The sequence below is a fragment of the Haemorhous mexicanus genome, chromosome 18, assembly GCF_027477595.1.
Source record: "Haemorhous mexicanus isolate bHaeMex1 chromosome 18, bHaeMex1.pri, whole genome shotgun sequence".
Classification (NCBI taxonomy): Eukaryota; Metazoa; Chordata; class Aves; order Passeriformes; family Fringillidae; genus Haemorhous; species Haemorhous mexicanus.
Genome location: NC_082358.1, coordinates 1,421,715 through 1,560,786, shown reverse-complemented (window position 1 = coordinate 1,560,786; position 139,072 = coordinate 1,421,715). Strand labels below are relative to the sequence as shown.

Below are 139,072 nucleotides of genomic sequence, written 5' to 3'. Positions count from 1 at the left end.
GGGATGTTTGTTGGGAAGGAGCTGTCATGGGCCCAGGCAAGGCAGCAGGGCCTGACACAGCACTTCCAAGGTAACAGTGCCAGAGGCTTTTGGCAGCCCAGGTTATCAGAGCTGCAGAGGGCAGATGATGTGAAACTTTGAGCCCAGGGCACAGGTGCTCCTTGTCCTCTGGCTGCCTGCGAGGTGGCACTGGCTGGCTCTGCACAGGGCTCCTGAGGAAGGGCTCGAGCTGTACCTTGTCCCACTTGCAGGATTCCCTGGAGGAAGAGTCATCCAGCTGGTCTCTGGAGTATCTGAGCCAGGAATCCTCTGACCAAGGGCATGAAGTGGCCCAGGTGTGGCAAGAGGAGGAGCTGCTGGGCCACAAGGCTGACCTTGAGGGCCGACTGGCAGCCACCGAGCGGCTCCGACAAAACCTTGCCAGGCAGCTGGCAGAGACCAGGTAAAGGCAGGGAGCTGAGCCTTTTCAGATGTTTTTACATTCTGTGGACAGAATATGGAAGAGTCTCAAGAAAAAAAAACAAAAACAATACCCATGATATGAAGGTTGATTTTCTAACACCTAAAGCCAGCAAAGCTCTTGTGAGCCTTGGGCTCCTGTTTTTGCCGCCGAGCACACTCCTGTGGGATGTCCACAGCAATCCACCCAGCTCTGAACTGAGTAGTAGTTCAACCATGCAGATGCTGAGTGAAACCTCAAGTTTCTTTTGGGTTTGGTTCCTTGTTCTGGGCATTGAACATCCCTCGTTCCTTTCCAAGTAGCTTGACATGATCCTGATCTTCAGATCAGGAAGCTTCATCTTCAGCATTCCAGGATCTTACCTTGGCACTTTGGGCGTAGCACACTGCCATTCAGGGTGAAGCCAAAGGCTCCTGCTTGAGGCATTTCTGCTTCCAAGCACACTCTTGAGAAGTGTGGGACAGGACCTAATGCTGGTTAGAGAGCAGCAGGGAAAGCTCTTTGGAATTCTCAACAGCCTCTGGGCACTCTTGCTGATTGTTGATGGGCAGCCAGCTGCCAAAGCCTCCAAGGTGCCTTTGGATGGTCCCTCTCACTCTGTAAGGAAGGACAAGTCCCTTGGGCTACTGCCTGCTTAGCCAGCAACACTAAAATAAAGGTGGCAAGTCTACTCCATGACCTTGCAAGAGTTGAAAGTGCAGTCTCTGCATTCAGGTAGTTGTTGTTCAGGCAAAAGGCTGTTGTGATTTTTTACAAGTGCTGCCATGACCATGAGATTTTACTGTATGTGCAAAGTAGTTCTGCAGCCTCTTAAATACTGGGTGTCTGGAGGATGATGTACCTTTATGTCCATTATCAAGAGCATTAAAATGTCAGGAGTCAGCCAGGACAAGAATCTGTTCTCTCCCCCTGCAGAGCAGCTTGGAAGTGCTGATGAGAGAAAGGCTGTGAGCAGGGTTGGGCTTTTGCTCCTTGCTCCAGCCTGTTTGGGCACAGCTACCCAGTGTCATAGGTCAGGAACAGCAACTGAAAGTTTGGCTGTTGAGGCCAGCTTGGGCTGGGCAGTCTGTGCTAGGCCAGGCCATAAGGAAGGCCTGGGCAGTCCCTCAGAGGGCCCTGCTCTGCTCTTGAAATGGCCCAGATGTGCCTTCTCTGGATGAGTTTCCAGCTGACCCATTTTCCATACACAGGTGTGGGGATCTTGAGCCACGTTGTCCTGGAATACCGGGCTGTGGGCATCTGGAGCAAGCAACTCATGTGTGTCCACATTTGTAACTTGTAGGTCAGCAAAGGAGAGACTGCAATCCAGGCTGTTTGCTGCTCAGCAGCAGATGGCTCAGCTGCAGATGACCAGAAAGCGTGTGGAGGGAAAGCTGAAAGAAGAGCTGCAGGGAGCTCGCAGAGAAGTCCAGGCAGTGCAGAGGAGGCATGAGGAAGATCTACAAGGCCTCAAAGAGGAAATGAATCTCCTCCTTGAGCAGAGGGAGGCTCTACAAAAGCAGGTGAGTAAAACTGCAGTGACACTGCAGTCATGCAGCCAGGGGTCTGTGGCCTTCTTGCTTTTCCATGGCAGAGCAGCAGCTGCTGGGGTGAGCCCTGGGGCTGACTCATGCTCTGGGGGCTCAATGGCAGCTGCTCTGGGGGACACTCAATCCTCTGCTGAATGTCAGCTGCTGCTCTGGACAGCTGGGCTCGTCCTCTGCGCTGTTGGCCAGCAACCACCAGCATGGATTCCTGCTGGCCTCTTCTTGCTGGCCTTGGCTTGGCAGGTGCTTTTTCAGGTGCCCTTGGTAGTGGGCCACTGAGAGACTGAAACAAGTTGTCCATATGCTTTGTGAATCTGGTGCTCTCAGGACAGGGAGAAATGGAAATTGTCCTTTACCTTTGCTCACAGCCTGTGCTGTGGCTGAGAGTGAGAAGCTGTGGCTGTAGCCTCTGACTGCTTTGTTCTCTTTGACTGGAGGTGGGAGAGTTGACATCTCAGCTGGCAGCCTCCCGAGAGTGCCAGGAAACCACTGTGCAGAGAGCCCAGCAAGATGGGAGGGAGGCCCAGGAAGAGTCCAGGAAGAAGCTGTTGGAGATTGAGCGCATCCAGAAGCTGCTGGAGGAGGAAAAAAAACGGAAAAAGGAGCTGCAAGGGCATCTGCAGGACTTGGACAGGGAGTGGAGTCAGTGGGAAGAAGTGGCTCAGCAAAATTCAGAATTGCAGGCTTCCGTCAATGCCCTAGAGAGGGAAAAAGCCAGGTAAATGAAAGCCTGTGGGACTCTGCATTGTGGTGAATGGATTCCCTCTTTGCCATCTTTCACCTGCTAGGGGCTCTGGCAGCATTTCCTGAATGGCAGATTCTGAACTCTTCATGCAGTCATGTCTCAATGTCTGGAGGTGGAGTTTCACTTTCCTTTCTATTAAGCCTTCAGACAGAGTTCTTCTGAAGACAAAGGCTTTTGGGGTCGCCCTTTTCCTCTAGGGGGTATTGTGTGGTTAGGTGTGGGTGTTGTCACTGCCCAAGCTGTGCTGTAAGGAGCTGGATACATCCATCAGCTCCACCTTGGGTCCTGTAACTTGAAGCCTTTGGCACCTGGATCAGCCTGGCATCTGATGCTATTTCTGGGCAGAACCATCTTAAGGCCCTGATTGCTGATCGAGGCCAGATTGCCCTCGGAGGCAGCCCAGAAACAAGAATGTTTCTGTTGCATCCTTCCTCATCAAATGTCCCCCGCGGCCTGCAGGGGATCAAGCAGGGTCCCTGCCACCCTGCACAGTCACAGGCATTTCTGACTGTGCCAAGAATGCAAGAAACAGCACCACGGTGTGGGGGGCTCCTGCAGCTGATCAAGTCCTGCCAGGCTTCAGTGCCACAGGATTCTTGCTCCAAGAAGAAGACAAAGGAAAGGCAGGGCACTCCTGCTTGCCTGGAGCCTTCTGCATCTTCCATCAGGTTGTGCTCCAAGCCTCGGTTGCCACTTTGGCCTTTGTTTCTCCAGCTGAAAGTAGAATGGGTGCTGGTAAATCTTAGGGAACTTGTCAGAGATCCCCTGGCTGTAGGGTGCTGCTCGTCCTACCTGGATGTGTAAGACAGGGAAGGAAATATCTCCTCCATGTTGACCAAACCTCCCTGTTTGGAGCCTGGTTAGTCAGAAGGAAATTGTTCCTCTCCCCCAAAGTCTACATGACAAGACTTTTTTATGTTTGTTTTCCCATTTCCATCACAAAAAGAAGGTAGGGCATGTAGGCAGGAACTCACTGTTCTTTCAGGGACAAAGGAGAGTAGGCACATGCTGGGCTGGGACTGCAGGGGGAACAAACGGCCAAGTTGTTCAGACAAACCTCATTAGATAGAGCAGTTTTCCCCTGAGCTGGTGCAAGTCCTAAGAGTTGATAAAATGTGATACTGTGTAACGATGTGTTGCATACTTTCTTTCTAGGCTGATTCTGTCTCTGGAGGAGAAGAACCATTGCCTCAGAACAGTGGCAGAACAGAACCTGGCACTGAAAACTCGAGTATCTCAGTTATTTTCTGCTCTTAAGCAGGCAGAGCTGCTCCGTTCTCAGCAGAGAAGAGAACTGCAGGAGCGCAACGACCAGGTAAGCTGTGCAGTGGCATCCTCTTCTTCAGGGACACACAACAGCACCTTTGGCTTGGAGGCTCCAACCTCTTTCCCCTCCCAGCAGCATCCACAGCTGCTGTGTTCTGCCCGGGGCTGCCTCTGCACCCTGAGGCTGGATTTGGTGTCTGCTGCAGAAGTTTTCCCCCATCCTCTCCCGGGTCCCAGCAGGAAGTCTGGGAAGAGAAGCAGCAGCAGACTCCTCTGAGGCTTCTCTGTCCCTCTGTTAGCAGTGCTGTCCCAGACAGAGTGTGGGCCTGTGCCGGGCACTGAGCAATGTGGGGACACAGAGGTGGCTGTGGCAGGCTGGGCAGGGCACTTCCAGCACAGCCAGTTGAGCCGCTGTTCAGAGCTGCCGCCCAAGGATGCCCAGTGCCTCCCTTACTTGTTTTCTCTGCATTTGTCTCCATTGGAATCCTCGCTTCTCTGCCTTCTGGGTTTGGCGTGTTTTTTGCCTGAAATAATTTCTTCTCTGTTGCTCTCCCTGCGCCCCACTGTGCTCCCTCAGGAGCAGCCCTGTCGCTGAGGCTGTGTGCATCCATCTTCCAGGTGCAGGCCACGCTGCTGGCCGAGATAGAGAAGAGAGATCACCAGGCAAGTCATGAGAAGCAGCTGCTGGAAACTGAGGTGTCTGAGCTGCGTAGGAGGCTCCAGTGCTCCGAGAAAAGAGCAGAGGCCATGGCCACACAGTGTAAGGCCGTGGTGCTGGAGCTGAGGAAGACACAGGCTCAGAGGGACAATCTCAGAGCCCACAATCAGGAGCTGCGGAAACAGATGGAGGAAGATGTGCAAGGTATGGCACATCTCCTCTCCCACACACTGCCCCATCCTGTCTCACCAGCGAGGATCTCCGATCCCATGCAGAGGAAAAGGGCACTGCCCTGAAATGGCAGAGAGGGAAAAACGAGCAGCAGGAGATTTATCCAGTCAGCGGCAGTGGAAGCTTTCTCTTGAGAAAGATGCTGTGGCTGGCAGTGCCACCTGGCTGTGCTAGGGCTGATCCCGTGCACAGCTGGTGCCTCTCAGGTGCCGTGTCTGTGCTAAGGAGCTGTAGCTGGATGCCTCAGCTCCATTGCCCCGAACTCCAGGCCCTGCCAGAGCCTCCAGGCTACTGGCCTCACTGGAGCAGGCCTGCACAGGCATCCCCTCTCCTTCATCTCTCTTGCCTTGCTCACTCTGCACAAGGCCAAGAGCAAACACACTTTCCTATCCCTCTGAACCTTGCCCTTTTCCTTCCTTCCTTTTTCTGGGCTGAGAAGTTTCCTTCATTTCTGTCAGCTTTGGAACCTTTGTGGGCTTGGAGCCTGGCAATCACAGGCAAGCAGAGAAGACAGTGCTGTTGTCTCTGCAGGATGCACATCAGTTTGGCTTTGCTTTGCTTTTCCCCTTCCCCTTTCCCCTCTCCTTTCCCCTTCTCTGCTGCAGAGTGGTTTAAAGCAGAAGCCAGGCACATCTCTCGCCAAATTGCCCTGGAGAAAGAGGCCACTGAAAGGCAGGAAGAGGCTGTGACTCTTCGTCAGGAGGTGGAATCTCTGAAGAGGAAATTGGAGGACCTGGAGAAGGAAAGGAAGGATGTGCTGGTGAGATTGGCAGATGCCACAAAGGGCCATTTCCTAGCTACGTTTGGACCTTGTGTTCACAGTTCTAAGGGGCGCCTTTTTCCAGTTTAACTTTTGTAATTCCGTTCTTCTGAATAAGGAGGAGAAGATGCTGTAGTCATGGCGAAGGCACTTAATGCTGAGGCTGCTGATTTTCCTCCATGCTGGGCTTCTGTGCCCTAGAACCTTTAGTTCTCAATGTCCTCACCGTCCCTATTGACATTGCATGGTTTGGGGAATTCCTGGTGTCCAAACCCATGTTCAGATTTCTTGATATCTGGACGGGGAGGGGAGAGTCCCAAGTTTGCTGTTAATAGAAAGGTGTTTGGCCTTGGCCATGTGAGAGCAGCCAGTGGGGAGAGAGGAGAGGAAAGCAAAGTGCTGATCCCCACCAGGACGTGTGCCTGCAAGGGGAGAACTCGTCCTGAGTGGCAGCAGAGAATGACCTGGCCATTGCTGCTCCCAGAGAGGGCAGTGGGGCTCTCAGGGATGGAGCCATGGAAACTCTACACCGGAGAGGTGGAAAACCACTCCTGTCAGCCCAGCCCCAGGGAAAGAAAGGCTGGGGGTGTTTGCTCTTCCCTTCCTCCCTGATGGAGAGCACATCCTCGTGGCACTGCCTGAATCCTGCTTAGTGTGCACTTGAAATCATGGCTGCCGTTCTGGCAGCTCCTCCCCAAAGGAGCACTGGAGTGGAGCTGCAGGAGGTCGGGGAAGGGCAGAAAGGAAGCTGGGAGGGGCTGAGTGAGCTGGGAAAGATGCAGCATCAAGGGGGATCCCAGCTAAGGTCTGCAGCATCCCGAGGGGCAGAGAGAGAGGGGCAGCCTGTGCCTGCCCCTGCTGCAGGAGTCCAGATCTGGTATGAAAAGCAAACCAAGAGAGGGAATGAGTGACCCTTTTTCTCCCTGTTTTGGCAGCATGGACAGGAATTGTACCAGCAGCAGATGAGAGATCTGGAAAAGAAGAATGTAATGCGTGCACATGAGATTGGAAATCATAGGGAAAATAATGAAGAATTGGAAGGGGAGAGGGATGGCATGCAGAAAGATCTGGAGCATGGGGCTGCTGCTTTGAAGAAATCGAGGGACAACACACAGGTACTGACTGCTGCACTGAACAAGAGTGAGCTTGCCAAAGGGGTTCTGAAGAAACACTTGGACATCCTGAAGGGAAAGATCCAGGCAGACACTGGCATTGTCCTTCAGTCCATTGCAGTGTCCCTGAATTATTCCAATGATGTTTCCCATGAAGACGTGGGTCTCTATCCCTGTCAGTGCAGGCCTGCTTGGGTAAAGCAGCCTGGGCTGCAGCAGGCAGCCTTGTCTGTCTGCCTGGCTCCAGCCAGAGACCACTGACTGCCTGATTGTTTCCTGGCACGCCTGGAATGACTGATCCAGCTCTGGAGCTTGCTGTTCAGCTCCAGGCCAAAAGCTGGGCATGGGAGCGTCACCTCCCGTGCCCTTGCAAGGGGAGGCAGCATGGGCTGGTCATCCCGTGGCATTCCAAGTGATTCAGCAGGTCAGCTAAAGAATGGTCTAAAGGGAGCAGAGTTTTGTTCCGAGGGCTGAACAGCAGCTGCACCGCCAGTGCTTCTAGGATGCTTCCCGAGACGGAGATTTCTGTGGGACAGCTTCTGTGGTGTTTGAAATATGGGAATCATCTCCTCTCTGCATACCCAGCAGGCTGTTGGAGCAGAAGGGAAGCCGGTGTCAGAGGACTCCCGGAAGGGCCTGGAATGTGTGCGGGATCTGGTTACAGCAGCAGCAGAAGACAAGACGGAGAAGCGTCAATCTACCACCGAGGCCAGGAGAAGTGGTGAGCAGGTAAATTGGGCTTTCACTGCCTCTGCAGAGCCTCAGGCTCCTCTGGAACTTGGCACCTCAGCCCAGGCAGTGCTTTGGAGACATCTGCTCATTCCCTTGCCTCTCTCTGTTCCTGCTGTGGGCACACCGCTTTGTTTGTTCTCTCTCTTTGCTGGCAGCCCCTGGCTTTCACAAGGGCACCTTCACTCCCCTGCCCCATCCCTGGTGCCATGTCCCTGCACACACACACTGGCCTCTCTTGCACAGCCCCCCGCGAGAGCTTTTTGCCCCCAGTGTTGTCTGGTGCAGTTCAGGATCTCAGAGTAGGGATCTCCTTGCCTTGCTGTCCAGAGGTCCTTTCGCTCCATGTTTGCTGACAGCTTTCTGTGACCTTCTCTCCCATCCAATGTGCAGGTGGAACCTGAAAGGAGAAGAACCCAAACTTTCAGGAGAATGTTCCCCCCAGACTACTTTACCTTGCCTGTCCCCAAGTCTGCCCATCAAAATCGGTCAACTATAGAAATAGAAGAGTCCTCCAGTAGCTCAGGGGAGTGGTAGCCCTCTTGCTGATGCACAGCCTGTGGAGAAAGGGGTGAGTGGCCCTAATGTGTGCTTTGGAAAGCAGAGCTGGGTTTTTCAATGCTGTTGGAAGTCTCTCTAATAGACCTGGTGGTGGCTGAGGAATGGACGTGGGAAGGGTTTGCCAGCCTTGAGCTGGACTTGTTGACCATCTGAGCTCTGTTCTGTCTGGGAGCCTGTTCCTTTCCCCTTGCCCAAGGGCAGACTGTTGGTGAAGGCTGGAGTTGGAGGCTGTGTGTGCCCCGAGAGCCGGAACCGTGGGGCTGCAGGTGCTCCTGCCAGCGTGGGCTTGTCTGAGCTGGGCCTTGTGCCTCTTTCAGGTGTCCCTGCTGCAGTCACAGCTGGCCCAAGACCAACAGGACCACCTGGAGAGCTGTGCAGGGAGCAGGCAGGAGATAAAAGGTGCAGAAGGGACCTCCTTGCTTCCTGAACGTCTCAGAGAGGAGCCAGGCTGCAGCTGGATGCAGTTTTAGACCTAGTCAATGTTTATGTTTAAAGGATAGTATAGGTGTAGATAGATAGTATAGAACCTTTATACAACTCTGTTCCATAGGATGAAAGATATATTTATAGAAAAATAAAGAGTTTCTTATGATCACCATTAAACTAATGGATCTATATCAGGGTGATTTACTACCCAGGGCAGAGACCTATAACTTCCAGTACAGTGCATTATATCTGAAGCAACACTGAAGGAATTCCAGTCAAGGCAGCAAAAATCAATTCTTAAAGATTGATGCTACTCACCCAAACCAATGACCACAGGCAAACATTTCTCTCAGCCTCAAGGCGTGACCTTGAGGAGCATCCTCACTCCAGGGAGGAATCTGCAGAAGGGAGACACGTGCCATGAACCACTTTGGTGAGGGCAGGAGAAACCTGCCGTGTGTGGAGCTTTTTCATTTGTCCTTAGGAAACTGCAGCCTGTTTTTTCTCAGAGTCACAGAATCTCAGGCTGGGGGAGGCTGGGTCACCTTGCCCAGCTCCTGCTCCCCAGCTGAGCCACCCAGAGCCAGCTGCCCAGGATGTGTCCAGGTAGCTTTTGAGTCTCTCCGGGGATGGAGACTCCCCCACTTCCCTGGGCACCTGCACCAGTGCTCAGCCACCCTCCCAGTGCAGAAGTGTCTCCTGAGCTCAGAGGGCCCTTCCTGTGTGTCACTTTCTGCCCGAGGCCCTGGGGCTGTCCCTGGCCCTGTCCCCTCTGCAGCCTCCCCCCAGGTTTTTATCCCCATGGATGAGATGCCCTGAGCCTGCTCTGCTCCAGGCTGGGCAGTCCCAGCTCTCTCAGCCTCTCCTCATGGCAGAGACGCTGCAGTCCCTCCATCACCTTCATGGCCCTGTGCTGGACTCTGTCCAGTCTGTGCCTGTGTCCCGTACTGGGCAGCCCAGCTCTGGGCCCAGCACCCCAGGGCTGGCCTCACTGGTGTGGAGCAGAGGGAAAGGATCCCCTCCCTCGGCCAGCTGTGACACAGCTCCCAGTGCAGCCCAGGACGCTGTTCTGCATTGCTGCAGGAGCACATTGCTGGCCCGTGGGCATCCTGGGGTCCAGCAGAACCCTGCCAAACTTCAGTTTTCCAACTGGGTGGCCCCCAGCAGATACCGGTGCCTGTGGTTGTTCCTTCCCAAGGACAGGACTCAGCTCTTGTCATTGAACTGTCACCCTTGTTGAACTGTCCCTCTGGATGGCAGCACTTCTCTCTGGCAGATCAGCCACTCCTCCTGGTTTGTGGAAGGGCACGCCCTGGCCCCATCACCCAATTAACTAACAAAGGTGTCAGAAAGGACTGGACTCAGCATTGTCCTTCCAACGCCACCGCCAGACTTTGTGCCACTGATCCCCAGGGTTCCAAGAAGGCAGAGTCTGTGCAAGGCATCCTTGCTTGTATGTACTTATTCAGAAAGAAATGGAAGGATTTACAACAGGGATTTCTGCTCCATATCTTATGTGGGGAGAAATCGAATGATTCGCTGTTGGAAAGAATGAAAGTTTGACAAGAAAGTTCCACAGGTATGTCTGCTTGGCAGAAACATTTTTACATGTGGAGTCTGATGAAGGAATAGAGTTGGAAGCAAGTTTTGATATAGAAGAAAAGAATTGCTGAGCCAGTCCGACTGGATAACTAAGGAGACAAAGTGTATGTTAGTTAGAAGGGGGTTTTATGACTTAGAGGAAAGGATAAACCCACCTCAAACAAGATGTTTTTACCAAGCAGGAAGATAGCACAGGCAAACAAGCCTGCTGATGTGGCAAGTAGAAAAAAGGTCTCAGAATTTTCCACTGCAAGAAAACTGAAAAACAACTTCTAGCTTAAACTGTAATGTACTTACTTCTAATGACTGGAGAATAGTAACATGAATATGGTAATTATAGTAGTTATGATAGGCTATAGATAATAGATAAGGGATAGATTGGTGCTACTGTATGAAGATGCTCAGCAAAGAAAAGTATATAATGCATTGTAACCAAAACCAAAGGGTCTCCAGGCCTGCCTGCAGCTGGAGCTGGCAGCTGTAGGCACAGGCTCTGTCACCCACGACCCTGGACTGCTGCAACGTCTTGGATGGAATAAACTGCATTTTGGAGAGCCGCCTGGAGTCCCGCATCTCTCATTTAGGCTCAAGAAACTTAACTAATTTTGTGTGTCCATCTATCCGTAATTTACAATACCCAATTAATCCTAGTAATTTTCTCACCTCTGTTTTGGTGCTGGCAATGATAGTATTCCCTGAATTCAGTCAGCATCTAATCTCTTCTATCCTTTCCCAATTATATGGCCTAGATACTTTACTTCTGGTTCCACAAACAGTAACTTTGTTTTAGATACTTTTAACCCCTTTTCCCCTAGGAAGTTCAGTAAATTAACTGTTTTTTCTACCTCTTCTTTCTGTTCCCCAGAAATTAATAAATCATCTACATACTGTAGGATTTGAAATCCTTTTTCACCTATAAATTGTTTCATTAGTTCTTCTAGGGTTTGGCCGAGAAGGTTTGGTGCCTCCGTGAATCCCTGAGGCACCCTTGTCCATTGTAATTGTTGTTTTCTCCCGGTTTCCTCATCTTCCCATTCAAATGCAAACCATCTTCTACTTTCTTTCTCAAGCGGGCAGGACCAAAAGGCATCTTTTAAATCTGTAACACTAAACCGTGCATGTTGCGATGGTACTTTGCTCAATAAATGATACAGGTTGGCTGCTACTGGACATCGAGCAACAGTTTGCTTCTTTACTTCTCGTAAATCTTGGACTTATCGGTAGGTACCATCGGGTTTCTTTATAGGAAATATTAGGGTGTTATGTGGAGACATACATGGTTCTAAAATCCCTTCTTAGATTAAGTCTTTAATTACAGGTGTTAATCCCTGTTTCCCTTCTACGGAAATTGGAGATTGGTTAACTCTTATTGGGGGAATGTCAGGTTTCATTTTGATTTCGGGTGGAATTTCCAGCAGTCCATGACCCCTTCCTTCTGCCCACACTCTTGTGGCATCGTGTGTTTTTTTTTTTTTTAAATATTAACATTGGTTCTGTTGTAAAAGATCGTTATTTTCTGTTTAGTTCAAGAAATGGTTCCATCCTCAGTTTCCCCCCCGTGTAATCCCCTCAAAATGATTTCTCCCCAAGTTGTTTACCACCTGCTTTTCCCACCAGTGGCTTGCCCCTCAAAGTGATTGAACCTTTGTTCCTCCCCTTATGGCCTTATAAGTTTCTCTCCACCCTTATGGTGCTGCCCACTCCCCCTGCCGGACATTGTGACCACCCCCCTTTATTTCGAGAATTTTCTGTGTCAATCATCCCTAACCCGATACATGATTTGTCTCTGGGGCTTCTTCCCTCCACTGTGTTTCATACTCCTCCCCCGACCTTTATTTATTGGTTGCTTTATGTCTCCTCCCATCACGCCCACTCCCTTTATAAGTGCCTCCCCAGACCCCTTTTCTCTGGCACTTGTCCCTGGCACCCATCTGGGAATAAACTTTCCTTGTCACGCATACAAGTGTCTACTCTCTCCTTCCTTTGCTTTGGGATTTCACACACACTCTCGTCTGTGTCACCCACGCTGCAGGCAGCACCGCTACCCAGGAGTTCTCGGAAGAGAGCCTGGGAGTGGCCATTCTTGTGGCCCCCTCTGCTCACAAAGGGAGCAGCTAGCCGGCACCTCTCCGCTCCGCTGACCGCAGAGTGAGCTACACACTCTCGGATCTATCTCTCTCTCATCCTTTTCTTTTAAAACCATCATTTTCACTACCATACGTTTTCCTTCAGGGACTACCCCTGTTCTTAACTGCACTTGTAAATCCCGGCCTAAGATGTCAGAATCTAATTCAGGCATATGCTGCAGGTCAGCACAGCCTTCTCCGAAACTTCCTTTTATAGGTACTTCTTCAATAACGGGTACTTCAAAAGGGTTATTCTCAGCACCTTTAACTTTACAAGTTTGGTTCTTAATTTGCATCCCTTGGGAATCTTTGAAATACTTGAATGATCTGCTCCAGTATCCCTAAAAATTCCATTTCCTCGCTCTGAGGGACAATTTCTAGGTTTACCAGGGTCTCCTTTTGATGTCCAATATCATCCCTCAGAGCGTAGAGCCCCTGACACCCCTAGTCCTCTCCTTTCAGCCTTCTCCCTAAGGTGTCTTGTTCCTGAGCAACAGCCTCATCCATCTTTCTTTTTCTGCAGAAATTTCTGCTGTGTCCTTTCTTACCACAATAAAAGCATTTGATTTCTGTCTTCTCTCCTGCCAAGGTGACTTATTATTCCTGTCTGGCTCATACCTTCTACTTGGCTGATCTTTAAACCCACTTATTCTAGGACCTGTGTACTCACTTTTTCCATCTCCTGGTGACTCACTATTCCAAATCTAGCACCCTCTCTAGCTACTGCTACCATAATTTTTGCTTTTGTCTTGGTCTTCTCCTCGTCCCTCCTTAGATACACTTTTTGCGCCTCTCTTAATAACTCGTTCATTCCTTTTCCCTGCCCACCATCTAACTTTTCCCATTTCCCTCGTATATCCACCCAGGCCTTAGTTACAAATTTAATTTTAACTAAAACTTGTCCTTCTGGACTATCTGGATCCACACTTGAGTATAATTGAAAGTTTCTTTTTAATCTTTCTAACCAGGCGCTGGGTGATTGATCTCGCTCCTGTTGACTATCAAATGCCAGTCTTGCGTTATTCGTTCTAGGGACTGCCCCTCTTATCCCTCTTACAATTAATGTCCTATACTGCCTCATACTTCTCTTCCCTCTTCCTGGTTTGGATCCCAATAAGGTGGGTTAATAGGCACTTTATCTTCCCCTCTAGGACCCTCTCTATTTTCTCTTTCCCAAATCCTCATGCTCGCAGTACGAACCATTTGTATTTCTTCGGAAGAGAACAAAATTTCTAGGATAGAACTTAATTTCTCCCACACGTAAATATTGGGTCCTAAAAATTGATCTAGTTGCTGTGAGAAGCCTATGGGATCTTCTAAAAAGGGCTAATTTCTTTCTTAAAATTTCTAACCTCAGAGGCAGTTAATGAGGCAGTCACAAAACCAATACCGCCTCTGCCCCCTCACCCCCCCCCCCCCCCCTTCCCCACTGGCACTTCCCTTAGAGGAAACCACTTTTCAATTCTCCCCCATTCATCCTGCATTTTCTTTGCTTGGAACCTTGTATTATATTGATGGCTTGCTACATGCCCGTCTGGTTCAATTAATTTCTTTTCCTCTATATCTTTGCAACAACAGGCCTTTTTCACTCCCCGACCTTTTGTTTGCAAACTTTTCTCCTGCTTTTGACTCTCAGTATGTTGGGGTATAGGGGATAAATAAAAAGGAATGTTTTGTGATGTTCCAGGAATAAGAATAGGGGAAGAGGTACTTTGGGTTATGGGTTGAAGTATGGGGGAAAAATAAAGAGGGGTATTTTGGAAAGTTTCAGGAGCCAAGATTGGGGTATGGATACTCTGAGTGGTACTAGAGACCGGTGTCTGGGTATCTGAGGAACTGGAGGGAGTCTGCAAAACTGAAGGAGTACTAGAAAGGGCAGGTTCTGGTACATTTGGGAAGGGAGGTGATACAGAAGAGAGGGGATGCCGGGAGCAGGACAACTTGAATTAAAAGGTTGAGGTGATTTTAAAACTCCTGTGGGAGTAGATACTGAAATTGCATCCACCTCGTGAGATGGTACCGAGGGGTGCAAGGTTGGAGGGGGAGGAGGAAGGTGGTCGATAGGAGGAGTCGGAGGAGGAGGTAACGGGAGGTAATCCACGGGATCAGTAGGGGAGGTGGAGGAAGATGGTCTAAAGGATCCCACCTCCTTTCTGGTAGCTTAGTTTCTTCTTTTTCTTCTTCTCTGGACACTCTACATACTTTTATTTCCCTTTCCTGTTTCTCCCTTTCTAACCAACATTTAGCATATCTAATCTCTTTGTCGCAAGGTTCTACTTGGGTATTGACATATCTATTTAAATCTATCTATAGCCATCTTTCTTTTCTCCTGTACCAGGGCCAATAAACAGGTCCTTCAGCAACACTGTCTTTAGACCATATTTCTGTGCAGTATCTTATCATTTCTGTCTTATCTAGATCCTTCATTGCCTCACTAGTATCCCAAATATTTTAAAGTTCACCTAAAGGACTACTAGGAGGCATTTTCTTAAAAACTTCCTTACCTTTTCTCTTCCTGCTGGCACTTTTTCCAGCACACTGTCCCATCTTTAACTAGCAGTTGATATCCAAGTACAATTTCCTAAAATACTTTTACATCTATTTATTTGTTTGTTTGTTTTAATTTTACACATTTATTTATTTATTTTAAATTTTTTATTCTAATAAGGGATTAGTATTAGTAATTAATGAGGAAGAGAAAATAAATATTAATTATTGTGGAAAACATAATAAGAATAATGGTTACTTTAAAAAGTTCCTAATCAAAAGAAACAAGACAAAGATGGCACCTTTAAAGAAATGTTTGATGTGGGAAACTAAATAAATATGGTGGCTTTGTTGGGAAACAAAGCAACAAAAGCAATGGCGACTTAAAGAAATATTTAGGGTGGGAAACAAAATAAATATGGCGATTTAACAAGGGTTTTGGAATAAAAATGTCAATTCAAATGAACATTTATAACTTAAGAATAGTGAAATGTTGAAATTAATCCCAAAAATAAATATACTATCTATCCTTTTAGCTGGAAAATTAAACAATAATGATGGCTGTTTCGAGAAATGAAATTGAATTGAAATGAATTGAAACGAAATGAAGTTACCACCACTTGCTCAACCAAATACAAAATGGCCCCAAAGAGCCGCTTACTCAAAATGGCCACTGCACACCACACACAAAACTCAAAATGACCGCTTCCCGGCCCACCGCATGTTAAACTCAAAATTCCTAAGGAGTGGTCGAAGGACTTTTGGCTTGCCCTCACCCCCGAACCTCACTCCTTAGGGGCCCTGACTCTTAACATACAAAAAGAGAAAAATTCTCCCTAACGTAAGCCGGTTCTAACCTCCCGTTCAGCCCTAGGGACTGAAAGGGCCCTTCCGCCGCTGGCGGCCCACCTCCCCCCTGCGGGTCACCGTTCCTGTGAAGTCTGTTTTCAGCCACCCCTACAACGCCCTTTAGCTGGGATCCTAGCTCAGGGTAAGCCTACTTCCCCTCCATGACCCCCTTCCCACTGGGGTCCTACTTCAAGAGGACCCTACTCCCCTTGGGTTGGGGACACTCCCCTTCCCCGGCTTTGGAAAAGGGGCACTCCCCTACATGGTGGCCACTTTGTTAAGTGGTCTCCACATAGGAGTCTTTTCTCCCACCCCCAAGGTCCTAGGTCCTCAGGGACTAGACTCCCCCAGTCTATCCCTGAGGAACAGCCCTCCAGGTGGTTTGAGACAGCAGCCAGAGCTCTACCCCTCACTGGGCAAGTCCGCCCCACTAACCCCCCTCGGGTACCCCTATGACCCCTTGATGGGATCCTAGTACGGGATACCGAGTGTGTCCCCCTCTATGACCCTTCAATGGGATCCTCGTTCGAGGATTGAGCCAAGGACTCCAACCACCCCTAGGAGCCTCCAATCACCAGAGGAAACGGGAGCCTGTGCAGGTAAGGGCGGCTATAGGTGTGCACTCCTTGTCTCCCCTGCTCCCAGAGGTCCATAGGGGTACATGCACTCCACCACAACACTCACTTCCCTCTGTTCCCAGCCAACCCCCTTCGCAAAGTCCGGAATCGCGGTACTGGGAGGCCTGCACTCCCTTTGGGGGTCTGTACTCACAGCCCCCGTCTCATTCACACACACGCACTTCGCACCCCCTATTACCTTTAACCCCACTCACGTTTAGCTAAGGCAAAACGTGAGCCCCGCTCCCTCTCGGAGGACTCTCACCTTTTGGGTTGCTGTGTTCCCTGCAGCCTCAGGTGTAGGCGCAATCCCTTCTGCGGTCCGATGTAGTCCGATCTCTGGAAGCCAAAAAGGTGGCTGGACACGTCTCCCGGGTCCTGGGCTACCCTGGATTGTTTTGGGGCGTGGCCTATCCAGGACGAGTCCCCAGAAGGATCTTATGAATATGAATGAGGACAAACTTTCTCTGGAGAAGGAGGTTCTCATTTATTAAAATAGCTACAGGGAACAGAGTACCTGTGATAAGCCCGAGCACCCACACAGCGAGCCAAAAACACAACAGAGCACTACCCCCAAGTGCACTGGGCTCTCCCTAGAAAACAAGTTTCCAAAAAGAAGAACCCAAACTTAACTGAACTCCACCCATTAATAGCCCCCTTCGAGTCCAGGATTGGTCCATTTTGGATCCGCATGGTGATTGGTCCATTTCCAGGCTCCCCACTGGTCTTTAACGCCGTTCATTCTGGACCAATCATTTGTGCAGGGTTTCAAATGATTGGCCAGATCTTTCGTCCAATCCCTCTTCGACCTCACTTTGCCCCGCCAGACCGCGCTTCCACCAAACCCGGGACCCTTCATTTAGAAAATTCTAATAATCCCCCACTCTTAACATATTACAATTTATATAACATAACTATTACAATATAATTGAACTATATCCTAATTTAACATAACTTTTACTCGTAACAGCTTCTCTACCCGAGTGGCAATGTCTTGCCTTTCGTCTGCAGCCCGGATTGCTTTTCCCCTATGCTGCCAATTGGCCTTTTTCCACCTTTCCAGCCAGGAAAGGCCTCCACAGAGCATTGTCTGGCATCCATGAGTCAGTGTAGAGAGGGAGTTCTGGCCACTTCTCTCCCTCACCAATGTTCAGGGCCAACTGGACGGCTTTGAGTTCAGCAAGTTGGCTCGATCCACCCTTTCTCCTTCAGTAGCTTCTGCAACCTGTCCCGTGGGGCTCCATTCAGCTGCTTTGCACTTTCAGTTCGTCCTTACAATGCAACAGCAACTATCAGTGAAAAGAGTGTCGCGTGTTCCTCCTTGTGGCAGTTGGTTGTAAGGTGGAGCTTCCTGAGCACACGACACCTGTTCCTGCCCCTCTTCTTCCAGTAGATCAAAGTTCTCGCCTGCAGGCCAATTCATAATTATCACCAAGTTCCCAGAGCAGTTTGTGTTTCCAATACTGGCATGCTGTGCGATGAGGGCAATCCATTACCACCTCTGCCAAGCCTTGCTGTACCTGAACAGCCCGCAGGAGTCCCTGTGATAGGTGGCCAACAGGTTCACCTGTGAGCCAGGAGCCTGGGATTCCCATGCCCCACCCTGCCCTGTCCCGCCCTGCCCCACCCAACCCCTCCCATCACACCCAGCTCCACCCAACCCTGGCCTGTCACACCCAGCCCCGTTCCTCCCTTGCCTACCCCACCTTGTCCCACCCCATCCCAGCCCTGCACACCCACACTTTACCCAGCCTCTCCCTGCCACACACAACCGCGCCCAACCACAACCTGCACTGCACAGCTCTGCCCACAGTGCCCTGCCACGCTGAACTGGGTCCCGCCCTGACAAACCCCACCCCACCCCCTCCCAGGCGTGCTCTACCACGCCGCACTCTGCTTCACATTTCACTGCCCTGCCCTGACAAACCCTGTCCCACCCTGCCCTGCCCCGTTCAGCTCCGTCCTGCACTGCCCAAACATGCCTCACCCAGCCCCGCCCCACTCCAACCCACCACGCCCAATCCTGCCACACCCTGCCCTGCCCCACCCTGCTCCACCCAACCCTGTCTCTCCTCGCCCTGCCGCAACTCAGCCCCGGCCCCGGCCCCGCCCCGACAGCACCATCCGTGCCCGGTTCCTTGGAGCCCCACATGCCCTCGGCGCTGCTGCCGCCCTCTCACAGCCGTGACCTTGGGCGGCAGCATGCAGCAAGGGCCCGGCCCGAGCCCTGCCTGGGCCAGGAGGGTGTGTGGCCCCAGGGCTGGCAGCGCTGCTGGCAGGGAGCTGTGCCGCTGCCGCTGTGACAGGCTCTGTGTTCTCAGGGATGGCCGGGCGGCACCTCAGGGCTCACAAGCGAGAGCTCCGGCACATCCGTCAGGGTGAGTGAGGGCAGAGGGCTGCCAGCCCTGGCTGGGCTGCCGGGGGGAGCTGCAACCCCTGCCCCACTGCCGAGGGCTCTGCTCCCTGTGCGGAGCAGGGCTGGCGCGGCCGGAGCACACGCACCGATTTCAGACCCACGTTGGGCAATAGTGTCCGGTAGCTTCGGGCTGATCCCCTTGCTCCCTGCTCCCTCCTGGCCATGGCCAGTGCTGGTTGGCATGGCCCTGGCACGGGGGTCTCCTGGGGTCCCCGCAGATCCGGGATCTGACCGTGGCTCCGTTCCCCTCTCTGGCAGCCATTGAAGACAAGGCAGAGGACATCAGCCCTTCCAGCAGAAGCCTGGCTCTCGAAACAGCCTCTGTCCTCCGGGCTCTGGAGAGAGCTCTGGGCTCCATCTTGCAGAAGCTGCAAGATCGGTTTCTCAGGGCACGCAAGAAACGGCCTTGTCTCTGGGGCCACGGCTGGCTGTGCTGCTGGAGCTCTGAGGAGAGCTGATTTGAGAGGCTCTCTATTTGCTGAAGGCACCAGAGCCAGGGGGGATTCTTCTTAAGGGTTGGTTTTTTTTCCTTCTTTTTCATTTTCCTTTAGGCTATAAATATAGAATGTGTTCTAATGCCCAGAGTCCCATGGGCTTTCTTTGGTGCCCAGCGTCCGCAGGGCACCGGGGAAGAGGGGAAAACAGGTCCTTGTGCCAAGCGAGCTGCCCAGGCGTGCTGTGGGGAAGGGGAGATGGCCAGAAGCCCCTTGGCCTTTGGTGGTTCTGCTGAAGCCTTTGTGCTGGCGACAGAGCGGCTGGGCAGGGGCCGGCGCTGTGTGGATCCCTGCCAGACTGGTGCCTGGAGATGGCCACAAGCCCTCCTGCCCAGCCAGGAAGGGCCATCTGTGTCCTCCTGCCCGTGTGTTGCCAGCTGCACACCCTGGCAATGTGTTGATGCAATGACTTCTGTTCCACATCCTGGCCAGACTAAAGCAATGCCTTTGATTCTCTAACACTAAAAATGCTGTTGGGGAGGTTTGTTTCATTTTCCCACAGTTTCAGGGATAAAAGGGACCCCACTCAAAGAAGATGGGATCCTCAAAGCCCAGCCCCCTCCTAGATGGGAGGAGAAAACACCCTCGGCCCTTTGCTGGAGGGGGCCACCCAATAATCAGAGGAGGCCCCAAAATCAGCCCCCTGTCCTCTCCCCACTTCTAAAGACATAGAACACGTTGCCCCCCAGCCCTCCCATATCCTCTCTCATTCCAAAATGCTCCCACATCCCCAAGATGCCCTGAAGCTTCCTCAGCCACTAAAGTCCCTGCAAAGCCCCCCGAGAAGTCACCCCAGACCCTCTGAGACCCCTTCCACTTCCAAACACATAGAGCCAGTCATCCGCCAGCTTCCCAAAACCCTCCATCCTCCCCTTTCACCTAATTCCCCCAGCACTTCCAGATCCTCCAGGCTCCCTGGCCCTGTAGCCTCCTGAAAATCCAACCAGTACACCCCAGGATGCCCTGAGCCCCCTCTCCGCCTCCAAGCATGTTGATCCAGTCATCCAGCAGTGCAGCTGCATGGCTGAGGGGGCTGCAGGGGCCATTTCGGGGCTGCAGCTGCTGCCAGCTTCCCCTGGAAAGGCTGAAGCCCCACAGGACCTTGGTCAGGATGCCCTCGCCAGCTCCCACCTGGAGACCACCAGGGTGTCCCCTCAGGCCATGACTCTGTGTGTGGCATTGCAGGGGGGAAGAGGGGGAAATAAGGGTTTGTTTGAGGTCAGGGAATGTGATATGAGGCTTGGGGGGGCTTTGGGGAAGTTTTGGGCAACTGGAGGGGGGAATCTTTGGGGGAGGTATGGGCAGCTGGGTGGTTGATACAGGGGTTGGGAGGTCTCTGGGGCGTTTCTAGGGACTGACACGAGGCTTTGGGGTAGCTCTGGCAATGTTCCGGAAGTCTGGGGGAGGAGACATGGGAGTCTGGGGGGCTCTACTTAGCTTTCAATCCGCCCTTGGCAAAGAACTTAATATTTGTAACCCTGTTAGAAGTGAACTGGCTTTTAGACACAATTAAATGAGGACTAAGTCCACGAAGCAGAGAAAACTGTTCATTAGTAGCGATTCAGCCGAGCCGAATGTGCGTCCCCCTCCCAAGAGCTGAACACACACACCTTGCAAGAAACTGGAAAATTTTCGGGCATTTCCCGGCCGGGGCAGTCCCTGTCCCCTTTCCCATTGGCTGGGTACTCGGGCACTTCCATTCTCTCCTGAGCGCCTGCTTATCTGTCCACTCCCCTCTCATCGGAATTCCTCTTTAGTCAGGGCTTCAAGCCTGCCCCTCTCCAGCAACACCCAGCAAACCAAGCAGAACATATCCAAACCACAAACTGCAACACATAGAACCAACCACTCTCATTCTTATACTTAACAACCTTTTGGCTTCAGTAAAATATCGCCTTATCTCTCACAATCCTATAAAGTCTTTGTTCTTCTTCCTTAAGTTTGGGAGTTTAGCAGGACCTTGGCTGAGCAGCAGTCCATGTCAATTAGTAAAGCTTACTAAAAAATATCAGTTGATGTAGCTAGTTGAAATGATCATGGATCCTGTGTTTTCCAGAGGGTACGGAATAAGGGGGAGACCTGGATGAGCAGATAGGGGAATCCCGGGTACCTCCCAAGTAGCTCAGCCAAGGGAGAAAGGGAATGAGGAGAAAATGCAGCCGGTAAAGGAGCAAAGAAGGCTACTTGCTCCAAGGGATTGAGAGAGACCCCGTTGGACACACGCCTGATGGACTCTCTCCCCTTGTTCCAATCAAGGCACTTTTACAGGACTCCTGTGTCTCCTTTGTGGACACGACCCTCTAGCGACGCCAATGTTACGCTCTGGGGGGTGAGGGGTGCTGGAGCTCCACTACCTGGGCAGGGGGAGAATAAAGCAGGACAAAGCAGTCCAGACTGGGGCAGCTGCGACAAGCTCGGAGGCACAAGGGGCCACTGGCAGCGAGGCAGGGCAGGGCTGGGAGGGATGGGCGAGGGGAGGGCGGGGAGAAGTTCCCGCCTCAGCCGAAGCCCCCCTCAGGGATTGACAACGGGGGGGGGGGGGGGGGGGGAGGGGGGGAAGGCTCCGCCCAAAGCGCGGGCGGGGAAAAGTGCCCTCAGCGATTGGCTGGGCGGGACAGGGGCGGGGCGTGAGCAGTTTCTGCCTGAGCCGAGCTCCCCTCAGGCATTGCCAGGGCGGCCACACAAAATGACCCCCAAAAGCCTCAAAACCTCCTCGAAATGTACACAAAACTGACCAAAATGGAATAAATTTCAGGAAGTACGAAATATTTAGGGCTATATTTTAGTTACATTTAAACAATGGAGTGATGAAAAAGCAGACTGTGCAATAAAATGTGGCAAAACCAAGAAAAACCCCAAAGCCCCTTTGAAAATCCCTTGGAATTAAGTAAAATTGAGACGAAGCATAAGAAATACAGATAAATATAAATCAATTAAAGTCATAACTAACATAGAAGTAAAAAATGGGGATGTGTCAAATGGGGCTTGGGCTGCTCCAATGCCTCAAGAGAGCACCAAAAAAACCCAATCACCACATTCCCCTCATGCCTGGCCTGGTGGTCCAGCAGCTCAAGTAGAAGAGTCCTCCATGAGCTCAGGGGAGCAGCAGCCCTCGTGCTGAGGCACAGCCTGTGGAGAAAGGGGTGAGTGGCCCTAATGTGTGCTTTGGAAATCACCAAATGGTTCCTAAATCCCGTTGGAAGTCTCTGTACTAGACCTGGTGGTGGCTGAGGGATGTACGTGGGAAGGGTTTGCCAGCCTTGAGCTGGACTTGTTGACCATCTGAGCTCTGTTCTGTCTGGGAGCCTGTTCCTTTCCCCTTGCCCAAGGGCAGAGTGTTGATGAGGGCTGGAGTTGGAGGCTGTGTCTGCCCCGAGAGCCAGAACCGTGGCGCTGCAGGTGCTCCTGCCAGCGTGGGCTTGTCTGAGCTGGGCCTTGTGCCTCTTTCAGGTGTCCCTGCTGCAGTCACAGCTGGCCCAAGACCGACAGCACCGGCAGAACTACACTGAGAGCTGTGCAAGGACCAGGCAGGAGCTGTCAGACCTTCACCAGGAGCTGTCCTGCTCCTTTGCAGCTCTGCTCAAGGAGCCCAAAGCTGCTCTTGTGGAAGAAGAGACTTGAAGCTGCATCGCTCTCTGAACCTTAACTTGGCAGTGACATTCTTGGGCCATCTGTCTCTGGAGAGACAGGCCTTAGAGAAGGCAGGTGCAGCTCTTCTCTTCCACGCAGGATTCGTGCCCTGCTCAGAAGCCCATTCGTGTCAACTGGGGCACAAACATCCTCCCTAGGACACAGATTAACACTATCGAAGATGAGGGCAAAAAAGTACCTGCCAAAGCTTCTGCAAGCAGACCCATTTGGTTCTTGAAGGTCTGTTCCTAGCGAGGAATCTTTGATGTAAGCAGCAAGACTTTTTTCTTCTGCCTACAAGACCTAGTGATATAATGCCAAACAGAGAGCAGAGAAAAAATGCACTTGTGGTTGTCTCCTTAAACACTGCAGGTCCTGGCATTTCTCTGTAGAAATTTGAAAAGCGCCTGAAACACCATTCTTCCTCTTCATGTGGCTGTTCTAAAGGCAAAGCTTTTCTTTCCATGAATATTTGTAAGCAACAAGAAACTTTTTAGGCCTTTTCTTTCAAGTCCCCTTGGTCATGGAAGACAGAAGAATTCCTGTGACTCAGGAACTAAGCACATCCCTAAAGAACCTGCAGTTTGAGAATGCTGAGCCTTAGCGCTGACTTATGAGCCAGGTCCCTGCCCAGCTGCCCAGGAGGGCTCTGAGGACCCAGGGGAGGCAGGGCCTGTGCTAGGAGCAGCAGGGAGCTGGGGTGGGGGGAGAGCCAGGGAGGGCCTCTCCAACAGCCCCTGGAATGCTGGGGTTTGGACCCTGGCAGCCATCACAAAGGCCATGGAATGCTGGGGGTATGACCCTGGTAACTGTCACAAAGGCCATGGAATGCTGGGGATTGGATCCTGGCAACAATCAGCAGCTCCTGGCTATTGGGGTTTGGACCCTGGAGCTGTCAACAGCTCGTGCTCTTTGGGGCTTGGACCTTGCAAAGGCCAACGGCACTCGTGTGCTTTTGACCCTGCAAAGGCCAAGAACCTTTGGATATTGGGGTGTAGACCCTTGCAAAGGCCAAGGGCCTTTGGATATTGGGGTTTGAACTCTGCAAAGGCCAAGGGCATTTGGTCACTGGGGTTTAGACCCTGCAAAGACCAAGGGCCTTTGGATATTGGGGTTTAGACCTTGCAAAGGCCAAGGGCCGTTGGTCACTGGGGTTTAGACCCTGCAAAGACCAAGGGCCTTTGGTCACTAATATTTTCTCACTCTTCATTTGAGAGGCAGATGGAGACCCGGAGGGTGAGTGTCAAGGCCGCTGCTCTCCTTGTGCCAAGCCCTGCAGGGGCCTGGGTGGGCCCGGGCTGTGCCTCAGGGAACAGTTCCCTTTGGGATTAGTAAGGGATTAACAGTTGGCTGTTCCAGAGCTGGCAGCAGCTGTGGTGCTTGCCCTGGGGACAGGCCTGGGAGGGAATAGGGGGCTCCTGGATATCCCAGAGCACAGCCACATCTCCTCCTCTGTCCTTGTCCCACTGGAGGCCATGGGCACAAACAAGGCAGCAGCTTTTCATTGCCTTCCCCTCACCCAAATTACAGCACAGCGTCAGCGCTTCCCAGAGTCAAGAATGAGTTTCTCCCAGACATCTCCAAAATGATCCCCAGTGGCCCAGAAGAGGTCAGAAGGATGATAGGAAGATGCTCCAAGGGCTGGAGCACCTGTGCCAAGGGAAAAGGATGCAAGAGTTGGGGTTGTCCAGGCTGGAGAAGGTTCCAGGGTGACCTTAGCGCCCCTTCCAATGCATGAAAGGGCTGCAAGAGAGCTGGAGAGGGACTTAAGCCAGGGACCTGCAGGGACAGGACGAGCCTTCCCACCAAGACAGGGCAGGGATGGATGGGATATTAGCAGGGAATTCTGCCCTCTGAGGGTGCTGAGGCCCTGGCACCCAGGCTTGAGGTTGTCCAGAGAAGTTGTGGCTGCCCCTGGATCCCTGGGGGTGTTCATGGCCAGGATGGATTGGGCTCTGGGCAGCTCCCCTTCTCGTGTTCTTAGAAGTGATGAGACACCTTCCAGCATGTTTGTTTGTGCTGCTGTCAAACTGCTGGGCTGAAAATATTGCCACGGAGGGGAGGAAGAGCTCAGCTGGAAGTGCTGTGCTCTGGGACAGGCTGGGAAGCACTTAGAGGCAACTGCCTCAGGGGCAGCCATGCAGTCTGAGTGTGCTCTTTCTTCCCTGTGCACTTGCAGGGAGCTCGAGGGCTTTCTCACCAGGGACGTTCCTCCAGAGCTCCTGAGCAGAAGGAAGCATCAGCCCAGGCAGAAAAGGCAGAGCAGCAGGACAGGATGGAGGTTGGTTTTGGAAAGGAGACTGGTTTTCCCTTGAAAACTCATCTTGCTCCTTCTTGTACAGTGGAGGACTTGGCTGCACTCGAGGGAGATGATCCATCATTGCAGAGGCAGCTGGAAGTCAAGAGGCAGACATTGGAGGAATTGCATCTTCAGAGGGATCTGCTGGAGCAAGAGAGGGATGATGTTAGCACGGCTCTGAACACCTTATTGCTGGGTAGCACCTGTGGGAGTGGCAGTTGTGGCAGCCAGATCAGCCCAGATGCTCTTTCTGGCAGTAGACGACAGGCACACTGCTGTGCACACCTGGCTCAAGATGGCACACGCATTTCTTAGGCAGGGATATGCACGTTCATCAGCAAAGTGTTGCATGCTTCTGCAAAATGTGTGGCTTTGGGCAGCCACAGAGCCTCTAAAACAGGGAACGGAGCTGGGGAAGGGTCTGGAGTACAGGTGTGACCAGGAGAGGCTGGGGGAGCTAGGGGGGCTCAGCCTGGAGAAAAGGAGGCTCAGGGGGCACCTTCTTGCTCTCCACAACTCCCTGTGACAGGAAGCTGCAGCCAGCTGAGGGTCAGGCTCTCCTTCCAGGGAACAAGGGACAGGAGAAGAGGAAACAGCCCCGGGGGAGGTTTGGATTGGGTGTTACAGGATGGCTGCAAGAGAAGGCTTTGTTTCAGAGTGGCTCTGTCAGACAGTCTCAGTTCTGGGGAGTGTGGTAGGTTTGGCAAATGCACAGCAGAGGTTTTGCTTTGGCCACATCAGCCACATGTCCACCAGTCACTAAATGTCTGCTCAGCACAAGAGCTGTTCCCGTGCCAAGCATGCTCTTGTTGCAGAGGGTTCAATATGTGAGGAGGTGACACTTGGATGTGGGTTTGTTCTAGAAGGGGGAAATCCTATGTATTTTCCCTTGATTCAGCAAGTAAACTTGTTTTCCCCTGCATTCCTGAAAATGTCCAGCAGTGAAATAGATCCAGAAAGAAATTTTATTTGCCAAGTGGCTGTTGTGGAAGATGCAGTGGTTTAGGGTGACAACGCAGAATTTGGAGTAGGGATGTTTGTTGGGACAGAGCTGTCATGGGCCCAGGCAAGGCAGCAGGGCCTGACACAGCACTTCCAAGGTAACAGTGCCAGAGGCTTTTGGCAGCCCAGGTTATCAGAGCTGCAGAGGGCAGATGATGTGAAACTTTGAGCCCAGGGCACAGGTGCTCCTTGTCCTCTGGCTGCCTGCGAGGTGGCACTGGCTGGCTCTGCACAGGGCTCCTGAGGAAGGGCTTGAGCTGTACCTTGTCCCACTTGCAGGTTTCCCTGGAGCAAGAGTCATCCAGCTGGTCTCTGGAGCACCTGAGCCAGGAATCCTCTGATCAAGGGCATGAAGTGGCCCAGGTGTGGCGAGAGGAGGAGCTGCTGGGCCACAGGGCTGACAGCCTGTGCTGTGGCTGAGAGTGAGAAGCTGTGGCTGTTCCCTCTGACTGCTTTGTTCTCTTTGACTGGAGGTGGGAGAGTTGACATCTCAGCTGGCAGCCTCCCGAGAGTGCCAGGAAACCACTGTGCAGAGAGCCCAGCAAGATGGGAGGGAGCCCCAGGAAGAGTCCTGGCAAAATCTGTTGGAGATTGAGCACATCCAGAAGCTGCTGGAGGAGGAAAAAAAACGGAAAAAGGAGCTGCAAGGGCATCTGCAGGACTTGGACAGGGAGTGGAGTCATTGGGAAGAAGTGGCTCAGCAAAATTCAGAATTGCAGGCTTCCGTCAATGCCCTAGAGAGGGAAAAAGCCAGGTAAATGAAAGCCTGTGGGACTCTGCATTGTGGTGAATGGATTCCCTCTTTGCCATCTTTCACCTGCTAGGGGCTCTGGCAGCATTTCCTGAATGGCAGATTCTGAACTCTTCATGCAGTCATGTCTCAATGTCTGGAGGTGGAGTTTCATTTTCCTTTCTATTAAGCCTTCAGACAGAGTTCTTCTGAAGACAAAGGCTTTTGGGGTCGCCCTTTTACTCTAGGCGGTATTGTGTGGTTAGGTGGGTGTGTTGTCACTGCCCGAGCTGCACTGTAATGAGCTGGATACATCCATCAGCTCCACCTTGGGTCCTGTAACTTGAAGCCTTTGGCACCTGGATCAGCCTGGCATCTGATGCTATTTCTGGGCAGAACCATCTTAAGGCCCTGATTGCTGATCGAGGCCAGATTGCCCTCGGAGGCAGCCCAGAAACAAGAATGTTTCTGTTGCATCCTTCCTCATCAAATGTCCCCCGCTGCCTGCAGGGGGTCAAGCAGGGTCCCTGCCACCCTGCACAGTCACAGGCATTTCTGACTGTGCCAAGAATGCAAGAAACAGCACCACGGTATGGGGGGCTCCTGCAGCTGATCAAGTCCTGCCAGGCTTCAGTGCCACAGGATTCTTGCTCCAGGAAGAAGACAAAGGAAAGGCAGGGCACTCCTGCTTGCCTGGAGCCTTCTGCATCTTCCATCAGGTTGTGCTCCAAGCCTCGGTTGCCACTTTGGCCTTTGTTTCTCCAGCTGAAAGTAGGATGGGTGCTGGTAAATCTTAGGGAACTTGTCAGAGATCCCCTGGCTGTAGGGTGCTGCTCGTCCTACCTGGATGTGTAAGACAGGGAAGGAAATATCTCCTCCATGTTGACCAAACCTACCTGTTTGGAGCCTGGTTAGTCAGAAGGAAATTGTTCCTCTCCCCCAATGTCTACATGGCAAGACTTTGTTATGTTTGTTTTCACATTTCCATCACAAAAAGAAGGTAGGGCATGTAGGCAGGAACTCACTGTTCCTTCAGGGACAAAGCAGAGTAGGCACATGCTAGGCTGGGACTGCAGGGGGAACAAATGGCCAAGTTGTTCAGACAAACCTCATTAGATAGAGCAGTTTTCCCCTGAGCTGGTGCAAGTCCTAAGAGTTGATAAAATGTGATACTGTGTAACGATGTGTTGCATACTTTCTTTCTAGGTTGATTCTGTCTCTGGAGGAGAAGAACCATTGCCTCAGAACACTGGCAGAACAGAACCTGGCACTGAAAACTCGAGTGTCTCAGTTATTTTCTGCTCTTAAGCAGGCAGAGCTGCTCCGTTCTCAGCAGAGAAGAGAACTGCAGGAGCGCAACAACCAGGTAAGCTGTGCAGTGGCATCCTCTTCTTCAGGGACACACAACAGCACCTTTGGCTTGGAGGCTCCAACCTCTTTCCCCTCCCAGCAGCATCCACAGCTGCCGTGTTCTGCCCGGGGCTGCTGCTGCATCCTGAGGCTGGATTTGGTGTCTGCTGCAGTTTTCCCCCATCCTCTCCTGGGTCCCAGCAGGAAGTCTGGGAAGAGAAGCAGCAGCAGACTCCTCTGGGGCTTCTCTGTCCCTCTGTTAGCAGTGCTGTCCCAGACAGAGTGTGGGCCTGTGCCGGGCACTGAGCACTGTGGGGACACAGAGGTGGCTGTGGCAGGCTGGGCAGGGCACTTCCAGCACAGCCAGTTGAGCCGCTGTTCAGAGCTGCCGCCCAAGGATGCCCAGTGCCTCCCTTACTTGTTTTCTCTGCATTTGTCTCCATTGGAATCCTTGCTTCTGTGCCTTCTGGGTTTGGCGTGTTTTTTGCCTGAAATAATTTCTTCTCTGTTGCTCTCCCTGCGCCCCACTGTGCTCCCTCAGGAGCAGCCCTGTCACTGAGGCTGTGTGCATCCATCTTCCAGGTGCAGGCCACGCTGCTGGCCGAGATAGAGAAGAGAGATCACCAGGCAAGTCATGAGAAGCAGCTGCTGGAAACTGAGGTGTCTGAGCTGCGTAGGAGGCTCCAGTGCTCCGAGAAAAGAGCAGAGGCCATGGCCACACAGTGTAAGGCCGTGGTGCTGGAGCTGAGGAAGACACAGGCTCAGAGGGACAATCTCAGAGCCCACAATCAGGAGCTGCGGAAACAGATGGAGGAAGATGTGCAAGGTATGGCACATCTCCTCTCCCACACACTGCCCCATCCTGTCTCACCAGCGAGGATCTCCGATCCCATGCAGAGGAAAAGGGCACTGCCCTGAAATGGCAGAGAGGGAAAAACGAGCAGCAGGAGATTTATCCAGCCAGCGGCAGTGGAAGCTTTCTCTTGAGAAAGATGCTGTGGCTGGCAGTGCCACCTGGCTGTGCTAGGGCTGATCCCGTGCACAGCTGGTGCCTCTCAGGTGCCGTGTCTGTGCTAAGGAGCTGTAGCTGGATGCCTCAGCTCCATTCCCCCGAACTCCAGGCCCTGCCAGAGCCTCCAGGCTACTGGCCTCACTGGAGCAGGCCTGCCCAGGCATCCCCTCTCCTTCATCTCTCTTGCCTTGCTCACTCTGCACAAGGCCAAGAGCAAACACACTTTCCTATCCCTCTGAACCTTGCCCCTTTCATTCCCTCCTTTTTCTGGGCTGAGAAGTTTCCTTCATTTCTGTCAGCTTTGGAACCTTTGTGGGCTTGGAGCCTAGCAAACACAGGCAAGCAGAGAAGACAGTGCTGTTGTCTCTGCAGGATGCACATCAGTTTGGCTTTGCTTTGCTTTTCCCCTTCCCCTTTCCCCTCTCCTTTCCCCTTCTCTGCTGCAGAGTGGTTTAAAGCAGAAGCCAGGCACATCTCTCGCCAAATTGCCCTGGAGAAGGAGGCCACTGAAAGGCAGGAAGAGGCTGTGACTCTTCGTCAGGAGGTGGAATCTCTGAAGAGGAAATTGGAGGACCTGGAGAAGGAAAGGAAGGATGTGCTGGTGAGATTGGCAGATGCCACAAAGGGCCATTTCCTAGCTACGTTTGGACCTTGTGTTCACAGTTCTAAGGGGCGCCTTTTTCCAGTTTAACTTTTGTAATTCCGTTCTTCTGAATAAGGAGGAGAAGATGCTGTAGTCATGGCGAAGGCACTTAATGCTGAGGCTGCTGATTTTCCTCCATGCTGGGCTTCTGTGCCCTAGAACCTTTAGTTCTCAATGTCCTCACTGTCCCTATTGACATTGCATGGTTTGGGGAATTCCTGGTGTCCAAACCCATGTTCAGATTTCTTGATATCTGGACTAGGAGGGGAGAGTCCCAAGTTTGCTGTTAATAGAAAGGTGTTTGGCCTTGGCCATGTGAGAGCAGCCAGTGGGGAGAGAGGAGAGGAAAGCCAAGTGCTGATCCCCACCAGGACGTGTGCCTGCAAGGGGAGAACTCGTCCTGAGTGGCAGCAGAGAATGACAGACTGACCTGGCCATTGCTGCTCCCAGAGAGGGCAGTGGGGCTCTCAGGGATGGAGCCATGGAAACTCTACACAGGCGAGGTGGAAAACCACTCCTGTCAGCCCAGCCCCAGGGAAAGAAAGGCTGGGGGTGTTTGCTCTTCCCTTCCTCCCTGATGGAGAGCACATCCTCGTGGCACTGCCTGAATCCTGCTTAGCGTGCACTTGAAATCCTGGCTGCCATTCTGGCAGCTCCTCCCCAAAGGAGCACTGGAGTGGAGCTGCAGGAGGTCGGGGAAGGGCAGAAAGGAAGCTGGGAGGGGCTGAGTGAGCTGGGAAAGATGCAGCATCAAGGGGGATCCCAGCTAAGGTCTGCAGCTTCCCGAGGGGCAGAGAGAGAGGGGCAGCCTGTGCCTGCCCCTGCTGCAGGAGTCCAGATCTGGTATGAAAAGCAAACCAAGAGAGGGAATGAGTGACCCTTTTTCTCCCTGTTTTGGCAGCATGGACAGGAATTGTACCAGCAGGAGATGAGAGATCTGGAAAAGAAGAATGTAATGCGTGCACATGAGATTGGAAATCATAGGGAAAATAATGAAGAATTGGAAGGGGAGAGGGATGGCATGCAGAAAGATCTGGAGCATGGTGCTGCTGCTTTGAAGAAATCGAGGGACAACACACAGGTACTGACTGCTGCACTGAATAAGAGCGAGCTTGCCAAAGGGGTTCTGAAGAAACACTTGGACATCCTGAAGGGAAAGATCCAGGCAGACACTGGCATTGTCCTTCAGTCCATTGCAGTGTCCCTGAATTATTCCAATGATGTTTCCCATGAAGAGGTGGGTCTCTATCCCTGTCAGTGCAGGCCTGCTTGGGTAAAGCAGCCTGGGCTGCAGCAGGCAGCCTTGTCTGTCTGCCTGGCTCCAGCCAGAGACCACTGACTGCCAGATTGTTTCCTGGCACGCCTGGAATGACTGATCCAGCTCTGGAGCTTGCTGTTCAAATCAACTCCAGGCCAAAAGCTGGGCATGGGAGCGTCTTCTCCTGCGCCCATGAAAGGGGCTGCCACATGTGGTGGTTTGGGTTTGTTGTGGGAAAAAAAAAAAACAAGTGAGCAGAGTAAACCCAGCTGAGATTTGGATCAATGGCTGAAAAGCAACAGCACTCCTGGTGCTTAGAGTAAATTGTATTGGCAGATGTGGAAGATGCAGTATTTTTGGGTGACAACGCAGAATTTGGAGTAGGGATGTTTGTTGGGAAGGAGCTGTCATGGGCCCAGGCAAGGCAGCAGGGCCTGACACAGCACTTCCAAGGTAACAGTGCCAGAGGCTTTTGGCAGCCCAGGTTATCAGAGCTGCAGAGGGCAGATGATGTGAAACTTTGAGCCCAGGGCACAGGTGCTCCTTGTCCTCTGGCTGCCTGCGAGGTGGCACTGGCTGGCTCTGCACAGGGCTCCTGAGGAAGGGCTTGAGCTGTACCTTGTCCCACTTGCAGGATTCCCTGGAGCAAGAGTCATCCAGCTGGTCTCTGGAGCATCTGAGCCAGGAATCCTCTGACCAAGGGCATGAAGTGGCCCAGGTGTGGCGAGAGGAGGAGCTGCTGGGCCACAAGGCTGACCTTGAGGGCCGACTGGCAGCCACCGAGCGGCTCCGACAAAACCTTGCCAGGCAGCTGGCAGAGACCAGGTAAAAGCAGGGAGCTGAGCCTTTTCAGATGTTTTTACATTCTGTGGACAGAATATGGAAGAGTCTCAAGAAAAAAAAACAAAAACAATACCCATGATATGAAGGTTGATTTTCTAACACCTAAAGCCAGCAAAGCTCTTGTGAGCCTTGGGCTCCTGTTTTTGCCGCCGAGCACACTCCTGTGGGATGTCCACAGCAATCCACCCAGCTCTGAACTGAGTAGTAGTTCAACCATGCAGATGCTGAGTGAAACCTCAAGTTTCTTTTGGGTTTGGTTCCTTGTTCTGGGCATTGAACATCCCTCGTTCCTTTCCAAGTAGCTTGACATGATCCTGATCTTCAGATCAGGAAGCTTCATCTTCAGCATTCCAGGATCTTACCTTGGCACTTTGGGCGTAGCACACTGCCAATCAGGATTAAGCCAAAGGCTCCTGCTTGAGGCATTTCTGCTTCCAAGCACACTCTTGAGAAGTGTGGGACAGGACCTAATGCTGGTTAGAGAGCAGCAGGGAAAGCTCTTTGGAATTCTCAACAGCCTCTGGGCACTCTTGCTGATTGTTGATGGGCAGCCAGCTGCCAAAGCCTCCAAGGTGCCTTTGGATGGTCCCTCTCACTCTGTAAGGAAGGACAAGTCCCTTGGGCTACTGCCTGCTTAGCCAGCAACACTAAAATAAAGGTGGCAAGTCTACTCCATGACCTTGCAAGAGTTGAAAGTGCAGTCTCTGCATTCAGGTAGTTGTTGTTCAGGCAAAAGGCTGTTGTGATTTTTTACAAGTGCTGCCATGACCATGAGATTTTACTGTATGTGCAAAGTAGTTCTGCAGCCTCTTAAATACTGGGTGTCTGGAGGATGATGTACCTTTATGTCCATTATCAAGAGCATTAAAATGTCAGGAGTCAGCCAGGACAAGAATCTGTTCTCTCCCCCTGCAGAGCAGCTTGGAAGTGCTGATGAGAGAAAGGCTGTGAGCAAGGCTGGGCTTTTGCTCCTTGCTCCAGCCTGTTTGGGCACAGCTACCCAGTGTCATAGGTCAGGAACAGCAACTGAAGGTTTGGCTGTTGAGGCCAGCTTGGGCTGGGCAGTCTGTGCTAGGCCAGGCCATAAGGAAGGCCTGGGCAGTCCCTCAGAGGGCCCTGCTCTGCTCTTGAAATGGCCCAGATGTGCCTTCTCTGGATGAGTTTCCAGCTGACCCATTTTCCATACTCAGGTGTGGGGATCTTGAGCCACGTTGTCCTGGAATAACGGGCTGTGGGCATCTGGAGCAAGCAACTCATGTGTGTCCACATTTGTAACTTGTAGGTCAGCAAAGGAGAGACTGCAATCCAGGCTGTTTGCTGCTCAGCAGCAGATGGCTCAGCTGCAGATGACCAGAAAGCGTGTGGAGGGAGAGCTGAAAGAAGAGCTGCAGGGAGCTCGCAGAGAAGTCCAGGCAGTGCAGAGGAGGCACAAGGAAGATCTACAAGGCCTCAAAGAGGAAATGAATCTCCTCCTTGAGCAGAGGGAGGCTCCACAAAAGCAGGTGAGTAAAACTGCAGTGATACTGCAGTCATGCAGCCAGGGGTCTGTGGCCTTCTTGCTTTTTCATGGCAGAGCAGCAGCTGCTGGGGTGAGCCCTGGGGCTGACTCATGCTCTGGGGGCTCAATGGCAGCTGCTCTGGGGGACACTCAATCCTCTGCTGAATGTCAGCTGCTGCTCTGGACAGCTGGGCTCGTCCTCTGCGCTGTTGGCCAGCAACCACCAGCATGGATTCCTGCTGGCCTCTTCTTGCTAGCCTTGGCTTGGCAGGTGCTTTTTCAGGTGCCCTTGTTAGTGGGCCACTGAGAGACTGAAACAAGTTGTCCATATGCTTTGTGAATCTGGTGCTCTCGGGACAGGGAGAAATGGAAATTGTCCTTTACCTTTGCTCACAGCCTGTGCTGTGGCTGAGAGTGAGAAGCTGTGGCTCTAGCCTCTGACTGCTTTGTTCTCTTTGACTGGAGGTGGGAGAGTTGACATCTCAGCTGGCAGCCTCCCGAGAGTGCCAGGAAACCACTGTGCAGAGAGCCCAGCAAGATGGGAGGGAGGCCCAGGAAGAGTCCAGGAAGAAGCTGTTGGAGATTGAGCGCATCCAGAAGCTGCTGGAGGAGGAAAAAAAACGGAAAAAGGAGCTGCAAGGGCATCTGCAGGACTTGGACAGGGAGTGGAGTCAGTGGGAAGAAGTGGCTCAGCAAAATTCAGAACTGCAGGCTTCCGTCAATGCCCTAGAGAGGGAAAAAGCCAGGTAAATGAAAACCTGTGGGACTCTGCATTGTGGTGAATGGATTCCCTCTTTGCCATCTTTCACCTGCTAGGGGCTCTGGCAGCATTTCCTGAATGGCAGATTCTGAACTCTTCATGCAGTCATGTCTCAATGTCTGGAGGTGGAGTTTCACTTTCCTTTCTATTAAGCCTTCAGACAGAGTTCTTCTGAAGACAAAGGCTTTTGGGGTCGCCCTTTTACTCTAGGCGGTATTGTGTGGTTAGGTGGGTGTGTTGTCACTGCCCGAGCTGCACTGTAATGAGCTGGATACATCCATCAGCTCCACCTTGGGTCCTGTAACTTGAAGCCTTTGGCACCTGGATCAGCCTGGCATCTGATGCTATTTCTGGGCAGAACCATCTTAAGACCCTGATTGCTGATCTAGGCCAGATTGCCCTCGGAGGCAGCCCAGAAACAAGAATGTTTCTGTTGCATCCTTCCTCATCAAATGTCCCCCGCTGCCTGCAGGGGGTCAAGCAGGGTCCCTGCCACCCTGCACAGTCACAGGCATTTCTGACTGTGCCAAGAATGCAAGAAACAGCACCACGGTGTGGGGGGCTCCTGCAGCTGATCAAGTCCTGCCAGGCTTCAGTGCCACAGGATTCTTGCTCCAAGAAGAAGACAAAGGAAAGGCAGGGCACTCCTGCTTGCCTGGAGCCTTCTGCATCTTCCATCAGGTTGTGCTCCAAGCCTCGGTTGCCACTTTGGCCTTTGTTTCTCCAGCTGAAAGTAGGATAGGTGCTGGTAAATCTTAGGGAACTTGCCAGAGATCCCCTGGCTGTAGGGTGCTGCTCGTCCTACCTGGCTGTGTAAGACAGGGAAGCAAATGTCTCTTCCATGTTGACCAAACCTCCCTGTTTGGAGCCTGGTTAGTCAGAAGGAAATTGTTCCTCTCCCCTAATGTCTTCATGGCAAGACTTTGTTATGTTTGTTTTCACATTTCCATCTCAAAACGAAGGTAGGGCATGTAGGCAGGAACTCACTGTTCCTTCAGGGACAAAGGAGAGTAGGCACATGCTGGGCTGGGACTGCAGGGGGAACAAACGGCCAAGTTGTTCAGACAAACCTCATCAGACAGAGCAGTTTTTCCCTGAGCTGGTGCAAGTCCTAAGAGTTGATAAAATGTGATACTGTGTAACGATGTGTTGCATACTTTCTTTCTAGGCTGATTCTGTCTCTGGAGGAGAAGAACCAGTGCCTCAGAACACTGGCAGAACAGAACCTGGCACTGAAAACTCGAGTGTCTCAGTTATTTTCAGCTCTTAAGCAGGCAGAGCAGCTCTGTACTCAGCAGAGAAGAGAACTGCAGGAGCGCAACGACCAGGTAAGCTGTGCAGTGGCATCCTCTTCTTCAGGAACACACAACAGCACCTTTGGCTTGGAGGCTCCAACCTCTTTCCCCTCCCAGCAGCATCCACAGCTACTGTGTTCTGCCCGGGGCTGCTGCTGCATCCTGAGCCTGGATTTGGTGTCTGCTGCAGAAGTTTTCTCCCATCCTCTCCTGGGTCCCAGCAGGAAGTCTGGGAAGAGAAGCAGCAGCAGACTCCTCTGGGGCTTCTCTGTCCCTCTGTTAGCAGTGCTGTCCCAGACAGAGTGTGGGCCTGTGCCGGGCACTGAGCAATGTGGGGACACAGAGGTGGCTGTGGCAGGCTGGGCAGGGCACTTCCAGCACAGCCAGTTGAGCCGCTGTTCAGAGCTGCCGCCCAAGGATGCCCAGTGCCTCCCTTACTTGTTTTCTCTGCATTTGTCTCCATTGGAATCCTTGCTTCTCTGCCTTCTGGGTTTGGCGTGTTTTTTGCCTGAAATAATTTCTTCTCTGTTGCTCTCCCTGCGCCCCACTGTGCTCCCTCAGGAGCAGCCCTGTCGCTGAGGCTGTGTGCATCCATCTTCCAGGTGCAGGCCACGCTGCTGGCCGAGATAGAGAAGAGAGATCACCAGGCAAGTCATGAGAAGCAGCTGCTGGAAACTGAGGTGTCTGAGCTGCGTAGGAGGCTCCAGTGCTCCGAGAAAAGAGCAGAGGCCATGGCCACACAGTGTAAGGCCGTGGTGCTGGAGCTGAGGAAGACACAGGCTCAGAGGGACAATCTCAGAGCCCACAATCAGGAGCTGCGGAAACAGATGGAGGAAGATGTGCAAGGTATGGCACATCTCCTCTCCCACACACTGCCCCATCCTGTCTCACCAGCGAGGATCTCCGATCCCATGCAGAGGAAAAGGGCACTGCCCTGAAATGGCAGAGAGAGAAAAACGAGCAGCAGGAGATTTATCCATCCGAGTGCCAGTGAAAGCTTTCTCTTGAGAAAGATGCTGTGGCTGGCAGTGCCACCTGGCTGTGCTAGGGTTGATCCCGTGCACAGCTGGTGCCTCTCAGGTGCCGTGTCTGTGCTAAGGAGCTGTAGCTGGATGCCTCAGCTCCATTCCCCCAAACTCCAGGCCCTGCCAGAGCCTCCAGGCTACTGGCCTCACTGGGGCAGGCCTGCCCAGGCATCCCCTCTCCTTCATCTCTCTTGCCTTGCTCACTCTGCACAAGGCCAAGAGCAAACACACTTTCCTATCCCTCTGAACCTTGCCCCTTTCATTCCCTCCTTTTTCTGGGCTGAGAAGTTTCTTTCATTTCTGTCAGCTTTGGAACCTTTGTGGGCTTGGAGCCTAGCAAACACAGGCAAGCAGAGAAGACAGTGCTGTTGTCTCTGCAGGATGCACATCAGTTTGGCTTTGCTTTGCTTTTCCCCTTCCCCTTTTCCCTCTCCTTTCCCCTTCTCTGCTGCAGAGTGGTTTAAAGCAGAAGCCAGGCACATCTCTCGCCAAATTGCCCTGGAGGAAGAGGCCACTGAAAGGCAGGAAGAGGCTGTGACTCTTCGTCAGGAGGTGGAATCTCTGAAGAGGAAATTGGAGGACCTGGAGAAGGAAAGGAAGGATGTGCTGGTGAGATTGGCAGAAGCCACAAAGGGCCATTTCCTAGCTACGTTTGGACCTTGTGTTCACAGTTCTAAGGGGCACCTTTTTCCAGTTTAACTTTTGTAATTCCGTTCCTCTGAATAAGGAGGAGAAGATGCTGTAGTCATGGCGAAGGCACTTAATGCTGAGGCTGCTGATTTTCCTCCATGCTGGGCTTCTGTGCCCTAGAACCTTTAGTTCTCAATGTCCTCACTGTCCCTATTGACATTGCATGGTTTGGGGAATTCCTGGTGTCCAAACCCATGTTAAGATTTCTAAATATCTGGATCTGGAAGGAGGGGGGAGAGTCCCAAGTTTGCTGTTAATAGAAAGGTGTTTGGCCTTGGCCATGTGAGAGCAGCCAGTGGGGAGAGAGGAGAGGAAAGCCAAGTGCTGATCCCCACCAGGACGTGTGCCTGCAAGGGGAGAACTCGTCCTGAGTGGCAGCAGAGAATGACAGACTGACCTGGCCATTGCTGCTCCCAGAGAGGGCAGTGGGGCTCTCAGGGATGGAGCCATGGAAACTCTACACCGGAGAGGTGGAAAACCACTCCTGTCAGCCCAGCCCCAGGGAAAGAAAGGCTGAGGGTGTTTGCTCTTCCCTTCCTCCCTGATGGAGAGCACATCCTCCTGGCACTGCCTGAATCCTGCTTAGCGTGCACTTGAAATCCTGGCTGCCATTCTGGCAGCTCCTCCCCAAAGGAGCACTGGAGTGGAGCTGCAGGAGGTCGGGGAACAGCAGAAAGGAAGCTGGGAGGGGCTGAGTGAGCTGGGAAAGATGCAGCATCAAGGGGGATCCCAGCTAAGGTCTGCAGCTTCCCGAGGGGCAGAGAGAGAGGGGCAGCCTGTGCCTGCCCCTGCTGCAGGAGTCCAGATCTGGTATGAAAGGCAAACCAAGAGAGGGAATGAGTGACCCTTTTTCTCCCTGTTTTGGCAGCATGGACAGGAATTGTACCAGCAGCAGATGAGAGATCTGGAAAAGAAGAATGTAATGCGTGCACATGAGATTGGAAGTCATAGGGAAAATAATGAAGAATTGGAAGGGGAGAGGGATGGCATGCAGAAAGATCTGGAGCATGGGGCTGCTGCTTTGAAGAAATCGAGGGACAACACACAGGTACTGACTGCTGCACCGAACAAGAGTGAGCTTGCCAAAGGGGTTCTGAAGAAACACTTGGACATCCTGAAGGGAAAGATCCAGGCAGACACTGGCATTGTCCTTCAGTCCATTGCAGTGTCCCTGAATTATTCCAATGATGTTTCCCATGAAGAGGTGGGTCTCTATCCCTGTCAGTGCAGGCCTGCTTGGGTAAAGCAGCCTGGGCTGCAGCAGGCAGCCTTGTCTGTCTGCCTGGCTCCAGCCAGAGACCACTGACTGCCAGATTGTTTCCTGGCACGCCTGGAATGACTGATCCAGCTCTGGAGCTTGCTGTTCAGCTCCAGGCCAAAAGCTGGGCATGGGAGCGTCACCTCCCGTGCCCTTGCAAGGGGAGGCAGCATGGGCTGGTCATGCCATGGCATTCCAAGTGATTCAGCAGGTCAGCTAAAGAATGGTCTAAAGGGAGCAGAGTTTTGTTTCGAGGGCTGAACAGCAGCTGCACTGCCGGTGCTCCTAGGATGCTTCCCGAGACGGAGATTTCTGTGGGACAGCTTCTGTGGTGTTTGAAATATGGGAATCATCTCCTCTCTGCATACCCAGCAGGCTGTTGGAGCAGAAGGGAAGCCGGTGTCAGAGGACTCCCGGAAGGGCCTGGAATGTGTGCGGGATCTGGTTACAGCAGCAGCAGAAGACAAGACGGAGAAGCGTCAATCTACCACCGAGGCCAGGAGAAGTGGTGAGCAGGTAAATTGGGCTTTCACTGCCTCTGCAGAGCCTCAGGCTCCTCTGGAACTTGGCACCTCAGCCCAGGCAGTGCTTTGGAGACATCTGCTCATTCCCTTGCCTCTCCCTGTTCCTGCTGTGGGCACACCGCTTTGTTTGTTCTCTCTCTTGTGGCAGCCCCTGGCTTTCACAAGGGCACCTTCACTCCCCTGCCCCATCCCTGGTGCCATGTCCCTGCACACACACACTGGCCTCTCTTGCACAGCCCCCCGCGAGAGCTTTTTGCCCCCAGTGTTGTCTGGTGCAGTTCAGGATCTCAGAGTAGGCACCTCCTTGCCTTGCTGTCCAGAGGTCCTTTTGCTCCATGTTTGCTGACAGCTTTCTGTGACCTTCTCTCCCATCCAATGTGCAGGTGGAACCTGAAAGGAGAAGAACCCAAACTTTCAGGAGAATGTTCCCCCCGGACTACTTTACCTTGCCTGTCCCCAAGTCTGCCCATCAAAATCGGTCAACTATAGAAATAGAAGAGTCCTCCAGTAGCTCAGGGGAGTGGTAGCCCTCCTGCTGATGCACAGCCTGTGGAGAAAGGGGTGAGTGGCCCTAATGTGTGCTTTGGAAAGCAGAGCTGGGTTTTTCAATGCTGTTGGAAGTCTCTCTAATAGACCTGGTGGTGGCTGAGGAATGGACGTGGGAAGGGTTTGCCAGCCTTGAGCTGGACTTGTTGACCATCTGAGCTCTGTTCTGTCTGGGAGCCTGTTCCTTTCCCCTTGCCCAAGGGCAGAGTGTTGGTGAAGGCTGGAGTTGGAGGCTGTGTGTGCCCCGAGAGCCGGAACCGTGGGGCTGCAGGTGCTCCTGCCAGCGTGGGCTTGTCTGAGCTGGGCCTTGTGCCTCTTTCAGGTGTCCCTGCTGCAGTCACAGCTGGCCCAAGACCAACAGGACCACCTGGAGAGCTGTGCAGGGAGCAGGCAGGAGATAAAAGGTGCAGAAGGGACCTCCTTGCTTCCTGAACGTCTCAGAGAGGAGCCAGGCTGCAGCTGGATGCAGTTTTAGACCTAGTCAATAGTTTATATTTAAAGGATAGTATAGGTGTAGATAGATAGTATAGAACCTTTATACAACTCTGTTCCATACGATGTAGGATATATTTATAGAAAAATAAAGAGTTTCTTATGATCACCATTAAACTAATGGATCTATATCAGGGTGATTTACTACCCAGGGCAGAGACCTATAACTTCCAGTACAGTGCATTATATCTGAAGCAACATTGAAGGAATTCCAGTCAAGGCAGCAAAAATCAATTCTTAAAGATTGATGCTACTCACCCAAACCAATGACCACAGGCAAACATTTCTCTCAGCCTCAAGGCGTGACCTTAAGGAGCATCCTCACTCCAGGGAGGAATCTGCAGAAGGGAGACACGTGCCATGAACCACTTTGGTGAGGGCAGGAGAAACCTGCCGTGTGTGGAGCTTTTTCATTTGTCCTTAGGAAACTGCAGCCTGTTTTTTCTCAGAGTCACAGAATCTCAGGCTGGGGGAGGCTGGGTCACCTTGCCCAGCTCCTGCTCCCCAGCTGAGCCACCCAGAGCCAGCTGCCCAGGATGTGTCCAGGTAGCTTTTGAGTCTCTCCGGGGATGGAGACTCCCCCACTTCCCTGGGCACCTGCACCAGTGCTCAGCCACCCTCCCAGTGCAGAAGTGTCTCCTGAGCTCAGAGGGCCCTTCCTGTGTGTCACTTTCTGCCCGAGGCCCTGGGGCTGTCCCTGGCCCTGTCCCCTCTGCAGCCTCCCCTCCACGTTTTTATCCCCATGGATGAGATGCCCTGAGCCTGCTCTGCTCCAGGCTGGGCAGTCCCAGCTCTCTCAGCCTCTCCTCACGGCAGAGACGCTGCAGTCCCTCCATCACCTTCATGGCCCTGTGCTGGACTCTGTCCAGTCTGTGCCTGTGTCCCGTACTGGGCAGCCCAGCTCTGGGCCCAGCACCCCAGGGCTGGCCTCACTGGTGTGGAGCAGAGGGAAAGGATCCCCTCCCTCGGCCAGCTGTGACACAGCTCCCAGTGCAGCCCAGGACGCTGTTCTGCATTGCTGCAGGAGCACATTGCTGGCCCGTGGGCATCCTGGGGTCCAGCAGAACCCTGCCAAACTTCAGTTTTCCAACTGGGTGGCCCCCAGCAGATACCGGTGCCTGTGGTTGTTCCTTCCCAAGGACAGGACTCAGCTCTTGTCATTGAACTGTCACCCTTGTTGAACTGTCCCTCTGGATGGCAGCACTTCTCTCTGGCAGATCAGCCACTCCTCCTGGTTTGTGGGAGGGCATGCCCTGGCCCCATCACCCAATTAACTAACAAAGGTGTCAGAAAGGACTGGACTCAGCATTGTCCTTCCAACGCCACCGCCAGACTTTGTGCCACTGATCCCCAGGGTTCCAAGAAGGCAGAGTCTGTGCAAGGCATCCTTGCTTGTATGTACTTATTCAGAAAGAAATGGAAGGATTTACAACAGGGATTTCTGCTCCATATCTTATGTGGGGAGAAATCGAATGATTCGCTGTTGGAAAGAATGAAAGTTTGACAAGAAAGTTCCACAGGTATGTCTGCTTGGCAGAAACATTTTTACATGTGGAGTCTGATGAAGGAATAGAGTTGGAAGCAAGTTTTGATATAGAAGAAAAGAATTGCTGAGCCAGTCCGACTGGATAACTAAGGAGACAAAGTGTATGTTAGTTAGAAGGGGGTTTTATGACTTAGAGGAAAGGATAAACCCACCTCAAACAAGATGTTTTTACCAAGCAGGAAGATAGCACAGGCAAACAAGCCTGCTGATGTGGCAAGTAGAAAAAAGGTCTCAGAATTTTCCATTGCAAGAAAACTGAAAAACAACTTCTAGCTTAAACTGTAATGTACTTACTTCTAATGATTGGAGAATAGTAACATGAATATGGTAATTATAGTAGTTATGATAGGCTATAGGTAATAGATAAGGGATAGATTGGTGCTACTGTATGAAGATGCTCAGCAAAGAAAAGTATATAATGCACTGTAACCAAAACCAAAGGGTCTCCAGGCCTGCCTGCAGCTGGAGCTGGCAGCTGTAGGCACAGGCTCTGTCACCCACGACCCTGGACTGCTGCAACGTCTTGGATGGAATAAACTGCATTTTGGAGAGCCGCCTGGAGTCCCGCATCTCTCATTTAGGCTCAAGAAACTTAACTAATTTTGTGTGTCCATCTATCCGTAATTTACAATACCCAATTAATCCTAGTAATTTTCTCACCTCTGTTTTGGTGCTGGCAATGATAGTATTCCCTGAATTCAGTCAGCATCTAATCTCTTCTATCCTTTCCCAATTATATGGCCTAGATACTTTACTTCTGGTTCCACAAATAGTAACTTTGTTTTAGATACTTTTAACCCCTTTTCCCCTAGGAAGTTCAGTAAATTAACTGTTTTTTCTACCTCTTCTTTCTGTTCCCCAGAAATTAATAAATCATCTACATACTGTAGGATTTGAAATCCTTTTTCACCTATAAATTGTTTCATTAGTTCTTCTAGGGTTTGGCCGAGAAGGTTTGGTGACTCCGTGAATCCCTGAGGCACCCTTGTCCATTGTAATTGTTGTTTTCTCCCGGTTTCCTCATCTTCCCATTCAAATGCGAACCATTTTCTACTTTCTTTCTCAAGCGGGCAGGACCAAAAGGCATCTTTTAAATCTGTAACACTAAACCGTGCATGTTGCGATGGTACTTTGCTCAATAAATGATACAGGTTGGCTGCTACTGGACATCGAGCAACAGTTTGCTTCTTTACTTCTCGTAAATCTTGGACTTATCGGTAGGTACCATCGGGTTTCTTTATAGGAAATATTGGGGTGTTATGTGGAGACATACATGGTTCTAAAATCCCTTCTTAGATTAAGTCTTTAATTACAGGTGTTAATCCCTGTTTCCCTTCTACGGAAATTGGAGATTGTTTAACTCTTATTAGGGGAATGTCAGGTTTCATTTTGATTTTGGGTGGAATTTCCAGCAGTCCATGACCCCTTCCTTCTGCCCACACTCTTGTGGCATCGTGTGTTGTTTTTTTTTTTTTAATATTAACATTGGTTCTCTTGTAAAAGATCGTTATTTTCTGTTTAGTTCAAGAAATGGTTCCATCCTCAGTTTCCCCCCCGTGTAATCCCCTCAAAATGATTTCTCCCCAAGTTGTTTACCACCTGCTTTTCCCACCAGTGGCTTGCCCCTCATAGTGATTGATCCTTTGTTCCTCCCCTTATGGCCTTATAAGTTTCTCTCCACCCTTATGGTGCTGCCCACTCCCCCTGCCGGACATTGTGACCACCCCCCTTTATTTCGAGAATTTTCTGTGTCAATCATCCCTAACCCGATACATGATTTGTCTCTGGGGCTTCTTCCCTCCACTGTGTTTCATACTCCTCCCCCGACCTTTATTTATTGGTTGCTTTATGTCTCCTCCCATCACGCCCACTCCCTTTATAAGTGCCTCCCCAGACCCCTTTTCTCTGGCACTTGTCCCTGGCACCCATCTGGGAATAAACTTTCCTTGTCACGCATACAAGTGTCTACTCTCTCCTTCCTTTGCTTTGGGATTTCACACACACTCTCGTCTGTGTCACCCACGCTGCAGGCAGCACCGCTACCCAGGAGTTCTCGGAAGAGAGCCTGGGAGTGGCCATTCTTGTGGCCCCCTCTGCTCACAAAGGGAGCAGCTAGCCGGCACCTCTCCGCTCCGCTGACCGCAGAGTGAGCTACACACTCTCGGATCTATCTCTCTCTCATCCTTTTCTTTTAAAACCATCATTTTCACTACCATACGTTTTCCTTCAGGGACTACCCCTGTTCTTAACTGCACTTGTAAATCCTGGCCTAAGATGTTAGAATCTAATTCAGGCATATGCTGCAGGTCAGCACAGCCTTCTCCGAAACTTCCTTTTATAGGTACTTCTTCAATAACGGGTACTTCAAAAGGGTTATTCTCAGCACCTTTAACTTTACAAGTTTGGTTCTTAATTTGCATCCCTTGGGAATCTTTGAAATACTTGAATGATCTGCTCCAGTATCCCTAAAAATTCCATTTCCTCGCTCTGAGGGACAATTTCTAGGTTTACCAGGAGCTCCTTTTGATGTCCAATATCATCCCTCAGAGCGTAGAGCCCCTGACACCCCTAGTCCTCTCCTTTCAGCCTTCTCCCTAAGGTGTCTTGTTCCTGAGCAATAGCCTCATCCATCTTTCTTTTTCTGCAGAAATTTCTGCTGTGTCCTTTCTTACCACAATAAAAGCATTTGATTTCTGTCTTCTCTCCTGCCAAGGTGACTTATTATTCCTGTCTGGCTCATACCTTCTACTTGGCTGATCTTTAAACCCACTTATTCTAGGACCCGTGTACTCACTTTTTCCATCTCCTGGTGACTCACTATTCCAAATCTAGCACCCTCTCTAGCTACTGCTACCATAATTTTTGCTTTTGTCTTGGTCTTCTCCTCGTCCCTCCTTAGATACACTTTTTGCGCCTCTCTTAATAACTCGTTCATTCCTTTTCTCTGCCCACCATCTAACTTTTCCCATTTCCCTCGTATATCCACCCAGGCCTTAGTTACAAATTTAATTTTAACTAAAACTTGTCCTTCTGGACTATCTGGATCCACACTTGAGTATAATTGAAAGTTTCTTTTTAATCTTTCTAACCAGGCGCTGGGTGATTGATCTCGCTCCTGTTGACTATCAAATGCCAGTCTTGCGTTATTCGTTCTAGGGACTGCCCCTCTTATCCCTCTTACAATTAATGTCCTATACTGCCTCATGCTTGCTCTTCCCTCTTCCTGGTTTGGATCCCAGTAAGGTGGGTTAATAGGCACTTTATCTTCCCCTCTAGGACCCTCTCTATTTTCTCTTTCCCAAATCCTCATGCTCGCAGTACGAACCATTTGTATTTCTTCGGAAGAGAACAAAATTTCTAGGATAGAACTTAATTTCTCCCACACGTAAATATTGGGTCCTAAAAATTGATCTAGTTGCTGTGAGAAGCCTATGGGATCTTCTAAAAAGGACTAATTTCTTTCTTAAAATTTCTAACCTCAGAGGCAGTTAATGAGGCAGTCACAAAACCAATACCGCCTCTGCCCCCTCCCCCCCCCCCCGCCTTCCCCATTGGCACTTCCCTTAGAGGAAACCACTTTTCAATTCTCCCACATTCATCCTGCAATTTCTTTGCTTGGAACCTTGTATTATATTGATGGCTTGCTACATGCCCGTCTGGTTCAATTAATTTCTTTTCCTCTATATCTTTGCAACAACAGGCCTTTTTCACTCCCCGACCTTTTGTTTGCAAACTTTTCTCCTGCTTTTGACTCTCAGTATGTTGGGGTATAGGGGATAAATAAAAAGGAATGTTTTGTGATGTTCCAGGAATAAGAATAGGGGAAGAGGTACTTTGGGTTATGGGTTGAAGTATGGGGGAAAAATAAAGAGGGGTATTTTGGAAAGTTTCAGGAGCCAAGATTGGGGTATGGATACTCTGAGTGGTACTAGAGACCGGTGTCTGGGTATCTGAGGAACTGGAGGGAGTCTGCAAAACTGAAGGAGTACTAGAAATGGGCAGGTTCTGGTACATTTGGGAAGGGAGGTGATACAGAAGAGAGGGGATGCCGGGAGCAGGACAACTTGAATTAAAAGGTTGAGGTGATTTTAAAACTCCTGTGGGAGTAGATACTGAAATTGCATCCACCTCGTGAGATGGTACCGAGGGGTGCAAGGTTGGAGGGGGAGGAGGAAGGTGGTCGATAGGAGGAGTCGGAGGAGGAGGTAATGGGAGGTAATCCACAGGATCAGTAGGGGAGGCGGAGGAAGATGGTCTAAAGGATCCCACCTCCTTTCTGGTAGCTTAGTTTCTTCTTTTTCCTCTTCTCTGGACACTCTATACACTTTTATTTCCCTTTCCTGTTTCTCCCTTTCTAACCAACATTTAGCATATCTAATCTCTTTGTCGCAAGGTTCTACTTGGGTATTGACATATCTATTTAAAGCTATCTATAGCCATCTTTCTTTTCTCCTGTACCAGGGCCAATAAACAGGTCCTTCAGCAACACTGTCTTTAGACCATATTTCTGTGCAGTATCTTATCATTTCTGTCTTATCTAGATCCTTCATTGCCTCACTAGTATCCTAATTATTTTAAAGTTCACCTAAAGGACTACTAGGAGGCATTTTCTTAAAAACTTCCTTACCTTTTCTCTTCCTGCTGGCACTTTTTCCAGCACACTGTCCCATCTTTAACTAGCAGTTGATATCCAAGTACGATTTCTTAAAATACTTTTACATCTATTTATTTGTTTGTTTGTTTTAATTTTACAAATTTATTTATTTATTTTAATTTTTTATTCTAATAAGGGATTAGTATTAGTAATTAATGAGGAAGAGAAAATAAATATTAATTATTGTGGAAAACATAATAAGAATAATGGTTACTTTAAAAAGTTCCTAATCAAAAGAAACAAGACAAAGATGGCACCTTTAAAGAAATGTTTGATGTGGGAAACTAAATAAATATGGTGGCTTTGTTGGGAAACAAAGCAACAAAAGCAATGGCGACTTAAAGAAATATTTAGGGTGGGAAACAAAATAAATATGGCGATTTAACAAGGGTTTTGGAATAAAAATGTCAATTCAAATGAACATTTATAACTTAAGAATAGTGAAATGTTGAAATTAATCCCAAAAATAAATATAATATCTATCCTTTTAGCTGGAAAATTAAACAATAATGATGGCTGTTTCGAGAAATGAAATTGAATTGAAATGAATTGAAATGAATTGAAATGAAATGAAGTTACCACCACTTGCTCAACCAAATACAAAATGGCCCCAAAGAGCCGCTTACTCAAAATGGCCACTGCACACCACACACAAAACTCAAAATGACCGCTTCCCGGCCCACCGCATGTTAAACTCAAAATTCCTAAGGAGTGGTCGAAGGACTTTTGGCTTGCCCTCACCCCCGAACCTCACTCCTTAGGGGCCCTGACTCTTAACATACAAAAAGAGAAAAATTCTCCCTAACGTAAGCCGGTTCTAACCTCCCGTTCAGCCCTAGGGACTGAAAGGGCCCTTCCGCCGCTGGCGGCCCACCTCCCCCCTGCGGGTCACCGTTCCTGTGAAGTCTGTTTTCAGCCACCCCTACAACGCCCTTTAGCTGGGATCCTAGCTCAGGGTAAGCCTACTTCCCCTCCATGACCCCCTTCCCACTGGGGTCCTAGTTCAAGGGGACCCTACTCCCCTTGGGTTGGGGACACTCCCCTTCCCCGGCTTTGGAAAAGGGGCACTCCCCTACATGGTGGCCACTTTGTTAAGTGGTCTCCACATAGGAGTCTTTTCTCCCACCCCCAAGGTCCTAGGTCCTCAGGGACTAGACTCCCTCAGTCTATCCCTGAGGAACAGCCCTCCAGGTGGTTTGAGACAGCAGTCAGAGCTCTACCCCTCACTGGGCAAGTCCGCCCCACTAACCCCCCTTGGGTACCCCTATGACCCCTTGATGGGATCCTAGTACGGGATACCGAGTGTGTCCCCCTCTATGACCCTTCAATGGGATCCTCGTTCGAGGATTGAGCCAAGGACTCCAACCACCCCTAGGAGCCTCCAATCACCAGAGGAAACGGGAGCCTGAGCAGGTAAGGGCGGCTATAGGTGTGCACTCCTTGTCTCCCCTGCTCCCAGAGGTCCATAGGGGTACATGCACTCCACCACAACACTCACTTCCCTCTGTTCCAAGCCAACCCCCTTCGCAAAGTCCAGAATCGGGGTACTGGGAGGCCTGCACTCCCTTTGGGGGTCTGTAATCACAGCCCCCGTCTCATTCACACACACGCACTTCGCACCCCCTACTACCTTTAAGCCCACTCACGTTAAGTTAAGGCAAAACGTGAGCCCCGCTCCCTCTCGGAGGACTCTCACCTTTTGGGTTGCTGTGTTCCCTGCAGCCTCAGGTGTAGGCGCAATCCCTTCTGCGGTCCGATGTAGTCCGATCTCTGGAAGCCAAAAAGGTGGCTGGGCACGTCTCCCGGGTCCTGGGCTACCCTGGTCTGTTTTGGGGCGTGGCCTATCCAGGACGAGTCCCCAGAAGGATCTTATGAATATGAATGAGGCCAAACTTTCTCTGGAGAAGGAGGTTCTCATTTATTAAAATAGCTACAGGGAACAGAATACCTAGGATAAGCCCGAGCACCCACACAGCGAGCCAAAAACACAACAGAGCACTACCCCCAAGTGCACTGGGTTCTCCCTAGAAAACAAGTTTCCAAAAAGAAGAACCCAAACTTAACTGAACTCCACCCATTAATAGCCCCCTTCGAGTCCAGGATTGGTCCATTTTGGATCCGCATGGTGATTGGTCCATTTCCAGGCTCCCCATTGGTCTTTAACGCCGTTCATTCTGGACCAATCATTTGTGCAGGGTTTCAAATGATTGGCCAGATCTTTCGTCCAATCCCTCTTCGACCTCGCTTTGCCCCGCCAGACCATGCTTCCACCAAACCCGGGACCCTTCATTTAGAAAATTCTAATAACCCCCCACTCTTAACATAATACAATTTATATAACATAATTATTACAATATAATTGAACTATATCCTAATTTAACATAACTTTTACTCGTAACAGCTTCTCTACCCGAGTGGCAATGTCTTGCCATTCGTCTGCAGCCCGGATTGCTTTTCCCCTATGCTGCCAACTGGCCTTTTCCCACCTTTCCAGCCAGGAAAGGCCTCCACAGAGCATTGTCTGGCATCCATGAGTCAGTGTAGAGAGGGAGTTCTGGCCACTTCTCTCCCTCACCAATGTTCAGGGCCAACTGGACGGCTTTGAGTTCAGCAAGTTGGCTCGATCCACCCTCTCCTTCAGTAGCTTCTGCAACCTGTCCCGTGGGGCTCCATTCAGCTGCTTTGCACTTTCAGTTCGTCCTTACAATGCAACAGCAACTGTCAGTGAAAAGAGCGTCGCGTGTTCCTCCTTGTGGCAGTTGGTTGTAAGGTGGAGCTTCCTGAGCACACGACACCTGTTCCTGCCCCTCTTCTTCCAGTAGATCAAAGTTCTCGCCTGCAGGCCAATTCATAATTATCACCAAGTTCCCAGAGCAGTTTGTGTTTCCAATACTGGCATGCTGTGCGATGAGGGCAATCCATTACCACCTCTGCCAAGCCTTGCTGTACCTGAACAGCCCGCAGGAGTCCCTGTGATAGGTGGCCAACAGGTTCACCTGTGAGCCAGGAGCCTGGGATTCCCATGCCCCACCCTGCCCTGTCCCGCCCTGCCCCACCCAACCCCTCCCCATCGCACCCAGCTCCACCCAACCCTGGCCTGTCACACCCAACCCCCTTCCTCCCTTGCCTACCCCACCTTGTCCCACCCCATCCCAGCCCTGCACACCCACACTTTGCCCAGCCTCTCCCTGCCACACACAACCGCGCCCAACCACAACCTGCACTGCACAGCTCTGCCCAGAGTGCCCTGCCATGCTGAACTGGGTCCCGCCCTGACAAACCCCACCCCACCCCCTCCCAGGCGTGCTCTACCACGCCCCACTCCGCTTCACATTTCACTGCCCTGCCCTGACAAACCCTGTCCCACCCTGCCCTGCCCCGTTCAGCTCCATCCTGCACTGCCCAAACATGCCTCACCCAGCCCCGCCCCACTCCAACCCACCACGCCCAACCCTGCCACACCCTGCCCTGCCCCACCCTGCTCCACCCAACCCTGTCTCTCCTCGCCCTGCCGCAACTCAACCCCAGCCCCGCCCCGCCCCGACAGCACCATTCGTGCCCGGTTCCTTGGAGCCCCACATGCCCTCGGCGCTGCTGCCGCCCTCTCGCAGCCCTGCGCTTGGGTGGCAGCATGCAGCAAGGGCCCGGCCCGAGCCCTGCCGTGGCCAGGAGGGTGTGTGGCCCCAGGGCTGGCAGCGCCGCTGGCAGGGAGCTGTGCCGCTGCCGCCGTGACAGGCTCTGTGTTCCCAGGGATGGCCGGGCGGCACCTCAGGGCTCACAAGCGAGAGCTCCGGCACATCCGTCAGGGTGAGTGAAGGCAGAGGGCTGCCAGCCCCGGCTGGGCTGCCGGGGGCAGCTGCAACCCCTGCCCCACTGCCGAGGGCTCTGCTCCCTGTGCGGAGCAGGGCTGGCGCGGCCGGAGCACACGCACCGATTTCAGACCCACGTTGGGCAATAGTGTCCGGTAGCTTCGGGCTGATCCCCTTGCTCCCTGCTCCCTCCTGGCCATGGCCAGAGCCGGTTGGCATGGCCCTGGCACGGGGGTCTCCTCGGGTCCCCGCCGATCCGGGATCTGACCGTGGCTCCGTTCCCCTCTCTGGCAGCCATTGAAGACAAGGCAGAGGACATCAGCCCTTCCAGCAGAAGCCTGGCTCTCGAAACAGCCTCTGTCCTCCAGGCTCTGGAGAGAGCTCTGGGCTCCATCTTGCAGAAGCTGCAAGATCGGTTTCGGAGGGCACGCAAGGAATGGCCTTGTCTCTGGGGCCACGGCTGGGGCTGTGCTCCTGGAGCTCTGAGGAGCACTGATTTGAGAGGCTCTCTATCTGCTGAAGGCACCAGAGCCAGGGGGGATTCTTCTTAAGGGTTGGTTTTTTTCCCTTCTTTTTCATTTTCCTTTAGGCTATAAATATAGAATGTGTTCTAATGCCCAGAGTCCCATGGGCTTTCTTTGGTGCCCAGCATCCGCAGGGCACCGGAGAAGAGGGGAAAACAGGTCCTTGTGCCAAGCGAGCTGCCCAGGCGTGCTGTGGGGAAGGGGAGATGGCCAGAAGCCCCTTGGCCTTTGGTGGTTCTGCTAAAGCCTTTGTGCTGGCGACAGAGCGGCTGGGCAGGGGCCGGAGCTGTGGGGATCCCTGCCGGACTGGTGCCTGGAGATGGCCACAAGCCCTCCTGCCCAGCCAGGAAGGGCCATCTGTGTCCTCCTGCCCGTGTGTTGCCAGCTGCACACCCTGGCAATGTGTTGATGCAATGACTTCTGTTCCACATCCTGGCCAGACTAAAGCAATGCCTTTGATTCTCTAACACTAAAAATGCTGTTGGGGAGGTTTGTTTCGTTTTCCCACAGTTTCAGGGATAAAAGGGACCCCACTCAAAGAAGATGGGATCCTCAAAGCCCAGCCCCCTCCTAGATGGGAGGAGAAAACACCCTCGGCCCTTTGCTGGAGGGGGCCACCCAATAATCAGAGGAGGCCCCAAAATCAGCCCCCTGTCCTCTCCCCACTTCTAAAGATATAGAACACGTTGCCCCCCAGCCCTCCCATATCCTCTCTCATTCCAAAATGCTCCCACATCCCCAAGATGCCCTGAAGCTTCCTCAGCCACTAAAGTCCCTGCAAAGCCCCCCGAGAAGTCACCCCAGACCCTCTGAGACCCCTTCCACTTCCAAACACATAGAGCCAGTCATCCGCCAGCTTCCCAAAACCCTCCATCCTCCCCTTTCACCTAATTCCCCCAGCACTTCCAGATCCTCCAGGCTCCCTGGCCCTGTAGCCTCCTGAAAATCCAACCAGTACACCCCAGGATGCCCTGAGCCCCCTCTCTGCCTCCAAACATGTTGATCCAGTCATCCAGCAGTGCAGCTGCATGGCTGAGGGGGCTGCAGGGGCCATTTCGGGGCTGCAGCTGCTGCCAGCTTCCCCTGGAAAGGCTGAAGCCCCACAGGACCTTGGTCAGGATGCCCTCGCCAGCTCCCACCTGGAGACCACCAGGGTGTCCCCTCAGGCCATGACTCTGTGTGTGGCATTGCAGGGGGGAGGAGGGGGAAATAAGGGTTTGTTTGAGGTCAGGGAATGTGATATGAGGCTTGGGGGGGCTTTGGGGAAGTTTTGGGCAACTGGAGGGGGGAATCTTTGGGGGAGGTGTGGGCAGCTGGGTGGTTGATACAGGGGTTGGGAGGTCTCTGGGGCGTTTCTAGGGGCTGACACGAGGCTTTGGGGTAGCTCTGGCGATGTTCCGGAAGTCTGGGGGAGGAGACATGGGAGTCTGGGGGGCTCTACTTAGCTTTCAATCCGCCCTTGGCAAAGAACTTAATATTTGTAACCCTGTTAGAAGTGAACTGGCTTTTAGACACAATTAAATGAGGACTAAGTCCACGAAGCAGAGAAAACTGTTCATTAGTAGCGATTCAGCCGAGCCGAATGTGCGTCCCCCTCCCAAGAGCTGAACACACACACCTTGCAAGAAACTGGAAAATTTTCGGGCATTTCCCGGCCGGGGCAGTCCCTGTCCCCTTTCCCATTGGCTGGGTACTCGGGCACTTCCATTCTCTCCTGAGCGCCTGCTTATCTGTCCACTCCCCTCTCATCGGAATTCCTCTTTAGTCAGGGCTTCAAGCCTGCCCCTCTCCACCAACACCCAGCAAACCAAGCAGAACATATCCAAACCACAAACTGCAACACATAGAACCAACCACTCTCATTCTTATACTTAACAACCTTTTGGCTTCAGTAAAATATCGCCTTATCTCTCACAATCCTATAAAGTCTTTGTTCTTCTTCCCTAAGTTTGGGAGTTTAGCAGGACCTTGGCTGAGCAGCAGTCCATGTCAATTAGTAAAGCTTACTAAAAAATATCAGTTGATGTAGCTAGTTGAAATGATCATGGATCCTGTGTTTTCCAGAGGGTACGGAATAAGGGGGAGACCTGGATGAGCAGATAGGGGGAATCCCGGGTACCTCCCAAGTAGCTCAGCCAAGGGAGAAAGGGAATGAGGAGAAAATGCAGCCGGGAAAGGAGCAAAGAAGGCTACTTGCTCCAAGGGATTGAGAGAGACCCCGTTGGACACACGCCTGATGGACTCTCTCCCCTTGTTCCAATCAAGGCACTTTTACAGGACTCCTGTGTCTCCTTTGTGGACACGACCCTCTAGCGACGCCAATGTTACGCTCTGGGGGGTGAGGGGTGCTGGAGCTCCACTACCTGGGCAGGGGGAGAATAAAGCAGGACAAAGGAGTCCAGACTGGGGCAGCTGCGGCAAGCTCGGAGGCACAAGGGGCCACTGGCAGCGAGGCAGGGCAGGGCTGGGAGGGATGGGCGAGGGGAGGGCGGGGAGAAGTTCCCGCCTCAGCCGAAGCCCCCCTCAGGGATTGACAATGGGGGGGGGGAGGGGGGGAAGGCTCCGCCCAAAGCGCGGGCGGGGAAAAGTGCCCTCAGCGATTGGCTGGGCGGGACAGGGGCGGGGCGTGAGCAGTTTCTGCCTAAGCCGAGCTCCCCTCAGGCATTGCCAGGGCGGCCACACAAAATGACCCCCAAAAGCCTCAAAACCTCCTCGAAATGTACACAAAACTGACCAAAATGGAATAAATTTCAGGAAGTACGAAATATTTAGGGCTATATTTTAGTTACATTTAAACAATGGAGTGATGAAAAAGCAGACTGTGCAATAAAATGTGGCAAAACCAAGAAAAACCCCAAAGCCCCTTTGAAAATCCCTTGGAATTAAGTAAAATTGAGACGAAGCATAAGAAATACAGATAAATATAAATCAATTAAAGTCATAACTAACATAGAAGTAAAAAATGGGGATGTGTCAAATGGGGCTTGGGCTGCTCCAATGCCTCAAGAGAGCACCAAAAAAACCCAATCACCACATTCCCCTCATGCCTGGCCTGGTGGTCCAGCAGCTCAAGTAGAAGAGTCCTCCATGAGCTCAGGGGAGCAGCAGCCCTCGTGCTGAGGCACAGCCTGTGGAGAAAGGGGTGAGTGGCCCTAATGTGTGCTTTGGAAATCACCAAATGGTTCCTAAATCCCGTTGGAAGTCTCTGTACTAGACCTGGTGGTGGCTGAGGGATGTACGTGGGAAGGGTTTGCCAGTCTTGAGCTGGACTTGTTGACCATCTGAGCTCTGTTCTGTCTGGGAGCCTGTTCCTTTCCCCTTGCCCAAGGGCAGAGTGTTGATGAGGGCTGGAGTTGGAGGCTGTGTCTGCCCCGAGAGCCAGAACCGTGGCGCTGCAGGTGCTCCTGCCAGCGTGGGCTTGTCTGAGCTGGGCCTTGTGCCTCTTTCAGGTGTCCCTGCTGCAGTCACAGCTGGCCCAAGACCGACAGCACCGGCAGAACTACACTGAGAGCTGTGCAAGGACCAGGCAGGAGCTGTCAGACCTTCACCAGGAGCTGTCCTGCTCCTTTGCAGCTCTGCTCAAGGAGCCCAAAGCTGCTCTTGTGGAAGCAGAGACTTGAAGCTGCATTGCTCTCTGAACCTTAACTTGGCAGTGACATCCTTGGGCCATCTGTCTCTGGAGAGACAGGCCTTAGAGAAGGCAGGTGCAGCTCTTCTCTTCCACACAGGATTTGTGCCCTGCTCAGAAGCCCATTCGTGTCAACTGGGGCACAAACATCCTCCCTAGGACACAGATGAACACTATCGAAGATGAGGGCAAAAAAGTACCTGCCAAAGCTTCTGCAAGCCGACACATTTGGTTCTTGAAGGTCTGTTCCTAGCAAGGAATCTTTGATGTAAGCAGCAAGACTTTTTTCTCCTGCCTACAAGACCTAGTGATATAATGCCAAACAGAGAGCAGAGAAAAAATGCACTTGTGGTTGTCTCCTTAAACACTGCAGGTCCTGGCATTTCTCTGTAGAAATTTGAAAAGCCCCTGACACACCATTCTTCCTCTTCATGTGGCTGTTCTAAAGGCAAAGCTTTTCTTTCCATGAATATTTGTAAGCAACAAGAAACTTTTTAGGCCTTTTCTTTCAAGTCCCCTTGGTCATGGAAGACAGAAGAATTCCTGTGACTCAGGAACTAAGCACATCCCTAAAGAACCTGCAGTTTGAGAATGCTGAGCCTTAGCGCTGACTTATGAGCCAGGTCCCTGCCCAGCTGCCCAGGAGGGCTCTGGGGACCCAGGGGAGGCAGGGCCTGTGCCAGGAGCAGCAGGGAGCTGGGGTGGGGGGAGAGCCAGGGAGGGCCTCTCCAACAGCCCCTGGAATGCTGGGGTTTGGACCCTGGCAGCCATCACAAAGGCCATGGAATGCTGGGGGTATGACCCTGGCAACTGTCACAAAGGCCATGGAATGCTGGGGATTGGATCCTGGCAACAATCAGCAGCTCCTGGCTATTGGGGTTTGGACCCTGGAGCTGTCAACAGCTCGTGCTCTTTGGGGCTTGGACTTTGCAAAGGCCAACGGCACTCGTGTGCTATTGACCCTGCAAAGGCCAAGAACCTTTGGAAATTGGGGTGTAGACCCTTGCAAAGGCCAAGGGCATTTGGATATTGGGGTCTGAACTCTGCAAAGGCCAAGGGCATTTGGTCACTGGGGTTTAGACCCTGCAAAGACCAAGGGCCTTTGGATATTGGGGTTTAGACCTTGCAAAGGCCAAGGGCCGTTGGTCACTGGGGTTTAGACCCTGCAAAGACCAAGGGCCTTTGGTCACTAATATTTTCTCACTCTTCATTTGAGAGGCAGATGGAGACCCGGAGGGTGAGTGTCAAGGCCGCTGCTCTCCTTGTGCCAAGCCCTGCAGGGGCCTGGGTGGGCCCGGGCTGTGCCTCAGGGAACAGTTCCCTTTGGGGTTAGCAAGGGATTAACAGTTGGCTGTTCCAGAGCTGGCAGCAGCTGTGGTGCTTGCCCTGGGGACAGGCCTGGGAGGGAATAGGAGGCTCCTGGATATCCCAGAGCACAGCCACATCTCCTCCTCTGTCCTTGTCCCACTGGAGGCCATGGGCACAAACAAGGCAGCAGCTTTTCATTGCCTTCCCCTCACCCAAATTACAGAACAGCGTCAGCGCTTCCCAGAGTCAAGAATGAGTTTCTCCCAGACATCTCCAAAATGATCCCCAGTGGCCCAGAAGAGGTCAGAAGGATGATAGGAAGATGCTCCAAGGGCTGGAGCACCTGTGCCAAGGGAAAAGGATGCAAGAGTTGGGGTTGTCCAGGCTGGAGAAGGTTCCAGGGTGACCTTAGCGCCCCTTCCAATGCATGAAAGGGCTGCAAGAGAGCTGGAGAGGGACTTAAGCCAGGGACCTGCAGGGACAGGACAAGCCTTCCCACCAAGACAGGACAGGGATGGATGGGATATTGGCAGGGAATTCTGCCCTCTGAGGGTGCTGAGGCCCTGGCACCCAGGCTTGAGGTTGCCCAGAGAAGTTGTGGCTGCCCCTGGATCCCTGGGGGTGTTCACGGCCAGGATGGATTGGGCTCTGGGCAGCTCCCCTTCTGGTGTTCTTAGAAGTGATGAGACACCTTCCAGCATGTTTGTTTGTGCTGCTGTCAAACTGCTGGGCTGAAAATATTGCCATGGAGGGGAGGAAGAGCTCAGCTGGAAGTGCTGTGCTCTGGGACAGGCTGGGAAGCACTTAGAGGCAACTGCCTCAGGGGCAGCCATGCAGTCTGAGTGTGCTCTTCCCTGTGCACTTGCAGGGAGCTCGAGGGCTTTCTCACCAGGGACGTTCCTCCAGAGCTCCTGAGCAGAAGGAAGCATCAGCCCAGGCAGAAAAGGCAGAGCAGCAGGACAGGATGGAGGTTGGTTTTGGAAAGGAGACTGGTTTTCCCTTGAAAACTCATCTTGCTCCTTCTTGTACAGTGGAGGACTTGGCTGCACTCGAGGGAGAAGAGCCATCATTGCAGAGGCAGATGGAAGTCAAGAGGCAGACATTGGAGGAATTGCGTCTTCAGAGGGATCTGCTGGAGCAAGAGAGGGATGATGTTAGCACGGCTCTGAACACCTTATTGCTGGGTAGCACCTGTGGGAGTGGCAGTTGTGGCAGCCAGATCAGCCCAGATGCTCTTTCTGGCAGTAGAGGACAGGCACACTGCTGTGCACACCTGGCTCAAGATGGCACACGCATTTCTTTGCCAGGGATATGCACGTTCATCAGCAAAGTGTTGCATGCTTCTGCAAAATGTGTGGCTTTGGGCAGCCACAGAGCCTCTAAAACAGGGAACGGAGCTGGGGAAGGGTCTGGAGTACAGGTGTGACCAGGAGAGGCTGGGGGAGCTGGCGGGGGCTCAGCCTGGAGAAAAGGAGGCTCAGGGGGCACCTTCTTGCTCTCCACAACTCCCTGTGACAGGAAGCTGCAGCCAGCTGAGGGTCAGGCTCTCCTTCCAGGGAACAAGGGACAGGAGAAGAGGAAACAGCCCTGGGGGAGGTTTGGATTGGGTGTTACAGGATGGCTGCAAGAGAAGGCTTTGTTTCAGAGTGGCTCTGTCAGACAGTCTCAGTTCTGGGGAATGTGGTAGGTTTGGCAAATGCACAGCAGAGGTTTTGCTTTGGCCACATCAGCCATATGTCCACCAGTCACTAAATGTCTGCTCAGCACAAGAGCTGTTCCCGTGCCGAGCATCCTCTTGTTGCAGAGGGTTCAATATGTGAGGAGGTGACACTTGGATGTGGGTTTTGTTCTAGAAGGGGGAAATCCTATGTATTTTCCCTTGATTCAGCAAGCCAACTTGTTTTCCCCTACATTCCTGAAAATGTCCAGCAGTGAAATAGATCCAGAAAGAAATTTTATTTGCCAAGTGGCTGTTGTGGAAGATGCAGTGGTTTAGGGTGACAATGCAGAATTTGGAGTAGGGATGTTTGTTGGGACAGAGCTGTCATGGGCCCAGGCAAGGCAGCAGGGCCTGACACAGCACTTCCAAGGTAACAGTGCCAGAGGCTTTTGGCAGCCCAGGTTATCAGAGCTGCAGAGGGCAGATGATGTGAAACTTTGAGCCCAGGGCACAGGTGCTCCTTGTCCTCTGGCTGCCTGCGAGGTGGCACTGGCTGGCTCTGCACAGGGCTCCTGAGGAAGGGCTCGAGCTGTACCTTGTCCCACTTGCAGGTTTCCCTGGAGCAAGAGTCATCCAGCTGGTCTCTGGAGCATCTGAGTCAGGAATCCTCTGACCAAGGGCATGAAGTGGCCCAGGTGTGGCGAGAGGAGGAGCTGCTGGGCCACAGGGCTGACAGCCTGTGCTATGGCTGAGAGTGAGCAGCTGTGGCTCTAGCCTCTGACTGCTTTGTTCTCTTTGACTGGAGGTGGGAGAGTTGACATTTCAGCTGGCAGCCTCCCGAGAGTGCCAGGAAACCTCTGCGCAGAGAGCCCAGCAAGATGGGAGGGAGGCCCAGGAGGAGTCCAGGAGGAAGCTCTTGGAGATTGAGCACATCCAGAAGCTGCTGGAGGAGGAAAAAAAACGGAAAAAGGAGCTGCAGGGGCATCTGCAGGACTTGGACAGGGAGTGGAGTCAGTGGGAAGAAGTGGCTCAGCAAAATTCAGAATTGCAGGCTTCCGTCACTGCCCTAGAGAGGGAAAAAGCCAGGTAAATGAAAACCTGTGGGACTCTGCATTGTGGTGAATGGATTCCCTCTTTGCCATCTTTCACCTGCTAGGGGCTCTGGCAGTATTTCCTGAATGGCAGATTCTGAACTCTTCATGCAGTCATGTCTCAATGTCTGGAGGTGGAGTTTCACTTTCCTTTCTATTAAGCCTTCAGACAGAGTTCTTCTGAAGACAAAGGCTTTTGGGGTCGCCCTTTTCCTCTAGGGTGTATTGTGTGGTTAGGTGGGGGTGTTGTCACTGCCCGAGCTGCACTGTAAGGAGCTGGATACATCCATCAGCTCCACCTTGGGTCCTGTAACTTGAAGCCTTTGGCACCTGGATCAGCCTGGCATCTGATGCTATTTCTGGGCAGAACCATCTTAAGGCCCTGATTGCTGATCGAGGCCAGATTGCCCTCGGAGGCAGCCCAGAAACAAGAATGTTTCTGTTGCATCCTTCCTCATCAAATGTCCCCCGCGGCCTGCAGGGGATCAAGCAGGATCCCTGCCACCCTGCACAGTCACAGGCATTTCTGACTGTGCCAAGAATGCAAGAAACAGCACCACGGTGTGGGGGGCTCCTGCAGCTGATCAAGTCCTGCCAGGCTTCAGTGCCACAGGATTCTTGCTCCAAGAAGAAGACAAAGGAAAGGCAGGGCACTCCTGCTTGCCTGGAGCCTTCTGCATCTTCCATCAGGTTGTGCTCCAAGCCTCGGTTGCCACTTTGGCCTTTGTTTCTCCAGCTGAAAGTAGAATGGGTCCTGGTAAATCTTAGGGAACTTGTCAGAGATCCCCTGGCTGTAGGGTGCTGCTCGTCCTACCTGGATGTGTAAGACGGGGAAGGAAATATCTCCTCCATGTTGACCAAACCTCCCTGTTTGGAGCCTGGTTAGTCAGAAGGAAATTGTTCCTCTCCCCCAATGTCTACATGGCAAGACTTTGTTATGTTTGTTTTCACATTTCCATCACAAAAAGAAGGTAGGGCATGTAGGCAGGAACTCACTGTTCTTTCAGGGACAAAGCAGAGTAGGCACATGCTGGGCTGGGACTGCAGGGGGAACAAACAGCCAAGTTGTTCAGACAAACCTCATCAGACAGAGCAGTTTTCCCCTGAGCTGGTGCAAGTCCTAAGAGTTGATTAAATGTGATACTGTGTAACGATGTGTTGCATACTTTCTTTCTAGGCTGATTCTGTCTCTGGAGGAGAAGAACCAGTGCCTCAGAACACTGGCAGAACAGAACCTCGCAATGAAAACTCGAGTGTCTCAGTTATTTTCTGCTCTTAAGCAGGCAGAGCAGCTCTGTTCTCAGCAGAGAAGAGAAGTTCAGGAGGTCAATGACCAGGTAAGCTGTGCAGTGGCATTCATCTTCTTCAGGAACACACAACAGCACCTTTGGCTTAGAGGCTCCAACCTCTTTCCCCTCCCAGCAGCATCCACAGCTGCCGTGTTCTGCCCCGGGCTGCCTCTGCACCCTGAGGCTGGATTTGGTGTCTGCTGCAGAAGTTTTCCCCCATCCTCTCCCGGGTCCCAGCAGGAAGTCTGGGAAGAGAAGCAGCAGCAGACTCCTCTGAGGCTTCTCTGTCCCTCTGTTAGCAGTGCTGTCCCAGACAGAGTGTGGGCCTGTGCCGGGCACTGAGCAATGTGGGGACACAGAGGTGGCTGTGGCAGGCTGGGCAGGGCACTTCCAGCACATCCAGTTTAGCCGCTGTTCAGAGCTGCTGCCCAAGGATGCCCAGTGCCTCCCTTACTTGTTTTCTCTGCATTTGTCTCCATTGGAATCCTTGCTTCTGTGCCTTCTGGGTTTGGCGTGTTTTTTGCCTGAAATAATTTCTTCTCTGTTGCTCTCCCTGCGCCCCACTGTGCTCCCTCAGGAGCAGCCCTGTTGCTGAGGCTGTGTGCATCCATCTTCCAGGTGCAGGCCACGCTGCTGGCCGAGATAGAGAAGAGAGATCACCAGGCAAGTCATGAGAAGCAGCTGCTGGAAACTGAGGTGTCTGAGCTGCGTAGGAGGCTCCAGTGCTCCGAGAAAAGAGCAGAGGCCATGGCCACACAGTGTAAGGCCGTGGTGCTGGAGCTGAGGAAGACACAGGCTCAGAGGGACAATCTCAGAGCCCACAATCAGGAGCTGCGGAAACAGATGGAGGAAGATGTGCAAGGTATGGCACATCTCCTCTCCCACACACTGCCCCATCCTGTCTCACCAGCGAGGATCTCCGATCCCATGCAGAGGAAAAGGGCACTGCCCTGAAATGGCAGAGAGGGAAAAACGAGCAGCAGGAGATTTATCCAGCCAGCGGCAGTGGAAGCTTTCTCTTGAGAAAGATGCTGTGGCTGGCAGTGCCACCTGGCTGTGCTAGGGCTGATCCCGTGCACAGCTGGTGCCTCTCAGGTGCCGTGTCTGTGCTAAGGAGCTGTAGCTGGATGCCTCAGCTCCATTGCCCCAAACTCCAGGCCCTGCCAGAGCCTCCAGGCTACTGGCCTCACTGGAGCAGGCCTGCACAGGCATCCCCTCTCCTTCATCTCTCTTGCCTTGCTCACTCTGCACAAGGCCAAGAGCAAACACACTTTCCTATCCCTCTGAACCTTGCCCCTTTCATTCCTTCCTTTTTCTGGGCTGAGAAGTTTCCTTCATTTCTGTCAGCTTTGGAACCTTTGTGGGCTTGGAGCCTGGCAAACACAGGCAAGCAGTGAAGACAGTGCTGTTGTCTCTGCAGGATGCACATCAGTTTGGCTTTGCTTTGCTTTTCCCCTTCCCCTTTCCCCTCACCTTTCCCCTTCTCTGCTGCAGAGTGGTTTAAAGCAGAAGCCAGGCACATCTCTCGCCAAATTGCCCTGGAGAAAGAGGCCACTGAAAGGCAGGAAGAGGCTGTGACTCTTCGTCAGGAGGTGGAATCTCTGAAGAGGAAATTGGAGGACCTGGAGAAGGAAAGGAAGGATGTGCTGGTGAGATTGGCAGATGCCACAAAGGGCCATTTCCTAGCTACGTTTGGACCTTGTGTTCACAGTTCTAAGGGGCGCCTTTTTCCAGTTTAACTTTTGTAATTCCGTTCTTCTGAATAAGGAGGAGAAGATGCTGTAGTCATGGCGAAGGCACTTAATGCTGAGGCTGCTGATTTTCCTCCATGCTGGGCTTCTGTGCCCTAGAACCTTTAGTTCTCAATGTCCTCACCGTCCCTATTGACATTGCATGGTTTGGGGAATTCTTGGTGTCCAAACCCATGTTCAGATTTCTTGATATCTGGACGGGGAGGGGAGAGTCCCAAGTTTGCTGTTAATAGAAAGGTGGCCTTGGCCATGTGAGAGCAGCTAGTGGGGAGAGAGGAGAGGAAAGCCAAGTGCTGATCCCCACCAGGACGTGTGCCTGCAAGGGGAGAACTAGTCCTGAGTGGCAGCAGAGAATGACAGACTGACCTGGCCATTGCTGCTCCCAGAGAGGGCAGTGGGGCTCTCAGGGATGGAGCCATGGAAACTCTACACAGGCGAGGTGGAAAACCACTCCTGTCAGCCCAGCCCCAGGGAAAGAAAGGCTGAGGGTCTTTGCTCTTCCCTTCCTCCCTGATGGAGAGCACATCCTCGTGGCACTGCCTGAATCCTGCTTAGCGTGCACTTGAAATCCTGGCTGCCGTTCTGGCAGCTCCTCCCCAAAGGAGCACTGGAGTGGAGCTGCAGGAGGTCGGGGAAGGGCAGAAAGGAAGCTGGGAGGGGCTGAGTGAGCTGGGAAAGATGCAGCATCAAGGGGGATCCCAGCTAAGGTCTGCAGCTTCCCGAGGGGCAGAGAGAGAGGGGCAGCCTGTGCCTGCCCCTGCTGCAGGAGTCCAGATCTGGTATGAAAAGCAAACCAAGAGAGGGAATGAGTGACCCTTTTTCTCCCTGTTTTGGCAGCATGGACAGGAATTGTACCAGCAGCAGATGAGAGATCTGGAAAAGAAGAATGTAATGCGTGCACATGAGATTGGAAGTCATAGGGAAAATAATGAAGAATTGGAAGGGGAGAGGGATGGCATGCAGAAAGATCTGGAGCATGGGGCTGCTGCTTTGAAGAAATCGAGGGACAACACACAGGTACTGACTGCTGCACTGAACAAGAGCGAGCTTGCCAAAGGGGTTCTGAAGAAACACTTGGACATCCTGAAGGGAAAGATCCAGGCAGACACTGGCATTGTCCTTCAGTCCATTGCAGTGTCCCTGAATTATTCCAATGATGTTTCCCATGAAGAGGTGGGTCTCTATCCCTGTCAGTGCAGGCCTGCTTGGGTAAAGCAGCCTGGGCTGCAGCAGGCAGCCTTGTCTGTCTGCCTGGCTCCAGCCAGAGACCACTGACTGCCAGATTGTTTCCTGGCACGCCTGGAATGACTGATCCAGCTCTGGAGCTTGCTGTTCAGCTCCAGGCCAAAAGCTGGGCATGGGAGCGTCACCTCCTGCGCCCATGAAAGGGGCTGCCACATGTGGTGGTTTGGGTTTGTTGTGGGAAAAAAAAAAAACAAGTGAGCAGATTAAACCCAGCTGAGATTTGGATCAATGGCTGAAAAGCAACAGCACTCCTGGTGCTTAGAGTAAATTGTATTGGCAGATGTGGAAGATGCAGTATTTTTGGGTGACAACGCAGAATTTGGAGTAGGGATGTTTGTTGGGAAGGAGCTGTCATGGGCCCAGGCAAGGCAGCAGGGCCTGACACAGCACTTCCAAGGTAACAGTGCCAGAGGCTTTTGGCAGCCCAGGTTATCAGAGCTGCAGAGGGCAGATGATGTGAAACTTTGAGCCCAGGGCACAGGTGCTCCTTGTCCTCTGGCTGCCTGCGAGGTGGCACTGGCTGGCTCTGCACAGGGCTCCTGAGGAAGGGCTCGAGCTGTACCTTGTCCCACTTGCAGGATTCCCTGGAGGAAGAGTCATCCAGCTGGTCTCTGGAGCATCTGAGCCAGGAATCCTCTGACCAAGGGCATGAAGTGGCCCAGGTGTGGCGAGAGGAGGAGCTGCTGGGCCACAAGGCTGACCTTGAGGGCCGACTGGCAGCCACCGAGCGGCTCCGACAAAACCTTGCCAGGCAGCTGGCAGAGACCAGGTAAAGGCAGGGAGCTGAGCCTTTTCAGATGTTTTTACATTCTGTGGACAGAATATGGAAGAGTCTCAAGAAAAAAAAACAAAAACAATACCCATGATATGAATGTTGATTTTCTAACACCTAAAGCCAGCAAAGCTCTTGTGAGCCTTGGGCTCCTGTTTTTGCCGCCGAGCACACTCCTGTGGGATGTCCACAGCAATCCACCCAGCTCTGAACTGAGTAGTAGTTCAACCATGCAGATGCTGAGTGAAACCTCAAGTTTCTTTTGGGTTTGGTTCCTTGTTCTGGGCATTGAACATCCCTCGTTCCTTTCCAAGTAGCTTGACATGATCCTGATCTTCAGATCAGGAAGCTTCATCTTCAGCATTCCAGGATCTTACCTTGGCACTTTGGGCGTAGCACACTGCCATTCAGGGTGAAGCCAAAGGTTCCTGCTTGAGGCATTTCTGCTTCCAAGCACACTCTTGAGAAGTGTGGGACAGGACCTAATGCTGGTTAGAGAGCAGCAGGGAAAGCTCTTTGGAATTCTCAACAGCCTCTGGGCACTCTTGCTGATTGTTGATGGGCAGCCAGCTGCCAAAGCCTCCAAGGTGCCTTTGGATGGTCCCTCTCACTCTGTAAGGAAGGACAAGTCCCTTGGGCTACTGCCTGCTTAGCCAGCAACACTAAAATAAAGGTGGCAAGTCTACTCCATGACCTTGCAAGAGTTGAAAGTGCAGTCTCTGCATTCAGGTAGTTGTTGTTCAGGCAAAAGGCTGTTGTGATTTTTTACAAGTGCTGCCATGACCATGAGATTTTACTGTATGTGCAAAGTAGTTCTGCAGCCTCTTAAATACTGGGTGTCTGGAGGATGATGTACCTTTATGTCCATTATCAAGAGCATTAAAATGTCAGGAGTCAGCCAGGACAAGAATCTGTTCTCTCCCCCTGCAGAGCAGCTTGGAAGTGCTGATGAGAGAAAGGCTGTGAGCAGGGTTGGGCTTTTGCTCCTTGCTCCAGCCTGTTTGGGCACAGCTACCCAGTGTCATAGGTCAGGAACAGCAACTGAAGGTTTGGCTGTTGAGGCCAGCTTGGGCTGGGCAGTCTGTGCTAGGCCAGGCCATAAGGAAGGCCTGGGCAGTCCCTCAGAGGGCCCTGCTCTGCTCTTGAAATGGCCCAGATGTGCCTTCTCTGGATGAGTTTCCAGGTGACCCATTTTCCATACACAGGTGTGGGGATCTTGAGCCACGTTGTCCTGGAATAACGGGCTGTGGGCATCTGGAGCAAGCAACTCATGTGTGTCCACATTTGTAACTTGTAGGTCAGCAAAGGAGAGACTGCAATCCAGGCTGTTTGCTGCTCAGCAGCAGATGGCTCAGCTGCAGATGACCAGAAAGCGTGTGGAGGGAGAGCTGAAAGAAGAGCTGCAGGGAGCTCGCAGAGAAGTCCAGGCAGTGCAGAGGAGGCATGAGGAAGATCTACAAGGCCTCAAAGAGGAAATGAATCTCCTCCTTGAGCAGAGGGAGGCTCTACAAAAGCAGGTGAGTAAAACTGCAGTGACACTGCAGTCATGCAGCCAGGGGTCTGTGGCCTTCTTGCTTTTTCATGGCAGAGCAGCAGCTGCTGGGGTGAGCCCTGGGGCTGACTCATGCTCTGGGGGCTCAATGGCAGCTGCTCTGGAGAGCACTCAATCCTCTGCTGAATGTCAGCTGCTGCTCTGGACAGCTGGGCTAGTCCTCTGCGCTGTTGGCCAGCAACCACCAGCATGGATTCCTGCTGGCCTCTTCTTGCTAGCCTTGGCTTGGCAGGTGCTTTTTCAGGTGCCCTTGTTAGTGGGCCACTGAGAGACTGAAACAAGTTGTCCATATGCTTTGTGAATCTGGTGCTCTCAAGACAGGGAGAAATGGAAATTGTCCTTTACCTTTGCTCAGAGCCTGTGCTGTGGCTGAGAGTGAGAAGCTGTGGCTCTAGCCTCTGACTGCTTTGTTCTCTTTGACTGGAGGTGGGAGAGTTGACATCTCAGCTGGCAGCCTCCCGAGAGTGCCAGGAAATGACTGTGCAGAGAGCCCAGCAAGATGGGAGGGAGGCCCAGGAAGACTCCAGGCAGAAGCTGTTGGAGATTGAGCGCATCCAGAAGCTGCTGGAGGAGGAAAAAAAACGGCAAAAGGAGCTGCAAGGGCATCTGCAGGACTTGGACAGGGAGTGGAGTCAGTGGGAAGAAGTGGCTCAGCAAAATTCAGAATTGCAGGCTTCCGTCAATGCCCTAGAGAGGGAAAAAGCCAGGTAAATGAAAGCCTGTGGGACTCTGCATTGTGGTGAATGGATTCCCTCTTTGCCATCTTTCACCTGCTAGGGGCTCTGGCAGCATTTCCTGAATGGCAGATTCTGAACTCTTCATGCAGTCATGTCTCAATGTCTGGAGGTGGAGTTTCACTTTCCTTTCTATTAAGCCTTCAGACAGAGTTCTTCTGAAGACAAAGGCTTTTGGGGTCGCCCTTTTCCTCTAGGGGGTATTGTGTGGTTAGGTGTGGGTGTAGTCACTGCCCGAGCTGCACTGTAAGGAGCTGGATACATCCATCAGCTCCACCTTGGGTCCTGTAACTTGAAGCCTTTGGCACCTGGATCAGCCTGGCATCTGATGCTATTTCTGGGCAGAACCATCTTAAGGCCCTGATTGCTGATCGAGGCCAGATTGCCCTCGGAGGCAGCCCAGAAACAAGAATGTTTCTGTTGCATCCTTCCTCATCAAATGTCCCCCGCGGCCTGCAGGGGATCAAGCAGGGTCCCTGCCACCCTGCACAGTCACAGGCATTTCTGACTGTGCCAAGAATGCAAGAAACAGCACCACGGTGTGGGGGGCTCCTGCAGCTGATCAAGTCCTGCCAGGCTTCAGTGCCACAGGATTCTTGCTCCAAGAAGAAGACAAAGAAAAGGCAGGGCACTCCTGCTTGCCTGGAGCCTTCTGCATCTTCCATCAGGTTGTGCTCCAAGCCTCGGTTGCCACTTTGGCCTTTGTTTCTCCAGCTGAAAGTAGGATAGGTGCTGGTAAATCTTAGGGAACTTGTCAGAGATCCCCTGGCTGTAGGGTGCTGCTCGTCCTACCTGGATGTGTAAGACAGGGAAGGAAATATCTCCTCCATGTTGACCAAACCTCCCTGTTTGGAGCCTGGTTAGTCAGAAGGAAATTGTTCCTCTCCCCCAATGTCTACATGACAAGACATTGTTATGTTTGTTTTCACATTTCCATCACAAAAAGAAGGTAGGGCATGTAGGCAGGAACTCACTGTTCCTTCAGGGACAAAGCAGAGTAGGCACATGCTGGGCTGGGACTGCAGGGGGAACAAACGGCCAAGTTGTTCAGACAAACCTCATCAGACAGAGCAGTTTTCCCCTGAGCTGGTGCAAGTCCTAAGAGTTGATAAAATGTGATACTGTGTAACGATGTGTTGCATACTTTCTTTCTAGGCTGATTCTGTCTCTGGAGGAGAAGAACCATTGCCTCAGAACACTGGCAGAACAGAACCTGGCACTGAAAACTCGAGTGTCTCAGTTATTTTCTGCTCTTAAGCAGGCAGAGCTGCTCCGTTCTCAGCAGAGAAGAGAACTGGAGGAGCGCAACGACCAGGTAAGCTGTGCAGTGGCATCCTCTTCTTCAGGAACACACAACAGCACCTTTGGCTTGGAGGCTCCAACCTCTTTCCCCTCCCAGTAGCATCCACAGCTGCCGTGTTCTGCCCGGGGCTGCTGCTGCACCCTGAGGCTGGATTTAGTGTCTGCTGCAGAAGTTTTCCACCATCCTCTCCTGGGTCCCAGCAGGAAGTCTGGGAAGAGAAGCAGCAGCAGACTCCTCTGAGGCTTCTCTGTCCCTCTGTTAGCAGTGCTGTCCCAGACAGAGTGTGGGCCTGTGCCGGGCACTGAGCAATGTGGGGACACAGAGGTGGCTGTGGCAGGCTGGGCAGGGCACTTCCAGCACATCCAGTTTAGCCGCTGTTCAGAGCTGCTGCCCAAGGATGCCCAGTGCCTCCCTTACTTGTTTTCTCTGCATTTGTCTCCATTGGAATCCTTGCTTCTGTGCCTTCTGGGTTTGGCGTGATTTTTGCCTGAAATAATTTCTTCTCTGTTGCTCTCCCTGCGCCCCACTGTGCTCCCTCAGGAGCAGCCCTGTCACTGAGGCTGTGTGCATCCATCTTCCAGGTGCAGGCCACGCTGCTGGCCGAGATAGAGAAGAGAGATCACCAGGCAAGTCATGAGAAGCAGCTGCTGGAAACTGAGGTGTCTGAGCTGCGTAGGAGGCTCCAGTGCTCCGAGAAAAGAGCAGAGGCCATGGCCACACAGTGTAAGGCCGTGGTGCTGGAGCTGAGGAAGACACAGGCTCAGAGGGACAATCTCAGAGCCCACAATCAGGAGCTGCGGAAACAGATGGAGGAAGATGTGCAAGGTATGGCACATCTCCTCTCCCACACACTGCCCCATCCTGTCTCACCAGCGAGGATCTCCGATCCCATGCAGAGGAAAAGGGCACTGCCCTGAAATGGCAGAGAGGGAAAAACGAGCAGCAGGAGATTTATCCAGCCAGCGGCAGTGGAAGCTTTCTCTTGAGAAAGATGCTGTGGCTGGCAGTGCCACCTGGCTGTGCTAGGGCTGATCCCGTGCACAGCTGGTGCCTCTCAGGTGCCGTGTCTGTGCTAAGGAGCTGTAGCTGGATGCCTCAGCTCCATTGCCCCAAACTCCAGGCCCTGCCAGAGCCTCCAGGCTACTGGCCTCACTGGAGCAGGCCTGCACAGGCATCCCCTCTCCTTCATCTCTCTTGCCTTGCTCACTCTGCACAAGGCCAAGAGCAAACACACTTTCCTATCCCTCTGAACTTTGCCCCTTTCATTCCTTCCTTTTTCTGGGCTGAGACGTTTCCTTCATTTCTGTCAGCTTTGGAACCTTTGTGGGCTTGGAGCCTAGCAAACACAGGCAAGCAGAGAAGACAGTGCTGTTGTCTCTGCAGGATGCACATCAGTTTGGCTTTGCTTTGCTTTTCCCCTTCCCCTTTCCCCTCACCTTTCCCCTTCTCTGCTGCAGAGTGGTTTAAAGCAGAAGCCAGGCACATCTCTCGCCAAATTGCCCTGGAGAAAGAGGCCACTGAAAGGCAGGAAGAGGCTGTGACTCTTCGTCAGGAGGTGGAATCTCTGCAGAGGAAATTGGAGGACCTGGAGAAGGAAAGGAAGGATGTGCTGGTGAGATTGGCAGATGCCACAAAGGGCCATTTCCTAGCTACGTTTGGACCTTGTGTTCACAGTTCTAAGGGGCGCCTTTTTCCAGTTTAACTTTTGTAATTCCGTTCTTCTGAATAAGGAGGAGAAGATGCTGTAGTCATGGCGAAGGCACTTAATGCTGAGGCTGCTGATTTTCCTCCATGCTGGGCTTCTGTGCCCTAGAACCTTTAGTTCTCAATGTCCTCACTGTCCCTATTGACATTGCATGGTTTGGGGAATTCCTGGTGTCCAAACCCATGTTCAGATTTCTTGATATCTGGACTAGGAGGGGAGAGTCCCAAGTTTGCTGTTAATAGAAAGGTGTTTGGCCTTGGCCATGTGAGAGCAGCTAGTGGGGAGAGAGGAGAGGAAAGCCAAGTGCTGATCCCCACCAGGACGTGTGCCTGCAAGGGGAGAACTCGTCCTGAGTGGCAGCAGAGAATGACAGACTGACCTGGCCATTGCTGCTCCCAGAGAGGGCAGTGGGGCTCTCAGGGATGGAGCCATGGAAACTCTACACAGGAGAGGTGGAAAACCACTCCTGTCAGCCCAGCCCCAGGGAAAGAAAGGCTGGGGGTGTTTGCTCTTCCCTTCCTCCCTGATGGAGAGCACATCCTCCTGGCACTGCCTGAATCCTGCTTTGCGTGCACTTGAAATCCTGGCTGCCGTTCTGGCAGCTCCTCCCCAAAGGAGCACTGGAGTGGAGCTGCAGGAGGTCGGGGAAGGGCAGAAAGGAAGCTGGGAGGGGCTGAGTGAGCTGGGAAAGATGCAGCATCAAGGGGGATCCCAGCTAAGGTCTGCAGCTTCCCGAGGGGCAGAGAGAGAGGGGCAGCCTGTGCCTGCCCCTGCTGCAGGAGTCCATATCTGGTATGAAAAGCAAACCAAGAGAGGGAATGAGTGACCCTTTTTCTCCCTGTTTTGGCATCATGGACAGGAATTGTACCAGCAGCAGATGAGAGATCTGGAAAAGAAGAATGTAATGCATGCCTATGAGATTGGAAAGCATAGGGAAAATAATGAAGAATTGGAGGGGGAGAGGGATGGCATGCAGAAAGATCTGGAGCATGGGGCTGCTGCTTTGAAGAAATCGAGGGACAACACACAGGTACTGACTGCTGCACTGAACAAGAGCGAGCTTGCCAAAGGGGTTCTGAAGAAACACTTGGACATCCTGAAGGGAAAGATCCAGGCAGACACTGGCATTGTCCTTCAGTCCATTGCAGTGTCCCTGAATTATTCCAATGATGTTTCCCATGAAGAGGTGGGTCTCTATCCCTGTCAGTGCAGGCCTGCTTGGGTAAAGCAGCCTGGGCTGCAGCAGGCAGCCTTGTCTGTCTGCCTGGCTCCAGCCAGAGACCACTGACTGCCAGATTGTTTCCTGGCATGCCTGGAATGACTGATCCAGCTCTGGAGCTTGCTGTTCAGCTCCAGGCCAAAAGCTGGGCATGGGAGCGTCTCTTCCCGTGCCCTTGCAAGGGGAGGCAGCATGGGCTGGTCATGCCGTGGCATTCCAAGGGATTCAGCAGGTCAGCTAAAGAATGGTCTAAAGGGAGCAGAGTTTTGTTCCGAGGGCTGAACAGCAGCTGCACTGCCGGTGCTTCTAGGATGCTTCCCGAGACGGAGATTTCTGTGGGACAGCTTCTGTGGTGTTTGAAATATGGGAATCATCTCCTCTCTGCATACCCAGCAGGCTGTTGGAGCAGAAGGGAAGCCGGTGTCAGAGGACTCCCGGAAGGGCCTGGAATATGTGCGGGATCTGGTTACAGCAGCAGCAGAATACAAGACGGAGAAGCGTCAATCTACCACCGAGGCCAGGAGAAGTGGTGAGCAGGTAAATTGGGCTTTCACTGCCTCTGCAGAGCCTCAGGCTCCTCTGGAACTTGGCACCTCAGCCCAGGCAGTGCTTTGGAGACATCTGCTCATTCCCTTGCCTCTCCCTGTCCCTGCTATTGGCACACTGCTTTGTTTGTTCTCTCTCTTGTGGCAGCCCCTGGCTTTCACAAGGGCACCTTCACTCCACTGCCCCATCCCTGGTGCCATGTCCCTGCACACACACACTGGCCTCTCTTGCACAGCCCCCCGCGAGAGCTTTTTGCCCCCAGTGTTGTCTGGTGCAGTTCAGGATCTCAGAGTAGGGATCTCCTTGCCTTGCTGTCCAGAGGTCCTTTTGCTCCATGTTTGCTGACAGCTTTCTGTGACCTTCTCTCCCATCCAATGTGCAGGTGGAACCTGAAAGGAGAAGAACCCAAACTTTCAGGAGAATGTTCCCCCCAGACTACTTTACCTTGCCTGTCCCCAAGTCTGCCCATCAAAATCGGTCAACTATAGAAATAGAAGAGTCCTCCAGTAGCTCAGGGGAGTGGTAGCCCTCCTGCTGATGCACAGCCTGTGGAGAAAGGGGTGAGTGGCCCTAATGTGTGCTTTGGAAAGCAGAGCTGGGTTTTTCAATGCTGTTGGAAGTCTCTCTAATAGACCTGTGGTGGCTGAGGAATGGACGTGGGAAGGGTTTGCCAGCCTTGAGCTGGACTTATTGACCATCTGAGCTCTGTTCTGTCTGGGAGCCTGTTCCTTTCCCCTTGCCCAAGGGCAGAGTGTTGGTGAAGGCTGGAGTTGGAGGCTGTGTCTGTCCCGAGAGCCGGAACCGTGGGGCTGCAGGTGCTCCTGCCAGCATGGGCTTGTCTGAGCTGGGCCTTGTGCCTCTTTCAGGTGTCCCTGCTGCAGTCACAGCTGGCCCAAGACCAACAGGACCACCTGGAGAGCTGTGCAGGGAGCAGGCAGGAGATTAAAGGTGCAGAAGGGACCTCCTTGCTTCCTGAACGTCTCAGAGAGGAGCCAGGCTGCAGCTGGATGCAGTTTTAGACTAGCCAATAGTTTATGTTTAAAGGATAGTATAGGTGTAGATAGATAGTATAGAACCTTTATACAACTCTGTTCCATACGATGTAGGATATATTTATAGAAAAATAAAGAGTTTCTTATGATCACTATTAAACTAATGGATCTATATCAGGGTGATTTACTACCCAGGGCAGAGACCTATAACTTCCAGTACAGTGCATTATATCTGAAGCAACATTGAAGGAATTCCAGTCAAGGCAGCAAAACCAAGTCTTTATTAAAGATTGATGCTACTCACCCAAACCAATGACCATGGGCAAACATTTCTCTCAGCCTCAAGGCATGACCTTGAGGAGCATCCTCACTCCAGGGAGGAATCTGCAGAAGGGAGACACGTGCCATGAACCACTTTGGTGAGGGCAGGAGAAACCTGCCGTGTGTGGAGCTTTTTCATTTGTCCTTAGGAAACTGCAGCCTGTTTTTTCTCAGAGTCACAGAATCTCAGGCTGGGGGAGGCTGGGTCACCTTGCCCAGCTCCTGCTCCCCAGCTGAGCCACCTAGAGCCAGCTGCCCAGGATGTGTCCAGGTGGCTTTTGAGTCTCTCCGGGGATGGAGATTCCCCCACTTCCCTGGGCACCTGCACCAGTGCTCAGCCACCCTCCCAGTGCAGAAGTGTCTCCTGAGCTCAGAGGGCCCCTCCTGTGTGTCACTTTGTGCCTGAGGCCCCCAGGGCTGTCCCTGGCCTTGTCCCCTCTGCTGCCTCCCCTCCACGTTTTTATCCCCATGGATGAGATGCCCTGAGCCTGCTCTGCTCCAGGCTGGGCAGTCCCAGTTCTCTCAGCCTCTCCTCATGGCAGAGACGCTGCAGTCCCTCCATCACCTTCATGGCCCTGTGCTGGACTCTGTCCAGTCTGTGCCTGTGTCCCGTACTGGGCAGCCCAGCTCTGGGCCCAGCACCCCAGGGCTGGCCTCACTGGTGTGGAGCAGAGGGAAAGGATCCCTTCCCTCGGCCAGCTGTGACACAGCTCCCAGTGCAGCCCAGGACGCTGTTCTGCATTGCTGCAGGAGCACATTGCTGGCCCGTGGGCATCCTGGGGTCCAGCAGAACCCTGCCAAACTTCAGTTTTCCAACTGGGTGGCCCCCAGCAGATACCGGTGCCTGTGGTTGTTCCTTCCCAAGGACAGGACTCAGCTCTTGTCATTGAACTGTCACCCTTGCTGAACTGTCCCTCTGGATGGCAGCACTTCTCTCTGGCAGATCAGCCACTCCTCCTGGTTTGTGGGAGGGCACGCCCTGGCCCCATCACCCAATTAACTAACAAAGGTGTCAGAAAGGACTGGATTCAGCATTGTTCTCTGGGGTCCACTGTGGGGACCCTGGGGGGCACCCCCTAGCTTAGGGAGACACAAGAAGCTTCCCTCAAAAAGCTGGTAAGATCCTTTTGGCTCCTTCCCCTGTTCCTATGTCTGTTCCTGTGTCCCTGAGCCACTCCCTCCCTATTCCCTGACTGGCCCTCATTTTTGTACTGCCTGGAGACCAGGTTCACCCCTAACCCCTCACGAGGGAGAAACCTCGGGTGTCCCCCTGAGTGTGCCTGTGGACTGGGAACATCTCACCGTGCGGCTGAATTAAACATCTGTGGATACCATGCAAAGGTTCTTTTTGCTTCCTTACCCTGGACTTTTCTAGCAGCTATACAGGCTGCAACAGTCCACCGCTAGACTTTTGTCACTCATCCCCAGGGTTCCAAGAAGGCAGAGTCTGTGCAAGGCGTCTTTGCTTGTATGTACTTATTCAAAAAGAATTGGCAGGATTTACAAGAAGGGTTTCTGCTCCATATCTTTTGCGGGAAAAAATCGAATGATCCATGCTCCTTCTCCCTTGTGGTAGGTAAAGTGGTCCTGTTGTTGGTGGCAGTGGATGTCACCTGCACAGGATCTGTGCCACACTGGTGTGACATACTGTGGGAAGGAGCACTCTGAGGGACATTAGAGCTGGGCTGTAGAGATCATTCAAAGACTATTCTTCAAACCATCGAAGGCCCTGTTTTGTGAAGATCAGGAACAATTCCTAGGCAAGGCTTGAAAATGTACTTCTGTGAGTTCCTTTACCTCCCAGATAAATTTTTCCATTAATGATGACAGGGACACCTGCCACTAGACCAGGTTGCACCAAGCCCTCTCCAACCTGGCCTCAGACACTTGCAGGGACAAGGCAGCCACAGCTGCTCTGGGCAACCTGTGCCAGGGTCTTACCACCCCCACAGGGAAGAGTTTCTTCTAACCCTGTCCTTTGCCAGTCAAAAGCCATTCTCCTTGTCCTAGCATTCCAGGCCCTTGTCCAAGGTCATCCCTCAGCTCTCTTAGAGCCCCTTTAGGTATTGGAGATGTCTCTAAGGTCTCCCTGGAGCCTTCTCTTCTCCAGGCTGAACACCCCCAGGTCTCCCAGCCCAGCTCAGAGCAGAGGGGCTCCAGCACTTTGAGCATCTCTTTGGCCTCTCTGGACTCACTCCACATCCTTCTGATGCTGGACTCAAGGGCTGGAGGCAGCTCTGCAGGTGGGGTCTCACCTGAGCAGGGCAAAGGTACAGAATCCCACTTGTCCCCTGCTGCCCGCGCTGTGGGGACAGCGCAGGACATGGGGTTTTCTGGGTGACAGTACAAGAGGCTGGGGCACACTGAGATTTTTGTCTACCAACATGCCCAAGTCCTTCTCCTCAGGGCTGCTCTCAACCCCTGCTCTGCCCAGCCCGAGTCTGTGCTTGGGATTGCCCTGACCCAGAGGCAGGCTGTGTACTTGGCCTCATACCAGCAGAGTCACACTGGGACTTTGGTGATGGTCTCTGGGCCTATGGCAATGACTTCAGCTCATTGAAATTTGAGCTCCTCCTGTTGCTTTCCCTACCTCATGCTTTTCTTGAGACCCCCATGCTCCCCTTGGTACTACCTCATCATCCTTGTCGCAGGTTTGCATGGCCAGGTCTGGGTTGCACGGGCCTGCAGGATGACCCTCTATGAGGAGACACCAGAAGCTGCCCCCGTGTTGGGCAGAGCCCGCTCCAGAGGGCTCCAGGATGGACCTGCCACTGGCTAAGGCCAAGCCAACCAGTGATGCCGGGAGGGTCTCTGTGATTAGATACTATAAAAGGGGTAAACCCTGCTGTGCAACAGCAGCTGGCAGGGAGGAAGGAGAGGTTGTGAGAGCAACAGCCCTGCAGGCACCAAGGCTGAGGAAGGAGGAGGTGCTGGAGCAGATTCCCCTGCAGGCTGTGGTGCAGCCCATAGGGAGGAGGATTTTGACCCATAGCCCATCTAGGTGAGTAGAGGAAAGGAAGAGATCCCCACTGCACGCCATGTTAGGACGGCACAGCACAGCAGGTGGGGATGCCCTGAAGGGAGCTGCAGCGTGGGAGGAGCCCAGGCTTGAGCAGGCTCCTGGCAGGGGCTGTGCTCTGTGGAGAGGATCCCATGCAGGAGCTGGCAGAACACTGGAGCAGTCTGTTCCTGAAGGACTGTACCCCATGGAAAGGGACCTTGCTGGAGCAGTTCTTAGAGAACTGCAGTCTGTGGGAAAGACCCACATTGGAAAAGTTGGTGCAGGACTGTCTCCAATGGAGAAGGGAATCTCTGAGGAGAAAGGAGCAGCAGAGACAAGTGTTATGAGCTGACAGCAATCCACATTCCCCATCTTGCACACTGCTCAAGGGGAGGAGGTAAAAGAGTTGGGAGTGAAGCTGAGTCTGGGAAGAAGGGAGGGTAAGGGGAGGTGTTTTAAGGTTTATTCTTATTTCTCATTTTCCTGCTCTGTTTATTTGGTTATAAAATAAATTAATTTCCCCAAGGTGAGTCTGTTTTGACTGTGACAGTAATTGGTGAGTGATCTCTGTGACCCATGGGATTTTTATCACAGTTTCTTCTCCTTTTCAGTCAAAGAGAGGAAGTAATGGAGTGGCTCAGTGGGTACCTGGCTAGCCAAAATTGACCCACCACAGTCCTCCAAACTCCTTCATCACTATCTCCACCTTCAACACCCATTGTCCATGACATCATCATGTCCCTGATTCCACTGTCAGTGAAAGGGTCTACCAGCACCTCAGCATTTATTTTGCACTTTATTTACTGCACACTCAAGACATGCCAATAGCTCAGGCTACTCTGTGATGTCCAGTGGTCTAGGCCTTCATCGCCACCAAAGCTCCCCTACCAGGGCTGGATGCAAGTCTGTGGCAAGTCCATGGTGAGTCCACAACAGGTCCATGGTGGGTCTCTGATGGGGGCCTGGATGCAAGCCTGTGGCAAGTCCATGGTGAGTCCACAACAGGTCCATGGTGGGTCTCTGATGGGGGCCTGGTGGTCCCTTGGGCCAGGTGCCGTGCCCCTTGGTAGGGACCTCTCACTTTCTGCCCACATGGTCCTTCAGTGTCACCAACAATTTTTGTGCCCTCTTCAGGACCTCCTCCTCATCCATGCTGGGGAAGGCCTCGCTGGGGGTCATGGGAAAGGGATGGTGACTCGGGTACTGCGTGGCCTTGCCGTCCACACCGCAGTCACACAACCACTGCACATCCAGGACAAGGCCCCTCAGCTCTGGCTCCTCTGCCTCCAGCCTTTGGGCCATACCCATCAGCCCCCTATGGCCCGCAAAGGCTTCCCCGCGGCAAAGCAGGGCCGCCACCAGCGCCTTTTCCAGGGCCTGGTGCACTTTGAAGAGCACCCAGTTGGGGCAGCAGCGCCGGGTGTCATTGCTGGCTGCCTGCAGGTCACTTGTGGCCTGACACAGCCAACGCAGGGCCTCGGGGACAGACGGAGTCAGGACCATGAGCTCCTCACTGCTCAGCAAGGAGCCACCGCCTCCCTGTCCATGGTGCCAGGTGGCGCTCACAGGTTTGTATGGGCTACGCACCTTTGGCCCCCTGACACCATGCAGAGGCCTCAAGGTTGCCAGGCTGGGATCCTTCCATGGCCCCTCTTCTGCCACAGCTTCAGCCTCCTCCTGCAGCCTCTTCTCTGGCTCTGGTGCAGCCCCCACCAGTGCCACGTTGTTCTCCTCCAGAACCAAGGCAATGTCCTGTGGCTCCTGGCAGACCAGCATTTCACGCAGCACGGACAAAGCGCGTGCCTCCAGCTGCCCACCCAGGATGTTATTGATCTCCTGCGCCAGCGTCTCCACCACCCTCAGCTGCTGCCGGTTCAGCACCATCTCTGCGTGCTGGATGTAGAGGAGCCGCTGGGCACCACCAGACAGGCACACGTGGATAACCTGCAACTGGGAGCTGCCCTCCACCTTTGCCCCACTGTGCACCAGCACAGTGCAGATGTCCTTGCAGCACTGCACTTTCACCTGCTCCACTGCAAAGCCACCCTCCCCCTCCTTTCCTATCATAGCCTTTTGGGTCTGCCACTGCAGCAGGGACTCCAGGCCCAGCCTAAACCACGGGGATACCAGCAGGGTCTGCAGACGCCTCTGCGCAGCGCACTGAGAGCCGTACTGACACGGCTGTGGACTGCCCTCCTCCAGCTGCTTCTCTGTCACCTCTGAGAGCGCCCGTGGCCGCAGGTGTGGTGGCAGCCTTTGCAGCAGCCACCTGGCATTACACCCAGACACTGGCAGTGCAGCCATGAACACAAAGGTCTTCTCCAGGGCCCGAGCAGTCTCTGAGGGCACACAGTCATTGAAGCAGAGTCTGTGGGACAGCTCCAGGCAGTCAGCAGTGCTCAGCAGGTACAGCTCAGCCACCGCAGAGCAATCGGGGGGCTCTGGTTCCCGCCACAGCAGCTGGAAGAAATGCCGTGTGGCCAGCAGGACTGTCTTCTTCTGGCTACTGGAAAGGGTCCCGCTGCCATGGCTCTCATGGTAGATTTGGGCCAAGACACGGCTGTAGTGAGTCAGTGTGGGGACCAGGACGACGCCAAGGTGTTTCAGGAGATCTCCAAAAACAGCCACGTGGGGGTGAGGTGTGAGGAGGTAGGGGTAAAAGTCAGCCTCGTCCGGGAGTGATGTCACCACCTGCTGTGGCCTGGCCATGTCGCATGACTTGGCCAGCACCACGGGCAGCTCAGCAAGGTGCTCAGCATCCACCTCCTTCAGATGAGTCTGCAGGAAGCTGTACATGCTATGGAGCACCTCGGCCCGTGTGCTTACCTGCAGGTGTGTTGAGCAATCTGCCCTGCACACATGCTCCAGGTTGGCCACCACCAGGGCAGTGGGTATCTCTACAAGGACTCCCATGGCCTTCAGGGACTTCTCCTCAAGTTCAAGGGATTCTGGCAGGATGGTGGCTGATGTCCACAGGAGCTCAGCCACATTTTTGCAGTAGGAAACGCTGCCTTTCAGAGCTACGGCCTTAGGGCAGTCTCCAAAAGGAGGGTGAAGGTTCATAAAGTTTGGGGGGATATCCAGTGGAGGCAGGAATTTGATTGAGGCAATTTTCCTCAGGAAACCCTCTGACTCAGGATTTCTCAACAGGATTGCAAGTTGCTTGAGCATCTCCTGCTGTCGCTCCAGCAGTTCTGCAGCATGGCATGTAGCCTGAGTGGCTTCATGCTCAATCTCCTCAGCCAGTGCCACAAAATCCTCTACGGAGAGGCTGGTGCGGACACCTACCTCGAGGAAGAAACCCACAATTTCTTTCTGGTTCAAATGTAGCTCCTGAAAGAAAGATTTAGGCACAAAGCGGTTTTGGAGCCGCAGGGTGTAGAAGGAGAGCATGTCATGGTAGAAGTAGGAGGCCAGGCGCAATGTTCCATGGGCATCTGGTATAAAGGCCACTTTCTGAAAAGCTGCCACAATGGCCTCCATGCTCTGAGTGTCACAGATGCATTTCACAACAAAGAACAATCGTACAGCTTCCATGAGGTTTTGCCGTGTAAGTTGGGACAGCCGGGGAAGTACCACAGTCATGAAGAGCTTTTGGTCATCTGTGACCTCCCACTTCAAATGCTCAGCCAGCCATTTATGGACCGGGCTTGGTGTGAGAAGCAGCATGTCTTTTTCCAAGTCATACAGGGCTTGGGCACTCAAGGGCACTTGCAGGAACTGTCTGCAGAGTAACAGCACCTTGCGGTAGGGAGCCACAGCTACATAGCCCCCCCCAAACTTCTGGAAGAGAGGCAGGTGCTGGAGCTGCTCCAGTGCACGTGAATCCAGCTTTCCCTGCTGGACAAACCTTAGCAGGGCTGACACATCCTGCTCCCCTAAATCCCCCCAGCAAAGATCAGCTCTTCTGTCTGCCAGATGGGCCAGTACAGCCCTGGGATCTGTGACCTGCAGCACCCTTGGCTTCAGGCAACGGTGGGCAAAACTGCGGGGCAGCAGGGACTGCTGGAGCACAGGGATGCCCAGTTTGTGCAGCACCTCTTCCACTTCAGAGTAACACTGAAAAAGAACCCTGGAGAGGGAGGATAGTGGCAGTAGGTGCTTTGAGCCTGTCTTACTCCCCTGAATAGGCAGCACTGCCATATTCTGGAGATGATTAATGAATGAATCCATGGCCACTTCTGATTTCCTGGAGGGGACCACACTCTCAAAGAAGGTCCACAACCCCTTGAGCCACTCTTCCCCCTCTGTGGTCCACTCCCACTGACCCAATGCCTCCTGGATGAGTGGTGTGGCCTGTGGGAGGTCAAGCTCCTTCACAAAGCAAGGTGGGATCCATGCAGGAACACACTTTTGGGCAAAACGGTGGCTGTGCTTGGGGAAGAGGTGGGCAAAGGAGTTCTTGAAGACAGGGTGGTGGATGCTGAAAGCATTCAGAAGACCATCTTCTGTAGCCAGCAAGGGCAGGCCTTCCAGGTCTGCCCTGTCCCCATCATTGTGAGTACCTTGGGAGTTCCATCCTGTTAAGTATTGCAGCAGGTCAGAGCAGCTCTCTGGGGTCCTCAGGGGTGTCTCAGCCAGCCTGCAGGGCACAGGCAGAGCCAGGGCCTTGAGGAAGCACCGGAGAGAGGCTGGCCCTAAGACAAGAGCATTCACCTGGGCTTCAATGAACTCCTCACGGATCTGCTGCAGGTGAGGGAATGGTGGAACCAGTTTCATGTTCAGTTGCTCCAGCACTTTCTGGACTTTTGTCTGAGGCATCTCCTCAAGGAAGTATGGCTCTGTTAACATGTCCCCTCCACCTGGAGATGCCCAGGATATTGTCACCTTGCAAAGTGACCTCCTGTGGAACACAGGCACAAGGGGCAGGCGTGCATGACTGAGGTGCTTGTAGACCTCTCTCACCATGTCCTGGAACATAGGTAATGACACCCTTTTCATAACAGGGAAAAACTGGAATAAGTGGGAGTCCAAGTGCTGCTGGCAGAGATTCAGGGACCAGTTCTGGAGCTTTTCTGGCTCCAGGGCTTTCCACTGACTGGTGAGAAAGTAACAGTAGAGTGGAACCACCAAGCGCCGGAGCAAGAAGCCATTCCAGGCTGCCTCAGTGCCGCCTTTGTCCCAGTGGACTCTGCACCTGGCTGCATCCACAGAGAAGTTGGCGTTGATGTGCACAGGCAGCCCAGTGAATAAAGGCAATGGGAGGGTGCAGAAGGCTCTGCCCGTGACTTGGTTCAGAGGCTCCAGGCGGGCAGCCACAGCCCCATAGGGCAGCCATTTAAGCACTGGAGACTCCTCAGCCCCACCCTGCACCCCAATTTGGGAGATCACCCTCCACAAACTTGTGGTCTTGGCCCTGCTATTTTTGACTTTCATGGTGTAGGAGAGAGGGGTGGGGCTGTTCCCATCCATGGCTTGGCTTAATCTTGCTTGAAAATCCCGTCTCAACTTTGCATCATCCTCTGTGAGCTCTGTGGTTATCCGCAGCTTCTCCACCAACTTTTTCCCATCTGGGGGGATCTCAGAGAAGATGATGGTGTGGACATGCCGGAGGAATAGCACCAAGTCCTCACCTTCCTTAGCGAGTGTTTCTTCCATGTTCTTGAGGTCTTGGTCTCGCACAACCATGTCAGACACCCTGGACTTGGCAGCCTCAGCTGCAGTGCGGAGTGGCAGCCGGAAAAGGACGCCCTGTTTCAGGTTGAAGAAGGATGGCAGGAAGGTGTCATAAATGTCTGGAAAATTTTGCTTGAAGTCAGTGTTGACAGCAAACATGCTACCAGGCTTCTCAGTTGTGGCTGTGGGCATGTAGTAGAGATGGGGATCAGAGACACACAGGGTATTGTCTCCAGTCAGGAAGGCTGGGCAGTCAGTAAAGTGGTAGACAGTGTTGAAGCCAAGGCCATATTTGCCTGTGACATCCTGCCGGTCTTGCTTGCCACCCACCCCCAGCTGCTGAATGCCTTCAATGTCCTGCTCCTGGAAGGGGCGGTCATTGTAGATGCAGAGGGCAGGGCCCTGCAGGATGTTCCATTTCTCACTAAAAGTGGCCTTCACTGGGTGCTGCCGGCGGTCCCACACAAAGTGCAGAAGTCCCGCACCAGCATCATCCGCATTCTGGAGCACCTCCTTCACCAGATCAGGAGCAGACTCAGAGTACTCCTTCAAGATGTTCTTCAGTCGTGTTGGCAAATCTTCATGGGCACCAAATGGCTGCGCCCAGAGGCTCAGGTGATAAGAGTTGAGTTCACTCCTCTCCAGTGCTCGGTGGCGTGTGGTGACCACCCCACAGTGCAGGGCTGCCTCTCGGGACAGCTGTTTATGGCACAGCAGGACATCTCTGTCCAACGGCATCCATGGTGCATCATTGAAGTAAAGCTTGTCCCGTGGGTGCAAAATGCCCTCCTCATCAGGCAGAAAGAGTTGCTGGGTCTGGCAGGCATCTGGCTGGTTGCCATCTTCCATCAAGCCACAAGACACCAGCCGCAGGGCCAGAGCCAGCTCTGCAGCAGGCAGCGGCTTTCCAGCATGTGTCTCTGCCAGGGTGCAGAGCACTTGGGCATAATCATCCCAGGCAAATGTGTGGCGCAGCCCCAGACACTCCCAGAGCTCTCTGTAGGGCTTGTACTGCTCTTGGAGCTGATGAAGGTATGGGGCAGCCTCAAATGACAGTGTCTCGGCCACAGCTGTGACTGGCACAAAACGGGAGCCCACCAGGATGAAGGGCTCCCCTAGGGCCACTGCAGAAGCCACCTCATCCCGGCTGGAGGGATGTTCCTGGAGCAGCATGTCCAGGTGCTTGTAGCAGCAGTTGGTGCTGTACTGCAGAGTCTCCAAAGGGAGAGTGTTAGAGAAATGGCGGAGTGCTCGCAACTGCTCAAGGACCTGAGCTGATGGTATCTGCCGGTCCAGCCCCAAGAAGGATGCTACCTCCTCGGAGAGGCTGAAGTTTTTTCCCAGCATTTTAGGAGCCAAGATAGGCTGGATGAGTCCCACTAGCGGCTCATGGAGGTGATGGTAGAGCTGGGCAGCTGGCAGCAGCACAGGGTCACCAGTCCGCTGTGCAGCAGGGAGAAAGGGCACAGTCTGGAAAGCAGCCTGCAGGGTGTCATTTGTTCCCTTCTTCACAGCACCCTGAAGTAACTCAAGGATGCAGGCAGCCCTCTGGCAGCCCTGGGCATGATCCTTGGTCCAGGCAAGCTGCACAGTCTTTGCCCTCTCCAGCAGCTCTGGCAGAGCGACGGTGTTCTTCACCATGCCCAGCCTCTCCAGTTGGCTTAGTCTCTCCAGGGAAAGGAAGGCATTCCCGGTGGGGAAGCGCCCATCCTCAGGGTTGTACAAAGGGGCAGCACGGCCTCTGGGATGCACCAGCTGATTGATGAGCTGCAGGTGGCCATGAGGGGTGACAGGGATGCAGGGCACTGTTCGCAGCATTTTGTCCACATCCTCATGAGACATATCCAGCGCATGGAGCAGCAGCAGGTTTCGGTCAACATCAGGAAGATTTTCCAAGTTAGGAAGCACAAGCTCACAGAGAAAGCGGCTCCAGTCATAGGTTCCAGCATCCAGTGCCTTCCCAAGACCCTCCTGCACCTTCCCAGGCAAGGCCACAGCCAACAGTGGACGGGGCACGGTGATGGCAAAGACTCGCTGCGCCACAGCACCCAGCTTAGGGTGTTTCTCCACAGCCTGGTGCAGGAAGCAGGCGTCCTGCAGCGAGCACCAGGAGTGGCCATCAGAAAAGAGCCTTGGGCCACCCCTGGCTGCCACAGCCTGGTAGAAACCAGTCACAGCCTCTGTAAAGGGGTAACGGGCAGTGCTAATGTCTGGCCAGAAGAGATGATACTCATAGTTCTTTAACTCGCCTGCCTCGTGCATGGCACGGAGATGGTCCAGTGCTCGGAGCCAGGCCATCGGCACGGCATTGTGGAGCACCACCCGGTTCCACTTGCCCCGCTCCGCCGTGTCCCACAGCCCCTTGCGATTTGAGAGGATGCTGAAGGCCCCATGCAGGTGGATTGGCAACCCGGACATGACCGGCATGGGTAGGTGGCAGAAAACTTGCCCCTTCTCAGCGTCCAGACGTGGCACCCACTTGCCATCATCAGTTGGGGTAAGGGGAAGGGCCACACCAGCCATGGGAAGTGGAGGATGGAGTCCTGCCTGTGTGTTCTGGTGAAACAGTTCCAGCAACTCCCCATCACCCTGACACACCAAAACCAGGTAGTGCCATGTGGTCCTGGATTCCTTCTCACAGGCTGAGAGCTGCTCGATGGCTGCCCAGCTTGGGGGATCCCCAGGGGCCCCCAAGTCTCGGATCTCCTTTCTCTGCAGTGTGGCCAGAGGCATGGTATCCTCTGCAGAAGTGGCTGTGTCTGGCAGCATCTCCAGGGACAGCTCCCTCACCTTCTTCAGGAAGAGCAGCAGGAGCCGGTTAGAGGTAAGGAAAGCAGTCCCAAGAGACTGGATGCGCTCTGTACCAAAGGCCTCAGAGCAAATTTGTGATGTTGCAGCTTCCTCTTCAGTGCGAAAAGGCAAGCGGAAAAGGCTCCCTGGAAAGGGTCCTGGCTCAGGCAGGCAGCACCCAAAGATACCATGGTAGGGCTGGAACTGCTCAGCAAAGACACGGAGGATGCGTGGTCGGCTGGAGAAGTCCAGGCGGATGCCAGGGGAGCCAGCCCTGGGGATGTGCTTGCCCAGATGGGTGCCATTGGGATCAAAGATGAGCAGTGTCTCCCCACTCAGCACTGCTGGCACATCCGTGACACGGTACACAGAGCTGAAGCCCAGCCCAAAGCGCCCAATCCGTCCTGCTTGGCCCTCCTTTGTGGCAGCCCCAATCCGGGTGATGTTCTGGAGGTCATCCTCTGTGAACAGGGCATTGTTGTAGGCCCAGAGGGCTGGGCCATGGCAGGCAGCCATGCCTGGGTCTAGCAGCCCAGACGTGGCCTTTCTGTGGCATCGCAGGTCCAGGAGGAAGCGGCACACGGAAGCGCTGGCATCCTCTGCGTTCTGGACCATCTCTGTGAAGAGGTCGCCCTCCTCGCCGTACTCCTGGAGGATGTTGCGGAGGCGTCGGGTGATGGGCTCCGAGGGGCCACAGGCTGTGAATGGCTCCGGGCCCAGCACCCGCGTACTGAGACGCTCCGTGCCCAGGAACATGGCTGTGCTGGAAGACACTGCCTCGTGCACCACCTCTTGAACATCCTCCTCTTCCTCCAGCTCCATGTCCACATACACGGCAGAGGCAGCTGGACGGAGGGCAAAGCCTGAGCCCTGTGGGATCCTCACAGGAACCGGCACAGTGCCCTCGCCCTGGTGGCCCCGCATCTTCAGCCACTCCAGGACAGCTACAACCACCTGCAACTCTGCATCAGTGCCTGCTCTGGAGCTGCGCCTGTCTATGTCCTGTCCCAGGGAGTGCAGGGCTGACACCGCCCGCTGCTCACTCACCCCATCTGCCACCCCCCAGGCCCTGAAGAGGCAGCCGTAGGGCAGGAAGTCAGGGGGCACCCGGGGCACCAGCATCCCCAGCTCCAGCTTCTCAGGATAGCCCAGCACAGCATCACATGGCAGGACAAGTCCAGACCCAGTCCACACAACAGCATCATGCGGGGCAGTCCCAAAGGCCTTCAGGTTTTCCTGCATGTGCCTGTAGATGGGCTGGAGAGCAGGACCCACCTCATCCATGTTCCTGCGCCCTGCCAGCTTTCTCAGCTGCTCCCACACTCTCTCTGGCGGTGGGGTCTGGTTCAGTCCCAGCTTCTTCTCTGCCTCTGGCACAAAGGCGTCAGTCAGGGGCATGGCAAGCCCCACCAGGGATTGGTACTGCATGGATCTCAGCTCCTTAGGGGGCAGGAAGGGCTGCCCAGGCTTTCCTGTGCACTTGGAGCGAGGCACCCACGGCAGGGCCTGGAGCTGCCTGAGCTCTGCAGCGCTGAAGCCATCCAGTGCCTTGGGGTGGTTGCAGACTGTGATCAGCGCCTCAGCCCTGTCCAGAGCTGCTGTGCTGCCCTGACTGACTTTTGCTGCAGCTGCCAGGATGTCTGAGGGCAGTAGGCACCCCACACCGTGCCGCAAGCCCACGGCCCTCAAGGCACGGAGGACAGACGGATTGTGGAAAGCAGCAGGAGGAAAGCGCTCGGGTCCCAGCAGTGCCTGCAAGGTGCTGTCACAGGGGTCATAGAGGTCTTGCGGGCATGCGGGGCCATCAGGCGTCTCCAGGAAGGCCAGTGTGCTGCAGGCCTGCCGCAGCGGGGGGCTCTGTGCAAAGACAGTGTCTCCGTGCTGCAGCACCCAGAGCAGCAGAGCCTGTGTCTCAGCCACTCGCCCCGCATACGCGCCTTGGGCCACGGCTCTGACAGCCTTCAGCATCACACAGGCGGCACTGATGAGGGGCTTCTGGAGCCTCTCGAGTAGCCGCCGGTCAACTTCATCCCGGCACCGCAACACGGCCTCTGGCAGCAGCACATCTTGGGGCAGCTCCAGCTCTGGCTCCAGTGCCGGGGTGGCAGCGGCTGGCACCAGCTCCGTGGGCTGTGGGGTGGCCAAGCAGGGCAGTGGCAGAAAGAGGGGCAGAGCAGCCAGAGTGGCCATGTCCTGCTTTGTCAGGGATGGGACATCTGCCAGGTAGCGCCGGAGGGTGACCACATCTGCATCAGTCAGTGAGGCCATGCGGGAGGCCAGTGCTGCAACCCCCTGCCTGCCCAGGGCCCGCAGGGTATTAAGGGGGGATGGAGGCAGGACATAGCGGGACAGGGAGCGGTGCCACATGCTTGGTGGCACCACAGGGCAACCCAGGACCTCCAGCACAGAGGCCACATCAAGTGGCAGGAGCTGGTCCTCCCATGCCTGGAAGATAAGACTGGACTCGGGTATCAGTGGAGCCAGACGGATAGTGGGGGCATCCAGTGAGGACAGGGCTATGAGAGGAAGCCCCTCCAGAGGGCCCAGGTCTTCTGTGTGGTGGGCCAGGAATTGCCACAGGGCTGTGAACCAGGAGGCTGGGGGCTGGGGGGAGCCTTGGGCTGGACACCACGTCACTGGGGTTGAAGACTGGGACGTCCAGGTGGGGGGCAGAGCCAAGCGCAGGGTCTGTACAGTCACGGCTGGATCCAGCAGAACCAGGTTGGGGAAGAGACCTGTGTACAAGAGGCAGAGGCTGCACTAGAAACATGTGTGACCTGGGACCTGGCAGGGGGACACAGGATGGGGGAGAAAGAACCTGCAAGGGATGGGTGGCCCCCAAATGGGATATAGTAGGACCTGGGCTCTGGAGGGATGGTGGATACCCTTAATAGGAGCGCAGAGAACCCAGAAACCCCAGGGTGGGTGGGAATATAAGAAAGAGATATGGGAGGTAAAAAGGTGTTAGGGGGACTAGTATTGGGGAGCACAGAGGTCTTCAGAGGAGGAACACAGGGAGACCCAGGACCTGAGGGAGCACAGAAGGAACAGAGGAATGTGGGAAGAACAGCAAGGACACGGATCCCCAGAAAGACAGGGACGTACAGGGAGATAGGGGGGCTGCAGAGGAACCCAAGGTATACAAGGCTGCCGGGGCATGTTGGGGTTTAGGGGGGGCAACCAGGGGACCTAAAGGTGGTCCAGGGACCCCCATCTCTTACCCTTCTTGGCAATGCCTCGCAGGAGGCTGTCCAAGCCTGGCTCCAGGTCTGAGGGCAGGAAGGACCCGGCCAAGCCAGGAAGGAGCTCCCTGTGGGGACAAACAGACGTGCTGGGGGACCAGAAGGGTAATGGGGAGCAGCTTTCTGGGCACCTGCCTCAGCTCCCATTTGGTGACACTAGAGAAGGAGGGCAGTAAGGAGCCCAAATATCCAGGGCCAAAAAAACAGGTTTGTCCATGCCTTCGCTTCCCAATTCAAGAGTGAGAGCTGTGACTGTGGGCAGCTGGCTGTCCTGCCCACTCTGCAAGGAACGGAGCTGCTGGGGGCTGTGGGCTCACCTGGGGCAGTCGGATGTGTCCACGTAGACAACAGCTGACGCAGTTCCGAAGGCCACGAAGGTTCCGTCGGCACGGGGCAGGAGGGGGAGGCCGCGGAGCTCCGCCTGGCACCCATCCCCGGCCACGTAGTGCAGCAGGGAGAGGCGGCCGGCAGCCGGGAGCTCTGCGGCCCCGTGGTGCCGCAGCACCTCCCGCACGTGTCCCGCTGTGGCCTCCCGCAGACCCTTTGGCATCCCCAAAGTCAGCGCCCTCCAGACGTGGGGTGGGACCTCGGCCACCGGCTCCCCGGCTGCTACCAGCAAGGCCTGGACCGCACGCCGTGTGGCCGCATCGCCCCCGGCCGCCGGCAGCAGCACAGCCTCGAGGGCCCGCAGCCGCCCCGCCGCCCTGTCTGCGGCTGGCAGCAGGATGGGGGCGGCCGCCAGCTCCTGGCACACGCGGCTCACCAGGCTGTGGATCCGGCCGGAGCTCGGCGTGCGCTCGGGGTCCGGCCACAGACTGTAGGCATCTGCACCGGGCAGAGCCACGGCCACAGTGGCCAAGTGGCTGTAGACCAGGGGTAGGAGGTCGAGCAGCAGAAGAGCATTCCAGCGGGCATCTTCCTCACCCTCCTCGCCCTCCTGGGGCCAGCGCAGGTGGCGGCGATCATCGGAGAGGGCAAAGGGAGCGCTGGCATGGACGGGCAGCCCTGTGGCTGTCTCGTCAGTGGCTGGCAGCGGCAGGAAGCAGCAGAGCCGCCCTTGGCAGGCCCCGTGGAGGGGGTGTGCCAGGCTCAGCTCAGGGCAGCACCCCAGCCGTGTGCCCAGAGCCACGGCTGGCCCCTCAGTGGCCCTGCCTGTGGCCACCAGCCACTTGCTCTCAGCACCCGCCCCATCCCCGTGCAGGGCCACCAGGCACCACGCCAGACTCAGCCCCTCATCCTGTGATGGCACCGGAACAGGGAGAGGCTGAGGGGATGCCACAAGTGTTCCCATGAGCGTCTGGACCCCGTCAGGGGCCACACGGTGTAGGGCCACGCGGCGGACATGGCGGAGGAAGAGGAGGGCAAGAGGGGCCTCTGTGAGGAAGGTCTGGATGAGGTTGCAGATGCGCTCAGGATCGGAGACCCCTGCAGCGATTTCTGAGGGTTGCCGGCGAAGGGGGAAGCGGAAGAGGGTGCCCTGGGCTGAGGCACGGTGTTGTCCCACAGCTTCCAGCCCAGCCCAGAAGGGTTCGAAAAGGCCAGGAAGGTCCTGGGCTTCAGAGATGTCCCAGCGCTTGCCACCACCAGGCAGGACCTGGCATTTGGGGTCCAGCACCCCCAAGTACGGGGGGCTCAGCACACCTGGTAGGTCTGGAGACATGGGAACCATGAGGCCACAGAGATGACATGGATATCACTGCCTTCTCAGATCATCCCAACCCATCAGTGCCCACCCAATGGCCTCAAGTTTATCCCCATGCTGCCTCCCATGATCCAAAGCTTAATACCAATTCACCAGTCCTCCCTCAGCTGGTCCCCCTAGCCCTGCTCTCCATTGCCAGCCAGCCTCCCTCCGGCCTCCCAATGCTTCAGGTTTCCTCACTTTGGACACAGCCCTCCATTTTGCACACCCCCAGTGCCCCCAGCTCTCCCCAGCACCTGTATTTCAGTGCGTCCAGTAAAACCCACATGCCCAGTTCAGTCCCAGCTGAGGCTCCCAGTGCCACTCACCGGTGAGGTGGTAGACAGAGGTGAAGCCCAAGCCGAAGCGCCCCACACTGCGGGGATCCTCCCGCTTGTGTGACACCCCTGGGCGCTGAATCCCTGTCCAGTCCCGGGGTGACATCACGGCATCGTTGTAGGCCAAGAGAGCTGGGCCTGGCGGTCAGCACCATCCATGGGTTAGGGGGAATTGGGACATGGAGTGGGAATTGTCATTCACACTCAGCGTCCCCACAAGCTCCAGTCACACAAAGCCCCCCTCAGTAGCACTGAATCCTCCCAGTATCCTCAGTGCCCTCAGCACATCCCAGAACCCCTCACCAGTTCCAGTTCCCCCAGTCCCTCCCAGCACCAGCCAGTGCCACCCCAGGGCTCCATCTGGTTTCTCCCAGTGTCCACAGTGCCTCTCACCCTGGGTGCCCTCCAGTCCCCCTCCAGTGATGTCAAATTCCCGCTCGTCAGACACAAACACGACCTCGTTAGCGCCGGCATCGTCCGCATTCTGCACCAGCTCCTGGAATTACAGATCAGTGCCTGGTCACCTGGGCCCTCCAGACCCTGAGAAGAGCATCGACCCTCTCTCCCAGATGGGCACCAGGGTCCTGGGGCTGGTGCTGGACAGGGACCAGCCCCACTGCCTGCAGTGACTCTGCCCCGCTGGGCAGGAGATCCCAGATGGGTGGGTTCCCTGGGGGTCTGACCTTGAGGATCTGCCCTCCATCCGGGTACTTCTGCAGGATGCTGTGCAGGTAGTCGAGGAAGGTGGGTGCCCGCTGGCAGAAGGTCTCCCTGCAAAGCAGAGAGAGGGAGAGAAGGTGTGGGGGAGGCTCTGTAACCAGGACACCCACATCCTCCTTGGATCCTTGACAGGATGTGCCTCTGCTTGGAAAGGGTCAAGGACCTCATCTCCTTCCAGGACCCACTGAAACAACCACCTCCAAGGACAGCAACTACACTTCCCCAAACCTCTACCTCTTCCTGGAATGCTCCAGAGCACTGGTTTTGGCTGGGATAGAGTTTATTTTCTTCCCAAAAGTGTGTCCAGGGTTACATTCAGGATTCAGCATGAGAACAGTGTCAGCTGCACACTGATGTTTGAGTTGGAGCCCAGTCAAGGACTTTTCAGTGTCCCATGCTCTGCCAGCAATGGGAGGGCACGGCCAGGAGACCTGACCCCAGCTGGCCAGAGGGATATTCCGGACCATAGAACTTCCTGCCCACTACAGAAACTGGGAGGGGGCTGGCCAGGAGCCACCAATCACTGCTGTGGGGTGTGTGGGGCATTGGTCAGTGGGGCTGAGCAACTATTGGGCATTGCTGGTTTCTCTTGGGTTTTATTCCATTCTCTCTCCCTTTAATTACTATTAGTAGCAGCAGTAACATCAATATATTTAGGGTTTTTTTTTCAATCATTGAACTGTTCTTGTGTCAGTTCAGAGGTTTTACCTTTTCTTTTGATTCTCCCCCACTGGGAACAGTGAATGGCTTTATGGGATGAGCTGCAGGCAGGGGTTAAACTGTCCTGAGGGTTTGGGTAACCAAAGAGGAAGGTTTGGGAAGGTTTGGGAAGGGAAGGGAAGGTTTGGGAAGGGTTGGGAAGGTTTGGGAAGGGAAGGTTTGGGAAGGGAAGGTTTGGGAAGGGAAGGTTAGGGAAGGTTAGGGAAGGGAAGGGAAGGTTAGGGAAGGGAAGGTTAGGGAAGGTTAGGGAAGGTTAGGGAAGGGAAGGTTAGGGAAGGGAAGGGAAGGTTAGGGAAGGGAAGGGAAGGTTAGGGAAGGTTTGGGAAGGGAAGGTTAGGGAAGGTTTGGGAAGGTTTGGGAAGGTTTGGGAAGGGAAGGTTTGGGAAGGTTTGGGAAGGTTTGGGAAGGTTTGGGAAGGTTTGGGAAGGTTTGGGAAGGTTTGGGAAGGTTTGGGAAGGTTTGGGAAGGTTTGGGAAGGGAAGGGAAGGGAAGGGAAGGGAAGGGAAGGGAAGGGAAGGGAAGGGAAGGGAAGGGAAGGGAAGGGAAGGGAAGGGAAGGGAAGGGAAGGGAAGGGAAGGGAAGGGAAGGGAAGGGAAGGGAAGGGAAGGGAAGGGAAGGGAAGGGAAGGGAAGGGAAGGGAAGGGAAGGGAAGGGAAGGGAAGGGAAGGGAAGGGAAGGGAAGGGAAGGGAAGGGAAGGGAAGGGAAGGGAAGGGAAGGGAAGGGAAGGGAAGGGAAGGGAAGGGAAGGGAAGGGAAGGGAAGGGAAGGGAAGGGAAGGGAAGGGAAGGGAAGGGAAGGGAAGGGAAGGGAAGGGAAGGGAAGGGAAGGGAAGGGAAGGGAAGGGAAGGGAAGGGAAGGGAAGGGAAGGGAAGGGAAGGGAAGGGAAGGGAAGGGAAGGGAAGGGAAGGGAAGGGAAGGGAAGGGAAGGGAAGGGAAGGGAAGGGAAGGGAAGGGAAGGGAAGGGAAGGGAAGGGAAGGGAAGGGAAGGGAAGGGAAGGGAAGGGAAGGGAAGGGAAGGGAAGGGGGAAGGGAAGGGGGAAGGGGGAAGGGAAGGGGGAAGGGAAGGGGGAAGGGAAGGGAAAGGGAAGGGAAGGGGGAAGGGAAGGGGGAAGGGAAGGGGAAAGGGGGAAGGCTGAACTGGAAGATTTGTCTCATGGCTTGGTTCTCGCAGGAGAAAAGCCCAAAGGTGTAATTATTGACAGTTCCCACTGGATGGCTCTCGAAGTCCAGCGGGGACGGCGATGCTGAGCACAGCCGGCAGCTTCCATTCAGCTGCAGCCGTCCTCTCGTACCACAGCCCCGTGTTACCAACCACAACAGAATGATACCCTTAGCCCAGAGCCAGGGAGGATGAACATTCCCACGGGACCACACACAGGGTTTTATAAAATGCACCCGTGAGCGCACGGGCAGGAACTCCGAGAGCAAACTGAGACCCACAGCTATTAAATAAATACGAGAGATGCTTACAACTGTGTTTTAACACACTCTCCTCAGATCTGTTATCTCAACTCTTTGTGCCCCAGCTGAGCACCAAGAAGGACTGTCGTGGTTTAACCCCAGCCAGGAACTCAGTCCCATGCAGCCGCTCGCTGCTCTGGTGAGATGGAGGAGAGAATCCAGAAAAGGAAAACCCATGACTGGAGATAATAGTTAAATAACTGAAACAAGACTAAATATATTGACATTACTGCTGCTACTACTATTAAGAATAGTAATGGGAAGGAGAGAGAACGAAATAAAATGCTATAGAAAGCAGCAGTGCCCAGTAGTCACTCATCACCCACTGACCAATGCCCAGCCTCTTCCCCAGTAGCAATCGGTGGCTCCCAACCCCCTCCCAGTTTCTGTAGTGGGCAGGAGGTTCTGTGGTCCGGAATATCCCTCTGGCCAGTTGGGGTCGGGTCTCCTGGCCACGCTCCCCCTTGCTGGCAGAGCATGGGACACTGAAAAGTCCTTGACTTGGAGTGAGCTCAACGGGGCTCCAACTCAGCGTGTTACCAATGTTGTTCTCACTTTGAATACCAAAACCAGCGCGGGAGCAGCTTCCAGGGAGAAAATTCTCTCTCTCCCAGTCAAAACCAAGACATCCAGCAGCCCTAAAAACCCCTCCCTGTGAGCCCTGACCACTGCAGTCCCCACCTCTCTCAGTCACCCTTCAGTTCTCCCCAGCCCCCCTTGAGCCCCCTGCCCCACCAACAGCCCCCCGTGACCCCAGAACGCTCCAGCCATGCCCTGTGTCCCCCCACAAACTCCCAGTGATGCCCCCAGACCCACTCACGCCTTTGGCTGCTTGAGGGCCATGGTGGGCACTGCGGGGGTCCCCTGCCCTCTCCTGGAGCCGCTGGTGCTGCCCGGTGCCTCTGCCCGGCGCCTCTGCCCGGTGCCGCTGCCCGGTGCCGCTGCCCGGTGCCGGCGCTCGGAGCTCCGGTCCGCCCCCTGCTCCGCCTCCCTGGTCCCGCCTCCTGGACCAAGAGTTTCGTTTCCCCGTTGCAGACGCACAGTCGAGGAAATGTGCTTTACCCAAGATTTTTCCAAAAATAGCGGCGGGGAGCAAAGAGACATGAAAAGCGGTGGGTGGGACCGGGGCAGGGATATGGGAATGTGGATACCTGGATGGGCTATTGGAATACGTGGGTGTTGGATAATGTTTTTTCTGATTTAGAGTTGGGGTAACTGAGAGGTGTTTTAAAAACTTTTATTCTATTTTCAGTCTCATGAGAAGGGTGAGATAATACAGATGTTATAATTCACACTATCACAATCAGAAGCCAACTATTTCTTACCTACAGTACACTACTGTTTCTTGGCCTATCACCTTTTTGCCACACAATGTTGCAGATGTTTTAAAGCCAATCATCTTAAATGACCCCTTGTGGGTCCCACTACAATGCATCTTTCATAGTTCTATTTCTCTAAAGTATTTAGTCTTATTTGCAAGGCCATCTTTAGAAACTTGTTTCTAGCTCCATTTGTCTCTCAACAATATCTGTCCTATTCCATGGCATTTCCAAGTCAGCATTTTTATCTCAAAGTTTGCATATGGATGTGTGGGCCTTCTGTCAGGCCCTGAGAACTCTCTTCAAATCCATTTCCTACACATGGGGATGTGGCTACAGGGATATGGAAATATGTAGGGATACACCGACAGGGATGTGGGACGGGCATCTGTGGGGATGTGGCTACAGGGATGTGGTCTGTGACTATGTGGGGACACTGCTGTGGGCCCAGGGCCATCAGAGCCTGGTCTCCTGCCTCACACTGGCCTGCAGAAACACCCAAACTGTCCTGGGTGAAGGGGCTGTATCTAATGGATCATGGGACCATATGGAGATCACTTGCACTGCAGAGATCACTTCAGACAAATTTCAGCCCTACAGACTGTTACAGACCATGTGGGGACCACACAACATCACAAGGACACCACATTGAGGCTACCTGGACTGCAGAGTGTGGGCAAAAAGACCACAGAGACATGAGACCATTTGGGATGTGTGAAGAAGGAACCTGCAGGACACGGTGACTTGGGGCAAATGTAGGACAAATTTCAGGGGATGCAGTGAGGCACCTCTGCAGGGAAGCCTCCTCGCCTCTTCCTTCTTTCACCTTGCTGCTGCTCTCCAGGCAGATTCCCATTCCTCCAGACCCTCATCCCTGTGACCTCAGAGCTGTGGTGGGACTGCAGATAGCCACGGGCCTGTGCTCCGTGTTCCCCCTCTGCAGGGGTGGGGATGGGTTCTGCAGTGCTGCCAGGAGCTCTGGCCAGCCGGGGACAGAGGGACACAGCTGCTGCTGCTGCGCCAGAGGATGGCGTTGTGCTCGCAGGGAAGGCTGGGGAAGAGAGAAGGGGATGTTTGGGGCGTGACATTTTTCCTCCCAAGTCACTGAAACCGCGATGGAGCCAGGCTGTCCCGGGGATGGCTGAACCTGCCAGTGGGAGGTGGGGAATGAATCCCTCGGTTTGCTTTTCTTCCATGTGCAGCTTTTCCTTCCCTTATTAAACAACATTATCTCAAAACACAAGGGGTTTTTCTCACTTTGACCATTTGATTCTCTCTGCCATCCCACCGGGGACAGTGTGTGAGGCTCAGTTGTTGTCTGGGATTATACCATGACAGAAGGCAAGTAAAAGGAGTCCTTCCCTTGATAGGTGCGATAAAACTGACCCTTCTCTTCCCTGCCTTTTCTCATTTGCTGGGCTGAGAGGTGGAGAGAAGAAGCTGAAGCATCTCCTGGGTTGTTTGGAGCAGTTTTGCATGTCTGGAGCAAAGTCTTCCTTGTAGTTCTCTCTGGCTGTAGCACAGCTGGGACCAACACCAGTGTTCAGAGAGGAGGGACAGGGAGGGATCTAAAGGGACATTTATTCTCCAGCATCTTGGCTCTCAGAATTGAAACTGAAAATGAAAGGCAAAAATAGGCAGATCATAAGAAAAGAAAGTAGAACCCCAAACAAGTCTGACATTATATATATATTTTTTTTTTCTCTTTTAGAAAATGCAGGTTCACTGAAAAACCAATAAAACCTGCTTGTAAGAAAGAGTGAGTTCTTATTATTCTGAACTAATCTGAAACAACTCAGGTGGAAAAAACATTTTCCTGTTGATATTTTCAAGAAGAATACTTCACTATTTTATAATTCAAGATTATGCTTTTATCGCAGTATTTGAATTAATGTGCAATTTAAAGTGTGAAAAATTACCCCAAAAAAGAAGATAAAAATATCATTTACATAAAATATTTTTAAAATTTAATCTTAGGAATGTCTTTTCATTTGTCTTCTTGAACAGCATTATTTCCCAAGTTTTTTGGCATTTTTTAATCACAGTTCTAAAATTTGTGTGACAGGTAAAAAACCATTTGTGGCTTAGCTTAATGGTTAAAATCTAAAAATGTCTGTGGCACAAATTATAGTCAACATTGCAGCGTGCAGAATTTTGGGTGTGCTTCAGTGAACTGTGGGTTGATGCTGCTTGCCTTGGGAGCCAGAGTTTGCCGCCTCTATTCAGCAGAGGCAGGTCTAGAAGGCTGTGCAGTCTGCCCTGACATTTGTGAAGCCACCTTTCCTGGGAAGTCTGCTGCAGGCCAGTACTTGCTGCACCCTGGGCACTGGGAGAATGGCTGCACACTCACCTGGTGGAGTGTGAGCAGGAAGACAGAGTTTGTTTCATGCTTTGCTTGTCTGAAGATGCTTCTGCATCGTTGAGAGTTTGTGATTAAGGCCTCCACGGACAGCCAGGGAGAATCCAGGTGGGAAGAGACAGCCAAGGCCAGTGGGGCTATCAGGTGACATGGCTCAGGTGTTACAAACATGATGGTCCCACCAAGTCGTTGCTGGAGTCTGCTTTGCTGACCGCGAGCACTTCAACAGTTTTGGTTTCTTGTGATACTTGCATGGTTTGGAAACAGCTCGTATTTCTTTATCCTTCCCTGTTTTTTTCCTAGTATGGACATACTTCTGCTCTAGCCAGTGACTTGAGGCTGCAGAATTAAACAGGGGAAGGTAGATGACTGAAAGGAAAATGTTAGGTGACAATGGTTTCCTTCAGGGCCAAAAAAAGAAGAACCTACTGAATCACATATTTGCACTGTAGCCAGGAGTTTGCCTCGATGATCCTGACTGCTCCCTGCCAAGTCAGCCTATTCTGTGATTCTGAGGTGAGAATGTCCAGTGGTAGAAAGGGCTAAACTGGCTGGCATCAGGAGTGCTGGGGATATTGCCTCCTGTCAGAGGGTGACATTTCACTTGCTGATGAGGTGAGGACATGCAGCAGGCAATGCAGTTGCTGAGGAGACCCCTTTGGGCATAGAGGGAGGTGTAGCTGTAGCTGGGGGTGAAGGCACAGGGGAGTTCTTTGGAGTTGCTGAAGAGGATATGAGGAATTGTCCCCTGCCACATCTTTCCATACTGCCTGTAAAACTGTTTATGGTGGTGGGACTCTGACCGTACATTGTTCATTAAAGCTTTTGAAATTTAAGCTCAAATGTGCTTGCAGGGATACAATGAGGGGCACGTCCTGTTGGTGCTGTTTGTGGGAGGCCCTGTGTGCCTGTCCAGATCTGTGGGACTGACTGTGTCTCTGTGTGACCCCACCTGTCCTCTGGGGACTCACAACTGCTTGGACCTGGGGCCTTGGAGCTGTGGCAGCCTCCTCTCTCTCAGGCTGCTGGATCAGGCAACTCCCAGCAGTGGTGATGGAGGGGGAAAGCTCTTTCCATGGTCCCATGGTCTGCATATGCACCCCAAGGTTGCTGTCAGGCTGAGGGATGTGAGAAAAGGCTCTGGAGAGGGGAGCAGGGGTTCCAGTGTGCCCGTGGATGGGCACACAGAGATGCCAACATATCCTGGACAGTGTGAGCCAGGCCAGAGCCACAGAATGGCCAGGGCTTGTTCCCCACGGGGCACTGGTGAGCCCAGAGCAGTTTGGTGTGGCCAGTGGGGGCTGTGGGGGTGAAAGGAGATGCTGATGCCTTTTTGGGGCTACCTGAAAACAGAGTCCAGAAAAAACTAAGGGAATAATAAGCAGTTATATTTGTTGAAGGGCCTTCATGTACATTTCGGGCAGACAAAGCCCCCCAGGGGCTATACCCAAAATGGACAATGGTTCACAGGTTTTCATAGTTTTATAACTTTTATAAGATTGGTTCATTTGCCTGTTGGGGGTTAATCTTCTAATTACAGCTTCAGGTAATGAAGTAATTTACCCCCCCGTTTGCTCCCCACAACTCACTTTTGTTTATATTTCTCAGGGCCTGAGACAGTGAGGAGTCCTTGATTCCCAAACCTGGAGAGCAATTGTTGTGCCTGCCCAAAATGGGAAAGTAGCAGCTACTAGCACTCTATATGGAGTTTAGAGCTATACACTAAAGTATTGCAGGATTACAAATATATGAAAAATAGAAAAGCTCAAATACTAAGTTGTTTTCATTTCAGTTGTTTCACATTTCTCTTCACAGAGAAAAGCAAGGCACAATTCTTCCCAAAGATTTCTGAAATTCACATTCACTGAACCTCAGAGAAAGGGAAAACACAATTCTTATCACTTGCTGTGCCTGTATTGTGCCAAAGCAGAATGCAATATGGAGAGTGTTTATCCAGAGTGAGGATGTTTTGTTCCCTGGTCTATCAGGGCCAGGTGGGGGGGGACTGTTGGATGACAGTCACAAGATTCAGTGCAATGTGATCAGAGTGAGTGCTTGGCTGATTCAGTTTAGATGAAATGTATATAGTAGAGTATAATAAAGTAATTAATTAGCCTTCTGATACCCATGGAGTCAGATGCATCATTCTCTCTGCCCTTCGTTGGAGTCACCTTTGATTTACAATACTAAGTCATCAATGCCAAGAATCAGTTGAGGCTGGGGGAGGCAAAGGGTGGTTAGACAGGAGAGAGGGCCAGAGGAGATGCCCAGAACAGGAAGAGGCCATAGGGCACCCTGCTGCCAAAACTTCTCCTTGCCCATGGAATCTCCATGGGAGACCAAAAGAGCTGAAGGGGGAAGAAAGAAAAGGGTAGAAAAGGGTCTGGAAGAAGTACAGCTTTGCCTTTTTCCCCTGGTTTACCCCCATATAACCCCCACCCACCCAGCCCTGAGCCTTCCTTCTTTTTCCTGCAGGGGCCAGTTGTGGCAGAGGTTGCAGACACAGAGGGGACAGGATGTGCTGCCTGCAGCTCACAGGAGGGCAGGGAGCTACAAACGCTGCCACCTTCAGAGCAGGACTCCTGGACAAGCTGCACGTGTCCCACACAGCCCTAGTGGCAGAACTCTTCTGTTCCCTTCTCCCACATCCAGAGGGGCAAGCGACTTTCCCTGTTTCATTAGCCCTTCGTTATTGTCAAAGAGAGCTCTGTCTACATCACTGGCCAACCCAGAGAAGATGCAGCTGAGGAGCACCTGGCTCCAGGTGTGGGTGGAAGGGAGCAGCTGTCTGCAGTAAGGACCATCAGTTGCTCCAGTGTGGGACTGAGGGGTTTGGACGGATGAGGAGGGGGACCAATGCTGTGGGGTGCACCCAGACCCACAAGTAGGAGGTGTTGCTGTCCCTCCTGCAAAGACAGACCCTGTAGCCCAGGAAAAGGCCAAAAAGGAAGTCAAATTCCTTCCCTCTTATTTCAATCTGCTGAGCCACCAAACTTGTGGGTTTGTGGTTGCAAAACAACCCCCTATTTCATAAGTCAGAGAAGAAGCCATTTCACCATCAAGTGACCGGATCTAAGAAAGAGAAACAAAAAGTCCTGATAGCCTTTCCCCCAAGGTCTGCCAGATCTTAAGACCTAAGTTGTCACAGGGGCTCAGGCCTGGGCATGTGACTGGACATTGTGATTCCAGTTCAACCACCCCAGCCCTGCAGTGGTGCTGCAGAAAGCCAAGCCGTGGGACAGAAGGTGGTTTGTGACAACGAGCTTGTATCAGGAGCCACAAGAAGCCACGCAGCTGCTCGGTGCCTCTGGTCAACGCTTTCCTCTGAAGAAACCCTGCTTGAGCCAAATACAGAGGGAGCCAAGAGGGACGTGATGCTGCCTGTGACCTGTGTGCTGGCCTTGGGTGAGTGCCAGAGGCTGTGGGGATTCCCAGAGGGCAACAGGAGGTGTCCAGACACTCCACAGAGGTGTTACACAGCTGCTTCTCTTGCAGGCGCTTGGCTGGTGTCACAGGGTGAGGCTACACTGAGTGAGTATCTTGAGGAGGTAGATGGGGAGTTGGGACACATTTCCGGGCCCACCCATCTCCCAGGGCTCCTCCACAGCCCCCTGGAACAAAACTCACCCTTGTGTGGAGACGGGGCCTGGTGGAAGCCCCGGGCCCAGAGCAGGGCAGCTGCCTGGGGCTCCCTGGCTGGCTGGCAGCATCTCTCTCCCTGTGCAGGTACCCCCACAATCTCCATCTTCCAGAAGCCACCTGGGGTGATCCCACCTGGAGGCTCCACCACCATCTGCTGTATTTGCCAGTGCAGCAATGGGAGCTTTGTGCTGTACAAGGGCAGCCGCCAGCTCTGCACCCTGGAGCAGAGCAGTGGCAGGGCCGAGTTTTCCATCTCTAATGCCACCTACGAGGACAGAGGTGGCTACAACTGCCATTACCTGGAGGGAGACACTGTGCTGGCTCGAAGCGCTAGTCTGGAAGTCTTTGTGGAAGGTGAGGGATGTGCCGTTTCCCCTCTTGTGGGGTCACACGCCCCAGGGCACACCAGGATGCCTGTGGCCATTTGGACAAGGTTTTTCTCCTCTTCCCTGGCTTGGAGAGGTGGGGACCATCTTCACCTCTGCCTGAGGCAGTTGGCGGCTTCACAGAGATCCTGGTGCTCCTGGAACCATGTCAAAGCCCTCTGCACCTTCTCATTCCCTCTCCTGTTCCCCCAGAGCTCCGTCTGCCCAGACCCGACCTCTCTGTCCTGCCTGGGCACGAGGTGGCTGCGGGAGCTGAGGTGATGTTCCGCTGCACCACCACACAGCCCAGCACCGGCTGCTTCCTGTACCTGGAGGGCCAGATCCGACCCCAGCAGTTCCTCAGGGAGCAAGGGGACTACAGCTTCTCCCTCGTGCAGAAAGGTGACAGCGGCCGCTACAGCTGCCAGTGCTACACCCTCAGTGCTTGGAGAGAATGGTCGGCTGTCAGCAACACCCTGGACTTGGTGGTGAGAGGTGAGACAGCCCCCCAGCCACATCCTGCTCCACTCTTCCTCCCTGCAATGTCACGTCCTAGGGGAACTAGTAAAAAGGATTTAGGGCAGGAAACCAGCTGTATGAGGGGACCAAGCAGGGGGTTCCAGCTTCCTTCACCTGTGTTGGAGCCTGGCCAGCTTCTCAGAGACCCTATAGATGACCTAGAGACCGTATAGATACAGGTTGCTGGGCTGACAGGTGGGGATAAGAGTCAAAGGACACTTCTCCCTGCACCTCCCAGTCCCAGGGACAGTCATATGTCTTGTCGCAGCTCAGTGTCACCATCTCGCTGGCAGTGGCATCTGAGGGCCAGCTCCATGTTTCTTCCCTCCTGTCCATCTTTGGTGCCACTTGGTGGGGTCACAGGTGAGAGGCTGTGAGTAGGGGGTGTCCCAGGGAACAGGGATGTGGGAGGTGCAGCTGGGGGCCCCCTCGGGGCTTCTTTGCTCCCTATGAATTCCCTTTGTGTCTCTTTAGCCAAGGACCTCCCTGGGGTGTCCCCTTGCCCTGTGTGTTCCCTTGGATCCCCTGCTGCCCCCGTGGGAGGTGGGAGGACTGGGATCTCCCAGTGGGTTCCTCCCCAGTGACGGTCCCTTCTGTCCCCGCAGATTACACGCTGTGCAACACCGTGCGCCTGGCGCTGGCGGCCGGGCTGCTGCTCCTGCTGGGGCTCATCGCGGCGGAGGCGGCGCGGAGCCGCTGCTGCCGGGGCTGGGGGAGCAGTGCCGGGCACCGCCGGGCACCGCCGCGCTTATTGCCCTGCAGCAACCCGCGCTGGGATGAATAAACCGTCCCTGTCGCCATCCCTGTCCTGCTTCCTGCGCCAGTCGCGGTCCCTTTCCCAGTCGAGGTCCTTTTCCCGGTCCCTGGCCTGGCTGCCTCGGTGGTCCCGCGGGGCGGGCGGGCGCTGGAACACTCAGGAACAGGCAGAGGGTCGGGGGTTTCGTCCCCGGGCGGAGCGGGCAGCCCTGCACTGACCGCTGCTCTGTCTGCTGCACTGACTGCTGTACTGACTGCTGTACTGACCACTCCTGCCGTGCACTGACCACTGCACTGACCACTGCACTGACTGCTGCACTGACCGCTGCAGTGACTGCTGCACTGACTGCTCTTGCTGCACAGTGACCACTGGACTGACCACTGGACTGACCACTCCTGCCACACAGCAACTGCTCCAGTCGTGCTGTGCCCGCTCCCGCACGGTGACTGCTCCTGCTGCACACTGACCACTCCACTGACCTCACCTGCTGCACAGTGACCATGCTGTCCATGCAGAGTGGCACCCATGCAGTGACCAGCGCACTGACCTCCCCCACCACGCAGTGACTGCTCCTGCTACCCCACTGCACAGTGATTGCTCCCACTGCCCTGCAGTGACCACTCCCGCAGCACAGTGACCACTCCTGCTTCACAGGCCTCTGTTGCTCACATTCGTTTATTATTTTAAAACACTGACAAAACACATCACACCATCATCTATATATATAAATTTACCTTTGTACCGCTATAAATTTATATATATAGAGCCTTTAAATCTCTGTACATTCAGGACACACAGTTCCAGAAGAGCTGCACTGGCTACAACAGAAGGATTTTCATTATGAAAACACAGAGAGGAGGCGCCAATATCAAAAACACAGAAAAAAAGAAATTAGGAAAGAGTGCAAAATGAATGAAAGTGCAAAAAAGCTTTTGTTATTATAATCACACTCCCTCCACAATATGGTCCCCATTCCCCCCTCCAAGTACAAGCAAGCCTCAGGCCCCAGAGGGAAGGGCCAGGCTGGAAGAAGGGAGCCAAGCTGCAGCCCTCCTGTCTTTCCCTCTCTGCATCGAGGAGCTCTCCTGGAGGATGAGGAACCCAAACGGCAAAGTCACATCCCTCTCCTGGCTCCCTCTTCCAACAACCTCATCGCACCCACAGGCCCAGATGTGCCCCTGCAGGCAGCAGCTGCCCTAAGCCTCCAGCCCTCCCAGGCCATTGGAGGGTGCTTTTCTCTTCTGAAAGTGCTTGTGATCGCCATGGAGAGCAGCGGAGGAAGGCGAGGGCAGGCAGCTGTGCTCTGGTGGGGCAGGCACGGCCGTCCTCCCTGCTGAGCTCCAGGCTGGCTGCTCTCATGGAAATGGAGACCTTGGCTCACACTGTCCCAGTGCTGCCCATTTCCACTGGGAGGAGGAAACAGTTTCCCAAGAGGCTCCAACTGCTCCCACGCACCCAGAGTCAGCCACAGACCAGCCCCCCCTGGAGACACCCCATAGCTGAGGCTGGAGCACATAGTGGGACTTCTGCCATGGCTCCAGCCAAACCCTGCCAACACCAGCTGCAGGGGCAGGAATGGCAGAAACAGAGACTTGAGGACCTCCACTCAGAAAAACATTCGACTTGAAGAATTCTTCATTGACTTAGAAATGCTGGCTGCAGTCGTAACTCTCAGAAAGGCCCCAGAGGAGAACCTGTGGGTCAGACCCAGCCCACCGTCCTCTCTGGCTTCTTAGTGACACGGCAGTAAATGTCCCTGTGAGGAATCTGGTCAGGCAGCAGGGGAAGGACAGAAAACTTTGGTGCTTCTGCCCTGGTCACAGCTGTCCTTAACAGTCCCTGAGTGGGGACTCCCACTCAATGCTCTGTGGGGTTGGAGGACTTACCAAGGCCAGGGGTGCAGCAAACCTTCCTTCTTGCTGGGACCAGGGCCTCCCTGCTGGAACCAGGGACAATTGCTCACAGAGGACACATCACATGAGACCCTGGGATGGGTGTCTCCTGCCTCCACAGCCCCAGAGACCCCCACCCTAAAACAGCAACACACCAACAGCAGGGGAATGGCGTCATGGTACTACCACAATCACCCATCCACACGTACACGATGCTTTGGGTTTGGTTTTAAAGGACACAGAAGGTTATAAGTTTTAACAGTAAATAGCCCTTGACCACCTACAAACCCTGTAACTCCCTCACCCAGATAAATCCAGCAGCTTTGTACCCCAACAGGTACATCAGCCTGAGAGGCTGAGGATGCTCAGTCCAGCAGACGTGTGACACAGCCTCCCAGCTCCCCCCACCCTTCCAATGGGACTGGTGCTCCTGACAGCTGCTCCCAGCACAGAGCTCAGACCTGGGCTCCAGCTCTGCAGCCAGACCCCCCAGACGAGGGGCAGCACCCTGGCAGTCTGGTCCAGGTCATGTCTGTTTTTAAGAGGGAGGTGAGGAGAGCCCAGGGCAGGCGGTGCCATGCTGGCACAGGGTGGGGATGCACCTCTGCCAGCGTGGCTGGTGCCCAGGTAGAGCACGGCCTGGCTGCACCCAGCAGCAGAGCAAGAGCCAGTGGTGCTGGTTGTACCCAGCCCTGGAGGGTTGGGCTTGGCTCATGGCTCCTCTTCCCTTCAGCAGGATCTTCTGAGCTCCTCACCACCTCTGCTCTCCCAGGCAGCCCTGTGAGACATAAGGCTCTCCCTCCTTCACAGTAGTTTCAGATCTGATGCCTGGGTAGCAGCTCCTCTCCCAGCACCCTGGGATGGTGCTCAGTCCCTTCCCCAGCAGGAGGAATGACTTCACACGTGGGAATACAACAGATGAGAACAGGATGCTTTTCTAAGATGGGTCCTTGCAAACTCAAGGGCTGTGCCCAGTGTGAGGGAGCTTTTTAATTACAGATCACACCTGGAAAAGTCTCAGCACCATTCACAGCCTGGGCTGAAGGTCCCAGGCCTCCTCCTCTTCTGCCCCAGCACAGTTGCCCAGAAAGAGACTCCATCAGCTGAAGAGACCAACCTCCACACCACTTCCTGCAGAGGAAGGGTGGCTTGGGAGTAACTCTGGGACCCAGGGATACAGCTGTTCCTTCCCACTCCCTCTCTCCACAGCTGGCCACACTGCAGTGCTTGAAAAGATGCAAGGACATAAAAAAGGAAAAGAGAAGGAAAGCTGCCTAAATCAAACCCAAGCAATGACAAAACAGAGGCATGGACAAGTTGCAAGTCCTGCAGGAAGAGGAAGCAGCAGACATTTCAAGAGCAGGTCAAACATGACCCCAAATATTCAATAACAGAGTCAAAATGCTACATTTCCATGGGAAGCCTCAAACAGGTTGACCCAGATGTGACAGCAGCTCCCAAGGCAGCGCAGCTCCAGGACACATTGCTGGTGCACTTGCTCTGCATTCCTGTCTTTGGGCACTGGGAAAGGCGGGGAAGTTGTTTTATTACTGTAATGTCATTGTTGGGAATGGAAAATGAAGTGCACCTGGGACTGGGCCCCTGGGCAGGTGGCCATCCTCCAGCACTGCATGGAAAGCCCCTCCTCCAACAGCTCCCACAGCAGGTGTGCCAGGGTGATGGACCACGGAGAGCAGTGTGGGGACTGTCAGGAGGCACAGGGGCTTATCAGAAGCTGCTGGGACTCTGCCAGGACCCCCAGGAATGTTGGCTTTTCTGGCTCTGCAGCCCTTTGGTCCCTCCTCCATCACACGGGATGGTGTTAATGAGCATTCCCAAACTGCCTGTGGCCCTGTTGGAAAGGTGCCATGTTCTGAAAAGGACAGAAACAAACCAGCTAAGTGCTGGATTTCTTTCAGCTCTGCAGGTAAGGGATCCAGGGACAGCAGAAGATCCTGCTCTTCAGACAGCAAAACCTGGGTGCCTTGTGAGGGCAAAGAGTGGGGAGAAGGCAGCTTGGCAGAACTGACTCAGCCAACTCAGGAACACCTTCAGAAGTGATTGTGGATCTGCCTATTGGAGCAATGGATGCTTTTTGTCCTCGGCACCTGTCCCCACTCTAGAGAGGGACTTGCTCCTAATACAAGGACCAAAGAGGGCCCAACATCCTTTGTAGAGGACTCTTTATTAGGTGCAAGGGGAACAAGCTATCCAAGCATCCTTTCTCCCAGAGAAGAGCTGGACAAATCAGTCTGAAGTGCAAGAAGAAATGGAGCCTTTTCTGCACCCAGCCAGCCCTGGCCTGGCAGGGCTCTGGAGCTGCTGAATTCCAGGAAAGAGGAAGAAAGCACAGGTGCTGGTCATGGGCAGAGCAGCTGCCAGGACAGCTGCTCCCTGAAGGGGCAAGAGGTGGCCACTGGTTTGCAGTGCAGTGCAGGGGCAAAGCAGTCATCAACTGGCCTTAAAAAGGGGAAGTCAAAAGAATTCAGAGAAAAAGGCAAAATGAGCAGAAGCTCCTCAAGAATGTTCCTTGGAAATGGCATTGGCACAAGTAGCCCCAGAGGATCACACAGAGGGAAAAACCCCAAATCTCTCTCAGCTGCTGAGCAAAGGCAAGAGCAGCCTTTAAGTGGGTGTGAGCATGGATGCAGGCGGGCAGTCCCTTCCCCTGCCTGGGTGATTCGTGTAGGTGCCAGCCCCCCGCTGTGACACCTTCCACAGTGCTCCCTCAGCCCTCAGCACCCCTGCCCCGGGGCACAGGGTCACAGGGACCCAGGCACGGCAGGACACAGTGGGGGCAGCTGTGGCACCAAGATGGGCCAGTGCCACCTCCACCCTCCTTCCCTGCCACCGCCCCCGAGGCCTGGGCCCAGCGCTGCAGAAGAGCAGTGTGCAGGGAACAGGATGGGAGAGGGAGGCTGGGAGAGGGGACGTGTGGCACCCGGGAGGACACAAGCAGGACGTGACAAGCTGTGGTCAGCTGGGGGAATCTCTGTCCTGACCGGACAGTTTGGCAGCACCAGTGATGAGGGAGGGTCCCGGCTGGGCCAAGAGAAGTCACTTTAAGGTGTCATCAGCGTTCTTGAACATGAGGATGGCATTGTAGATCTTGAGTGCCGGGCCCAGCTTGACACTCATAATCTTGACGATGTCAGCCTGCGTCAGCAGGAGGAACGCCTCGCCATCGATCATCTGGGAAGGAGAGCAGGGACAAAGGCACTACTGCAAACGTGGGCTGGCACTCCTGGGGACAGCCAGCACCAGAATGACCTGGGCAGAAGCCACAGGTGACCCCAGAGACCAGGGCAGGGCCCATCCACAGAGCTCCCCAGGGAAATCCCAGCTGGCAGCTCATGTGCCCAGGAACAGGGCAGAGGGGGAGAAGCCCTTCAGGGGCCATTCCAGGAGCCCACACTGCAGCCAGGTTGGGATTCTGTGCTGGAGCCCCATGGGCACAGCACAGAGCCACCACAACCTGCTCTGGGCAAGCAGCCATCCATTCCCTGCTCCAGAGACCAGCACTCGTGGACACTGCCCCAGTTCAGCTTTGCCTGCCTGAGCACCCTTAAAGCACAGGGGCCATTCCTGGACAGGCTGTGACAGTGGCTGTACCCAGGGTGCCCATGATCAGCCCCGGGTGTCAGAGCCACCCCCACCACATCTGCCCACAGAAGCTCCAAAAATGCTGGTTCTGACAGGCAGCAGTGCTGGTGAGAGGGGCAGAGGGGGAAGGATGAAAGGGTGAGGAGGAGCAGCTCCCCGCAGGAGGCGATGGTGCTCTTCAGTCTGCAACACCATCCTCTCCTCCTGCCCCCCATCCACATCCCCTCCGAGGGGATGCCCCCCATGCTGGGAGAACAGGGCAGCACAGCTCCCTGGGGCTCAGCAGCTCCCTCCTGCCCCACAGGGACACAGCCAGACAGCTGCACCCTCCCATGCAGTGGGGCTGCAGGGCAGGACCACTGCCAGGTGCTGGATGTGCCCTCAGCATCTAGCAGCAAGCCACTGCAGGAAGGCCACTGGCCAATTCCTCCCAGTCCTGGTGGCAAACAGCTGTCCTTGACCACCTGCTCTCATCTGCCAGCCCTTCTCACCTCATCCTTGAAGAGTTTGGCTTGGTCCTCACAACCCGTCAGAGTCTGCACAAAGCTAAAAACCTTGGAATAAATGAGAGAAATGTCAAGACAGAGCAATGATTCTGGCTGGAGCCCCCCTGAGCTCACATCCTCACATTTTGAGCCCTGCAAGGCGCCACAGGGCTCTCGGGGCAGAGGCTGCAATTGCTTTTTCCTCCTATGGCAGAGCCTACCCTTGGCCCCAGGCACAGGCACCCAGGGGGGTCATGGGGACATCAGGGGATCGTTAACATTGGCTGAGCCCTCTGTGATCATCGAGGCCACCACTGAGCAGCACTGCCAAGGCCACCACTAAGCCACATCCCCAGGAGCCACGTCCACACAGCCTTTGAACACTTACAGGGATGGTGACACCACCACTGCCCTGGGCAGCTGTGCCAGTGCCTGAGAGCAGGCAGGGGCTGCTGGCGCTGGTGCCAGAGCTCCTCCACCTACTCAGGCCTTAACAGGGGTCACCATGGCTGCCCAAGAAAGTGAACAAAGGTAACAATGTCTCCGGCAGACCCCTCCTCGCTAGCCCAGGACGTGCCCACTGAAGTGCCTGGTGCCTGTGCCACGGTGCTGCACAGCCAGGCGGGGCACTCCCAGCCATGCTGGCACATCAGGGGCCAGCACAGAGCTGGAGAAAGCACCTCACCTCATCAATGGTCCACTTGGCCACCGTGGCTGCTGTGATGCCAGCCACCCCAGGCAGCAGCTTGCAGTGCTGCTCCCAGCACAGGGACAGGGAGCGGTCGGGGTGGGCAGACAGGGCGGACATGAAGAGCGATTGGTGCACGTTGTCTGAAGAAATAGCTGGGGATAAAGCACAACGTGTGACACGAGGTAAAAGACGAGAACATCCCGTGCAGGTATCAAGAGCTAGTGGCTGTCCCTTGAGTCAACAGGGTGTCAGTGTATCCAAGTGTTCACTTAGATGGGATTAGGGATCCTGGGAAAAGAGGTAGAGACAAGCTTGGCTTTGCCTTGTTCTTACGACTTTTAATCATCCATTTTCCACTTACTCCCAGTGGTGGGGTAGGTGGCAGGACAGCCCATGGTGAAAGGGATGCTGGATGGAATATACATCAGGCATCTGCTTGTCTGCATCAGAACCAAATGCCATGCCAAATGTCCAGCATCAGTTTCTGTGTGGCAGCAGTAATTTGGCAGGTCACAACCACACTGAAATTTTGGGGCACAACTTCCCACTACCCCTGTCTGAACAGGACAAAGCACCATAGAAAATACATGCCATAGAGAGGATCCTAATTCCATGCCCTAAAGCACTCAAAGACTCCCAGGCATAACCCCAGAGCTAAACCAAGGGAGCTTTATGAGTTCTGGCACAAGGAGGGGACCTCCCTTATCCACGGTCAACTCTGGCAGCTCACCACAAGCCCCTCACTGGGGCAGACCTGTGTGAGCCAAGGGAGACCTGTCCCCAGCACCCCCACCTCCCCCAGTTCCTCCAGCCTTGCCCTGCAATGACACCATGGCAGAGGATGGCACTTACTCTGGAAGTCTTCCTGCTGGATCTTCCGGTACTTTGGAGGTCTCCCTCTAAAGAGACAGGAAGACTGATGTCCTGGGCTGGGACTGGCCCCAGGGACCTCCTCCCCAGCGCCCAGAGCAACACCTCGGCAGTGGGAGCAGGGACCCCTCGGGCCCTGACCCAAAGGATTGACAGCCAAAGCCAGAAGCCGTGGGAAGAGAAAGCGAGAGAGGTGCCCGGCAGAGCTGGCAGGAGCGAGGCCAAGGAGCCTCTGGTGACCCCTCCAGGGCGGGCAGTGGTGGCACAGGGACCCTCCCCACATGGAGCTCGCTGGCCGTGCCCCTACCTCCCGTGGTGCCGAGATTTCTTTCGCTGAGGGAAACCCATGGGGCTCCTCTTGCGCGCTGAGGCCTCGGTGTCAGACAAGTCAGCCTTCAGCCTGCCCTGGTTCTTCTCTGCCAGCGGGCACCCTGAGAGGCAGTAATGGGCTGTGAACCTCCCCGTCACATGGCCTGAGCCATCGCAGCCTGGTGTGGGGCACTTCCTGGAGAACAGAGGGGACACAAGCGTTGGGCCCAGCTTGGAGCAGCGCCGGGGGATGAGCCAGCAGGGCCACCCCTCTGCCCCCAAGCACGGGCAGCCTAGCCATGGAAGGCAGAGGAATGATGTGCTGGGCCAATTCCCACAGCCAGGCTGCTGGGGGCAGGAGCAGGGCACAGCCAGTCCCTCCAGGTACAAACCTTGGCCCTCTGCCATCCCTGCAACCCTGGGCAAGGAACCTGCGTGCTGATTGAGCAGCTCATCAGAGTCTCCATCTTCCCTTGCCCCCACAGGCATCCAGACCAGCCTCAGAGCGAGCAGTAAGTGTGTGCCAGGAGTGTGGCCAGCAGAGAAACCCCCAGGAGGCACACCTGCCCTCCCCATCCTCACAGATACTCCACCACACTGGCTCTTCCTGACACCAGCCTAGTGCTGGTGTTGGCACTAGACACAGCCTGGCTTCCCTTGGAAAAGGTCCTTCAAGTGACTGCCTGAGCTGGAACCCTGCACTGCTCCTTCTTGGGACTTCCCAGCTCAAAGCCTGACAAGGAAAGGCATCCAGGAGGGGTGGGGGAACAGCATTCTCACAGCTGGTGTCAGTGAACAGCATCTGCACTGTCCTCTCCACAGCCCACAGGTGCCCATGGTAGGTGGGCACACAGGACACCTTCAGGGGCTCTGGGGCCGCAGGACAGGCACAGGAGGGGCTCACAGGAGTCACTCCAGCTGGGGTCCTGCTGCTGCTCCCAGGGGAGCAGGGGGCAGAGCCAGGTGTGGGTGAGTGCAGGGAAAGGCTGGGTGCTGGTGGGGGTGGCAGGTGAGGAGGAGCAGAGGAAGAGCTGGCCCAGCCCAGCAGGGAAGAAGCTGTGCCCCTCCAGGCTGTGCCAGGGAGCTCACCTGTGGTGAAAGCTGTACTTGGAGCTCTTGGAGTGAGGGATGCTCTTGCAGCCCAGGCTTGGGCAGCCGCCGTGGGCAGAGGCCGGTTCCTTTGGCCCTGCAGCCGGAGGAGAGGAACAGGAGAAAGGCTGTCATGGCTGCAAACCTAGGCAGAGCCAGAGCTCGAGCTCTTGGCTCCCTGCCTGCACCAAACAGGGAGGGCTTTTCCAACTGACAAATGCATGGAGAGGCCTCTCCTCCCTGCCCATTCTCAGCCAGAACCTGCCCTCCCGTTTCTGTGCATGGGCAGGTGGCAGTGACAGAGGTGTCTGGAGGAGCTGACACAGGGGCAGCACTTACTGAGAGGAGGCTGCAGTGGGTGTCCTGTTTTAGAGCACCAGCCCATGGGATGGATGTCTGGATGATCTGCATCAATCCAGAAATCATACACATGGCTCCAGCCATCAAAATGGACCTGGGGAAGCAAGTAGAGGGGTCAGCCTTCAAATGCCAGCACACATCTCTGAGGAGCTCTGGAGCCCTCCTAGTTGAGAGCAAGCAGCAGGGTAGAGCTGAAGTGCAGCACAAGGCTCACAAGGCTCTCCACTCCTGGAGCCAGGCACTGGCACCTGCCCACATTTGCACATTCCCAGTGAGGGGAAGGGCAGGAGTGAGCCAGCACAGTGCCTGGACACAGGCTCAGCACTGATGCTCCAGCACCCACCTTTATCCTGTGATCTTCCACGTCCTCCACACTGGCCACTCGGATGAAGGAAGGAGTCCTCCTGTCCACTGCCTCCAGCTTCATGTTGACCAGGAAGCCGTGGGGTGGGCGCTGGAAGAGCCCAGTCAGGGGGAGCAGGGAGCTTCAGGCTCCTGCCCCCTCAGCAGCTTTCCCAGCACTGTGTCCTCCTCGAGCCCAGCTCCCAGCCCTGGCCTGGCCAGGGAAGAGCCATCCCAGCTCACAGTGGAAACAGGAGAAAGCAGAAACAGTCACCCTGCATTTGAGCTGTCTTTACCAAGATGTGCCCCAGGGAAGAAGGTCTCTAAGAGACACATTTTGGGGATCTGTATTGCAACCTCGCTTGGCTGGACACGGCTGCTGGTGGTGCAGTTTGAGATGAAAACTAATCAAGCAAACCTAAATTATTTTCCATCACTCAGCTCCTGTTTAACTGAGGGCACAGTCATACTCCTCATTTTTCCCAATTTTGAACTCTTTGTCCGGGATAGCCCTGACTTCTGAACCCTAAGTGTAGATCCAAAGCCTAGGCCTGTGGCAGGAGAATATAGAACACCACTGGACTTGTCACAAAAGCAAATATCTGACAATGAAGAAAACCCAAATTCCTGCCCAGGTGGGGTGGAGCAGATGATGAGACACTCACCACTTTAAAGGCCCAAGCTGGGACAGCAGATGCTCCAGTTTCTTTCAAGTACTTTTCCCAGGTGAAGTTATCAGGATCAGGATAATCTGGAAGGGGGAAGATGCAGAAGGTGAGACAGGCCTGCAGGAAGTCAGAAAGTATCCCAGAGTGCCCCATTGCCTTCAAGGGCCACCCAAGTCTGCTGGGCACAAGGGAACCTGAGAGACACCAAGAAGTGCTGCTATTTTCTCGTGGCCCATGAAACCCACAGTACAAGGAAGCAGAAACAGCTCTGAGTGGAGACTTGGCCTAACACAAGCACCATGCTGCACCTGAACAAGTGTACAGGAGCCTTGGCAGGAAGTTTTTGTCCCCAGGACACCCATGCCACCCTGGGAAGCCTGTTCCCAAGGGGATGCACTCCCAGGCTGCACCTGACTGATCACTGACTCACCTTGAGGAGGTGTGAGGGGTTTGCCATGCTCATGACACCATCCAACTGGGTGGATGTATGGACTGCTGGGATCACACCTAGAAGACATACCCAAGCTCTCACACAGGGCCCTCTGTGGGTGTCTCCCCAGCACTGGCCCCCCAGGAGTCTCTGTGCCCTTACCAGTAGTCATAAGTATCATCCCAGTTGTCAAAGTGCACCAGAAAGCGATTGTCCACCACGTCAGTCACTGTGGCCACACAGATCAGGGAAGGGTTCATGCGGTCCACGGCCTCGAGCTTCATGCCCACCTTGAAGCCTGGAGAAGCCTCGTGCTGGCAGGAGAGAGGGGAAGGACTGTTTGAGCACCAGCCCAGTTCTTTCAGAACTGCAGCCCCAGCTCCTTCCTCACCACTGCCTTTGCCTGCTGCAAGGAGGCACCTGCCCAAACCCTCCCAAAACCAGACCCTGTCTGGCCTCCACACAGGCCTGGGGCCACTCAGGCTCCCGGAGGGGCAGCACGCTGCCGTGCAGGGAAAGAGGAAGTGGGTGAATAATTCAGCTGGGCCACACAAAGAAAGAGGAAAAGTGATCTTCAGACCCTCAGGATCTTCTATAACCAGTAAATTCCAAGGAAAAAACCCCTCCAACTGACACTAGTTCTGCTTTGTCCCAAAACACTTGTTTGTGGTCACAGTCAGCAGCGAACAATGCCTCAGGCATGGCAGGAGGAGCTGGGATGGGGCACTTCTCCCTTCCTTGCCTTTATTTCTTGGATACAGATTCTGTGCAAAACACTACATCACACACACTGGTGGGGGGTGCTGCAGCAATGAAAAGCAGGGTTTAGACACAATAAATAACTTGGAGAGGCTGATCTGCCAGTAGGGTGAGTTTCCTCTGCAGCTGACAAAGGAACAATCAGCATTTTCATTCTCCTATATTCCTACTTTCCTTACCCAAGCTTCCATGTGAAAAAAATAGGCAGACACAGAATCAACAAAGATACAAAGAGACAAAGGAATTATACTTATGAAACATTTGGTGATATATTTTAGCCAAAAAATTGTTGAGAATAGTAGTTATTTCTCGTCATCAATACTTCACATTTAATTGTCCATAAGATCAACCTGGAGGAAATAGAATCAGACAAGCACCAATTCTGAGTATATCAAATGAGTGCCCAAGCTACATATCCTGAGCTACAAAGTGTGCCATATACTCCTGGCACTTGAGCACTGTGGGCTTGAGGGCTGTGGGATGGACAAAGCAAATTCCAGTGCTGGTGGAAGCATTTTGCTCAGCTGGAGGGGAAGAATCACACCTGAACCTGTAGGCTCTGGCAGGAAGGAGATGCTGCTACTCACAGTGTTTCGGACCATGAAGAGGTGCTTAGGAGCTGCCTGAGCCTTTGTTAACTTCAGGTAGTTTGTCCAGCTGAATTCCTCTTCCTTATAACCTACAACCCCTCAGGAAGAGAAATGAGAGCAGTGAGTTCACAGCCAGGAGGATGTAAGGGTGAGCCTGGCCAGCCCTGACCCACTGTCACCCTGCCAGCACATTCTGCTGCGGGCAGATGGGATCTGCAGCAGCCCTGGGATGCCCAAAGCCCATGGCTGAGGGCTGATGGGTGGTTTTGAAGGGGTGTTAGGAAACATGAGCAGTGAAGTGGAAATCCAGAGCACAGCTCCTCCTGCCTGCCCTGGGGCACAACTGGTGGCACTGGGAGGTCCAGAGCAACAGGACTTTGCCACAAAATGCGAGCAAGCAGAGATGGGTGCCTGAAATGTTGTCCTGGAACTCCACCAGTACAGCAGCATCCCTCCATGGAGCCACCCTGTCCCCACCTCAAGCTCTACATTTGTCCCACTCTTCGTCTCCTTCCTTCAGCAGGACCCACTACCCGAGCTGAATTAACTCCTTACCTTTGGGGGGCTGGAGTTTGTGCCCTGTCTCCTCAAACCAGCCAGCAGGGTGGATGTCAGGGGAGTCAGCATTCAGCCAGAAGTCATGGCACTCAGAGTAGCCATCAAAGTGGAGACGCATCCGGTAGCCACACACCTGCCAGCAGGGAGGGAGGAGAAGGAAAGGGCCATGGAGACCTGCTGCTGTCCCTGGATGAGCATCACACCCCCTCCCACACACCAGCTCAGCATGGTTCACTTTGGGAAGCCAAAAGTCAATCACAGACTGGTGCCCAAACTGGGAGGCACAAACCAGACTCAAAGGGTGTCCAGCATGGAACAAGGTCAGTACAAAGGCACCACAAGCCAGCCTGAAGAAGGGATGTTCAGGCTGGTGCTTTAAACGCCATGGTGGAGCACCTTGCTGGATCCAGCAAGTGTACAGACTCCCTTTTCTGCAGCCTAGGAAGCTGCTGATGCAGGGATTTTGGCTAAATGCCACACTGGCTGCCTGGGGAGCTCTACAAGGCAAGGGCTGCTCCAGCTGCCACATGGCTGAGTGGAAAGTGGATCTGCAGGGACACAAGAGCAGTGGGATGCCTCCACACTCTCCATCTCAAGTGCTCAGACCTGTCTTAGGGACATAAACTGTTGCCATCACCACAATCCCTCCCCCTGTGCTGTGTCAGGGTGACAGAGATCAACACAGCTCCACAGTGCTGTGTCCTGTCCCTCCAAGCTGGCAGGGGACTCCCTGCTTGTTTGCCTGAAGTGATGGAGCAGCAGCTCATCTCCTGCAGTGACAGGCCCTGTCTCCTCCAGGGGCCAGCTGGCAGCACCATCCCTGCCCCAGGGCCTGTGGCTGAGCCAGGAGGAACCAAGGAACAGGGGCACTGGAGGCTCCTTACCTCAGCCACTGTCAGGATGAAGTACATGGACGGGTGCTGTGGGTCGATCCCCTCCAGCTTCATCCCCACTTTAAAGCCGTTCTTGTGCTGGGAAGCTACTTGGTACTGGAAACAAAAATTAAACTACAATGTAAAACCAACACAGGGAATTGGGTCTAGAACCCATCAGGGGAGCAACCACCAGGCAATGGGAGCTGCTGGGACCAAGAGACTGTGGCCCACAGGTTATGTTGTCATCCAAACCTAATTTTTTTCCCACAGAAAAAAAAGCCAGTGTTACACTTCCTTACGGATTTATATCTCTTGCTATTGGCAGGGCAAGGTGTCCCTGGGGTAAAAGCTGCAGCTGGGGGAGCAGGACACAGGCCTGACTTGTTTGCAGCACAGCCTCAGGAGAGCCCACCGGACTTCCAGGAAGGGCTGGAAAGGCTCCACCACCTTGCCAGAGTCACAGCAGTGTCCTAGGCAAAGGTGGGGTGTTTGGGATGGGGCCAGCACCTGCTGGGGAGTGGGACTCTGGGCAAATCAAAACTGGAGGCTGCCCTGGCACTTCCAGCTGACAACGGGAGCTTGGCTATTGCTTAGAGTCCCACAAAACAGGGAAGGAAGGAAGAGAGGAGAAAAAGGAGGGGTGGGAAAAAAAAGGGAAAGAAAAGAGAAGATGAAAGAGGGAAAAAGACAGGAAAATCCCAACTCACATCCTGGAAGAGATCTAAAGGGGCAGCGACAGCTTTCTGCTCCTCCAAGTAGGACGCCCAAGACCAGCCTTCTTTCTTCTCCTCACTGGCACCTGAGCGCAGCACAAACGCACACAAACGCTGCTGAAGGGCCACTCCAGCCCTGCCCCACTCTCACACAGGGTCCTGCATCCCTGCACAGCTCAACACCATCCTGCCAGAGCCCCTTCTCCAACAAACCTGGCTGGCTGCACCACGAGGGGCAGAGCCAGGAGCCCCCGTGACCCAAATGTCCCGAACCATGTCCCAGTAAGGCACCTGGGCTAGTGGAAGGTGTCCCTGCCCGTGACAGGGGGTGGAACCAGATGGACGTTAAGGTCCCTTCCAATGAGTCTGGGACTCCAGGGAGTGTGAGGGACGAGTCATGGGGACACCAGACCTGACCAGACCCTCTTCCAGCCAGAACATCTGCTACGTCCACACAGGATGGATTTGTGGCAGTCAGGATCCATGCACAGGTCTGGGAATCATTCCCAGCTGCAAGGGGCTCCCAGACAGTCAAACCAGCAGCAGGATCACATCCCAGCTCTGCAATCCTCCACTTGGAGACAGCCACCTGAGCCCCCGTGGCCACTCTGATGCCCTAGAGCTGTGCTTGACCACATGACAAAGAGAGCACTGTCTCTTCATAGGCGGGGAGGTGACCCTTCATCCTTTGAGAAGGCCACAAAGGCCTTGCCCAAGACCTGTGAAACACAACCCAAGTCTCTTGCTCTCCAGCTTCTTTGTCTCCCTAATCTGCAGCAGCTGAAGGGACTCCAGGGGTGCTGTGCCTATTGCAGCGCTGAGGAATTCCCAGATACAAATTTGCCATGGCAGACAGCCCCAGGTAGGGCAGACTAGAAACACAGGGGAAAAACAGACCAACTCCTGCCTCTTTTGGGCTTAGAGAAAGAGGAGATGGAAAAAAACTAGAAACTTAAGGAAGAAATTAAAGGTGAACTTCAGTGAGCAAGGTGACTGACCTTGCTTTGCTGACATGTTCAGAGTGAAAAACGCTTTTACTATTCCTTAGGACATAGAAAAAGTGCCAGGCATGGCTGGGGAGTCTGTGAGTACAAGCTCTGCACTTCTGGGGAGTGACAAATACACCAAGAGTCAGAGCACTGACTGCTGCACTGAGGCATCCAGGTGTGTATTTTGTTTGCTGAAGTACTTCTAAAATAAGAGAAAATAAAACACTGAACTAACAAAGCTCATCACTGCTTACTCGTATGCAGCAGGGAAGGTTACATGCTCAGGGCTCAGTGAGAAGCAGGGATGAGATCTGAGATTCCTTTTTAACAGTGGTTAACTCACTGTAACATCAGGGGTTAGTGACACCTGGCCCCTGCCACTGTCCCTGCACTTGGTTGTGGCGAGGAGTATGAAGTTGGAACAGTTTAATTTTAAAATTATTTTGAGTATGACTTTCAGTACTCAAAGACAAATAAATGTCTATTTTCCATAAATGTTTATTTTCAGTGTTTCCCAAAGTTTTCCTTGACACTGCAGGGAAAAAAACAGCCAAGCAAGCACTGCATCCCTCAGCTTGTCTCCTTTCCTTCCATGTTGACAGCTCTGCTTTTGTGATCTCTGATACAGAATAGATCCCCACGGGATGAGACAACCCCAATTCACATGGCCTGAGTGGCACTGCACCTACATGAGCAGCTCCCAAACTTCTGATCTCCTAATGCCAGGAGGGAAGTTCCCGTGAGCCCATCCCAAAGGAGGGCAAAGCCACACGTGGTGCAGTCCTGTTTGTGCTCAGGACAGTGTCCCTGGGAGCAGACACAGCGCCCAGGAGCCAGTAACAAACTGAGCTCCCAAGGGGAGGGACAGGAAGCTCTGTCCAGCAGGGGCCAGTGCCGTGTCCTCAGGGGTGCCCCCTTCCCATGGAGAGAGAGAGAGGAAAGGAGAGAAACGGAAAGAGACAGAGAGAGCAGGATCAAGCAAGCAGAGGAGCTCACAAGCCTTCAAGGACCACATGCCAGCGCATTGCAGCGGGTGTTTGACCCTGCAGGAGCACCAAAGGAGTCCAGCCCTGCAGGGGGACCCCCCAGCCCCAGCAGCAGTGCTCACCCCACAGCCACCCCGCCCTCCGTACCATGCTGGCTCCCGTTCCACGCCTCAGCCTCCAGATTGCTCATGGCAGAGTCTTCCACTGAGCTTTTCCTCTCTTCCTGCTTTTCCTCCTAGGCATGAGAGCAGACAGAACAGAACCCAGAGATTTTTGGCTGTGTTGTATCCTCACACTGGTATCCAGGGTTATAGTGCACCCCCACGAGGTCCACAGTGTGACCAGTGCCTGGCCCAGAGATGGACTGCCAGAGAATCTGGTGATGGGAGCTTGCAGGGACTTCAGTGCTGACCGGCAGCAATCACACCTGGACTGGACCTGCTGCAGTCAGGGCTGGCAAGCAGAGCTTCCTTACCTTGTCCAAGTCTCTCCCCTCCCCAGGACACCCAGCACACAGACTGACACAGACTCTCCTACTGCAACCCTTACTTTGGTGGCCTGGACTCAAGAGAGCAGCTGAGAGTGGTCAGTACCTACAGCCCAGCCTGGACAGTCTGGCAGTGCCCAGGCCTCAGTGCTCCACATGCCAAACAACCAGCCCAGTGCTAGGAGCCCTCATCTCCACACATTCAAGTCTTTTTGGCATTTTGGTTAACCTGTTTCCCTTTTGACCTACAGCTGACAGAGCCCTGAGCAGCACGATGAGATCTGTGCACACAGGGCTGGCCTCCAGCCCCCTGGACATTGGCTGCACCCACCCCCTCCCTGTCTTTGTCCTACCATTTGCTCAGATTCATATTCTTCCTCCGAGGGGCTCTGATAGTCCTTCCTCTTTCGTTTCTTCACAGGCTTGAGGATTTCAGTGGCATTGGTGTTGCTGGCAGAGTTTTCCACAATGACAGACCTGCACAGAGGGAGGGAGGGCCAAGCACTGCAGCCAGTGCAGCACAGTGACACTGCCTGGGGTGTCAGTAAGGAAGTGGCTGCTGGACAATCACTGTCCCTCCATTTCTTACTCACACATGCCCCCTCCCCTCCTGTGGGGGAATGTGTGCACACAAGTTGCCAAGAGTCAGAGCCAGGGACAGGCCAGAGTCACCCTCACATACCTGGGCATTAGAAACCTGAACCCAGGGATGAATCAAAAGGGATCTAGTTTAGTAGCAGGCTCTAAGCTGGACCAGAGATGCTGGAAAACAAATCCTGAGAGTCACACACTGGTCAGGAGCAGGGCTGGAAATGCCCCAGTGACCTGTGGCCTTCCACTGCTGCTCAGCCTGGATGCCCCCAAAACAGCAACCTCCTGCTCCAGCAGATATGTGTTCACGAGGCCTCACATTGGGCAGGAGAAAATCTGGCTCCCGAGCTTTTGCTGCTCCCTTGGGAAGTTTTCCTTCCCCAGCCTGCCACCAGGAACAAGCAGAACACGTGGGACGCCCAGCACCTGCCAGAGGTGCTCCCATCCCTCACTGGAGGATGTGGAGCAGGGCATGGAGGGAGGGCAGAGGGATGGACAGGGCACAGAGCCCCCTTCCTTTACCTCTCTTTGAACTGCTGGTGGCAGTGCTCGCTGCAGAAGCCCCTGCCCTCGCGGGCGCCGTCCCACACGTGTCTGCGGCCGCAGGTGTCGCAGTGGCACAGCCCCTCTGCCGCAGGCTGCTCTGGCACGTCTGGACAGCAGGAGCAGCAGTGAGGCACACGGAGGGACAGCAGACAGAGCAGACGTTTGCCTCGCCCACGGAGACACCAGGCAGCATCTGCTGGATGCTGGCACCCACCCCACAAGTGCCACCACAGCACCCTTACCCTGAGCCACAGTAGGATTGTCTCTGCTGGGGGGTGCCACCTCTGAGTCCCCATCTTTGTCTGTGTGACCCTCCTTCACAGCTTCCACAGGAGGCAGCTTATCAGCACTCACCACCTTCAGTGTGCCGTACTCATTTATCCGGAACTGGCAAGGAACAAAAAGCAAGGAAAGAGTTCAGCAGGACAGACATGCCACTGGTGGTTTTTCTGAAAAGGAGGGATGGGGATGGTCATCAGTGTGTCTGACAAGAGGACAACTCTTCTGAGCACAGAGGTGAGCCAGCACCTCAGGCCCTGTGAAAGTACCCTGCCTGCAGCCTGTGCTGGGCACTCAGCTGGAGCTGGCAGGCTGGGGGCTGGAGGATGAGGTGTCCTGAGGCTGAGCAGCAGCTGAGAAATGGGTGCATTTTCTGCAAGCTGTCATGCACTGAGGGTACCCCTGAGGCACCGACAGCCAGACAAGCACAAGGCTGCTGCTCCCAGGGTGAGGGCAGGAGCTGGGGCACAGCCAACTCCACAGCACAGTATGGAAGAGAAGACGTCCTGCACAGCACATAGCACCCCTGTGCCTCCTTGTGCAGGGCAGAGCTGCTGCAGCCCCCCAGGCACCTCTGTGAGCTCTGTGCTAAGCTCCCAGGATGGCAGGGCCACAGGGATGGGGCAGGAGAAGAGCTGAAGCAGCTGAGGGATCCTCCAGCTGGAGTGCAGGGGGACCAGGGCACATCCTGGCGCTCCCTGCCTGGCACAGGCTGAAGGATTTATAAGCACAAGCAGTTGTGGGGAGAGGCAGAGGGCTCAAACCCAGTGGCCCAGGGCTACACTTACCCTCAGGTTACTCCCAGGCAAAGTTGCCACCCCATCTTTCCACTCCAGCACACGGACTGTGCTGCAGGTCTGCACCCCGCTGATCTGGGGAATGACAGCAGCAGTGATGGGCTCATTCCCTGCTCCCCTGTCTGGCCTCTCAGCCCCTGTGCTCCTCTGGGGCTCCCGGGGGAATCTCTGGATTTCTAAGGTGCTCGTGGGAAGGTTGATGGCAGTGGCGTTTGCTTGAGAAGGGAAGAAAGGAGACAAACAACCAGAGGCATACACAGAACACTTCACTGATGCAAACAAGGCTCAAAGGCAGCCCAGGGTCCCAGAGGACATGGTGTCCCAGGTGAGAGCTCTGCTGTGGGCCAAAGCACAAAGGAAGCAGAGTATGGCAAAAAAGTCTGCAGCCAGTAATGGCTCATGCTGGGGGTGGCACCAACACTATCCACAATTAAGGGTTTCTACTTCAACCTGATTTCAGACTGTTTCTGTGCCTAGGGTGCCCTGATGTGACAGGAGTTTGTTCCTGGACTGCAACTTCCAGTTTAGTTACGTTTCAAAGGAGCACACTGTGCAACCCAGGGCCTCTCTGCAGCGAGAACTGAGGCACCAGGAAAAACTTGGAGATCTGCTTCTAGAAAACACCCCTGATCTCACCTAACACACAACCATGCTTTGCTCAAACACCTCCTAAAAGACACTGATCAGCTGCATTCAAAATTGTCCCCATTTTCAAGAAGGGTAAGAAGGACAGCCCTGATAATTACAGGCCTGTCAGTCTCACTACAGTGCTTGGTAAAATTAGGGAGAAGGTTATTCTGGGAGTTACTGAAAAACACTAGAGAGACAACGCAGTCCTTGGTCACAGCCAACACAGGTTCACAAGGGGAAGTCCTGGTTAACCAACTGAATTTCCCTTTATGGAAAGGTCACCTCACTAAGCTGACCAAGCAAAGGCAATTGATGTGGTTTTTAGGATTTTAGCAAAGCCTTGATGCTGCCTCTCACAGTAGCCTTCTGGACAAAGAGTCCAGTACAGAGCTCATCCAGTCCACTGTCCATTAGGTGAACAACTGGATGATGGCTCTCCTGCAGCTGGGCTCAGAGCCTTACAGGAACTGGGTGCACACCAGGCTGGTGGCCATCACTAGTGGGGTTCCCCAGGGTTTAGGGCCAGTGCTCCTAAATTTTTTATAAATAATCTATATGCAGAATGTCCATTAAGTAATTTTATCAATGACACTAAATTAGGAGGAGCTGTGGACACCCTAGAGGATAGAGAGGCCTTACACACAGATCTGGACAGACCAAACAGCTGGGCAATCCAATCATCATGTGCATGAAACCAGAGCAAGACCTGGATTCTCCACCTGGGATGGGATAATCCTGAAAAATTGTATGCCTTGGGGAGCAAGACTGGGGAGCCGCTGTGGGAAAGGGGCTCAGGGGCTTTGGGCTGAGGGCAGGTGGAACAGGAGCCCTGGCAGCCCCAAGGGCCAGCCCTGCCCCGAGGGACATCAGGGGGTGACTGTCCTGCTCTGCTCTGGGGCAGCCTCACCTCCAGTCCTGGGGACAGTTTGGGCCCCTCAGCACACAAAGGACAGCTGAGGGCTGGAGTTGTGTCTGGAGGAGGGGACCAGGATGGTGAAAGGTCCAAGGGCAGGACTTGGGAGGAGCAGCTGAGGCCACCTGGCCCGTTCAGCTGGGAGGAGAGAAGCTGAGGGGTGACCCCATTGCTGTCTGCACCTTCCTGTGGGGGGCAGGTGCTCATCTCCCCTGTCTGGGACCAGCAATGGACCCAAGGAGATGGAACAAAGCTGCCTCAGGGCAGGTTCAGGTGGGACATTAGGAAAAGGTTCCTCATTCAGAGGCTGCTCAGTGCCTGGAAGAGGCTCCCAGGGAAGGGGTCACACCACCAAGTTCAGACAGTGTGTGGACAGCACTCAGTCCCTATGGTTTCATTTTAGGAGGTCCTGCCAGGAGCAGGGTTTTGGACTCAGTGATCCTTATGCATCCCCTCCAGCTTGAGCTATTCTGGTATTCCCTGCTAATGCAGCAGCCCAGGAGCCCACAGCCCTGCAGAGCAGGCACCAGCACACTGTGCTGCCCTGGCTCAGGGCCCCTCCCATCAGGGCCTCAGTTTAAAGCTCAGGAAGATTTGTTTGACCACAAACAGTCCAAGTGATGTGGGATAGCCACAAAGAACATCCAAGATGGCAACAGCAGCTTGGCTTTGCCTCCCAAGGCTTGGGAAGAGCACAGCTCCAAAAGTAGCGTGGGCTATCCAGGCTGGGGAGGTAGCAGTTGGAGGGGCTGCTCCACATACCTGGTATGATGAAGGCAGTGGTGGGCAGGTGGGTGCTCTGCACCGTGCTCTCAGTGGTGACCACGTGGACACTGACCTCCCCAGCAGCACTGCCCTTGGAGCTCCTCACCACCTCCATCTCCCCACTGCTGTCCATCACCTGGCCTGGGCACACAGCGAGGCCCTGCAGGGCAGCGGGGAAAAAAACAAGTTGGGTACCAGGATAAACACAACAAAGGAGTGAGAAAGTGACTGCACAGGATGGTCTCTCCCAGCAGAAATCCCTGCAAGATGCATTAAAGGTCCACTGAACCCCCATGAAGGTCACAGCGTGCCCCATGAAAGCCCCTGTTGTGAGGTCCCAGCTCAAAGCCTGCAAATGCTGAGGGTTTTTTCTCACCTGGCACCACCATAAGCTGGCACAAGCACAGGTCCACCACAAGCTGCTCCTGGCTCCCACGGGGGCCCACAATGCTCCAACAGACTGTGACTGAGGGCTGCCAAATCCCACCCTGGAGCCGGCAGAGCTCCCTGCAGGTCCCCTTCCTGTTCTCAGTGTCCGAGTGTCACCCTTGGTCTTCTAACTGGCTGCAAGACAATTTCACAAGTGACAGGAGTTACTGGGGGTGTGAGTTACTGGGGGGAACTTGATGTCCCTGTACCCTGTCCCAGCTTCTCACGGGACTGGTGATGCTCAACCTGTCTAGCCATGAATCTCAAGGAGGAAGCAAAGTGTCAGGGCCTCGAGGGCACCACTGGCTCTCGCTGGCTGTGACCAGCCCCCACCCGTGGGCCCATGGGCTCCACGTGTCAGCAGCACCCCCTCCAAAGCACCTGCCGCCAGGATGGAGACAGGGCTACAGAGAGGACCACAGCCATGTCTTGGACCCTCCTGATGCAATTTGAATTTGAAAGGAAAGACATCCATGTGGAAAAGAGGATACTCATTTCACTGAAGCAGGGTTAGCTAAGAATTGGGCTACAAAGGACAAAGTCTGGAATTTTAAAACCTGAGACATTCAGATAAAGGTGTTACAATCAGAGGGCACAGAGTGGGGTGGTGTGATCGCATTGAGGGGAGGATCTACTTCCCCTGGTTCTGTCAGGTTTGTGACCAGAAACACCTGATGCTCAGCTGGCAAACAGCACAGACCTTTCAGGCTCTCCAGGTGCAGAAAAGCTCTGGTAAGTGTCAAAACAGCTGAAGGAACTGAAAAACTAATCTGGACAACAGACTCCAAGTGAAAGTCAAAATGGATTTAGCAGCCAACCTGTTTCAGTGCTTCCTAATAGCCAGTAGGAATCTATCTGCTTTTTATGGCAGTTAAATCCAGTCAATCCTTGATTCATCATTGGGTCAAATATTTCAAGGCCAATTCTTCATTTTGTGGGAACTTTTGCCTTTTTTAAAAATTCAAACAGAACTTGGGACTGGAAATGCCTAGAAAGGAAGAGAAATAACTAGATCCAATGCTCAGGTTCATGATGTTCCACCTGAGTTTCTCACAGTCTCTGATGTGAACACAAAAGCAAATATTTGCACAGGAAATGCAGTAGTCAACATTAGGGTTTAATTTTGGGTGCCATGAGCAGAGAGTTGGACTTGATGATCCTTAGGTGTCCCTTCCAGCCTGAGATATTCTGTGATTGTGGTTCACTCTCCAAATCCTGACAGGACTAGGCTGAAGCTGTGGACACTGTGAGCTCCGGGTGAACAGAATGAATTTGGATTACAGATTGTGGTGCTGCTCTTTAAACTGGAAAAGCTAAACAACTGAGATTTACACCTTAACCTCCAGACAAGCCTCCTCCAGCAGCCTCCTGGGAAAGGCCTCACTGCAGCCAAGAGCACGTCCCAGCACTGGGGCAGCCCAGCTCAGAGGGTTGGAAGCCCCCCAAGAGGCAGAAGAGCCCATCCAGCCCACAGCCCTGCCCTGCTGTTGGACTCCGTGATCTTACAGGTCCTCTACAACTTTAACAATGCCACCATTCTACCACAAACTGTGCCTCCTGTTCCCCTCACCTGTCCCTCAGCAGCAGAGTGAGTGCTTTCCCCAGCACCCCTGGCTGGAGCAACTTCTGTGCTGCTGGTGAAAATCTCTCCCCAACTCCTTGTCCCAATTCCTGCTCTTTGAGCACACATGGAGCACAAATTCTATTCCAAGCCCAAAACTGTTCCAAGGCCACACATGAGCAGCAAGAGCACTGTTGGTGTGAACTTGTAAGCACACTCTTGCAACAGCTGAAACCCAGCAGCTCCCAGGGCTCTCCCACCTCTTGTCATGGCTTCCATGGTGTCAGACAACAATTTACCACCAACACTGCTCCCATCAGCCACAGCACTCACTGGTAAACTTTTAACTGAGCATTCCTGGGGTAACCCCCACAGATGTGGGCATGGCACAATACCTGGGCTGCAGAGCTCCATCTCCACCTGGAGGACTGAGAATCAGGATTGGAGATGTTGTTTGTAGCTCACAGTTTTTTAAATCCTGGTATAAAACCCCCGGAAGGACACTATACAAATCAGTACTATTCCAAATATAACATAAACACAAATCTTTTACTATAAAAAGTGTTTCCCAACGAGTGGAACCACCATATTAAGATACAAGTATTAGTAATAATTCAACTACCAAAAATCTCTAAAAACAAAACATTTAAAACACTTCAATCAAATCCTATCACAAAGTCATCAGCTGATTCCCCAATGACTCAAAGTTTTAGAAATTGTTAAACTTACAACCGATGTTGTTTCTGTTTTCTCTAAGTAATACCAATAAATAGTAACTATTGTTAATATTACATAAATGTTTAAAAATATTAACCCCTTCAAACACTTACTACTAACATATTAATTATATAATGTAAATTCCCTAATTTTTGTAATAAAAACAACCTGCTGTGAAGTGTCCCAGGTTCTGGGAGCAGAGAAGAGGTCATAAGAGGGGGTGCCCACAGCTCAGACAACTCTGGTGGCCTCAGTCCCTGGAGGCAGAGCCCACGTAGGTACCACTGCCCCAGAGATCCCTTCAGGGGCATCCTGCAAGCCCTGGAGTGACCCATATCACCACAGGGTAATTCAGGAACCCCGAGGGTCTGTAATTCAACCTTTTGCTCCCAGCAGGGTGGGATCACACCAGGCTGCTCAGGGCTTTACCCAGCCTGGTCCTTATCCAGCCTACCAGGATGCAAATCTGCAAATTAGCACAACAAATAGCAAACCAAACTCACACTTTTCCTTGGGTGTTAGGAAAAGGTTTTAACCCCAGAGGGTGGTCAGGCATTTAACAGGCTCCCCAGGGGAGCTCCAGGAGCATTTGGACAAAGCTCTCAGGCACAGGGTGGGACTGCTGGGGTGTCTGTGCAGGGCCAGGAGTTGAACCAGGATCCTTGTGCTCAGGATATTCTATGATTTGTTCTGTTGATTGCCCTAGATATTGAACAAAAGCTTTATTTATTTTATATTTTTAGCCGTTTTCTTAAAAAGCTTTTGGCCTATACATGTCCCAGTGGCATCTGATAAAGCTCTGCCCGCCCAGACAAACCAGAATCAGGCTGCTCAGCAGCCTTCAAACCCCCCACTCACTAAGCCAGCTTTTAAAGAGCAACAGTGGAGCTGCAGCTGTTTTGATCCAAACAGTGAGGCCCTGAGCTCTCCATTTTTCCTGGTATTGGGTGTAACTCCACATCTTACAGAGGGTGCAAGTGAGCCCCACTCCTCAGCCAGCCGCCCATCCAAGCCACAAGGACTCCTCACATCCACTCCTCACTTCTGCCTTCTGCTGAGGAACAGCCAAGGATCCCCAGCTGGAAAAGCCAGGAAGGAGGAAAGCCACCCCAAGAAACCCCCCCACACAGACACACGGGCCCTCCAGAGAACACCACAATGTGCTGCTGGAGGGTGGAATTTTTCAGGACAATTCTCATCTGGGAGTGCTTTGCTCCCTCCTGCTTTCCTCCTGGAATACCATGCTCTGTGTAAGGGTAGAGCTGTGCACATGAAGCCTGTCTGCAGCCAGACCACCCCAGCCTACTCCAACCAGTTCTGACAGCAGAATCAGTGCCCCTGAACAGTTTGTCTCTGTCAGACACAAAACCTCAGCTTCAGGAGGCAAAGCACCAGCACAGAGAAGGGTTCCCTGCATGGCCCAGCAGGGAAGGGAATCAGCACAGGGCACCAGAGTCTGACCACCCTGAGCATCTGAGAGGGCTGGGGACACCAGCCTGTGCACACAGTCACACACACCAGGGACACAGGTCACAAAACACACACTTAAAGGCCACCAGGATCACTGACCCTGCTGCTCACAGAGGTTTAGCTCATCCAGCAGGGATTGCTGGGTGCTGGCACAGCCACATTCCGGAGCAGCAACCCTGGCAGAACATCTCCAGGGCTGCTGTACACATGAGCCTCCAGCCCTGCCACAGCCTCACACTCACCATCTCACCAGGCCACAGCAGAACCAGAGAGTGATCCATTCCTTGGGAAGAGGAGGGACGTGCTGCAGGCAACAGGCCACAGAGGAGCATGGAGAGAGCAGCTCCCGGCACGGAGCCGCTGCACAGCCCTGACAGTGTTTATAAAGCATGATCTGCTCGAGAGAAATGCTTCTGTTCATCACAAAATTTGCTTGAAGTACTCTAATTCAAACAATATTGATGGGTATTCACTTAATGGCTTCTCAGAATTTTAAATATTCCTAAAACCTGCACAGGTACGTGCTGGGGGCTGCCCAGCTGGGAGAAAAGGTCCAGCTGGACAGCAGGATGCCCACGGGCCAGCAATGTGCTCCTGCAGCAATGCAGAACAGCGTCCTGGGCTGCACTGGGAGCTGTGTCACAGCTGGCCGAGGGAGGGGATCCTTTCCCTCTGCTCCACACCAGTGAGGCCAGCCCTGGGGTGCTGGGCCCAGAGCTGGGCTGCCCAGTACGGGACACAGGCACAGACTGGACAGAGTCCAGCACAGGGCCATGAAGGTGATGGAGGGACTGCAGCGTCTCTGCCATGAGGAGAGGCTGAGAGAGCTGGGACTGCCCAGCCTGGAGCAGAGCAGGCTCAGGGCATCTCATCCATGGGGATAAAAACCTGGGGGGAGGCTGCAGAGGGGACAGGGCCAGGGACAGCCCCAGGGCCTCGGGCACAAAGTGACACACAGGAGGGGCCCTCTGAGCTCAGGAGACACTTCTGCACTGGGAGGGTGGCTGAGCACTGGTGCAGGTGCCCAGGGAGGTGGGGGAGTCTCCACCCCTGGAGAGACTCAAAAGCCACCTGGACACATCCTGGGCAGCCGGCTCTGGGTGGCGCTGATGGAGCAGGAGCTGGGCAAGGTGACCTCCAGAGGTGCCTCCAGCCTCCCCCAGCCTGAGATTCTGTAAATTTTTTTTTTCAGGAATTTCCTCAGCCATAACAGAAAACTTCCCCATCCTTGTCATCAGCTGAGATATGGATTTTTAATTTACTCCAGTGGCAAAATTGAGCCTTTAAGAAAGATCACCAGCTGGGATCATGCTAAAACTGCAAGTGGCACACCAGAGCACTGCAGAGACCTCTGGGGCTGAGAGCTGCTCCCTTGGATCTTCCCCTGACTTCTGGCATTGCCCAGAGCAGGTGTTTAGGAGACTAATGGCACTGCAGAAAATACTTGCTTTATATACACACAGGAGCACTCAGGAACACCCTTGGCACAGGCAGGTGGCCCAGTGGAGAAAGACAATCACACACTTCTTCCCTTCCAAATTTGACTGGTGCTCCAAAGCCAGGAGCAAATACCTCCTCTGGAACAAACCAGGGGCCACAAAGTTCTGCTCCTGGGTTATTGAGCAGCATGATGAGGTTTGGAGTGGGCCACGGTATTTATCAACATCTCAAAACCAGATGAAAAGTCTCTCTGTGCAGTAAGACGCTGTTCACGTTACACATTTCAAAAGAGCAAATAGATTCTGTGGAAATGGAGATGAGAGGGAGAAGGGCAACAAAGCAGCAAGCTGCCTTCAACTTCAGGTTCTGATGGACAACAAAGCAGAGACACTCAGGCTGGGTGTCACCTCCTGTCCCCAGGAGTTTCACTGTCACCAGGACCAGCTTTCAGGCTTGTGGACCTGCTCAGACCCACAGGTGGGGAAGATGAGCAGTTGCCAGTGATTCCATGTGCCATCCCAAAGGGGTTGAGGTGACACCATCCAAGGTCAGCAGGCAGCCTGAAGCCCAGGCACTTCTGAGGGGCACAGCGGGCACCGCCACACCCACCTCCCACTGCCCCTGAGAGCACCAGCCCCACTCACCACCTGCACACTTCCATATTTTTCCACACTTATAAGCAGATGGAAACATCTAAACAGGATGGATACCTGACCTCAAAATATTTTAAACTGTCCAGTGTTTTATTTTCTTTTATAACTAGTAAACAAATCCAGGTAAAAACTAGTAAAATCAATCCAGGACCTGTCCTGGACCATGTGGAGCATCCTATGCACAGCCTGGGCTGTTAGTGCACTGCTAGGCTGAAGCAAAGCCCAGCACGCTGCAGGGCCCTGTCCAGGCCTGCAGTGCTGTCACTGCAGGCTCCGGGACAGCACCTGCTCACCCGCTGCTTCAGAAACACCCGAAGAAGCGCGGTCGGGCGTCCCCCGTGCGAGGCGCTCCCAGCCCGGCGCGGCCCGGCGAGGCTCCCCCGGGGCAGCGCGGTCCCTGCGGGCAGGGCTGGGCAGGGCTGGGCAGCGCCTCACGCCTCGCAGCGCCGGCGGGACGCGAGCCCGCTCCGGGCCCTCAGCGTGGCGGTGTCCGGCGGACGGCGGCGGCCCGGCCAGAGCCAGCGAGCCGCTCCCGCCGGCCCGGCCCCGCCGCCCCCGGGGCAGCCCCGGCCCCCCGGCCCCTCGGCGCGGCTCCAGCTCGGGGGATGTCGGCGCTTTCCTCCCCAGCGCCGGGCCCGGCCCCGCTGGCCCGGCCGGGGCCTCGCCCGTGCGGGCACCGGGCTGCGGCGGAGCCGGGCGGGGACGCGGCGAGCCCGGGCCGGCGCTGCCCGGCCGCGCTCCTTACCTGCACCCGGGCGGGCGCTGCTGCGAGCCCCGGCGGCGCTGCCCGGCCCGGCCCGGCCCGGCCCGGCCCGGGGTGCGGGGGGCGCGGAGCGGGAGGGGCGCGGGGCCGGTCCGAGTGTGCGCGGGGAGCGCGGGGAGGGGGCGGCTCAGCAGCGGCGTCGCCGTGGAAACGCGCGGGGCCGCATCCGCAGGGCCGCGCTCAGCCCCGCCGCAGCTTTTCGGGGGGATGCGGGAAAGGGGGGCGTCGTCATGGCAACGAGCGGAGCCCCCCCGGACCGGCCGGGCAGCCCCGGGCCGCGGGGCCACGGTTGGACGGGACGGGGGAGCGGCAGAGGCACGGGGTGACGCTTCGCTGCGGCACGGGAGCTGTGGGTGGGCTGGAGCCCCTCTGCTCTGGGACAGGCTGGGGGTGCTCACCTGGAGGAGGCTCCAGGGAGAGCTCAGAGCCCCTGCCAGGGCCTCAAAGGGCTCCAGGAAAGCTGGAGAGAGACTGGGGACACGGGATGGAGGGACAGGACACAGGGAATGGCTTCCCACTGCCACAGGTAGCGTTAGGTGGGATACTGGGAAGGAATGAGGGTGGGCAGGCCCTGGCACAGGTGCACAGAGAAGCTGTGGCTGCCCCTGGATCCCTGGCAGTGGCCAAGGCCAGGCTGGATGGGGCTTGAAGCAGCCTGGGATGGTGGAAGGTGTCCCTACCAATGGCAGGGGGTGGAATGAGATGAGCTTTATTTGCCTCCCAGTCCAACATTCTAATATTGTGTGTTTAACCAAACATCCCTCTGAGAGGAATCAGACAGGGCCAGTGGGGACGTGTCCTCCTCTGTAGCCAAGGAGACCATAGCAGCTCCCCAGGCCTTGTCTTGCTCTTGTACCAAGGCAGAATCCCCTCCCCAGCACTCCAACCACAGCCCCAGAGAAGGACCAAGGGATGTTAAGGTGACATCCCCAAGATCCCTGGGAAGTGAAAGGATCACTGTGACTGGTCCTGAGGTGGAAGTGCAGGATGGACACACTGCAGTAGCGCTTCCAAACAAATAGCTCTGCTCAAACCCAGGGCTGCTCACCTGCCCGCCCTTCAGTATTCTGCGGTCACACAAGAAGTGTTTTCAGATACTTAGACAAGGTCTGTCCCATTTACCTGCACAAATTGGGAGTGGAAGGAACCAAGGCTGGAAGCACAAGGACCAAATGTACAAAAGGCTTCTGAGAAGAGCCCTCACTGTGTTTTGGATGGGCTGGGGAGAGGTGTCTGCCTGCTCACCCTGACAGCCAGCTCTGGCTGCTCCAAACCCAGGGCACAGAGTGCTCCTGCTCACTTTGGAGACTGTAGGAACAACCTCACAGTTTTAGTGTATCTGCAAGTTCCTTGAGTTTTGTACTCCAAAATTTTTACCACATTAAAAATATTAAGTCAAGCTCTGATGAAGCAACAGATCCTGCAAATCAGGAGGGAAGTAACAATATATTTCCTTTGCTGCTACTGCCTTCTTCCCCATTTTCAAATAAAACTCCAGTGGCACTATGAAGAAAAAGATTTTCCCGTATCAATCCTTTTGTGCTACAGAGGGAAGGTCAGACAGATTTCAATCAGGAGCAGAGTGAAACTCGGTCACTTGAAAAGCAGCCCATCAGTTCCCTGTTCCTGGCTGAGCTTGCTGCAAAAAAACAATCAGGAATTCAGAATTCCTAGGGAACAGCTACATTAGGTAAAAAAGAGGAAACAGCCTTGGTCTCCCAGTGAACCCTCTGGCTGATGTAACATCAGGCTGTTTCCCTCTCTGTGCCTCAACTTCCATTTCTGTGACCTCTGTGGGAAGGGATCTGAACTGATACCTTGGGGAGCAAGACTGGGGAAGGGGCTCAGGGGCTTTGGGCTGAGGGCAGGTGGAACAGGAGCCCTGGCAGCCCCAAGGGCCAGCCCTGCCCCGAGGGACATCAGGGGGTGACTGTCCTGCTCTGCTCTGGGGCAGCCTCACCTCCAGTCCTGGGGACAGTTTGGGCCCCTCAGCACACAAAGGACAGCTGAGGGCTGGAGTTGTGTCTGGAGGAGGGGACCAGGATGGTGAAAGGTCCAAGGGCAGGACTTGGGAGGAGCAGCTGAGGCCACCTGGCCCGTTCAGCTGGGAGGAGAGAAGCTGAGGGGTGACCCCATTGCTGTCTGCACCTTCCTGTGGGGGGCAGGTGCTCATCTCCCCTGTCTGGGACCAGCAATGGACCCAAGGAGATGGAACAAAGCTGCCTCAGGGCAGGTTCAGGTGGGACATTAGGAAAAGGTTCCTCATTCAGAGGCTGCTCAGTGCCTGGAAGAGGCTCCCAGGGAAGGGGTCACACCACCAAGTTCAGACAGTGTGTGGACAGCACTCAGTCCCTATGGTTTCATTTTAGGAGGTCCTGCCAGGAGCAGGGTTTTGGACTCAGTGATCCTTATGGATCCCCTCCAGCTTGAGCTATTCTGGGATTTTGTGAACTTTTGTTTACTTAAACCTATCTCTTTTTAATGCTTTTATGACTTAATTTATTCTGACATGGATTTTGCAACTCTGCTGGTCCATTCGTCCCACGAGACCCAATGTGTGCAGGGCTGTGCTCCTCTGGGACTTGTTTTGCCGGGATTCATTCCCACAACATCCTGCTAATCACAGGATGGCAGCACACATGGGGTAGTGCCTGTCACTCCTGTCCTCACCCACAGTCATGTCCTGAAGCCTAAAACATGAAGCACCAGTAAGCTGGTGCCATCCACAGCTTTTATTCCCACTGGGAAGGTCACTGCAATGCTGTGTAGCAGTTTCATGCTTTCTAGGTGGATGTTGTGTGTGAAGAATTACAGAACAATTCTGGTCTGGGCTGCCACATGTACACAGCTGACACCTGAATGATGGCAAGTGGTGGATTACACTTTCAGTGTCACAGAGCAGCTGGTTTTAATCGTCAGCAAATAGACCCAGATAAGGAAATTGGAGAGGCTCTTTCAGAAATACTTTTCTTGTGTCTCCCATTATTGTCAGCACGTGCTTCATGCTGGAACCAGAGCTGAGCAGAACAGGACAGGAGCTGCTGTGTCACCCCCCCCAGGTGAATTGTACAGCATCCCTGTCACCACAGTGATCACAAGAGACTCTGTTGTTTTCTTCTTGTGCCAATGCTGAGCAGAACAAGGAGCACAAGAGCTGTCTCAGTTCTTACCTAAAGGAAAAACACTGGAGCAAGACTTAACTGTCTGCTTTTAAAATGAATAAAAGGAGTATTAAGATATTCTAAATTAGACAACCCTGCAAAAGCTACTTTCTGTGAACAAGAGTCAGGTTGCCCAGAAGTTGAGTCCTAGTGCGAGCTGGTGTCAACTACACTCTGAATCATGCATTAGCTGCAGACATCTCCTGTGGTCAGCACTTTTTTCCGTGGTATGGATCATACCAATAGCTCTGCCATTCCTTCTCCCACAGGAACACACCCATGTGCTTCCAACCCAGCCTGGTACAGACAGATGTTGCTAAAAGGGTGGAAGTTTATGAGCCACTCTTGAGCAGCTGGTTTATTGCAAATTTTTACTGGATAATGAAACAGCGGAAACTTCCCCTCTAACACCTACACACCCATTTAGCAAACTAATAAAGTGTGAGGGAGCTGTGAGAGTTGAGCCCATATTCTGCTATTTCATCCTTTTCACCTAACCGCAAAAAAAAAAAAAAGGGGGGGTGGGGGAAGGGCTGATCACGGTGTAAAAGTGACCATTATGGTCCTAAGGACACATAGATGAAATTCCTGAACTTCTGCCATTACACAGAGCATTATTTGTGTTAGTTGTGCTTCTCACCTTTTAAAGTAACATGCTCCTGTTTGCTTTAAAGAGCCCTGACAAAGGCAGGACACCTCAAAGAGTTGCTGAGGGTGTTGCAGCACTAACTTCTTTTTCCCATTTGCAGGATGATCCTCTTCCAGGAGCTGCACACACCAGTAATAAATCTACAACCCCCCCACTCCATCCACATGCCAGCACACGCTGTCACTTCCAACCCTTGTGTCATCTGCAACTTTCCCTCCACTGTTTTTGGTATTTCGGACCAAAATCACCGTACTCAGTTCTTACCAAAAGGAAAAACTTTGTCACCAACCACATCCAAATGATGAATGTTTCAAATGATCCCAGGGTTTGCATCACCTCTCAAAGACATTCCCAGCACCTCAGCTATTTGTTGGGATTTCCAGGCTCCTCAGGCAAGTTCCTGCTTTCACTTTTGCTCTTTGATGTATGAAATTGCTCTGTGGGTGTTACAGTGCCAACCTAAACTAGACTTCAGTAGGAATTGGAAACAGTTCAAGTTATTCCATGTGTGAAGAAGAAATCCAAGAATTGTTTTAAATGTCCCCTCCCCATTGCTCATCTAAAGGTGGTTACAATCAGGATTGGGACAGTCATCTCCCAATTGTAAACAGAATCTGAAACCACAGAATGGAGAGGTAGAAATGTTATAGCAGGAAAAAGGAAGGTCACTTACTCAGGCCCCTCAGCTCTGCTCCAAGCAGTGATATTGCAAGGTGAGAGACTTATTTTAGTGTACATCAGACACAGAAGTTGTGCCCTTCCTCACAGCAACACAGCTCTTTCAAACATAAGAGTCAAATAAAAGTGAATCAAATAGAGGTTGTTGCTGCCCCATCCCTGGAAATGTCCAAGGCCAGGCTGGAGGAGGCTTGGAGCACCCTGGTCTGGTTGCAGGTGCCCCTGCCCATGGCAGGGGGTGGGACTGCATGGGCTTTAGGGTCCCTCCAGCCCAAACCAGTCTGGGATTCTATGATTTAAGGACAAAACTTGCATTTATGTCAAAACACAAAACATATGGAGGGATGCTTTTCCAAACATAAGAAAAGGCCAGGACCAGATTCTAAATTTCACTTTTAACTGCAGTGTTGATTTCTCTTTCACAATTTGCTACAGGACACTTAGATTTGGTCAATCCTGCACCCCACATTTGATGAGGAGGAAGGTTTCTCTTTTGTATTTTTAAAGACAAATTAATATTGATTATACCAAATGCAAAAAAAAAAAAATTACAAAAACCCTGGGAAAAAAAAAAAAAAAAAACACAACAACAAAAAACTCAGGTAGCCCAACTCAGAAGCACATCCCCAAAAGACTGTCCAGGGTCAGGTTATAAAATGAGTTATGACAAGGTCAGGTGGTTTCCCCATCAAACTATTGCTGCTACTGCAGGCAAAGCAAAGCACATGCAGCCAGCATGCAAGTCCTGTAGCCTTTTACTCTTGTATGGAGATTTATCCCAACCCCTTTCATTACACCCAGAAGAGATCTCAGGAATAATCACTCTTGTGATGACCAACACACACCAGCCTCAGTGTTCCACTCCCACAAAAACTGCTGCTGGCAGAGCTGGAACACTGAGGGTGTTTGGGTTTTGCTGGTTCCTTACAGCATTGTCACAAGCCATGCATTTCACTGCCTGGGCTCAGGATCTGGCACTACCAAAATCCTCCTGGCTTTCCAGAGGAAACCCATGCAGAAGGATGAGTCATGCCAAGGAATCCCTGCTTCATTTGCACAGTGAAGGGCAGCAGGCAAAGGAGACAAACTGTGGCTCCAGTAACACAGAAAGAAATCTTGATATTTAATGCAGTTCCAGGTAAATTGGTTAAATGCAATCTGGCCCCTCCCTGTAATTCATGAATAAGGAGGACTCACAACAGCCACTATCACAACAATCTTGGCTCAGAAAGCTGAGTGCAGCTGGTTGGGAGCCATCTCTGCATTGCTGACCAAGGCTGGGGTTCCCACGGCCTCAGAGTGGCCAGGACAGCCTTGGCCTGGCACTGGGGTCAGATTTAAAAAGAAGGGTATGTATCTACAAAAAAGTAATGGCCAATACCTTATCACATATTCTGGGAATATGCACATTCAACCTGCTGAGCTCCAAGCTCAATCCTTCTTTTGAGGAGTGTGATGTGTATTTTACCAGAGTTCTCTGTGAAGTTGCTTTAGAAAGAGGAGCAGTTCTCTTCTCAAGTCTGACCTACTCCATGATCAGAAGCATAACCAAAGCAGCTTAACTCAAAATATGTCCTCAAGTGTATCTTAGGCTGTAAACCTGAACTGTTCTTGCCCAGTGTGAATTCTGTAGGAAGCCCACAGTACTCCCCTCCTATCTGAGATCCTGCAGGAATCAACACTGTGCCACCATTTTTGTACTCATGCTAAAATACACCACCCTCACAGCAAACAGCTCCAATTTAACCCAAGAACTCCTTATCACAAAATGCCACCAGGGTCAGGTGCAGATAACACTGCAGCACCCAGGCTGATAACCTGATCTTATGGCAACACCAGGCACAGAACCACTTCGGGTTCCAGGAACATGAGCTCAGACCTGAGCACTCTCCCTAGGACCCCAGCACGGATACTCACCTGCAACAGGCAAAATGCAGCTTTTCAGAGACCATCAGGACATGGGGAGAAACTGAATTTCAGGAGAATTGTTTACAGCATAAAGAAACTCTTGAAAAGACAAGTTGGCATCAAGTCACATTTCACATGTGCACTGTGCTGACCCAATACATCCGGGCAGGTGTGCAACTTGAGACCAGAGGTGCAGCTGCCACACCCAGCCACACCTACAGAAAGGACAAGGTGACACACGGGGACACAAAGAGCTTGTGCTGGTTTCAAGCACACCAAGAGCCTGTCAAGAGCTACCAAGTCTCTCACTAAATGAAAGAAGTTTTTTCCATAAAAGCAGGGTACCTTGTGATTTCCTCAGCACAAGGCAGAGTAAGAATCCCATTTCACTGCAAAGAACACAAGAGTTTGAGTCACCAATTTAATTTTATACAAGTCAAACTACACATTGTATAAAGAGTACAAGGCAGTTCTAATGTTTGCTACTGCATGTTACAAAAATCAATTAAACTATAAAGGGGATTTTTTGGGATGAGTCCTATTCCACAATTTAAGTGAACTGGCAACTGTGGTTTAGCAAAGCCTTTGTTAAAACTAGAACTCTAGCTCCAAGAGATAACATTTCCAATAAAGTTCGGACCTACACACAAGAGGATTATAGTTCTCCTAGTCTGAAGCAAAACGTTAACATAAGTGAGTCAAAGGGGAGGGAAGACAGATTTCTTTACCTGGGTTTCATGTCCAATGGGGATTCAGAGGCTGACAAACCATACAGCATACTAAGGACTTGGACCACAGCCAAAAGACACCTTTGTGTCTGACAATAGTGACACTTGAGATTCAAGCAAGAAACGTCAGAAAGCTTTTATTCTTTCAAATCTGGAACAAAAGGGGTTTTAGCAATACTGTAGGATACAGGTTCCAGAGTGCCCTTGTCACCTTTAATACAGTCTCAGTATGGGGGGAATGTTCTTTTGGCAAGTCAAGGTACAACGTAAGTCCTCCAAATTGAGTTTATTGCTGGTCTAAAAATCTTCCTAGTACTGTTACTGGTTTATACAGTTTGCTGACTCCTTCCAAAATTAAGATAAACTGTGTGACCTGCCAAGCAAGGCAATCCTGCCTTTGGCAGCAAGCTGAAACCTATGAAACTAATGACACCCATAGTTCTAATGCCATGAAAAAAATAGGAAAAAAAGGATACTTTCAAAGAGCCCATATTTAAGCCTGTTTATATTCAGTTTATTTTTAATATAAAAACCACTTTGCAATTTAAGAGTAGTTAAGTTACTCCTGCAGAAATGCTATAAAATCAAACTTTCAGCTCAATTTCTACAAAATGGGGACTCTTCCTGCTTTGTACCACCATTCCACCTGGTATTGTCAAATTTGGGATAGAAATTAAACCTTTATGCCTTAGTTCTTAGGCCATTCACTCCTGCAAGAGAAAAAACCAACTTCTGAAGTACTAACATAACACTAATGGCCTGACAGGTAGGAAAATGTTCCATAATAGTGTGCAAGGTGAGAGGAGAGTTGTAGTCCTAATCTCTTGAACTGGATCTTGATCGTGAGCGGGACTTTGAGCGAGACCTGGAGCGGGACCTGGATGCGGCTCTTTTGGGCGGGGACTCGGAGTGAGCCTTGGCAGACGGCTGCTGCTGCGGAGAGTTGGAGCGAGACCTGCTCCTGGACCTGGACTTAGACTTAGCATCCCCTTTACCATTTTCTTTGGGAGATCGAGACCTGGACCTGGATCTGGACCGGGACTTCTCAGACTTCTCCTTGGATCTGCTGTGCGAGCGTGACCCCCTGTCAGACTTGGGTTTGGATTTGCTCTTTGATCTGGACTTCCTGCTTTTGGATCGGGAACGGGAGCGGTCTTTGCTTCGTGACCTGGATTTAGATCTTTCAAAAAGAGAGAGAGAGAAAGAGAGAGTTTATTCTGCATGGCCTGCAGTGCACTTCCAGCAGCTGTAAACATCTGTCAGCAAGGCAGTTCCTGCACTGGCAGTGTAAACTCTGGGGCACTTACCGGGAACGGCTTTTGGAGACACTACGGGATCTGCTGCGGCTGCTCCGACTCCTCCGACTTCTGCTTCTAGACCGTCTCCTGGATCGTGACCTGCAGACATTTAAAATGTCATTCCCTTTCTCTTTGCCTGGCTGTGCCCTCCATCATCAAGTATAGGATGGAATGGATCTTCAAGATTACTGTGTTCCACCCCCTGCCATAGCAGGGTCACCTTCCACTCTTCCAGGTTGTGCCAAGCCCCATCCAACCTGGCCTTGGATACTTCCAAGGATCCAGGGGCAGCCACAGCTGCTCTGGGAAGTCCATCCTCACAGGGAAGAACATTCCCGATTGCATGTAACACACTGTGCTATCTAGCAGCATAATCTAACAAAGAAAAGCTGCTGCAGAACTTCTCAAGAGCAAGGGTGGTCCCATCAGGATGGGTTTAACATACTGTCAGTGAATCACATCTCAGGTTTCACATGTGAAAAACTGCTCAAACCTGGTTTTGCTGCTTGATGTAAAATATTTCCTTCTACACTGAGGCCTCCTCCTACTCCAAAACCATCAGCTGAAGGTAACTGCTGCAGGTAGGGCACCCATCCCCATGCTGATTGTCACCATTTTTGCTGCAATGGGTCCCCTGAGTTACCTGGACCTGCTGCCAGAGTAGGATCGCCTGTGGCTGGAGCGTGGCTTGTCCTCCACCAGCCTGATCTTCCTGCCGTTTATCTCTGTGCCATCCAGCTTGTCCAGAGCACGCTTCATGTCTGAGTATGAGCGGAACTCGATCACTCCTTCATTTGTACGTTCTTTGTGGGCATCTGCATAGGTCACCTCCCCAGCCTGCCTCATGAAATCCTGCAGGGAGCACAGCGCAGCTACAGAATGGGGGGGCTCTGCAAGCAGCACTCAATGCACACAAACACTTTTAAATTATTCTACTGCAACAAAATCAACATTGCTATTAAAGGAAGCTATTGCTTCCTGATAGTCACAACAGACTCCACATAGAACATCAATACCTACTTTTAAATCCTGCCAACTACAGCGACTGGAAAGGTTCTCAACAATCAGCCTGAACTCTGTACGAACGGGCGGTCCGTATTTATCTCGTCCGGATTGTCTCCGACTGCTATATCCGCCACCACCCCCACCTTGATTGTACAAAGAAACAAAGTTAGGTTGTCTCCTAGCATGAAGGAGGCTCAATGTTCTGAAAAAGTTAGTTTAACAGTCATATTTACTGGAGTAGGACTTTATTTCGCTAAGCCTCCAATAAACTTTGCAATTTTGCCATGATCTATATTAATGGCAAATCAAACAGACTAACATCCTACAAGTCTGTGCTCCTAAGATCTGTTAGAGAGTGACTGCTCCTTATTAGATTCACCTTGCTAAGTTTTATTTTACAGAACATTGTAAAATATAAAACTTAACTGATTACATGCATTTCTACATTTTACAAAAACGTTTACTAGTTACACTAAGTACTTACATCACAGTATGAGGTTTTTGGTGGTGGTTTGGCCACAAAACACGCAAGGTAACAGTCACCTAGTTCAGTTTAACCAGTTTTGTCTAACCCTTGGAATCCTCACCATCACCCTGCGTCTAATGGCAAAAGGCTGCTGTCGTCATGGCTTCCGGTAAGGTCAGCCAAAGGGTCATAGGGCAAGGGTCACACAATGTATGGAAAAGCCATGGCCAGGAAAGGCAGTCATCTTAGCCTCAGTGGACACAGCCTCAGCCCCACTGGTCACTTTTAAATTGAAACATCAAGGACTTGTTAAAAAGTTTGAATTGAACATGCAACAATTTTAAAACAACATACATTTGATTTTTTTTAAAAAGACAGAAACCCACCCCCCCCAACACCACGATTCCAGACACCACCGAAAAAACAACCTTAGTACTTTCAGTTACAGTACTAGGCCGTTCAAGCTCTACGCAGCTCAGCCCAAGAAGCTACACAAGCGAGCCGAGCACAGAAATATTTACAATACCCCCCCTTCAGCACAACAGATTCCTGCTCCAAAACCTCCCCCCGCCCCTCCCACATATCCAACTGAATCAATCACATCAAAGTTCACAGCTGAGCGATTCTCCCCCAATTACACAACGATATTTACACACTAACATTACTGATGCAACATCGCTGTCACATCTAAATGCTCCCAGGAATACTGGAGCCGTTAATTAGCAGAGCAAACCCTTTCTAGAAGGCCACGATTTGGCAGCCACAACTGCTCGGGGATACCCGAGGGCGCCGCTGGTGCCGAGGAAAACGCTGCAGCCCCAGCGGTGCAC

The 139,072-nt window shown here is 53.3% G+C and overlaps 4 protein-coding genes across 6 annotated transcripts in view; 1 reads left to right on the top strand and 3 right to left on the bottom strand.

The window, feature by feature from the left end:
* Positions 1-75,347: 75,347 nt before the first annotated feature.
* LOC132335674 (sacsin-like) lies at positions 75,348-92,093 on the bottom strand. Its single transcript, XM_059862481.1, has 7 exons — positions 91,959-92,093; positions 88,921-89,008; positions 88,631-88,733; positions 88,229-88,375; positions 86,536-87,868; positions 86,198-86,286; positions 75,348-85,711 (listed from the first exon to the last, which is right to left on the bottom strand). The coding sequence occupies exons 1-7, from the start codon at positions 91,979-91,981 to the stop codon at positions 75,648-75,650; spliced, it is 11,847 nt and encodes a 3,948-aa protein (XP_059718464.1). The 5' UTR covers positions 91,982-92,093; the 3' UTR covers positions 75,348-75,647.
* Positions 92,094-97,883: 5,790 nt separating this feature from the next.
* Positions 97,884-100,142, top strand: LOC132335823 (T-cell-interacting, activating receptor on myeloid cells protein 1-like). 3 transcript variants are annotated; one of them, XM_059862741.1, is made up of 6 exons: positions 97,884-98,221; positions 98,312-98,347; positions 98,543-98,812; positions 99,037-99,318; positions 99,636-99,705; positions 99,948-100,142. In XM_059862741.1, the coding sequence occupies exons 1-6, from the start codon at positions 98,191-98,193 to the stop codon at positions 100,120-100,122; spliced, it is 864 nt and encodes a 287-aa protein (XP_059718724.1). In that variant the 5' UTR covers positions 97,884-98,190; the 3' UTR covers positions 100,123-100,142. The 3 variants fall into 3 exon arrangements, 2 of the variants coding, with proteins under 2 accessions (XP_059718724.1, XP_059718725.1); XR_009488742.1 differs by having other exon boundaries at positions 97,887-98,221; positions 99,611-99,705; positions 99,948-99,965; XM_059862742.1 differs by lacking the exon at positions 99,636-99,705 and having other exon boundaries at positions 97,886-98,221.
* A 604-nt stretch (positions 100,143-100,746) lies between these two features.
* Positions 100,747-121,870, bottom strand: L3MBTL1 (L3MBTL histone methyl-lysine binding protein 1). Its single transcript, XM_059862743.1, has 22 exons — positions 121,693-121,870; positions 121,314-121,476; positions 119,000-119,223; positions 118,175-118,319; positions 117,909-118,038; positions 117,149-117,272; positions 116,456-116,543; positions 114,328-114,419; positions 113,630-113,734; positions 112,743-112,878; positions 112,185-112,276; positions 111,001-111,152; positions 110,839-110,915; positions 110,406-110,491; positions 109,742-109,852; positions 109,378-109,492; positions 109,039-109,135; positions 107,948-108,145; positions 107,623-107,669; positions 106,765-106,922; positions 106,086-106,148; positions 100,747-105,183 (listed from the first exon to the last, which is right to left on the bottom strand). Exons 2-22 carry the CDS (start codon positions 121,447-121,449, stop codon positions 105,049-105,051), a joined length of 2,511 nt encoding a protein of 836 aa, XP_059718726.1. The 5' UTR covers positions 121,450-121,476; positions 121,693-121,870; the 3' UTR covers positions 100,747-105,048.
* A 13,282-nt stretch (positions 121,871-135,152) lies between these two features.
* Positions 135,153-139,072, bottom strand: part of SRSF6 (serine and arginine rich splicing factor 6) — a 4,769-nt gene continuing 849 nt past the window's right edge. Inside the window, exons 3-6 of the mRNA XM_059862264.1 lie at positions 137,792-137,919; positions 137,415-137,623; positions 136,781-136,870; positions 135,153-136,653 (exon numbers count right to left, since the gene is read on the bottom strand). Coding sequence (XP_059718247.1) covers positions 136,290-136,653; positions 136,781-136,870; positions 137,415-137,623; positions 137,792-137,919 — 791 coding nt within the window. The 3' untranslated portion in view covers positions 135,153-136,289. The remainder of the gene's footprint in view (positions 136,654-136,780; positions 136,871-137,414; positions 137,624-137,791; positions 137,920-139,072) is intronic.

Coding starts and splice junctions, on each gene's coding strand:
- LOC132335674 (XM_059862481.1), bottom strand. CDS start 91,981: ATGGCCCTCAAGCAGCCAAAGGC. Junction 89,009..91,958: donor GCCCTCAAGCAGCCAAAGGC/GTGAGTGGGTCT, acceptor TCTGCTTTGCAG/GGAGACCTTCTGCCAGCGGG. Junction 87,869..88,228: donor CTCTGTCTACCACCTCACCG/GTGAGTGGCACT, acceptor CCATGTCTCCAG/ACCTACCAGGTGTGCTGAGC.
- LOC132335823 (XM_059862741.1), top strand. CDS start 98,191: ATGCTGCCTGTGACCTGTGTGCTGGCCTTGG. Junction 98,222..98,311: donor GACCTGTGTGCTGGCCTTGG/GTGAGTGCCAGA, acceptor CTTCTCTTGCAG/GCGCTTGGCTGGTGTCACAG. Junction 99,319..99,635: donor CCTGGACTTGGTGGTGAGAG/GTGAGACAGCCC, acceptor TCTCGCTGGCAG/TGGCATCTGAGGGCCAGCTC.
- L3MBTL1 (XM_059862743.1), bottom strand. CDS start 121,449: ATGGACAGCAGTGGGGAGATGGAGGTGGTGAGGAGCTCCAAGGGCAGT. Junction 112,879..113,629: donor TCATCCTGACAGTGGCTGAG/GTAAGGAGCCTC, acceptor CCCTGCTGGCAG/GTGTGTGGCTACCGGATGCG. Junction 109,853..110,405: donor CAGCTTGGGCCTTTAAAGTG/GTGAGTGTCTCA, acceptor GGGCTCTTCCAG/CGCCCACCCCACGGCTTCCT.